The 144,179-nt window shown below is 33.3% G+C and overlaps 7 protein-coding genes and 1 pseudogene across 13 annotated transcripts in view; 3 read left to right on the top strand and 5 right to left on the bottom strand.

Moving 5' to 3' along the window:
* Nucleotides 1-25,642: 25,642 nt before the first annotated feature.
* Nucleotides 25,643-33,364, bottom strand: LOC145577787 (cytochrome P450 CYP72A219-like; annotated as a pseudogene). Its single transcript, XR_014098836.1, has 5 exons — nt 33,061-33,364; nt 28,482-28,689; nt 27,419-27,669; nt 26,475-26,856; nt 25,643-26,266 (listed from the first exon to the last, which is right to left on the bottom strand). The product of XR_014098836.1 is annotated as a cytochrome P450 CYP72A219-like (transcript).
* A 12,552-nt stretch (nt 33,365-45,916) lies between these two features.
* On the bottom strand, nt 45,917-47,799 carry LOC145578923 (nucleotide pyrophosphatase/phosphodiesterase 2-like). Its single transcript, XM_081636219.1, has one exon. It carries the CDS (start codon nt 47,578-47,580, stop codon nt 46,141-46,143), a length of 1,440 nt encoding a protein of 479 aa, XP_081492345.1. The 5' UTR covers nt 47,581-47,799; the 3' UTR covers nt 45,917-46,140.
* A 9,080-nt stretch (nt 47,800-56,879) lies between these two features.
* Nucleotides 56,880-65,742, top strand: LOC145578922 (enhanced ethylene response protein 5-like). Of its 2 annotated transcripts, XM_081636217.1 has the most exons (14): nt 56,880-57,122; nt 57,256-57,374; nt 57,469-57,562; nt 57,672-57,761; nt 60,374-60,439; nt 61,619-61,708; nt 61,814-61,870; nt 62,875-62,936; nt 64,196-64,283; nt 64,555-64,631; nt 64,720-64,794; nt 64,865-64,970; nt 65,052-65,195; nt 65,304-65,742. In XM_081636217.1, exons 1-13 carry the CDS (start codon nt 56,955-56,957, stop codon nt 65,181-65,183), a joined length of 1,224 nt encoding a protein of 407 aa, XP_081492343.1. In that variant the 5' UTR covers nt 56,880-56,954; the 3' UTR covers nt 65,184-65,195; nt 65,304-65,742. The 2 variants fall into 2 exon arrangements, with proteins under 2 accessions (XP_081492343.1, XP_081492342.1); XM_081636216.1 differs by having other exon boundaries at nt 56,881-57,122; nt 65,052-65,742.
* A 20,582-nt stretch (nt 65,743-86,324) lies between these two features.
* On the bottom strand, nt 86,325-93,644 carry LOC145578921 (protein HEAT STRESS TOLERANT DWD 1-like). The gene is made up of 12 exons (XM_081636215.1): nt 93,508-93,644; nt 93,262-93,416; nt 92,888-92,966; nt 92,510-92,683; nt 92,258-92,356; nt 91,908-92,070; nt 91,710-91,816; nt 91,412-91,551; nt 91,244-91,316; nt 87,088-87,203; nt 86,891-87,008; nt 86,325-86,811 (listed from the first exon to the last, which is right to left on the bottom strand). Exons 1-12 carry the CDS (start codon nt 93,556-93,558, stop codon nt 86,680-86,682), a joined length of 1,407 nt encoding a protein of 468 aa, XP_081492341.1. The 5' UTR covers nt 93,559-93,644; the 3' UTR covers nt 86,325-86,679.
* An 11,100-nt stretch (nt 93,645-104,744) lies between these two features.
* LOC145578919 (sm-like protein LSM5) lies at nt 104,745-109,602 on the bottom strand. 2 transcript variants are annotated; one of them, XM_081636213.1, is made up of 4 exons: nt 109,446-109,602; nt 109,219-109,342; nt 105,153-105,225; nt 104,745-105,075 (listed from the first exon to the last, which is right to left on the bottom strand). In XM_081636213.1, the coding sequence occupies exons 1-4, from the start codon at nt 109,480-109,482 to the stop codon at nt 105,040-105,042; spliced, it is 270 nt and encodes an 89-aa protein (XP_081492339.1). In that variant the 5' UTR covers nt 109,483-109,602; the 3' UTR covers nt 104,745-105,039. The 2 variants fall into 2 exon arrangements, with proteins under 2 accessions (XP_081492339.1, XP_081492340.1); XM_081636214.1 differs by having other exon boundaries at nt 104,745-105,062.
* A 1,147-nt stretch (nt 109,603-110,749) lies between these two features.
* Nucleotides 110,750-116,294, top strand: LOC145580068 (uncharacterized). The gene is made up of 5 exons (XM_081637394.1): nt 110,750-110,938; nt 111,771-111,900; nt 111,998-112,198; nt 112,454-112,621; nt 115,629-116,294. The coding sequence occupies exons 1-5, from the start codon at nt 110,805-110,807 to the stop codon at nt 116,073-116,075; spliced, it is 1,080 nt and encodes a 359-aa protein (XP_081493520.1). The 5' UTR covers nt 110,750-110,804; the 3' UTR covers nt 116,076-116,294.
* A 1,285-nt stretch (nt 116,295-117,579) lies between these two features.
* LOC145580066 (uncharacterized) lies at nt 117,580-121,901 on the bottom strand. Of its 4 annotated transcripts, none has more exons than XM_081637391.1 (12): nt 121,741-121,899; nt 121,583-121,639; nt 121,444-121,495; nt 121,261-121,334; nt 121,051-121,181; nt 120,750-120,835; nt 120,477-120,621; nt 120,226-120,390; nt 118,616-119,902; nt 118,104-118,217; nt 117,934-118,026; nt 117,580-117,717 (listed from the first exon to the last, which is right to left on the bottom strand). In XM_081637391.1, the coding sequence occupies exons 1-11, from the start codon at nt 121,763-121,765 to the stop codon at nt 117,961-117,963; spliced, it is 2,202 nt and encodes a 733-aa protein (XP_081493517.1). In that variant the 5' UTR covers nt 121,766-121,899; the 3' UTR covers nt 117,580-117,717; nt 117,934-117,960. The 4 variants fall into 4 exon arrangements, 3 of the variants coding, with proteins under 3 accessions (XP_081493517.1, XP_081493519.1, XP_081493518.1); XM_081637393.1 differs by having other exon boundaries at nt 120,268-120,390; XM_081637392.1 differs by having other exon boundaries at nt 120,477-120,604; nt 120,754-120,835.
* Nucleotides 121,902-143,219: 21,318 nt separating this feature from the next.
* LOC145577786 (serine carboxypeptidase-like 1) overlaps nt 143,220-144,179 on the top strand; it is a 19,960-nt gene continuing 19,000 nt past the window's right edge. Inside the window, exons 1-2 of the mRNA XM_081635232.1 lie at nt 143,220-143,450; nt 143,615-143,760. Of these exons, the coding sequence (XP_081491358.1) occupies nt 143,314-143,450; nt 143,615-143,760 (283 nt within the window). The 5' untranslated portion in view covers nt 143,220-143,313. The remainder of the gene's footprint in view (nt 143,451-143,614; nt 143,761-144,179) is intronic.

Genomic DNA, 144,179 nt, shown 5'->3' with positions numbered 1-144,179 from the left:
ATTTTATTTTTTTAAAAAAAAAATTTATAAAACGGATCTACGGATCCGGGTCCGGGTCTGGTAGTTAGACCCGGACCCAGATCCGTTTTTTCCAGCTGGACCCGGATCCGACCCGGATCCGTCGGGTCCAAAATTTGAGGACCCAGATCCGTGAAAAACGGATCTGGATCCACGGATCCGGGTCGGGTCCAGATCCACTGCCATCCCTAGCTCGATCGAACTGCACGGCAACGTCTTCCTTGTTTCAATTGAACAAGTTATGCTACTGCTACTTGGTTATGTTCTTGCTCTAATTCTTGTTTAATTAATTACAACACCATATCCTAAGCAACTAATTAAACAACATGAATTTTGTCTCAAATACTCTAAATTATTCAACAGAATTAGCCATACAATTGTTAACTGAGTAGCCTTCTACGACAAGGTAGAATCATAGAATAACAGCCAAAAGCATATCCCCTTTACACTAATACACAACGCTTCTGGTCGCTGATTTTGTGCGCGACAGGAGTTCTGTGGTACTGTCACAAGAGGTGGTTTAGTGTTATGTACAGCCTTCAATATGAGAATGTCTCAGCATCCAGCAACTAGAGACGAAAATGTCTCTAACAGGGGACAACATTGTCATTTTGCATTTAGTAAGGGTAAAAACGTAATCGCGCTGAGTTGGGTTCCATGAGAAGTTTTTTTTTATGTAGTCACGTGAGGAAACTCCGTTTTCCGTTTTTCAACCTCCCTTTATCTCTCATTAACTTCCTTCTTCATCTTCCCAAAAAGAACTTAAAACACATAACTTCCCTCTCTCTGTACACACTCTCTGTCACTCAATTTCGCGTTCTTCTCGCTTCGCTTCTGGGCCAGCGTTCGTTTATGATTGTTCGTTGGTTGGAGGTTATTGTTGTTTCTCGGCATCGTTCTCCCACTAATGCAGGTAAGAAATTTGATTGGAAAACCCTAGAATTTTGAAAATATGTACTGTCTGTTTGTTTTTGGTGGCGAAATTTTAAAATTTGAATGCATGTACTTAAATTATTGTTAATTCGGGTTGTGCTCTTGTAAATGATGTCTTTGTTTGGAGTTTTTTCTGCGAATACAAGAAAGATTAAGCGTAATTATGTTCAATTTTCCCATAATGGAATTTATGTTCTACAATTATGAAACAAAGCTAAGTTTTTGATGTGCGAAACACCATGAAATTTGTAATTGATGTGTCCTAAATATCGTAATTCAGGTTTCATGTTGAAGTAAGTAATTGATGTGTGGAAAACCATGAAATTTATTTTTGACTAGGTTTTTTGGGCTTCTGAAAATTCAATTGTTTTGAAAGTTCAATTGATGTGAATATCAGATTTGTTGGTTCAAAGTCGAATGATGTTGGTATTTGAAATCTGAAATAATTGTTCAAAATTTCATGTTTAAACCAAAAAATATAAATTTGAGTGGAACTAAACATGTTATTTTGTAAAATAAAGTGATTACATGCAGATCCATCTTGGATGGAAAGGTGAAATTCAAATGATGTGAAAGATCAATATTTGTGAAATTCAGATTGTTGGTTCAAAGTGGACTTATGTTGGCATTTGAGATCTTGTACAAAATAACATGTTTACAAAACTAACAAACTAAGAAATTGAGTGGAACTAAACCTGTTGTTATTATTGGTTTTAATATAAACTATTATATGCAGATAGACAAATGGGACGAAAAAGGGGTTGTACGACTTCTCGTCCAGCGGTTGGTAGTAGGGAAAAGTTGGGGGTGAGTAACTGTGTGTTTTGTGTTTTTGTGTTCACAATTGGGGGGAATTAACCTGTATACTTAATATGTTGTTTGTTGTAGCTCACAATGAAGGAAATTACACAGGATTCCAGGGGTGGAAGAAGGTGTAAATTTTGGTGATAAAAGCCAGAAAGCGGTTGCTGCTGGTAAAAGAAAATTACTTGCAGAGAAGAACATACCTGAGAAAAGCAATAAAAAGAGGAAAGGACAAGGGGTTGAACCTTATCAAATGACCTACATGAACGAGTTGCTTGCACATGGAATTGGGGGGGGGGGGGTTGAACAATTTGAAGATTCAGATGGGGGTGCAAGTGATGAATTAGAGCAAGGAAAGGAAGATGGAGGTGGTAGTGATGAGCAGGATAGTGAGGATTAAGAGTTGCAGCATTTGGACTGGAAAATCGGTAAGGGCAAGGCTGAAGCAAGCAAGTTGAAGAAGAAAATGGCGAAAGCAAGGGAAGCTAAATTGATAAATGTTGTCGGGGCCAGGATGTTGGATCCACAACAGGTGGTAATATTTTGAAATAGAGTATGAAGCTATATATGTTTTTTGCATTTCATTAATTTATTTTGTAGTTTAATAGGTTGTTGGTTTGTATATGTAGGCGGTTGATAATCGTCCACTTGGAGTTATTGTGACAAAGAAGGAGAGGGTAGTAGATACCCACTCATATTTGTTCCAAGGTGCGTTTCGTCGACATTCATCCATTGATATATGTTATGATATTGGGAAATGAATGTGTTGGTATCACAGTTTGTGTTTACTGTTGTATTGGCTAACATGAATTGAACAATGACAGGATAAAGTCGTATCTCCTAATCAAAAGAATTACCAAAGTCCTCTAACTAAAGTAGACAAGGAAGTAGGGTCAAACCACAGGGAAACAAGTCAATTTATTCCTAACTAATTAAAATAATCTAAATTATTAAGTAACCAAATTGTTGTTGTAAAAAGAATTAAACTAAGGAGATTAAAGTAAGGAGAAATCAATTAATAAAGACCTAGGGTATAGGTTCACCAATAAATAATATTCCAGGGTAAAACATAATAATCAATCATCAATGCATCAATTAACCAGATCATAAAGGGCTTTCGCTACATATTACAATCACAGAATTAATCTACCGGTATTAAATCGCATCTCTCAAATCTTGACTTAACCGTTTATAAATTAATTTGCCTATTGAAACTAAGCTAAACATCAATTCTCATCTCTCGAATCTCGAATCAATATTGCAAAACTCATACAATTAAACCAGGCCTAATCTAATTGCATAGCATTAAAGCAATCAATAGGAAATTAATCAAGCATTGACAATCAATAATAATAAATTACCCTTCATGTTATTTATGGATCCCCATAAACCCTAGAAAGAAAACTACTCACACATAATTAAATCTAAACTAATCAAAGCAAATAAACAAGACATGGTGTATTAAAGAAAATAAAATACTGAAAATAATAGAGAAGAAATCGTTACCAAAGTTAACGGAAATTATGAATTGAATTAAAGAACAAAGTTGTAGAGAGAGAAACAAGAGAGAAGTTTAAGCTAGAAACAAAGTAGAGAAAGAAAAGCTAAGAGAAGAGATAATTGTATTAAAACAACTAAAAATGTATTTATACAAAGCCTCTAAAAATCCTAATTAGAAACTAAGTAAAATCGCCGGAAATAATCCTCCAAGACACGCGCCTGGTCAGGCGAGGCACCGCTCGGCCGGGCCTGCCTTTTTCCTTCAAGAGCATTTCTCGCGCCCGGCCGGGCGCGGGACAGGGCAAGGAACGCCTTAGTCCTTCTTCTGCCCTGCCCGGTCGGGCGCGCCTCAGGGCAAGGTGCTTGACCCCAGCAAGGCCACTTGGGGCGACTTGGACTTCTTGTTTGGGTTATTAACTTCGGCCCAAACTAAATTTCCTCCTTGAGGCTTTAATCACTCGGTTCAATGCCTCGGTATCTTCAAAGTCGAGCCCTTTATCACCGTTTTGATGACTCTAACCGGCCTTGGGCTACGAAAGATGGTCATGCTCTTCTAATACTCGTAGTTGCTCCAAATAATTCCGGGAAAATGCTCCAAGTGTGCAATTTCCTACAAAACTCAACCAAAACTACGAAAACACTAGAAAACACAAATTAGTAATAAATGTGGCTCTAAAGAGCCAAAAACACTACTAATTACGACCAAGAGATGGGGCTAAATCACTATATAAAATAGACATATCAAACAGCTTGCAAATGTCATATGCCGCATGGATGCATTTAGCAAGGTTATTGATGGACTGGATCCATCAAGGAAGATGGTAGTTTAAGAAATGGGGTTTGGTTCACTTCTGAACCTAAAGTTGAATCGATTAGATAGGAAGTTATGCTACTAGTTGCATACTAGGGTGGATCCTGTGAGTAGTGTGATGCGATTTGGGGATGGTATGGAGTTGCCTCTAAGTCCTATGCAGTAGTATAATATGTTAGGAATTCCGTACACACACGAGCCTGTGCCGCTGACTTGTGAAAAGCTAGACTTAAACATGAACAAAAGAGTTAAGCTGATTGGCAAGTGGTTTTGAGTTTTGGATGCACATGAAAGGACGCACATCTCAGTTGGGTAGGCCCTAGATGCGATACAGTTAGGTTTGGAAGAAAAGGGGTTATCAGGCGGGCCCTTAGTTGATGATGATGATGTTTTGTATTTTAGGACTGCATTTCTTGTTGTTTTGTTGGGTTAAGTATTATGTCCTTCAACCGAGGGCGGTAATTTGTCAATCTCGTTGGTGCCGACTGTTGCAGTAGCTCATGATACGGAGCTGTACAATTGGGTTGGGTTAATTAATTTGTCAAAGTGAGTAATTTAATTGCTCTATTTTTAGAAATCATGTTTGGATTATTATTTTAATTTCTAGTATCATGCTTAGGGAGTTAATTAATATTTCTAATTTTTTATTTCTTTCTAGTATCATGTTAGGATTAAAGCTTTAATTTTTACTGTTTAGTGACATGCTAGGATTTGTTATTAATCATGTTAGTATCATGCCTAGGATCTTGCTAATAATATTATGCTTTGATGAGATTGTTATGATGATGATGATTTGTGGTATCAATATTATTATGTTGCTTAATATTATTATTGTTATTGCTTGATCACGCCCTTTCTTGCAGGTTTAAAAGGAACTGTACTTGAAATCATGCTTAATAAATAATTAATAATTTTCTTTAGGCTAATGTGATTTTAATTCAAGTGATCACCAATAATAAACTTATTTATGCATTAATAATCAACCAACATATATTAAATATGCTTAGGATTAATTTATTGATTGAATGTTAATTGGAAAGCGCACATAAATATGAGAAGAACAAAGTAGAGGCCTATTTAGGGCGGAAAATTGGAAATTAATAATCCCACTTGTCTTTTCTGCTCAAAACAATCCCACCTTTTCGAATTCCCAAAATAATCCCACCTTTAACCGCCTATCTTCTTGAAATAGGCCTTTTACCGGTTTGTGAAATTGGTAACTCATTTTAGAAGGTGACTTGCCACGTGTGACCTTCTGATTGGTACAATTTTAATTTTTCAATAAAAAAAAATAATCTTCCCTCCCCAGCTCCCCACCACCGCGTCAGACGCCACCACACCACCCCTCCCCTTTCCCCACCTACCTTTTCCGGTTTCCCCGCCATTGCAACCTTAATCCTAGCCTCCCTACCCACCGGAACCTTCTTCAGCTCCTCCCTCGTCGTTGACTCCTCCACCATCAAAGTTTTCTGGTTTTGGATTTAATTTAGGGGTTGGTGCTGCTCGATGGGGTGGGGATTCGTGCATGGGTGGTCGGGTTTGGGTTTAATATAAGCCAATTTCAGGTTGAATGGATGTAACACCCCCAAATCTTCCTCTACGGAAATACTAGTACAATACGTATAATTATACCGTAGAGATAGACTTAGGAGTGTTACCGCCGCGTGATTATGCAAGGCTACTCAAAATACTTAACTCAATAACAAAACTTGCAGCGGAAAATTCAACTTTCTTTTATTAATGCTTATAAAAATAGTAACATTGTTATGAGTACTAAAAATAAAGACAAAACCAACATTCCTAAACTAGGTGAAGTAAATCCCGGGACTCCCGTATGCTCATTCATGACTCCACCTGAAAATAGTCAACAGTGCTTACCATTATGGTAAACATGGCGAACCAAAACAAATAGGAAATACGGATTAGCAAAATATACTAAGTGCGATAAGTGCAAGATAAATAAACTCAATTTATTTGCAAACACGCTTTTAAAACCAATTCCAATAATTAATTCCATAAATTCCAAACTCATGATTCAAAATCAATTCTCAACTATTCTCAAAACAATTCCAATAACTCAATAATAATGATTAATAAAATCAATTACTTTCAAAAACTCAATCTCCTCTCTAAGTGTGCACACCCCCCAAGCTAGTCTCCTACTATTTCAAGGTTATTCTTGGAGAAAGAATAGGTCATACAAAGTCCATAGTCTTCAATGAATCCGCATAGTGGGATTAATATAATAAACATGCTTGTAAAGCTTTTTAAATAAATAATTCAATAAATCCTTATAAAATTCCTCTTTGAATAAAATCAACCTTTATAATAGGTTAACTCAAAACTCCTTTTTGTATTTAATTTCAACATACATCAAAATCAACCTTTTAATAAATACTTGAGAATTAAATCTCATATAAATAACTTTTCAAAATCAATAACTCTTCCTTTGAAAGACCTTTTATTTAATTCGTCAAACTTTTCAAATCAATTTCTTTAATTAAAACCATTCAAAACATGATATGAAAATCAATCCGTTAAAAATACATTTATTAAAACAAACATTAAAATCAATACCTCCAAATATACTTTATTTCATAAATCATAATTCAAACCAATTTAATTCAATCACCAATAAATCATATAAAACATGTCATTCAAACAATCACTTTCAAAAGTACCTAGCCACCTAAACGTAACTTGATTCTGAATCTCAATCAACACTTCGCACTTTCAAATTTCAATCACGAGTACACCTTGCAATTAACATAACCATAAGGTTATCACAACATAAACCCAAATCTAATGTGCATGGACTATAAACTCTTTTTAAATAATAATTTAATATAAAATTATAGCTATGAAATAGGTATTTTTATTTTAGAAAACTAACCATGAAGAAGATAAAGGAATAGGATTAAAGAGAATTGAATTTTCGTTGGAAAGAATAGGCAGAACTTGCAGAGGCCATAACTCCTTCAATATAACTCCGAATTGGGTGATTTTTGAGCCTAACCTCAAGGATTTTCGAGATGAACAATCTTTTGTGAAACATCAAAACCCCAAAAACTGACTAGAAATGCCCGAAAATTGGCTTTCCAATGTATACAGGTTGATTATGTATGAAAAGAGTAGAAAGAAAAGTATGAAAAGGTTTAGGGAGAAGAAGAATAAGAGAGAAGAAGAGAATTGAGTTTTGGTGTGAAGAATATGAGAGGTATGAGGGGGTATTTATAGGCTCATGAATGAAATAATTATGGTAGGAGAATGTAGGAAGAATTATGGTAAAAAGAATTAAGGAAATTACTTGGAGAAGAGAGTTAAAGAATTATGGAAAGTTTAATATTAAGGTAATTAAGAGTAATTAATTTAAGGAAAGTGTGTTGTCATGAAAAATAATATGGCAAAAGAGATTACTTGGGGAAGATATAAGGTAGGAAAATAAGATGATAAATATTTAGGAGATGGAGAAATAAAATTAAGGAATATAATAGATTTAAGGGAGATAATTAAAATACAAAAATTACCAAACTAATTTTGATCAAAATATAATATGGTGGCCGAAAATTTGAGCTTTCCTAAGCTCATATTTTCGAACCTCCCTTTAGATATTTAGGAAAATATTTTGCAAGTCTTTAAGGAATAAAAATGATTATGTAAATAATATATTTTATAGAAAATAATTAATTACAAAATACCAAATTAAACTAACTTAATTAACCAAGAAAAATCATATTTTCTACATTTAGAAAATCCGAAATTACTAGCTAATTAAATAGGATTTTTGGCCCTTTTAAATAAATAGGAAAATATAATTTTTGCTTAATCAAAATATCTGAAATATATATAAATAATCCGGTTTTTAAAATAAAATAAATAGATAATAAATCTTATCCAAAATCATATAATAATTGATTTTTAAAATACTTTAGGCGCCAAAATTCAAATATCATTTTGGCTCCAAATTCAAATAATAATTCAAATGGTATAATAAATTACTAAAATACCCATTTAAGAAAATACTTTTCAAAAATACGGGGTATTACAATGGAGATCGGGTTTCGTGGGTGAGATCGGTTTTTGGGTTGAATGGAGATCGAGTTTCAGGGAGCAGTATTTCGGGGTGGTTGGTATTAGTAGGACTGTGCAAAACTACCTGTAGGGAATATTTCAAGCCATTAACCCCGAGCTTAAACCCCACTGTGATCATACACTTAAGCATGGGGGCGTCCAAAGGGAAGGAAGCTAGAGCAAAAGAGTCGCCAACAAGTTTTAGGAACTTGTAAACCGTTCACAAGGCGAAGATTACACCCCTTAACGATCCATGAGATCGGCAACTCCAAAAGGTCTTGAACCAAATAGGGTTCGGGGATGAAGGTACAAATCCAACCTAAAAGAGATTGAACCTGCCCTAAAAAGGCCTCTACTTCATTCTTCTCGTATTCATGTGTGCTTTCTGACTAGCATGCAAACAATAGGTTATTCTTAAACCTGTTTATCTATGTTGGTTGAATTTAATGCACAAACAAAACTATTATTAGCGATCACTTAAATTATAATCATATTAGCCCTAAACAAGATTATTAATTATCTTATTAAGCGTGATTACAAGTACAAATTCCCTTTAAACATGAATAAAAGGCGTGATCAAGCAATAACAATAAATAAGCATCAAGCAACATGATAATCATAATAACAATTATAATTAAAACAATCATGTTAAAGCATAATATTAGCAAGATCCTAGGCATGATACTAACAAGATTAATAACAAACCCTAGCATGTCACTAAACATCAAAAATCAAAGTTTTAGCCCTAACATGGTACTAACACGATATTAGAAAGAGTAAAAGGCACCCTAAACATGATACTAGAAAGCAATAATAACATCCTAACATGATACTAGGAATTAAACAAATTAAAACATGCTTTCTACAAGAATAAAGCAATAAGATTACATACTTTGATGCCTCGTGCCTCTTTCTAATAACAAAATACACTCGTTAGTAACTTCAAGGAAAAAAATAAATCAAACAATTAAATTAAATAATGAAATAGAGATTTGGGACCAAACCCTCAGAAATTATAACCTTTCACGTCTAGGGCGAAGGCAACTTCGAAATTGGCTAGGTGTTTCTAGATCTCGTGTATGCGGAATTTTGTTTGAGAAAAGCTAGAGAGATTAGAGCATAGAGAGAAAATAGATGATTGATGAGATTTGATGGTTATTGAATATTGTGAATTGATGATCGTTGATGAATAAAAACGGAGGTTCAAGACCCTATTTATAAGAAAACAGTCCGAAAATAGGTAGAATTTGATAAGGAATAAAACTTCACTCTGTCGCTGCAAAACCGACCTTGTCACCTGGCGACAGGGTCTGTCGCGTGGTGACAAGGCTTGTCGCGTGGCAACAGGCCTGTCGTTTGGCGAAAGGGTCTAAATTCCTACGCGCTTTCAAACACGGAGTCCACTTATCAATCAAAATTGACTTGTAAAGTCTGTATGAAAATCGAAATTGTATTTTCCATAAAATAATATTTTATTCCAAATAAAACTTATCAAAATATAATTATTAATTCTAATTCTATTAGGACTTAAAAGAGAACCTTCTAAAGAATTCTAGAAGACTATCATTAATTCTAATAACTTTAGGAATAATAATTAACATTGGGCCCTCCCCTAGATCATTGGGCCGCATGTAAAGATCAAACCGGGCCCAGTTTAGTATTTTGGCCATAACTTCCTCATTTTTCATCGGAATTGGGATTATAATATATCGTTGGAAAGCTCTTTGCAAGCCCCATCCAACTACACTATTATTGGACCCTTGTCGTGGACCAAACTAAACTGGATTGGCTGCTTTCATAAAATAGAGTTGTTTTCGAAAACAAAAAGAAAGAATTTAATAAACACTAACCGCAACACTTGACCTTTCACACTTTCACCTCATTCGATTATGATTCGACGCAAAAGGTATTCATCATTGGGTTTGGTTTTCGGGAGACACATTTGGGTGTCTACACTACCTGAAAAACCGAAAACCCGAAAAATCGATAACCGTTCTGAAAATTAGGGTACCCAATCCGATAACCATAACGGTTCGGGTACCCGTTCCGATAATTTGTTATCGGGTACGGTTATTGGGTATCATTTTAAAATTAACGGTTACCCAATCCGATCCGATAAGTATTTTTTTGCTTTTTTCCCCTACTTAAATCTATTTTTTTAAAATCTAAACTCTTACTTTACTTCATAATTACTTTATAATATCAATGATTAGTAATATTATTAATAATTTGGTTAAAATCATATGAGATTGTTGTTAATTACTGGTTAATAATATCATAATAACTAAATAATTAAGTTTAATTATCATTATTGGATATCTTATTGGTTACCCGATAACCGATCCGAAAATCCGGATACCCAAAGTCCTGGTACCCGAACTTATCGATTCAGGTTATGGATATCACTTTTAGGGATTTTAGTTATCGGGTACCTGTACACCCGAACCGTTAGTACTAACGGTACAGGTACCTGTCCCATGCTCACCCCTAGATATTAGGGGGTTTTAGAGCAGCGGTATTTCGTGGGTGAGATCGGGTTTCAAGGTGACTGTATTTTGGGGTGTGTAGACACCCAAATGTGTCTCCCCAAAACCAAACCCAGTGATGAATACCTTTCATGTCATTTGATTATCGAACAAAGCAAAAGTGTGGAAAGTCTAGTGATGAGGATGTTTTTATTAAAATATATCTTCTTTCTGTTTTAGAAAATATTTCTTTTCTAACTCTATTTATGAAAACATGCAGTCATGTTTAGTTTGGTCCATGATATGGGTCCAATAATAGTGTAGTTGGATGGGGCTTGAAAAGACCTTTCCAATGATATATTATAAGCCCAATTCCGATGAATAATGAGGAAGTTATGGCCAAAATACTAAACTGGGCTCAAACCGGATTTTACCTACGGCCCAATGATCATGTGGAGGGTCCAAAGGTTTAATCCTATTCCTAAACAAGTTAGGATTAATTAGAAGCTTCCATAAGTTTCTAAAAGATCTTAATTATCCTTTTTGAAAAGATAAAATCAAGGAATTTGAAATTGAATAAAAACTTTCCTTTTTTAAGACCTAATTCTATTCGAATTTAAAGATGTTCAAATACGGTCAGATATTACTTTCGTGCCTCATAATTTTTATCCAAATCTTATATGGTTGGATAGATCTTGAAATTATCTTTCCAGTGATATATTATAATATTAATTCCGAGCTATAACGAAAAAGATATGAAAGGAATACAAAACTCTATTCAAAACTGACACCCTTTCACTATTTCGGCCATATCTTTTTATCTAAAAAATATTTTAATCGTATTGTAATTGGGTTGGAAATTAGACTTCAAGAGCTTTTTAACGACATATTATATGACTTATTTGGAGTTTTGGATCAAAAGTTATGATAAAAACAAAATTCACAAAAACTGCTGACCGACGAGTTTTATTTCGATTCGAATTCGGATTCTTTTCTTATTCTTCAACTCTTTTTTTTCCTATAAATAGAGGTCATATCTCCCCTTTTTTCAATCATCTACAATCTACAATTAACAATCTACAATCATCTCTCTCTTTCTCTCTCTAAAAGCTAGAAGCTTTCTCTCTCTCTATTCTTTTTCTAAACCTTCCCTCTCACAAAATTCCTCATTCATTAGATCTAGACACACCTAACCAAGTTCGAAGTTGTCTTCGCCCTAGACGTGAAAGGTTATAATTTCTGAGGGTTTGGTCCCTAATCTCTATTTCAATTATTTAATTTGATTGTTTGATTTTATTTTCCTTGAAGTTACTACCGCGTGTATTTTGTTATTAGAAAGAGATACGAGACATCAAAGTATGTAGTCTTATTGCTCTATTCTTGTAGAAAGCATGTTTAAATTTGTTTAATTCCTAGTATCATGCTTAGGATGTTATTATTGCTTTCTAGTATCATGTTTAGGGTGCCTTTTACTCTTTTCTAATAGCATGTTAGTATCATGTTAGGTTTAAAGCTTTGATTTTTATTGTTTAGTGACATGCTAGGGTTTGTTATTAATCTTGTTAGTATCATGCCTAGGATCTTGCTATTATAGCTTTATTATTAACATGATTATAATTATTATGATTATTATTTTTATTCATGTTGTTTGATGCTTATTTATTGTTATTGCTTGATCACGCCTTTTATGCATGTTTAAAGGGAATTTGTACTTGTAATCACGCTTAATAAGATAATTAATAATCTTGTTTAGGGATAATTTGATTATAATTCAAGTGATCACCAATAATAGTTTTATTTGTGCATTAAGTTCAACCAACATAGATAAACAGGTTTAGGGTTAATCTGTTGATTGCATGTTAGTCAGAAAGCGCACATGAATACGAGAAGAATAAAGTAGAGGCCTATTATTAGGGCAGGTTCAATCTCTTTTAGGCTGGATTTGTACCTTCATCCCCGAACCCTATTTGGTTCAAGACCTTTTGGAGTTGACGATCTCCTGGATCGTTAAGGGGTGTAATCTTCACCTTGTGAACGGTTTACAAGTTCCTAAAACTTGTCGGCGACTCTTTTGCTCAAGCTTCCTTCCCTTTGGACGCCACCATGCTTAAGTGTATGATCACAGTGGGGTTCAAGCTTGGGGTTAATGCTTGAAATATTCCCTACATGGTGGCTGGGGTGGTTGGTGTTAGGGGGATTTGTGGGTGGATGGGGGTGGTCGGGCCGTCAGTTTAGGGGTGCTAGCCGCTGGGGTCGTGGTTAGTTGCGGTGGGGTGGTTGAGGTTAGGAGTGAGAAAGAAGGTGGTGGGGTTAGGTGGTGATGTGGTGATGCTTATGGAAGGGTGGTGGTTATGGTGGGTAGCTAAGGTGGGAAATGAGATATTGAAGAAAATAAAATAAAAAAGTAAAAAAAATTAAATTAAATTAACCTGTTAAATAAGTTGTAGGTTAAAAGACTCATTTTGAGCAGATGAGGGTCAAAGGTAGGAATATTCCGGGAATTCAAAAAGGTGGGATTGTTTTGAGCAGAAAAAGCAAATGTGGGATTATTAGTTTCCAGTTTTCCTTTTAGGGCGGGTTCAATCTCTTTTAGACTGGATTCGCACCATCATCCCCGAATATCCAGTCATGGTTCCGGACCACTATGGAGTTAGCGATCTCTATGATCGTGAATGGGGTGTAACCTTCACGCCCGTGGACGGTTTACAAGTTCCTAAAACTTGTTGGCGACTTTTTTGCTCTAACTTCCTTCCCTTTGGACGCCACCATACTTAAATGCATGATCATAGTGAGGCTCAAAATTGATGCTTGAAATATTCCCTATAGAGGCGAACCGAGCAGCAGATTGGATAACAAATGTAGGTAATTTAGTAGCAGATTCAATGGTAATCTATAAATATAACTAAAGTAACAACCGCTGACATCATCCCCTATTTAAATTGTACAGATATCAAGTTGTGGTAAAAAAATTTCCCGCCTAAATCAATTGCTGACATCATATTCTAATTTTTATTTTTACTTTTTTTTAAACCTTCTTATTTTTAACCTTAAATTATTAAAATATAAACAGAGTGTATTTTTTTTTAAAACAATTATTATATTACGAAGTATGTTATTTTCTATATATTTTTTTTACATTATTATGGATTTATAAAAAAAAAAAAAAAAAAAAAAAAAAAAAAAAAAAAAAACACTATCTGGCTTCCAAACATAATTACTCCCGATTTAAGAGTACTCTGTATTGCATAATTTGGTTAAATTTTTACTATCTTCAAAATTATTTAGATCAAAATACCATTGCAACTAATGATTTAAAATTTTTTATGTCGTGCATCGTACGAGGCTAATTTAGTTTATAACTATAGATCACCGTGCATGGCACGGGATCTAACCTAGTTAATTATTGTACTAGCTCTAATTTAGCTTCCATACGTCAAACTGAGACATTAAGGATTCCCCTCGTGAGAAGGGTTTCCTAATGTTATTTCTTCTTACCTTTAAAAATAAAAAATTAAAAAAAAATAATAAAATAAAAAATTGGATGGTTCATGGTTGAACACCTTTAATTTGTGCTTATGAAACGACAAAGAAAGTTGAATAGTATCACGGTTGGTGGGAAATATATATATATATATATATATATATATATATATATATATATATATATATATATATATATATATATATATATATATATAGATATAGATATATATACATATTAGGTGTTTGTTTGGTTAATGTGGGAATTTTCCATAGAAATTTATATTTCATGGGAAGTTAATTTCTTAATAAAATTAGTAAGAATTTCTAAAATGTGTTTCGTTGGCAATAAGGAAAATTGAAATTCCTATAAATTTTGGTTTACCTAGGAGAGGGGGGGGTGGGCTTAGTAATTTACTTTCCATGTTTTGTGGGAAGTTGAAATTCCCATAATTCCCACTTTCCCTATTTTTGCTTTTTTATGTCAACCAAACAACTATCCATTTTATCAATTCCCATGAATTTCCAATTCCCCCACTTTATAATGACAACAAAACAAGACCTTAATACTCTTTCTGTCTAAGAATAAGTTCTGACACATTAGACTTTTTACACGCACGCGCACACACACACACATACTTTAGCAAGTAATATATATTATTAAATATTTCCACTACTTGTTTTTAATTGATACATTTATTTAGTCACGTTTGCAAATGCACAAATGCAATCATTAATATCTTTAATGATCGATAAGCAAAAATTATAAAAAGTTGATATTTTGAAAATATATATTGCGACAAATCTAACGTGATCCCACATGACTATTTTTTCATTACGAATAAAGCACAAAATACAGTCAAAGGGGAATATGTGAATAGCACTAAAGTCAAAACGTGTCAATTAAAAAAAAACGGATCAGGAGGTAGTAGGTATTAACATAAAGTTTCATAATATTAGTTTTTTTTTTTTATACTAATGTTTGATTACATAAATAAGGTCAAATTAGTTCATCGACATAGATGCAAAGTTTGACTGTGTCAGTTATTCTGGAATAGAGGAAGTAATTAGGTGTAAGCGTAGTGTACTTAATACTATATTAATTAAAATGATAATTTAGTCATCTATATTTATACTTAGGTCTTGATGTTTAGCTCGCCTTATTTTGACTAATCTGACCTGAACTAATCTGATCTGATATGAGTTCAACTTATTTTTTCTACTCTCATAACATATAATAACACGAATCACAAGTGACATGTGTTCCCTTCTCTTTCTTCATTTTTTTAAAATTATTTTTTTTTTACAAAAAAGCATAACCTTATTACGCTTTCCGTTTTTTTATAAGCTAGATTTGAGATTTTCCACCATTTATATGTCATCATTGACTTCGTTTCTTTACCAATATGTAAATAGGAAAAATTGTAAAGAATAATCCAACTTTTGTCAATTCTGCTCAAAATAATCTCACCTTTGAATAATCTGGAAATAATCCCACCTTTATACCACATCTACTCAAAACAATCCCATTTATCTACAACTTGTTTATTAGAGTTTTTCATGAGTTCAAAAATTCACCATCATTCTAATAAGAACTTTTCAATTACACTTCTCACTTAGAGATGGAAATTAGCAAAATTTCAGCATCAAATTTATTTGAAAAAAAAAATTGAACTGGCCAAGTTTGCAGTACTTGGTTATTTTAATCTAAATCAAGTGTGCACAACAAAATCAATTAAGTAGACTCCAATTATACTTGCAAATTGTTAAATGGTAAAATTAAAACAATTGGTAGCTTGTTTTTGAATTCTGACCCATGGCCATAGCTCATAATGCCCTCACAGTCTCACGCACTAACACACCTACTACGAAGTGGGACGAAGGTGGAGCTACTTCGGTATGGGTGGGACGGTGGTTGGGCTCCATTCGGGTGGGGGAGAGGGGAGGAGAGCAGGAAGGGGAAGGAGGGTGCTAAGTTTTGTTTTTTTGTTTTAATTATATATAATTTTTGTTTTTTATTTTTATATTTTTTTAAAAAAAAAGAAGATGACACATGGAAATCACCTTCTTTAACAGGTTACCGAGTAAATAAACCGGTAAAGGGACTATTTTGAGCAAATGGGGCATAAAGGTGTGATTATTTTGAGTAGAAGTAACAAAGGTGGGATTATTCTTTTAAATTTTTCTATATAATATATAAATATGATCATATAATATGTTGTTGGATTTGTCGTAATGTCTACTACTTTATAAATTAATTTTTTCATAATATTTACTAATCTCACATTAAAAATATTGATGGTCAAAATTGTGTCTCGGCAAATGTGCAAGTTTGACTCTAGCTTATATATATATATATATATATATATATATATATATATATATATATAAACAGAGGGTTCACTATATGTATTTTATTTCAAAAAATAAATAAATAAATAAATAAATAACATTATAACCATTTATAACCATTCTAATAATGTTTAGCACCATTATAACAATTTATAGTATTATTCCACTATCAATGGTATATTTCACACCTCGGTGATACCAATGTTATTTTTTAAAATATTTAGGAATGCATATATAGATATATATATATATTATTCCACTATCAATGTTATTTATTTATTTAACATAGGTGATGCCCCACATATTGGATTATTGTACAAGTATGAACATATAAATTTACTTTATTATACAAAAAATTCATGATTATTAAAATATCATACTCTCTTCATTTTTGAAAGTTCAATAATTCAGCTGCAAACAATATTCCAGGAAATGCATAAAAAAAATGAGTGGGTCAATGTAGGTATAACAAAAATGAAAAAAAAAAAAAAAAAAAAAAAGGGTAAAAAGGTGTGTTTGTCTAAGAAAAAATTAGATAAAGTAGGGGAAAAAGGTGTAAGAAAGGTGTTAATAGCATGGGATAAAAGAGATAAGATGATAAAAAGGGGTTTTCAAAAAACGTATAACGTAGAAGTGAGTCGAATCTTGTAAACAGCTCAAAATGAAAACTAGTCGAGCTATCTGGAACAAAAGAAGTATACATATATTTCCTTTCCTTTTTTTTTTGAAATGCGAAACTTCTCATTACGCACTTATCAAACCGTTATTTCAATTATCAATATCTAATTATTACTAATATGTAAAATTAAAAAAATGATTTTAATAATGTATATATCGATGACAAATTCTTGAAAAAGTCCGGCTTACATTGATCTAATGTAAAACCGGCCTATTTTTCTGTTTTGGACTGGACTCACACGTGCCAGTCCAGAGGTTTTTTTCTCATTTTTTTTTTCTTTATAAGTTTTAGTGTGTAGACTCTTCGACTCTATCTTGAATTTAATTCTTTGCAACTTCTCTCTCGAATGCTTTGCAATTTCTCTCTCCTTTGTTCATATTCTTTTGTATTTTCTCTTTCCTTTCTCAATTTCTTTGTAATTTTTCTTCACTTGACGAATTAAATTTTGGATTCTCATCATTTTTTGAGGTTAGTTTTTTAATTTTTTTTTTCAATCGCAAAATTTTTTTTTCATTGCTGTTGTAATTGTTGATTTTTTATGGTTTTTCATTATGCATGTGTAATATTAACTCGTAATTTACTTTGTTTCAATTATTAGTAGAATTCCTTTTTTTTTTTTTGGGAAATTATTCCTAGTAACCACAAACTTTTTTTTTCTTAGTGGTAAGTTTAAAATTTTTCATTATTAAGCAAATGTTAACATTAATGATAATAAAACGTAATAAAACAATTAACCACGGGGTTAATTTTGGTTAAATAATAGTGAATTTACATGAGTACCCTTTAATTTAAAAAAAAAAAAAAAACCCAAAACTCAAGTCATCCCCCACCCAACTAGCCAGCAGGCCAACCCCTTCCCCTACCAGCGTTCAACCAGCCTCCCCTACTCCTAGATGGCGGCAACAAGCCTCCCACACACACGTCGGCGACCATGAACCCCAGATGCCCTCTTCCCTCTCTGATATCTGCTTTTTCTCTCTCCTCCCCTAAGAGTGATGGATCTTTCGAACATTCGAATTCGTGAATTGGGTTGTGAGTATTTCCTTCGGTATACTGATAAAATTAGCTTTAGGGGTGATTTTCTAAATTTGCTTATAGAAAAGGTTGCAATTATGATTCTTTTTTTCTATTGACCAAAATCAAATGTCTAATTCAATTTTGAGGCAGAATGTTTGTGATGATGGGTTTTGATGATAAAGAGCATCAAGGAAAATTAAGGGAGGAAACAAGGGTATGATTTATTTTTGTGGGGTTTTTTGAGGTCAAATTTGTTGATTTTGAGTATGGATTTAAGTTGTTTTTGAGGAAGGTTGATAGATATTATATTTAGGATAATATTTGTCGCAGATTAGGATATATTAAATGTATATTTTATATGTTTATCGTATCTAGGATTCCTAACGTGATTAGGCCTAGCGTTGTAAACTCTATATATTTGATCAATGGTACACGCTCCAGGATTGAGGAGTTTTCCCGAAATCTAACATGGTATCACAGCCTACGTTATCGATCTAGCTTCCGCAATTTTCCTTTTCATTATTCTTAATTTTTTTTTCTTTGTTTTCATTGCTCTCTGCCTACTACTTTCTCACGCATCCCATAGTTTCTTCTTCCCCTGTTTACTTAATTAACTCACGCCATGAGTAAGGATGGTGATGGTACCCAGCCCCCACAGCCTCCTACCTCCGAGTTTCATCCTGCACTAGGTGTAAACAACATCAAGAATGTGATCCCGCTAATTCTTGATCGAGAAAAGGTCCAATACTCTAATTGGGTAGAACTCTTTGAGTGTCATGCTCATGCCTTCAATGTTCTAGACCACATTGATCCCACAACTCCCAAACCAACGGACATCTCTGAAGGTATGTGGAACCGACTTGATTCGGTAGTAAAGAATTGGATTTATGGCACAATTTCTGCAGATTTACTTGATACAATCCTAGCCAAGGGAGCATCGGCTCAACAAATTTGGGATAAACTCAAAGCGATTTTTCAGGATAACAAGAACACTAGAGCCGTATATCTTGAAAATCAATTTAACACTTTGCACCTTTCCAATTTCCCTGACATCTCTTCTTATTGCCGTCAGTTAAAGACTCTCAAAGATCAATTAGCTAACGTCGATCAACCCGTGTCGGAACAAAAATTGGTTATTCGGCTTGTCTCGGGCCTTGTTAACACGGACTTTGACACCGTGGCTGCAATGATTCAGCAGACTGAACCCCTTCCTTCGTTCGAGACAGTTAGGTCTCAATTGCTTCTCGAAGAATCCCGGCGATCCAATGAATCCGCTCCAGCTGCACAATCTTTCCTTGCACACCAAGGAGAGTCTTCTTCGGCTCCAAGCCAAGCCACCCAGTCAGGCCAACCACGTGGTGGCGGCGGCGGTGATGGTCGGCAGTCTGGCCGCGGCACGAGCTCCGGCAGAGGAGGTAAGGGCGGCAAGGGTCGTGGTAGGGGGCGTGGCCAAGCTCCAAGCAAATCCAACGCTGCTCAACAACAGCAACCACAATCTCAAGGCCCCCCTTCACAAAATCAGTGGGCCGGCCCACCTGCCCAATTACCTTATGGTTATACTTGGGCTCCTATGTGGTCTCCACAACCTAACTGGGTCAGGCCTCCTTACCCATATCCTCAAGCCCAGATCAGAGGACAGCAATATTCACAAGCACCGGCCCAACAGCAAAGTTTCATGGCAGCCCAACAGTCCCACGGACAACTCATGACTCCCACAGAGCTCGGGAATGCCTTTTCAACTATGACTTTGGCAAATCCAAATGACGGATGGTATATGGACTCCGATACATCGTCTCACATGACAAACAACTTTGGTATTCTCTTACCCTTGTTTAATTTAAGCACTAATAATCATATTTTAGTTGGTAATGGTCATCGTATTCCAATTTCTGGTTATGGTCACACAACCTTTCCCGATAACAAATTAGCCCTTCGTGATGTTCTCTTTGCCCCAGAAATTATTAAGAACCTTATTTCTGTTAGAAAATTTACCTCTGACAATTCGGTTTCTATAGAATTTGACCCTTATGGTTTTTCTGTGAAGGACCTTCGCACGGGGAAAATAATCACGAGATGCAATAGCCACGAGGACCTCTATCCAGTCACTACCACTACACCAACATCTTGCCTTGCCACCTCCCTCACTGCCGTTTCTCCATCCACATGGCATGATCGACTAGAACACCTTGGAGCCCCTTCTTTAAATTTTCTTAGGAATAGTAATTTTATTGATTGTAATAAGGAGCAAGTCTCCACCTTTTGCAATTCTTGTCAACTTGGAAAACATACTAGACTTCCTTTTTATTCCTCTAATAACAAAACTACTTGTGCTTTTGATATTATTCATGCTGATTTGTGGACATCTCCAATTCGTAGTACTTGTGGTCACAAATATTACTTAGTTCTTCTAGATGATTTCACTCATTATGTGTGGACTATTCCTTGGGACTATTCCTCTTGTTTATAAATCTCAAGCTTTTAAAAAATTCTTAGCCTTTAAACAATATGTGCACACACAGTTTGAAAGACCCGTAAAATCCTTTCAAAGTGACCATGGTCGCGAATTTGACAATGACCCCTTTAAACAATTTTGTATTGATCATGGTATTGTCTTTCGCTTCTCTTGTCCTCACACTTCATCCCAAAACGGGAAAGCCGAGAGAATGATCCGCACTCTAAATAATATCAAGCGCACTATGCTATTTCATGCCTCCTTACCACCTTCATACTGGAATTATGCTCTTGAGACGACTACTTATATTCTTAATATATTACCCACTAAGGTTCTCAAAAACATAACTTCGGCTCAAGCCTTGTTTGGAGTCATACCTTCCTACACTCACATTCGTGTTTTTGGTTGTCTTTGTTTTCCGAACCTTTCCTCCACTATTCCTAATAAATTAGCTCCTAGGTCCGCTCCTTGCATTTTCTTAGGTTATCCACCAAATCACCGTGGTTATAGGTGTTTAGACCTTCACACTCATAAAATCATTTTTTCTAGACATGTCACTTTTTATGAGTCAACCTTTCCATATCAAAACTTGGAAAAATTTAGTCTAAAATCTTATGATTTTTTGGGTGAAAGTGAGTCGTCTCCTCTACTCACTCATGCCATTTTTCGCCATCTTACACCTACTGCCACCCCAACCCACAATGCAGTCAGCCCAACCCCACAAACTAAAGGCCCATCTAGCTCCACTACAAGCCCAAATAACCCCCCTAGACATGCGGCCCAGCAATTAACTCATACCCCTCCCAACTCACCGTTGCAGCGTACTCCTCAACCAAACAGTGGACACACTGACTCACCTACGGCCCCACCCTCACCACCTACTTACACACCGCCGCCTATGCGTGGCATCCCACCCATACAGCCTACACGACCACCACCCCCATCGCCTCCTATAACCCGTAGTCAACGGGGAATATTTAGGCCTAACCCGAATATTGTAACCTTACTGTTCCTCTTTCGAGCCCACATCCTCACAAATCACCCCTTCCAAAGTCTTATAAGCAAGCTTTAAATGACCAAAATTGGAATGCGGCGATGAATGATGAGTATAGTGCTTTAATTAAAACAGGGACATGGGAGTTGGTGCCTAGGCTTGCAGGGGTGAATGTTGTTAATTGTATGTGGCTGTTTAAACATAAATACAAGTCTAATGGTGACCTTGAAAGGCGCAAAGCTCGTCTTGTATGTGATGGCAGGTCGCAGGAGATAGGTATGGATTGTGATGAGACTTTCAGTCCGGTAGTTAAACCGGCCACTATTCGTACTGTTCTCAGTTTAGCTTTGGCTAAAAAGTGGTCGATACATCAACTAGATGTCAAAAATGCCTTTTTACATGGTGATTTGCAGGAAACTGTTTATATGCATCAACCTCCGGGTTTTGTTGATCAGAGGGCTCCTACTCATGTTTGTCGGCTCCGCAGGGCTCTCTATGGTTTGAAACAAGCTCCCAGAGCTTGGTACCAACGCTTTGCAAATTTTCTAGTCAAATTGGGTTTTGTCATTTCCAAGAGTGACAACTCTCTTTTTACTTTCCGGCAGGGTGATGATATGGCATATTTGCTCTTATATGTTGATGATATTATTTTAGCTACCTCATCTGACAGGTTGCGTACTGGAATTATTTCTCAGTTGCAAATTGAGTTCCCTATGACTGACTTGGGTCCTTTGAGTTATTTTTCGGAGATTGCGGTGACCCGCAAACCCTCTTATATGCTACTTTCACAGGAAAAGTATGCACAGGAGATTTTAGAGCGTGCAGGTATGGCCTCTTGTAAGCCTGCAGCTACTCCAGTTGACACTAAGTCCAAACTTAGTGCCGATGCAGGACCACCTTTTCGGGATCCTACTTTGTATCGCAGTTTAGCAGGTGCTCTACAGTATCTCACATTTACCAGGCCAGATATTTCGTATGCGGTACAACAGGTGTGTCTATTTATGCATGATCCCCGGGAACCTCATTATGAGGCATTGAAACGCATTCTGCGTTATGTTCAGGGTACCATTGATCACGGCTTACATTTATATCCTACTGTTTCTCATCGATTGATTACTTACACTGATGCTGACTGGGGAGGTTGTCCCGATACCCGGCGTTCTACTTCGGGCTATTGTTGTTTCCTTAGGGACAACCTCGTATCTTGGTCATCTAAGCGTCAACATACTTTATCTAAGTCGTGTGCAGAAGCAGAATATCGAGGCGTCGCAAATGTTGTCTCTGAGGCGTGTTGGCTTCGCAATTTATTACTTGAGTTACATTGTCCTCTACGGCAGGCTACTATAGTTTATTGTGATAATGTCAGTGTTATCTACCTTTCTGGCAACCCGGTACAACACCAACGAACCAAACATGTGGAGATGGATATTCATTTCGTTCGAGAAAAAGTTGCGCTGGGGGAAGTACGGGTTCTGCATGTTCCTACTAGATATCAGTTTGTGGACATTTTCACTAAAGGCCTACCACGAGAATTATTTCTGGAGTTTAGGTCCAGTCTTAGCGTACGATCTCCTCCCGCTACGACTGCGGGGGTGTGATAGATATTATATTTAGGATAATATTTGTCGCAGATTAGGATATATTAAATGTATATTTTATATGTTTATCGTATCTAGGATTCCTAACGTGATTAGGCCTAGCGTTGTAAACTCTATATATTTGATCAATGGTACACACTCCAGGATTGAGGAGTTTTCCTGAAATCTAACAAAGGTGATGGTTTTTTTTTCGGGTTTTGAAGAGGAAAGCAGTTCTGTGAGACAGGGGCGGGGAAGGGTGGTGGGCAGGGCGGGGATGCGGGGAAGGGTGGTGGGCAGGGACGGGGGATGCAGGGAAGGGAGGTGAGGTGGCAGCAGGGGTGCTCGGCAGCGACGCTAGTGGCTGGAAAAGGAGGTGTAGCGGGAAGAAAAAATATGGAGGGGGAAAGAGAAAGGAAGAAGAAAGAAGGTTGGGGGTAATTAAATGGGGGTAGTTGTGTCTTTTCACACTTTAATTGCTAAACCATGGTTAAAGAATTAACATATTATTTAACTTTAGTTACCATTGGCTTAGTCATATTACTTCATGATTACCATTGATAATCACAAGTTTCAGACTTTACCACCGAGGGAAAAAAAAAAGTTTGTGGTTACCACAGAGAATTTCCCTTTTTTTTGTAATTTGTTGTATTCGTAACTATATTATTTTGATTTTTTTTTCTGTTATCGTAATTTTGTTCATATTTTAGGGTTTACTAGTTCATTGTGTTGATATTACTAGATCATGTTTCAAGTTTTACTAATTCATTGTGTAGATATTTAGCATTTTCAACTTTTATATGCATTTTATTTTAATTTGTTGACGTCATGTATTTGATTAATTAATCGTTCTTATTTCGAATTTTAGGGGCTAGTTTCTTATATACGCGATGGTGAAATTTAGAGGTCGTCTTATGAATTTTCGAATAAGACCTGGTTTGCGAAGCTCTATTGGTGGATCTGATAATGCTCAAGGTTTTACCAATTTCTCTATACAATTACAATTTCTTTTTTTTATTTTTTTTTTTTTTGTACATTTTTTAAAGTTAAAACATTAGTTGTTATAGTTATAGAAATATTTGCTTAAGCTATGCTTTATGCTTAATTATATGTCAGATTGTTTTATAAAAGTTATGTTAATCATAGTTATAGTTATACTATTTTGAGTTAAAGCCATGATTTAAAGTTTTATCTTATTATTATGTTATATATTTAACAAATCTTTTTTTTTTCCTTTTTCTATATATAGGTGCTAATGATATAAGCAATTAAGTTAATGTTGCTAGGGAGAAGGATAGAAAAAAGGAGGTGGTGGGGAGGAGGTTACAGTAAAGGAGGGTCACTTAGTGAAGGGTAGAAAAAAGGGAGGTAGTGAGGATGAGGTTATAGTAAAGAAAGGTGCAAAAAAGGAGGTAATGGGGAGAAGGGTAGAGGGGAGAAGGCTTTAAAACAAGAGGGGAAGTGAGGATGAGGCCAGGGTTTGGAACAGGAGAAAAGTGAAGAGGGGAGTGAGGAAGAGGCTTCTGAACAAGATGAAGGCGATGAGGAAAAGGCTTCAGAACATGATGGAGTTGATGAGGAGGAGGGTTTAAAACAGGATGGAGGTGATGAGGAAGAGGGTTCAGAACATGATGGAAGTGAGGAGGATGCTTCAGAACAAGAGGAGGCTTCTAAACTAGAAGGAAGTGAGGATGATGTTTCTGAACAAGATGCAAGAGAGAATGAATCTGTTGAGAGAAAAGTAGGTAATAACAAAAGGCGAAATTGAGCCAGAATGCAAAGAAGCCATCAAAGGATGATTGGCGTCCAGTTGAGAAAAAACCAGCAAAGGATTATCAACGTCTAGCTGAGAAAAAGCCAGATAAGAAGAAGGCATGCACTGCCATCCCTAATGGGGACCATGTAATGTGGATATAGAGTATTAGAGTTTGTTAGACATGTGATGAAAAGCAATAAGAAGTTTCTGAAAAATTACCTGTAGACACCTAAAAATGTCTCCCCAAAACCAAACCCGATGATGAACAACCTTTCACCGTCAATATTGGTCGGGTTGAGTATTTAATCTTTGAAGTACTTAAATCCACACCCCAATACATTTCATAAAGCAACCCGATTCTTAGCCCATTTCCCCAAATCATAACTTATTTTCCTTTTTTCGTGTCCACATCACAAAACCGTGACTAACGGATTTTACGGACTTATAATTTTGATCCAAATATTATTTGGTTGGATAGGCGTTGAAATAATATTTCCAACCGTATATCGTAAGCCTAATTTTGATTTAAAACGAAGAAGATATGAGCAAAACACTAAAACTTGGCCAAAAACTGACACACTTGTACTAAAACGGCCATATCATAAAATATACAAAATATTTTGATCTGATTTCAATTGGGTTGGAAATTAGACTTGATAATCTTTCTTACGATATATTATATGTCTTATTCCGAGTTTCGGACCAAAAGTTATCATAGTTTTAAAAACGCGTATAAACTCGAAATTACCACGCCACGGTAAATACCGTGACACAGCAGACTTTGGTGCGTGCAATATAGAACATGGGCATTGTAAAAATTAATACAGTTTTAAATAAAGGATACAGTTATCATACACTAATTTATACAAATACTTAGTAAAATACAAAGTATATAACATTTCTTATCTCAAAATGGAGCATGAAAAATTACCTAAATTTGGTGCAAGATAAGAGGCGCACCAAATTGAGGTACTATTGCCGCTAGACACATAGGTGCATGAACATAAGATGGGGAGAGCTCAAATGAGAAGTGCTGAAGAATCTTTGTCAAGGCAAGCTTTGCCTCTATCAATGCATAATTCTTTCCAATACACATTCGAGATCCACCACCAAAAGGCATAAAAGACCCTGGAACTTTAGTTGCGTTTAACACTCCTTTCGAAAATCGATTTGGATTGAATTCATTTGCATCGTCACCCCAAAGATCTTGATCGCGATGCACCATGATCGTTGGCATATTAATCTCCATACCATTAAGTAGAGTTAGGTTCTTCAATTTTGTATCTGTATGGATGATTCGAGATAGAGATGAAGCAGGTGGATAGAACCTCAATGTTTCATTTATAATCATATTGACCTGTGGAACAAGAAGGCAATGTGTGTTAAATCAAAAAGCTCAAATACATAAAACTAGACCACACCAAAAAGCTCAAATAGATAAAACTAGACCACACCAAAACTTCAAGTTTCGATTTACATAATACTTCATTCGTTCCTATTTACATAACACACACGAACTAGTATAATGATACGTATAAGATTATATCATGGATAAGCGAACTTACTATTGTAAGGCTATTGAGGCCATTATAATCCGGAGTATTATCTTTCCCAAAGCGCGACAAAACCTCCTCTCTAGCTGTGCTTTGCCAATCTTGGTGTTCGGAAAGGAGCACCATTACCCATGTTAGTAAAGATGAAGTTGTGTCTTTTCCAGCTAACAAAAATAACATGCATTCATCGATTACTTCTTCCATTGAAAGCCCAATACCATTTTCTTCAATCTCTTTTTCATTTGACTCTAACATTATACTTAACAAGTCAACTTTATTTATTGACTCTTCTGTTTGCTTTAATTTTTTTCTGTTTTCCACCAAAGTTTTCACCATTTCTTTAGTTTCATGAGCCAATTTCTTTCTCCTTCGATTAACCTTAGTGGGTAGATATCTGAAATATCAAGATCAATTTACTCCAAGTTAGTGCAAAATGCAAGATATCGAAAAATCTACTTTCTCTGTTTTTTTATACTTGCAACACATCTTTTATCACATTTTTCGAGGAGGTGATTAAACTAGGTAAACGAATGAATTAAGCTATGAAATTTATACCTTAGCAACTTATTCATTTCTTCTTATAGGTGGTAAAATTTTGTAAATTAATTTATCCGTACCTAGTCTAATATCTTCCTTAAAATGGTGCCAATGGATTGTGTTGCAACTAAATAAAAACGGAGGAAGTAACTACTAATCCATCAATAGATACTCTTATTTAAAGTCTATTACCACTTATTTGAATGTTACTTTTAACTTTATTTCTTATTGATATTGCGTTTTATATGAATAAAGTTACAATGTTACCCTTATTTAAAAGCTATTGTTCTAACAATCTCTCAACTCTATTTGAAGTGTATTGAGTCATGTAATTAAACATACTTTTCTTAATAACTGTAACAAAGTGTGTGTTGTAACTATTAAAAAACGGTTGAATTGAAAAATAACATTGATCATACCTCCATCCAGGGATGTAGTTAGACATGGATCGCATTACTTGAAAAGCTAGGATCGTTTGTTCTTCTTGGAGCTGAAATAGTTTTTTACCTTCTTCATAAGAGCTTCCGAAAGATGTTTTAGCAATTACATCGCCCGAAAAGGCATTAAGAGAAGAATAAACATCGACTTCAGCTGATCCAGTTGTCGCTACCATTTCTTCCCATTTACGTATCATTGTGTCGCAACATTTTTCCATTGTTGGCAACATATTCTGAACATGACACCACATTTAATCAATTTAATGTAAAAATGTAATGAAGCAATGTTATGGCATTGCTCTCCAATTCAACTAGTTTTTAGCTTCCGTTCTATTTTTTTATTTATTTTAAAAACATATTTTTATTTTCACAAAATATTGGCTAAGTTCGTTTCACTGTCTGTGAGTAACGCCCCGGTGTTACCAGACCGTACTTAACTCGTCATTTGCAGCGGAATTAATTAATCATAGATAAACCACTCTTTACTCATCATATGCAGCGGAATCAATCGTATTGATAATTAAGGAGTATGTTTATTTATGGGCCCATAGCCCACAGATGGTTATGAGATTATCTATATGATTGATTCCGCTACGTATGATGAGTAAAGAATGGTTTATCTATGGTTAATTAATTCTGCTGTGAATGACGAGTTAAGTACAGTCCGATGACGCCGATTAAAAGTTGGGGCGTTAAAGTTTTTATACACATCTAATGCATACTCCATCCGTAGTTTATTACTAACTCCACTTTCCTTTTATGGCCGTATTTTATTACCTTTTCCATTTCTTTTTTTGGAAAATTTTAACAATATATTTTCATATTCTCTCTCCTCCCCAATTTTGCTCACTTTTGTTTTTTTTTTTTGTTTTTTTTTTAGTATTTTATTATTCAAGCAACCCTACTTTCATAACAAAATAATACTTTTACTATTCCTCTCAAAACTCCATGTCTAGATAAATGAAGTAATATGATACGGAAAGAGTATTGTATTGTATAAAAAAAAAAAAAAAAAAAAAAAAAAAAAAAAAAAAAAAAAGATTACCTTCAACTTTTCCATTTCAAAAGCAGGTTGATGATTCTCCTGACTTTAGCCCAATCTTCACCCTCTCGCAGCACTAGCCCAAAAGTTGTCTTCTTTCCTGGAGGTCGCTTGGTGAATACCTCGTACTTGGTAAATATCTCCCTTATAAATTCAGGCTTTGTAATGTTGAGCCTTGGGCTTCTTCCATACCACATAAAGGAGTCCTTTCCTATTCACAAAAGAATATCGATATTGTTATTTAAAAGTATTGGCCTCAGTGATTAAAGTAAATAATATGCTCCGTTCATTTTACCTTATATTAAATATATTTTTTTTTAAAGGTAAAGTGAATCGGACCTTATTCAAACCATCTCGCGAAATATAGAAATTGAAACATGTCCATGTATTCAACTATAATATTAGTTGCAAGAGCATCCATAAGTATGTTTCCTAACATGGTTGATACCAAAGGGAAAATGATGTACTCGATATTGATATAACTAGTCATCTCATTTTAGGGCCTATTCACTTCAGCTTAATTTCAGTTTAGTTTAATTATGTTCCTAATTTCCTTCTCTCATAAAATTTTCATTTCAGCTCTATTCAGTTCAGCTCAGTTCAGTTTAGTTCAGCTCAATTCAATAAATGTGAACATACCCTTCCTCTATTTATTGAGTATTACTCCTAATTACTTTATTATATAATAATGTTTTTTTTTTCTTTGACACACTTTTGGACATTTTCTAAAGCAAAAGTCTAGATTGTTTAAATTTTGAATTTTAACACCACAAAAAATCACAAAAAATGGTTTTTAACACTACAAAAAAAAAAAAAAAAAAAAAAAAAAAAAAAAAAAAAAAAAACTTTTATTTTAACACCACAAAAAGTTTACAAAATTGGCTTCTACCACCACACTTAACTGGTTTCTAGACGGAATCTATTAATGGGGTCTATTATTCCACGTGTTAGCATATAATTGGTTAAAATATAAAAAAATAAATAAATAAAACGAAACCCAACAGCTAACCCCAGCCACCCCAACCCCACCGTCGGCCGCCTCTGCCCCCACTCCGACACCCCCTATCCCAACCCCAATGATCGGAAATTTCTCCCCCTCCTTTCCCCTCACCCTGAACCCGGCAACCTCCCCCAAACGGCCACTAAAAAAGGCCAGCCGTTTTACGAACGCCCCACAAACGGCCACCAAAAACATCACTAACGGTCAGAATTGACCGACTGTAAGTCAAAATCGACCACCCAAGCCCTAAATCGGCCGATTTCTATCATTAGTGGTCGTTTTTGGTGGCGAATTTTAGGAAGTTCGTAAACTCCGACCGATTTTGAGGGAGTTCGTGGGAGAGAAGAGGATTTTCCGGTGGCTAAGCTGGGAACAAGAGGGGTTAAGGTAGGGTTGTGGTGGTGACTCGCTGCCAGCGTTGGGGCTTTGGTGGTGGCGCACTACCGACGGTGGGCTGGGGTGGTTGGGTTAGTTTTAGGGTTTTTGGTGTTTTTTTTTAATTTTTCTTTTTTTAAACTAATAATATAGCGACACGTGGCATAATAGACCCCACTTAATGGATATTTTGACGGAAACTGGTAAGTGGTGATAATATCTAATATTGTGAACTTTTTGTGGTGTTAAAATAAAAGTTTTTTTTTGTGTTAAAATTCAAAATTTCTTTGTTTTTTTTCAAGTTCTTAAGTAAGGAGTAGGCCCTATGAAAGTATGGAGTTAGATATTCTAACATTTTCATAGGTGAACCCAATCTAAGTTAATGGACAAGACCCCGTAGGACAAGGGGTATGGGTGAACAAACTTGGTACCCGATCAAAATATTACAAATTGGACCGAAATTGGTTGGGACCGGATCTTAAAATGTAGAATGAATTGGAACAGGTCTAATTGCTTCCTAAAATTTTGAAATTGGACTTGAATAAACCGCCAGATTACTGTTTTGGTTACTCAGTTATATATATACTTCATTCGTTTACCTAATATTGCAACATGGGAGGGGACAAAGATCTTAAGAAGATGATAGGGATAGAGAGGAATAAAGATAGCGGCGACCTATGTGATGAGGAAAGAGAAAGAAAAAAAAAACATGTGCAAATAGAAAAGTGTTGCAATATTTGTAAAACATCCTAAAATAGTAATTGTTGCAATGTATGTAGAACAAATCAAATGTACAATATATTTTTTGAAAAATAATAAAGTACAAATTATAATACTTTTTGGTTTATTTAATCTCTAAATTTTTAATACTTATGTTTTTATATGCATTCAGTTATTTTATTTTTGTTAGGCTTAATAATACTATTTGGTTTACTGAATAGATACACTCAGCATATTTTTGATGTTTAAAAACATATATTTTAATATATGTCGGGTAATTAGATACCTAACCGATTTTCGATTGAGAATTGGAATTATATTAAAATCGATTGTAACCAGTTCCTTAATTAATTACATGAAAATACGAAATTGGAACCACTGGATCCAATTTCAATTCTGTACCTGTTGGTTCCTTACTAGTTTTGGCTTCAATTCCCAATGTTTAGAATTTTTGCTCACCCCTAACAAGGAGTTAGGGAATCAATACTTCCCTGACCCCTCATTAGGGTAGGGGTGAGCAAAATAAAGACCAACACATAAACAATACTTCGTATATGGTAAATGACAAATTATTCATTAATGTGGAGTAGAAGTATTCTCCATTATTTAATTTTTGACTAACGGAGAATACTTCATATATGGTAAGTGAATAGATTCCCAAATCATCCATAACATAATACTAAAACAGACACCGAGAAATGTCACTTCCTTGTTTTTTTCCTCCAAAATATTTTTATCTTTTTTTTTATTCACATCCTAAAAAATGAAAATATACATTTTTTTATATAATTGTGATTAACTTCCTTAAAAAAAAAAAAAATTACCAAATCATATAATTGTGATTCACTTCCTTAAAAACAAAATATTTACCAAATCATATAATTTTGATTCACTTCCTAAAAAAATATTCACATATTTTCTATATCTTTTATTGTATAAAATATTATTCTATATCTTTTTCCTTTTTTTGGTGTTTCATCTATAAACTTTTTAAAATAATTTCATTTAAAAAATATAAATATTATTTTTTTGGTAGATTTTGAATTAATCTTATAATTTGTTATAAAATTCTGTAAAAACCGTGTGTGGCACTAGGCTTAATCTAGTTCTTTAGCAAAATAAATACCAACACATAAACAATGTTATTGAACTAGAGTAAATGAATACGAGTAACGTGATTATCGATCAATTGTACTACTCCATATTAATGAATAACTTGTCAATTGTGTCAAAAAAAAAAAAAAAAAAAAAAAAAAAAAAAAAAAACTTGTCAATTGTACTCAATCCGTTCTATTACTCCGTATCATGGCCGTCTAAGAGGATGTGCAAACTCTTTGCACACGGGCCTCAAATTATGAAGGGCCCGAAATTTTTTTTTCCTCCCATGCATTAATCCTACTCTACTACTGCATTCTCTATGAAACTTTTATAGTTTTATATTATTACAAATTATAGTTTTTCATCTTCTAATCTCTCATTAAACTTGTATTAACCTTTTAGATATCCAAAGTTTCAACTAATTACATTTTTTAATTAATTATACATTTGTAATAAGAATTTTACATTTACAACAACCTAAGTTAGATTAAATCTATGTATATGACATATATTGCCTTCGTTTTTCTAAGTACTACCCAGGCCATGTACTATTCACTAGGTTAAAGTTTAAAAATTTTGACCATGTCTAATTATATACAGTAAATAGAAAACACAATCAAGTTTGATCTTATTAGATTATTATTGTTATGAAATTCTAATATATCAACATTGTATAATTTTTAGTTTTTTACTCCTTACTAATGCACAATAAAATAATTTAATGGTCAAAGTAATGATTGTCACGCGGCGTAAAATACAAGTGGGTAATACTTAGCAAAATAGAGGTAGTACAAGTATACAATTTTAGTCAAAGAGATCATAGATGTGCTCTACGAAATTTTAATAATCAAGCTTTGATCCTTTTGCTAAAAAAATTATCGTAACGATGAAATTTAACTACATATTTGATAGGGCTAACATTTTGTGGTAGGAGAGGGCCTCCAAAGTATTTAAGACGGCATTGCTCCGTATTAATCTTCAAGATTCCAATGCAAATTGACAATTTTTTTAGAATTTAGATATTTTTATAATACGGACAGAGTATTGAGTATTGTAAATTGTCCAAAAAGCAAATAGAACAAGTAAAATAATAGTACAAGGAATAGAATATAAGTGAGGGTACCCTGCGATAATCAGACCTTTAACAAAAATCTACAAAGTATATTAAATTATCTCTGTTTCATATTATTTGCAATGATTTAACATAAAGTATAAGTAGTAAATGTCTAATTAGGTATTTGGCCTATATCCCTGTATTCGACTATAATATTCTTTCAAATCTTTCACATTTTTTCTATTGAATAAGAACGAAGTATTTGCAATTGTTAAAAAAAATATATTGTGTATATAATAATAAAACGATTTAACAAAGTATTTCGTAAAACATACCGTATTGTTGGATGGTTCGTTGAAAAAAGGGCATGATATGAGGGATTATATCATGAGAGAGGGATGAAATGGACTTGGAGAATGATGATTTGTTGATCTCGGTGAGATCCCCGGAGATCGGACGGTAGGGATTGCCTCGAAAGCCTTGATCTCTCAAGCACTTCTCCAACCTCTTTGGCTTCAACCATAGTGAATTGATGAGATGCAATGGAACATAAACAAACACTAACACTAAAAGGATGGTTGCAACAAAAAAAAAAATAAATAAATAAATAAATAAAATAAAATAAAAATAAAAAATCATTGTGAAAATGAAAGAGCCTATCTTGATGGGTTGGGAATCTGGATTAGATTAGAAACATATCAGTACCAATCTTTGAAATTAGATACAGAATTAATGTAGCCTTAGGCCCCATTCAATTCACCTTATTTTTACTAAATTGAAATTATTTTACTAAACTAAAATTAATCTTATTGAACTGAAATTAATTTTGCTGATTTTCTATTACTCCCTTTGTTTTTTTTTTTATTTGCATCACTTTCCTTTTATGGGTGTTTTTTTTTTAAATGCATCACTTCTAGATTTGGTAACTTTATACTATATTTTATCATTTCTATCTCTTACTTTAAACCCACTCAACTTAGGACTTGTTTGATTGACAAACAAATTCATGGGAATTTTGATTTCCTAGTAAATGAATATATGCATACTTGTTTAGTTGCCAATAATGTAGGAATTGAAACTTCCTAGGAAGTTCTACTTTCCACAAAATGGAGGAATTCACTTACCTAGTCCCCCTTAGGTAAGTGGAACTTCGTATGAGAAGTAAAAATTCCTACATCCAACCAAACAACTCCTGGAAATTTCTAGGAATTACAATTTCATAGAAATTGAGATTTTATGGGAATTTCTACTTCCTACATCCAACCAAACAAGGCCTTATTTTATCATTTCTCTCTCTTCCATGGTCCCCACTAAAATAATAAAAATATATATCCTATTTCACATACTTTCTCTTTCATAGTCCCCATCTTATTTTTAGTATAATAATTTATTCACACACTCACAATATTATATTACTCTCTTAAAACTTTGTGTCATCCAAAGTGATGCAAATTATAAAAAAAAATAAAAAAAAACGGAGGGAGTATGATTCTTTTTTAAGTTTATTGATTTTTACTGAACTAAAATTATTTTACTGAACTGAACTTATTATTACTGAACTGAAATTATTTTTACTAAATTGAAATTAATTTTACTGCACTAGGTGAAAAAACGAAATTGGCACCGGTTCAAAACCCCTCAATGCCACCGGTTTTGAACCAGTGCCAATGTGGGGGGTGCCAATTACTTGAATGAAAAGCCACCAGTTCAAACCGGTGGCAAAAATGGTTATTGGCACCGGTTAACCGGTGCCAAAAATGACCCCAAAAAAAAATTTCATTGCTTTTGGCACCGGTTATTTTAACCGGTGCCAAAAATGCCCAAAATATTAATTTTTTTTTTGGGTACTTTTTCACTTAAAAATTAAATAAACTAAAATAAATAAGAACACAAAATGTAATCGAATCTCTACAATATATAATCAAAAAAAATTTTACAATATAGATCAATTACAACATATAAATCAAAAAAAAAAAAATTACAACATCACAACCAAAAATAACCCCATACAACATCTAACTCAAAAATAACCCCATACTTGCATCTTGATTCTTGCATCAATATACCTGCACCAATTAAAACAAAAAAAAAAATCGATTAAAAGAAATTACAGTAAACACCCAGAAAATTAAAAAAAAAATTCAGTTAAACACCCAGAAAATAATAAAAATCGATTAAAAAAAGAAAATAGACTACGCTCCGAATTAAAATAACCCAGAAAAAAAAACAAAAACGAATTAAAATCCAGAAAATAAAAAAAAATCGAGTAAAATAAAGAAAAAACCCAGAAAATAAAAAAAAACGAATTAAAATCGATTAAAATAAAAAAAAAATCAATTAAAACAAAAACCCAGAAAATAAAAAACAAAAACAAAATAAAATCGATTAACATAAAAAAAACATCAATTAAAATAAAAAAAAAAAATAATAAAAAAAAACGAATTAAAATGGATTAACATAAAAAAAGATCAATTAAAAAACCGATTAAAACAAATCCCAGAAAAAAAAATCAATTAAAATCTATTAAACCTCGAATAATTTTGTACTACACCCTAACCTTGCTCATGCATGTGTTCGTGGTGGTCTTGGTGGTGGTGGAAAAGTCGGTGTTGCATGTGGTGGTCTTCGTGGTGGTGAAAGTGGTGGTCTTCGAATGAAAGAAAGGAGGAGGACACGAGGGAGAAGGAGGTGAGGGAGAAGGAGGAGATCGGGGAGCAGGAGAAGGAAGGAGGAGGAGAGGAGAGAGAATCGGCTAGAAGAAGAAATAGGGTTGGGGCTGAGAAGAAATAGGGAGAGAGAAAGGGCCGCGTTTTTTTTTTTTAATAAATAAAAGGGCCGGTTCACAAAGACACCGGTTCAAACTGGTGGCCTTTATGTTTTTGCCACTGGTTTGAAGTGAACCGGTGCCTCATATCCATGTTCAGCTTCCCACCAATTTTTTAGGCCATTTTTTGCCACCGTTTGGACTGAACCGGTGGCAAATTAGGGGGTGCCTTTTTGATATTTTCTACTAGTGCTGAACTGAAATTAATTTTACTGAATATTACTTCCTCTATTTTTTTTATAGTTGCAACACTTCTCTTTTCATGTTTGCCGATACATGTTTTGAATCGTTAATATATTTGATTATCAATATGTAAAAATTATAAATTTTAGATATTAAAATTGTACAAATCGAGACGAATCTAACAAGATCCCACATGACTATATTTTTACTTATGTATAAATCGTCAAAGCTAGTCAAAGTGAAACACATGAATAGTGTAAAGTCAAACTATTGCAACTATAAAAAACGGAGGAAGTATTTTTTTTAATGTGAAGTGAACAGGGCCTAAATAATTGAAATAGTCCAACTGTTTTTATTTAAATGTTCCAATTTGACCGGCATAATTATCAATGCGAAAAATTTGATTAATGATATCTTTATGTATCATTAAGTATAAATTATAAGGAAATTTACTGTAATACATATGAAAATTATGTATTGAGACTATTCTAAATTTCTAACAAGTACTCACATGAATTTATTTAATTTTTTGTATAAAACACAATATTATTGGTCAAAGTTTCGTATCGATAACTACTACTACCTCCGATTTTTTTAGTTGCAAATTTGGGGTATTATTTAAGAATATAAAATATTTCAAAATTGCAACTAAAAAAAATTGGAAATAATATGTCGGTCAGATATAATTAGTACTTAAAAAGTTAAAATAGACAAGGAAATAGTAGTGGGGATTGAAGAAGAGAGATATTTTGTCAAAAAGAAGAGAGATATAATTATAAATAGTAGACTCATTAGTAAAATGTATTGGTGGACCCTACGGATTTGAGGCAATTTGATCCTTAGGGATCTGAATGCCGCCTTATTTGAGGAATTAGACCAATTAGTACAGTAGCGTGGCCAAGATTAGTTTCAAAGACAGCTTTTTAGTGACTTCTTAGCGATGTTTTGGTCTTCTTTTTCGTGTTTGTTCTATCTTTAAAGTGTGTTCCGATTGATTGAATTGAGTTGAATTAAATATTTTATGAGAGAATGAAATTAAAAACTGAACTGAAGTGAATTGAAAATATTATGAAGAGAACAGGCCCTTAGTATGTTTTCTTTAATTTGTTTTAGGGCTTGTTCTTCGTATTCACTACAAAAATGTATTACTTAGAAAAAGTGAAAGGTTTAAGGATGATACTAGATTTGGTCGTAAAGTAAGAGTAACACTAGATTTGGTTGACAAGTGACGCGGTACAATCAATAACATAATATTAAAATAGATACCAAAAATAACATGTGTCACTTCCTGGTGTTATATTTTCCCTCTAAAATCTTTTTCTTTTTCTTTTTCTTTTTATTTTTTTTTTTTTTTTTTTACTTCTTATTGTAAAATACACTTTATTTAAATTCATCAAATCATTAATTAAATTGTGATTCACTTTCCTTAAAAAAAAAAAAAATTGTAAATTGTTATGAAATATTGTATGGATATCCATTATCCTCCTTTATCATTTCGGAATGTTCTAGAACTAGGGTTTATTGTTATCTAAGCAAACCCTAGTTATATTGTATGTATATATATATATATATATCCCCACTCTATGGAATAATAGAGACTGATCTATTCTCCCTAATTTCTCCTCTTTCTCTTTAATTTTATAACACGTTATCAGCACCACGCTCTAGCCAAACTGATCGAACGAAATACTCCAAGGTTAGTATTCTTATAATTTCTTCCTAGTATAATCTAAGTAACTTTTTCTTTGTCTCGATCTTAAATTATTCATAATTGAGAGTTTAAATTATTTGGCGATGACGAATTGTAATCTTCTCGTATATTAATTGATTAGTAAATTAATGGGTTTGATAACCTGATTGTTCATGATATAATAAATTTATTAAATTCAACCTTTTCAATCTTCTTATGATGGCAGTGGATTATTTTGTTTTAAGTGCATGATTAGGATGAAATTGATAACCTTGATCCAACACGTTTACATAGAGTTGACATGCATTGTGATGACCTGTTCTTTTTTGGTGAGTTCTTATCCTTCGTTATCTTTTATGGTACCGAGCTTATGCTAGTAATGATGGTTATGTATAATTATCTTTTAATTTCCGGTTTGAACTATGCGTTTGTTGTTTATGTGGGTGCTTGGTGTTTACCTTCATCAAATTTTCTTGTAATCCATGTGAGTATATAGTATTTCATGTGAGCATATAGTTGAGTACTTCGTATAAAACTAATTAGATCATCTAAAATTTAATGATTATAACGATTAAAATTTATTAGCTAGATAATATTTTACGTAACGTCACTTTTGTCGCGATTAATGAATTTTGGGGTATAATATAGCCGTATAACCATTTAATACTTTGTTTGTTGATGCGCCAATTTGATATTGACAAATCATGACGAATTTCATGATAATTATCTTGTACGAGTACATATATGTGATTGATTAAATAACTTGTTTTTTTTTTTTGTACATATAATTTCATGATTATAATACTTGAATATTTCAACTATATTATATTAATGCTTAATTAATAATTATCATTGATACACTTTTATAATAAATCATTACATAAGCTTTATGATGATAATCGATATATTGTTCAAGGATTTAATGTCTCGGCATTTTTTTTTTTTTTAAAGTGTTAGTCGATGATGTTATAAGCAATTCAATAGATTTATACTTCAATTACCACCGATTTTGTATTGGGATGAATTAGGATCCTACTAATACTTATTTAGTGATATTTTATGAATTTATATCGAGTTCAATTGTTTTCTAGATTTCTAGTATTGTTAAATTGCTAATCAAATAATTTTACCTTAGCCATATGCCCATATCCTTTTAAATATTGTGTTATTTAGAGAAATAGACGAAGGTGTGTCAATTTATCAGTATGCTATTTTTTCATCATATATATTTAATATTTTAAGCATAGGATTAATGAAGAAATGTCAATATTTTAAGCATAGGATTAATGAAGAAATATCGTCTCAGATGAGCAATGCTATTTCTAATTGCCATGTATATTAAGAAATGATTTCATGAGTAAATTGGCTGATTAGCTCCGTTTAATTAGCTAGCTTATCAACTTAGTAGTATATATCTTTTGTGAGTATTTATCTTTTGTAAGTTAGTTGATTAGCTCCATTTATTTTGCTAATGGTTTGCTGATTTGATATGTACATTCAGCGGCCATACTGCCTATTTAAAGCTCATGCTAGGCACTTCAATAATTATTCAAAAATCAAAAACTTTGTTGCTGACGATCGACCATGAATTTTAGTTGACCATGAATCTTTGTTGAACATTGATTCAAGACAAAATTTTTATCCTATTAATGTGTCTATTCATCCTCTTAGAGGCTTAGTTAATGTTGATCCTGAAGTATCATAAAGTTGATATTTCTCCCTAGAAATAATATCTATGAGTATGTTTTGGTCCTTGATAAGACATAGCTAGCATTGCTTTTAATCACTCTTACGAGGGAGATTACTATATTGATAAGATATAATACATATATGATGTCATAGACTAAATTGCCTAGATTCACATTTTCTAAATAACCTCAAATTATATTAATCACAATCCATCTAGATTAGTTGTCCACATACAATGTTGAGTTGATTAATAAATTATAGTTTGTGACAACAATGATAATGACTATTACATGATATACATATGATTTTTTACGAAATAGAGAAAACAAGTAGTGAACTACTAGTAACTTGCAAGTCAATACTCTACCATTGCATACTCTTTTAAATCTATTTGACCATAGGTTCTAGATCTTATTAGTTAAGTTTATATTTTATGAAGCATATATTAAATACAGATTGTGTAATTTCATTTGATTAAATGTGATTTTATAAACACAAAGTTATGAGATTAATTATACAAAAGTTTTAGAATAGTATTCTAGATATCGAACTTTGGGTCAAAATTGATGATATATAAATTACTAGAATTACTCAATCCCAAAAGTGAATAAGTCTTTTATGATTTGAAAGAAGCATGTTTGCACGATATTTTTGTTACTAAAAATCACTGAAAAGTTCAATTAGAATTGCAAACATGATTATATATATCATCTATTTTACCTAGAAATAATGTGTTCCTATATACACAATGTCTTGGAAAAGTTCATAAGATAGAATTGCAAACATGAGTACATATTATCTTTATGAGCAAGAGATTGAAAATGCATGACATTGTGAGCAACTAACTCACTTAATAAATATATTTATTATGCCCATACTTATGAGATATTCCAAATTAAAATGAATGCAAGAGGAACACTTGACTTGCTACATGACATTGCCAAAATAATTTTCTGGCTTAAAAGACGCAATAGAATTAATTAAAGGTTGTTGGACGATTAATTTTATGCCCCCATATGCAAGGATTAGGGGGAGATATTATTCATTCTGTTAAATTATGTAATCCTTGCACATAAACAATAAAATACATTGATGATCAGCTTGATACATATATTAGCTTAAATATTAACATTTATTTGATAGAGGTGGCCACACGATAATTAAATCTTTAGTATGATACCATCCTGAAGATGGATATGAATAAATGTCATTACCTATATACTAGCTATAAATTTACATATTAAGTTGATGTCCTAGTTGAACAAGATCAGTTTCTATTGAACTAGCACACTTGAAGTGTGGTAATGCAAAAGGTTACAACGATAAGAATCCTTGGAAGAGGAAAGAAGCACTAATTGACAATGACAAATTTGAGAAAGTGACACATTTTATGTATCTCCTGAAGAGATCATTTCTAATACATTAAATGTGATATGATTATATAAAGTATTCCAGAAGAGTATAAAATGTTATCCAACAAGGTTAGCATGTATCAAGATTACAATCAATGCTCCAGTGAAGTATGAGTATTAGTTAATTGTCTTGCCAATTGTAGAAAGAAACACATTGGTGTACTTATATCACATCATATTCATGGCCATGCATAAAGTATCTCTAATAAGGTGATCACCAATATTATAAAACTGACCATAATTTAAATACTAAAGGAAAAGTGATTGGATGTGATAATTAATAATTAGGCCATCCGGGGTTTAATAAATTCCCGTTATGAAAACCTAAATTATGTGCTGACGCTCTCTCATGTTAAATATATGAAATAAATTGAATGGCAAGACATAACATTGAGATTGAGCTATATTTAGATTGTGATTTTTAATAGTTTGTGTAAAAAGAAAAGTTCAAGAGATAATATATTGGTCTTTCTGAATAATTGGTGACCAGAAGTTCACTAGAATAATTTATATGTTGATAAATATTAGGTGACCAGAAGCTCACCACGTACAAGTTATATGTGAAAATTTTAAGTAACTAGTATTACTATCAATGTTTCTAGTGATCCCGAAGATCACCACCTAGTGAAATTACAAGAAAGTTTATATTTGTATAACAATTCTCTTGATTGGGTCTATTATATGTCAGCACATAAGGAATAGAATAAGAAATTAGCAACTGCACAATTTATTACCCCCTATTAATATTGATCTCTAGAAGAAAACAAAATTTCATTATTCTCCAGAAGAGATAGAACTTTGTTGAATATATATGATTATCCTATGAGATGAAATTTGATGCACATGAAATTATATTCTAAGTTGGTGAAGAATTGCCCCAACATTTGAGATATTTTACCAACTTAGGGGGAAGAATTGAAGTAAGTTGGCAAAACTATAATACTATAAATAGTTGATCCGTCTAATGATACTTTGTAAAGTTACATGCCAACTTTTGTATCAACATATGTTGCACATCTATGATTTGATTTATATACCGTTATGACCCATGTAGAGGAATAGAGAGATATATTTTGATTATGGTGATAATGATATTATGTGCATACATTAAGATAGATCTTGCCAATTTACTTTAAATCACTGCACCTGAAGTGTAGTTTGTATGATCGGTTCCAATATAAATATGCGATATACTGCAAGATAGTGCAGTTGATACTTTTAAAGTATAATAATAGTATATTAATATCATAGTGCGAGAAATACCCTTAATATGTGGTATAGATATCTGAATTATTATAATAGATGGCCTATTATGTAAGAAAAGTTATGATGGTACCCATGAGAAATGCATTCATATATCATATTAAAATAGCATGCGAAATATACGTTATAGGAATTTTATGATACCGGTACACAATGGAACTGATGAATAATATGCATATGCATGATAGAATGGACTAGTGAATAAGGGATCTGAAATATATGTCCATTTTGTTGTCGACATAATGATAATGATCAAAAGTTTATTATGGACCAGAAGTCCAATGAAATATGGATTTTTAAATCCACACTGTACAGTGTCTTGCATCATTTTGAGTCTTATGTTCATGTGCATGTGTGAGTCATAAGTTAATGGATATTTATTGCATATATAGGAAGTTGTTAGATGCATTACTCATTGTATATTTGTTAATATGTTATCATATTTTCTATATCTCATATTGCATGCATTAATTTCTTACAATAACTGTGGTGTATGTAAATGTTCATTCAAAGTATAGTAAGATATGTTTACAACTTTGATGAAAAATTAGAAAGAGATATTAATATTCCAATGGGCTTATAATTGTGATGAAATTATTGATGACACCGATTTAATTGCACATTATGAATTAAGAAGAGTTCCTGAAGAACTTATATACGACCTATTGTAATATCCAGCCCTACAAAGTTTATATCTTGAATTTGCAATTATTATCAAACTCTTGAAAATCTATGTACGTAACAACATTATTGACATCTCAACCTAGAATATGAGAGTTAATGAGATTTACTATTTGTATTTGCAAGAGAGCTATCGTGTCAATTATGAAACGTCTAAAGAATATCAATGGATCACTTATGCATGACAATGTTTTCTTATGGTCCAGAAGAACCATGATTAACGTATATAATTACATGTGTTATATTATAATTCATATGAGAAGAATGATATTAATAATATCAAGTTTTGTCATCAAATTATTATTCGTATTAATGAATGTTTGATCAAATAATGATCATCATGATTTATTATTAACGACTTCCAGAAGAAGTCATAACCGTATAAGTTTACCTTTTGAATCAACTATTAAACAGATATTTGAAATAATGATATTAGAGATAAACACATGTATGGTGAAATGAAGACACTTCACATGTTCATGTGAAGACTTGAAGATGCAATTTCAGTTTAGGAGTATCGAAGATCAACGAGTGATATTTTACTACATATGAGAAGATATCTAACATATTGGATTCAATTCTGCGACACTAGAAGATCTCAAGCTATGTATTTATTAGGGGGAGAAAATACGCGCTGCACTCTTTTTCCCTTGACCATGGTTTTGTCCCACATTATTGGGTTTTCCTGGTAAGGTTTTTAATGAGGCAGCATCTCGAGCGTATTACGAGAATGTTGTACTCTTTTTCCTTCATTAGGTTTTTATCTCATAGGGTTTTTCCTAATAAGGTTTTAACGAGGCGCACTCTTCGATAATGGACATCCAAGGGGGAGTGTTATGAAATATTGTATGGATATCCATTATCCTCCTTTATTATTTCGGAATGTTCTAGAACTAGCTAGGGTTTATTGTTATCTAAGCAAACCCTAGTTATATTGTATGTATATATATATCCCCACTCTATGGAACAATAGAGACTGATCTATTCTCCCTAATTTCTCCTCTTTCTCTTTAATTTTATAACATAAATCACATATTTTCCATATCTTTTATTGTATAAATTATTATTTTATATCCATATTATTCCATCTATAACGTAATATTAAACCATAAACTAGGAAGAAACACACTCTGTAAATGACTTGTGTCACTTCCTAAAACTGTTTTTCCTCTATTTTTTTTTCAAGATGACATCTACTACTTATTGTTTTCACGATGATATCTATTGCTTATTGTAAATATACTAAAAATATTGACCAAACCATTTACTTACCTAAACAAAATTCATATTTGTGATTCACATATTTTCTATAAAGTATTATTCTAATGTCTATTGCTTTGCATATATAAGGAGTATATACATTATTCCCTAATCCTTATGTACTATATTATTCCTTCAAATCTTCAATATATTATATTTACAGTAATTTTGTAACAAAAATTAAAAAATGGATGCGTTTTTGAAATAATTGATATTGCCATTACTTTTTTTTTCTTCGTGTATTCTCTATTTAGAAATTTTAAATGTTTTTTTTTTTTTTTTTTTTTTTTTTTTTTTTTTTTTTTTTTTGACACAATGTTTTTCTTATTGGGAATTGGCTTACTAATAGCATATTTTTTTGACAATCAATCTTATTTTATTTTTTTAATTTTTAGTTATTTATGTATCAAAAGCATGACAAATTATATATGTTGTTCACTATCCCAAATTGTATTAAATACAACTATAGTAATTATTTATGTTACAATACAATTTTTATCTTTTATGGTTTAATTTAATTAATAAAATGGAAAATGATACCAATTTATCATTAAAATTTTAAACTTATTTATATAATTCACTTTCATTTTTCATTTCATTTATACAAAATATTTTTTTTTTGTTTATTTAAAAATATAATGTTAAATTATAAATAATAGTTAAATTATCGTGCATGGTATGGCACGGGACCTAATCTAGTCTAATATAGTAAAAGGCCAATACGACGCGTGTGTCATTATTTGTTCTAATTAATGAGTATTGCTCCAAATTACGTGATTAGACGGACAAACGCAAATCCACAACAAATTATGTCATTTTTATCCCTAATATGGACCACAGAAGAAAAATGTTGTTGTGTCATTAAGTCAAAATCAATGTAATTGTTTTTAGGCATATGAAAAAGACAAGGAAAGGAAAATGATACTTAGCATGAAGGATCGGTAAGATAAACACTTGTATGAACTATGATTTACATTTCTTTTAAAACTCGAGTCTCTTACTAAACATTCTTTGTAAAACAATCACCGTCCTAATAGGAAGACCTTTTGCAAATCGAGGAAATAATTTTTTTTTACTACCGTATGTATTAGCCATACAATTGTTAACTGAGTAGCCTTCTACAACAACATAGAATATTAGCCAACAAGGCAACAAGTATATCCCCTTTACACTAGTACACAACGCTTCTAGCCGCTGATCTCGTGCGATTGCGGCAAGAGAACTATGATACTGCCAGTCTGCCACAGGAGGAGGTTAGAAATACATACTCTTTTCCGACCATGAATCTACGAGGCTGATGACATACATAAGAAATATTGTACTTCATACTTGTATGCAAGTATTTTGACTTTGTATAATCTCATGTGAAGTGTCATTGTTTGGGAAGAACTAGATTAGGATTAACAATACAATAATAGCCCTCCCTCATCTTTCACCTCATTAAAAAGGGCCCTTGAATTGCTATTTAAAATGTCAATTGAATTTTCTAATGAAAATGAACTAGGAAGCAGGAACAAGTTCTCAAATTGGTGTTTTATATGAAATGTTGCAGAAAACCTCAATTTTGTTACCATAAGAAAAGCACAAATTAGCCTGCTGTTGGAGAGGACAGTGACTCCGATGAACAGAAACTACTTCAGGAAGGCAATGAGATTGAAGAAAGAGATAACAATGCTGTTCAAGTTAGTAATGAGCAGAAATTGTGCAACCGTCAAGGAAAATGTGGTTTCTATGAACGGGAGAAAGAACACCAAAAGCATATTGATACAAGGAACTCCTCATGACCGAGCAGCCCCTGTGCACGATGAGGAGGAAAATGCAGCAGTAGCTCCTAAAAGGCTGCACATAATTGGTGCAATGAACTGTAAATCCACAAAGGCTGGCTGGAGAACATCCATAAGTAGTTTCAGAAGTCCTGCAAGCTATCAGTAAGAGAGGTCGGTGACTTAGCACAGACTGTTATACCTCTTTGGATAATACTTTTGCAGATCTCATGCATATATCTAAATTGTGAATTAAAGCTTCTTGGTTTGTCATTTGACGAATTTATGCTTGTACCTGTTTGGAATGGGATGAAGAACATACTGATAACAAACAGTAAGTTGAAAATAAGATGCATCAACCTTAAAGAGGAGGAAACAAAAACCATTAGAACAGCATAGCATAGCTTGCAAATGAGAAATTCATCATTCTTGTTGGAAATGGAAGATTGAGATTTTGACTACCAGATTCCTGAATTATACACTCATTGTTATACTCCGTAGCATACATCACATCCAATATCCAAAAGTTGAGCGACATATGTAACAGTAGAGTGAAGTTACACAAGTACACTACATCCACAACATGATAAAGCTTGCATTCAAAGCCTAGCCATGAATTCTCACTCCGTTAGTGATTATTAAGTGTAAGCCTATGCATCAGGCAAAAGAACAGAGTTCGGAAATGAATCACTCCCATTGTTTGCTGCTCCTTCTATGTTGAGTATCGAAGTAACCAAATTATATATTTGAACATTTTCGAATGATGGCACCTTTCTTCCCCTGGCAAACTTAGGACCATGAGCCATGAAAACAGTCCTCATGGAGAAGAATGCGTTATCATAACCATGAGCACCTCCACATTCATTCTTGTTAGAGTTTTCCTGCTCAACTTTATAACCCTCTTCAAGAAGCCCAATTATAGGCGGAATCCTATAACTATCAGCATAATGAAGCCTACCAGGGAGATCTTCCTTAAGAAAAACCCTCAAATTCTTCCCATTCTCAACTTTCCCTGATTGCAAACCCTCATTCATCTTCGCAACAATCTCCTTAGCAGAAAACTCCGGTGGAGGGCTAATCGCAAGCAACGGAGTATAAGATTGAACCCAATCCGATTTAATCTCAACCCAAGGAGCTAAATCATCCAAAAATATCAACTTCCTATCACAAGTACCAACCATACCATGATCACCCACCATTATAACATTAACATCCTCAAACACCCCTCTTTCCTCTAACCCCTTAATCAATCTCCCAATCATCTCATCAATCCTAACCACGGCCCGAGTAATCTCAGGGTCATCCGGCCCAACCTGATGACCCTGATGATCCGGGTCTTCAAAATACAATGTCATAAAAACTGGAATTTCCTCACTTGGCAAATCAAAATAACTAATGATCTTATCAACACGATCCTCAAAAGACACAGACCCATTATAATGTTCACAATAATAATCAGGACAATTCCAGTTACCTTTAGTTACCTCAGAACCAGGCCAAAAATACGTCGCCGCCTTCTCGCCTCGCTTCGACACGGTCTCCCACAAAGGTTCTCCGAGCCACCAGTGTGGTTCATGACTAGCCATTGAGAATTTCTCACCTGTCTTAGGATCAACAAAATGATTATTAATAATCCCATGAAAAGCCGGATATAAACCCGTTACAATTGAATAATGATTAGGGAATGTTAGTGTTGGAAAAACAGGGATTAACCCAAGTTCAGCTTCAGTGCCATTGTTAATAATGCGATGAATGTTGGGTGTCGGAGCTTTGAATTGGTACCCGAATCGAAACCCGTCTGATGAAATTAACAGTACGACTGGGTGAGTCAGTTTAGTGAGACGACGAGCTGTGATGCTACTATTATCGATTGACGATCCGTAGGTAGCGGAGAAGAAAAGAGAAGCGAATGCGATAGCAGTGATAACGGAGATGAATGTGGTGAGGAGGAGAGAGAAAGTGAGGAATTTGGAATGGGAAGTGGGTTTAGGGGAAGTGGGTGGATCTGTGTCGAAGGAGAGGAGGGCTGTTTTGGAGTTTGGGTGGATAGTTGGGAAGGTTGTTGAGTGGTGGAGATCTGAGGACTCCATTGAAGAATGAAGAGAGTAGGATTCAGGTTTTGGGTATGGAGGAGGAGAGAGAAAATGGAGGAAGATGAAGAAGATGGAATGGAAGTGTTTGGAGTTGAGGAAGATGGTGAAAGAGAAAGAAACGTTGAAATTGGTGGGAAGGATGTAGTGGATGATTAGTGCCTTAGTGGTTGGTGGATTGCACTAGGATTTTCAGCCTATTTTTGCTGGTGAGATTGGGCAATTGGGCATATGCATAGATTGTGGTACTACCATTTGTGAGAAAATTCAAGTTTTTATCCGTGAGAAACAAGGTCAATTTATTTCATGGCAAAAACGTCATTTTGGATTATAAAGCAAGGTTTTTTTTTTTAGGCCAATTTACTCTATTAGTGAGAAGTTAAAAATGGAGAAGCTCCAAAACAACTTTCATGAAAAAATTGTAAATTCGAAAAAATTATTTTACTCTTCAATTGTCAATTTTTTAAAATTATCATAATTTTATAAGTTTGACTATTCATTATATGATATATATCATATGGTTTTGAAAAACCAAAAACAGAAAAATTATAGCTATACCAAACGGACCCGCATACCTTACAATGATTTAATTTTATAATTACTAGGATGGCTAATGCGCGCACCATAGCTAGATCTGGCAATTCTGACCCAGACCCGATGACCCGACCCGAATGACTCGACCCATGACCCGAATTGACCCAAAACCCGAATCAACCCGGCCCGACCCATAGCCGGCCCGAAGTGGATTTGACCCGACCCAAAACGACCCGACCCGAAGTTGACCCGAGACCCGAAATGACCCTACCCAAAGTGACCTGAGACCCGAAGTTGACCCAATTCCCAAAGTGACCCGACCTTTAACTTGAATTAATTGACCTAAATAGACTCGAAACCCAAAGTGACCCGAACCAAAATTATCTTATACCTTAAATGAACAGAATCTATTTAAGCTAAAGACTTGACCTGAGCAAACCGAAATAGAAAAAAACCGCAATCAAACTGACTTATTTTTATTAATTTGTAATGTGTAACAGTGTAAGTAATTTACATATTTTGAGCATTACTTTTCTCGATTTTTTCGGCCTTTTATCTCTATAAGTTATTAAAAAATCGTAAAAAGATTGAAATTTAACGACTATTCTACAGAGTTTGTCCATAAGATTAAAAAAATTAACTAAAACTCGAAATAAAAGTCACAATTCTCACAAGTCTAGAAAAAAATAGTACAATAATAATGCGTACATACATAATTTTCAATACCAAATGAAATTACAAAATAATCTAAAGTCAAACAATTACTGTATTCCATGAAAAAAGTAGCCTTAATAAATATAGTGAGTTTCTCTTCAAAAAATATATAAATATATACTGCGTATATAGTGTTGAATTTAACCCAATGCATCGACCCGAATATGACCCGACCAGAAAATTGGACCCGAAGATTGACCTGACCTGAACTGACTCGACCCAAAAATTGACCCGACCCGAACTGACCCGACACAAACTTGACCCGAGCCGAACTCCACCCAAAATGTTGACCCGAAACCCGACCCGACCCGATTATCTATTGACCTGAAATCAACCCGAAACTCGAAATGACCCGACCCGACCCGACCTGATTATCAGTTGACCCGAAATCAACCCGAAACCCGAACTTGACTCGATAACTTTTGACCCGAACTTGACCCGACCCGAAATGACCCGACCCATACCCGACCCGAAATGACCCGACCCATACTCGACCCGAATGACCCATTTGCCAGGTCTAAGCATAGCTAGCTTTGTTCGGAGAGCTTTTTCAGTTGTTGGTTACATTAATGAGGGAAAATATGTAAACAGAGGGAAAACATGTAAACAAATATTTTAGGGGTATATATGTTTGCACATTATTCTAAATAGTGTCTTTTTTTTTTTTAAAAAAAAAAAGGCAATCAACATCAATGAAGGCAAAACAAAAAAAGATAATTAACTTTAATGAAAGCAAAATAAAAACATGTACCTATTAATAAAGGTAAACATATAATGATAACTAAAAGAAATCTGATGCAAATAATTCAATGCAGAGGAAATATGATTAGAGAAGATATTAGGAGAAGAGAATAGAGAGAGATATTCTGATTGCTTGATTAAAATCGTCACACAATCACAGCTTTGATACATGCATGCACTTTGGAGCTGAGCCTAGCTAGCTAGCAGAGAATCTAATACATTCATTGTACCAAAATAACAGAATGCTAAATGACAAAAAAAAAAAAAAAAAAAAAAAAAAAAAAAAAAAAACATGCCAGCATATAGATGATTTGAATAGCTAAATATCTACTTATTTGGTGTGATATCCTTAATAACCCCCCTCAAGCTGGTGAGTGAGGCATAGAAATGGCAATGGATCAGATTCGGGTCGGATGGAGCTTCACCCGCATCCATCCGCCCCATCCGATCCACCCGTCATCCGCCTAACCCATCATCCATATATATCCGATCCATGCATCATCCGCGGGTAAAACAAATGGATCGGGTGCTTAGCGGATGATAACAATAATAAAATTAACTTCTCTTAAAATTAAAAATTATGATAAAAACAGTAATTTAAAAATGACATACAACATTAATTAACTAATCGTCATTATCTTAGGCTCCTTCTTCAACTTGGACTTTCTTGACCTTGTGCAATCAAACACTTAACAGTCACTGTCAATGGCAAGATTGATAGCAATTAAAAGGGGTACAGAAGAGCAGAAGATCCATGTTCATTATCTACACCACTAAGAGTATTAGGATGTTTTATTAAAATAATTTTCATGAGAAATGTATACACTGTACTGAGTGTATTTCATGAAGGGTCAACTAATTAGTATATTTCCTCTTTTTTTTTAAAAAAAAATGTATCAGGTGGATGATGGATTGGGTGGTAAGCGGATGATGGATCGAGTGATGGATGGCTTGGAGCTCCATCCAAATCCAATCCGATCCGTCACCCGTTTCATCCATCATCCGTCCGTCATCCATTTAAATCGGATTATCGTCCATTTATTCATAGCGGGTGGATCGGGTTAATGGATATCCATATAAAATTGTCATCCCTAGTGAGGCAAAGAAGAAGCTCCCAGCTTGCAAACATGTTGATTATGCAGCTGAACAGGAAGGACTTTTGTCAGAATATCAGCAATCTGGTCAGAGGAAGCAATCTTCTCAGTCTTGATAGTGCCTTGGTGAATCTGATCTCAAACATAGTGGCAATTAATCTGTACATGTTTTGTGTGCTCATGTAGAACAGGATTAGCAGCAATATCAAGGGCAGCTTGATTATCACAATTCAGAACAGTTGGTGGCAAATTCTTCGGTCCTAGGTCTTGTAGGAGAGTTGTGAGCCAAGTCACCTCACAAGTAGTAAGAGCCATGGCTCTGTATTCTGCCTCTGCAGATGAACGAGCAATGATAGGTTGCTTCTTAGCTTTCCAGGAAATAGGGGAGTCACCTAGAATAATACAGTAACTAGTTGTGGATTTCCTGGAGATAGGACAGCCAGCCTAGTCACTGTCACAGTAAGCTGTTAGCTTTGAAATACCTTAAGATATAGTACCAACTTGATCTCTGAGTAGTCTTTTTGCAGCTTGCAAATGGATTGTAGTAGGCTAATGCATGAATTAAGCTAATACCTGAACTGAAAAGGCAATGTCAGTCCTTGTAATAGTTAGCTAGATGAGTTTACCAAGTAATCTACCATAGCGGATGATAACAGCAGGAACACTTGGGTATATTTACTTCAATACAAATCAGACTCTCTCAAGACTCTAGAAACCTTTCACTCATATGCTCAGACACATTTTCAGGAAAAAAAAAAGATCAAGTTTATAAGGTCTAACAATGCCTTGGAATTTGATGATGGCCCTTGTTAGTTATTCTTTGCGAAACATGCCATTATTCATTAGACATCATGTGTCAAAAAACCTCAGCAGAATGCAAGGGTGGAAAGAAAGCATAGGCATGTGCTGGAAGTAGCAAGAGCACTGAGGTTCCAAGCTTCTCTGCCTTTGTTATATTGGGGAGAGTGTGTTTTGACTGCAACACACATTATTAACAAACTCCCTACACCTATTCTTAACAACAAAACTCCATTTGAGTGTTTGTTTCACAAACCACCCAATTATGGTCACTTGAAAGTATTTGGCTGCTTGGCATTTGCTTATAATCTAGAACATCCAACTGAAAAGTTTGAAGCCAGAGGGGTACCTTGTCTTTTCTTAGGGTATCCAGCAACTCAAAAATGTTACAGACTAAAAAATCTGATAACCAAACAAACCTTTGTTTCTAGGGATGTCATCTTCCATGAGCATATCTTTCCATACCACTCTTCCTCTCAATATTTATATATGCAACCCCTTGTATGAACATATTACTACTGACTTCCTTGATTTTGCAGACACTGAGTTAGATGACACTCCACCTACCTCACCTACTTCACACTCTAGCCCTTCAACTCAATCTGATGACAGCACATCTTCCATACCTCAAAACTCTCCCATAAAAACAGCTGCCTCATCAAACTCCTCTCCCATTCCACCTCCAGTAAGAAAATCCACCAGAGATCATGTTCCCACCTTCCCACCTGTTTGGAGCAAAGATTACATCATGCTCAACAAACCATCCTTTCACATTTCCAATCTTGTTGTTACCTCCATTCAGCCTGATTTCAATTGTTTCTTGTCATCTCTAACACTGGGCAAAGCCATGAATTCTGAGCTAGAAGCTCTTGAGCTCAATAATACTTAGGACATCACTACATTACCAGTTGGTATAAGTGTCATTAGATGTAAATGGCTTTATAAAATAAAATACAATCATGATGGCAGCATTAAAAGACACAAATCCAGACTAATCATTCTTGGGTGCAAGCAAAAGTATGGCATAGACTACTCAGAAACTTTTGCTCCAGTTGCAAAAATTACAACTGTCAGAACACTATTAGCAGTTGCAGCTCTGGAAGATTGGTTTGCTGTGCAAATGGATGTCACCAATGCATTTCTAAATGGTGATCTCTTAGAAGATGTATACATGAAACCAAGGCCGGCCCTTAGGGTAGGCCGTGAGTGCCACAGCCTAGGGCCCACGACTTAAGGGGGCCCAAAATTATTTTTTAAAAAAAGTGTAAATGGGCTTCTAATTTGCTCCATTAGTGTAAGTAAAATTTAAAAAAGTCATATATAAAGAATAATCTATGGGAAACTGGATTGCTTAATTAGCTATAACTAATTTTTTGCATTAATTAAATAACTGTCAATTAATTTGGTGAAAATCACAATGCACCTCTTCATCTCATTATTTGAATAATAGCTTAGCTTCCCAATTTACAATCTTATTAACTGGTATTATATTCATACGCATAATATTGCTTCACATTTTTTTCTTCAATTACCTAAATTCAAGTTCTCTAGGTTATGGCAATGGTTAAGACAATTAACAAGATAAAAAACAATACAAATAAAAAAAATTAAAAAAAAAAACTAATAAAAAATCTATCACCAATTATTCAACTCCCATCTTATTTATATTATTGATTGTTTCGATCAATTTCGTATTTGCGGTTTGCTTATATTTTTTATACTTTATTCTGGCAATTATGTTCATCCTCCGACGTTCCCTCCTTGGTCGATTGCATAGAGGTAACAAAGTACTCCGTAGCTATTACTCTTTTTTTTCTTGTATGTAAATTTATTTGTAAATATTGTGCCGTGATTAAACGATGGATTTGATTTACTCTAATTTATAGTATATAATATAATTATCAGTATGGTTCTATTATCATAAACTAACTCTAGTGATAGCTAGCTAATATAACCATAATTAATTAGTATAATTTTATTGCTCTAAAAAGAAATTAGTATAATTTTATACGTTTGAATAATGTATAATGTACGCTGGAATCGCTTTAATTTTAATAAGAGATGCTGAATGGTTTGGAAGCATTGTCAATTGAAATTTGAGAAGGATATGCTAGAAAAAATCAGCCTTGAGTTAATTATAATGATTTTGTGCCACTAAATGCTTGCACAAATTGCTTTTTTTTTTCTTATACTATATAATTTGAATACTTCGTAAAACAAGTTTTATTTTTTGTTGATTTTTTTGTTTAAATATACTCAATGAAAAAGATTAGTTATGTCAGGGGCCTATTTTTAACATTATGCCTAGGGCCCATAATATGTCAGGAACGGGGCTGCATGAAACTGCCTCAAGGATACACAAGACTTAGGAGCAGAATACAGAAATTTGCAGATATTTCTCTTGTTCCTAAACCTAATCCTACCTTAGTGTGCAAGCTAAAGAAATCATCGTATGGGCTCAAGCAAGCTCCAAGACAATGGTTTCACAAGTTGTTCCTGCATCCTGCTTCAAATGAGCTTCGCTCAATCCAAATCTGATTACAGTCTCTTCACAAAACTCAAAGACAACTCTCTCACTCTTGTCTTGGTCTATGTGGATGATCTTCTCATATGTGGCAATAACATGTCAAAAATCAACAATCTCAAAACTCTCTTGTCTGAGGTTTTTCACATGAAGGATCTAGGTCCTGTAAGATATTTTCTAGGTATTGAAATAGACAGATCAAGAGCTTGCTTCTTTCTCTTTCAAAAGAAATTCACTACAGATATTCTTAAAGATTTTGGTATGCTGTACACCAAACCTTTACAGCTTCCTATGGACAGTCACCTAAAATTAACTGCTGATAAGGGTGATATTCTTCCTGATCTTGGCTTGTATCGTCAGAAATAGCTTGTACTTGCCCATATAGCAAACTTTATATGGAACCCAGATATCCATATGAATCAATTCAAAAGGCATGTGAATCACTCAAAGCAGCTTGGTGAACTTTGACATAGGACAGTGATGCAAACCTTAGTAGTTTACTGAGTGTAGGGTTTCACACAAGCTATATGCTTAAGTTTTCCAAGAGATGCATGTCCTAGTTTGTGATGCCAAAGGGTGAGAGATTTTGTTTCATTGGTCACTTCTTTTTCAATGCTGCTATTTGAGCTAACAGCAGTCATCTTGCCTTTAAGCAAGATGTCCTGGGCCCAAGGATCTGTGAGATGGTTCACTAGATAGTACACACCATCTCTCATTCTTCCCAAACCTCTGATTTTCTTTGTGTTAGTGTCAAGAATCAGGCAGTAGCTTGGATAGAACTTCACTTCACATTGACTGTTGTGAATTAGTTTATGCACTTATAGAAGATTGTGCTTGAACAATGGCACACACAGCACATGTTCAAGTGTGAGACCTGTCTCAAGTACAGAATTTCCCATGTGAGTGATCTTAGTATTATCACCAGTGGGAAGATTGATTTTGGGTGTGTTATACACACTCCTTCTTTCACTTAGATTCTTCAAGTGTGGTGTCATATGATCTGATGCTCCAGAGTCTATGATACTCACTTGAGCTTACTATAGCATTACATGAGATCATGCTTGAGAAATGATCTAGTTCTTCATCAGTCTCAGAACCTTTAGCCTGAGTCATCAACTTAGGCATCATTTTGGCTAATTGTTCCAACTGTTGGGGTGTGAACAACAGCCCACCATTATCGAAATTGGTTTGAGCCACAACAACCATTTTTGAACCACCATTTTTAAGACCAGAACTCCATCTCTGAGCACCAATGGATTTAGATCTATTGAGAGGTGTTGAATGGTTGTGCTTAGAATGCCAACTGGGATAGCCAATGACAATCCAGCACTTGTCACTTCTATGGCCTTCAAGACCACATGTTGTGCACACAAATGATTTGTCAGCTCCAGCAGGTTTGCTATACAGAGCCATTGGATCACTTGCACACTTGTTGAGGTTCAACACCTCTCTCTGAGCCTCTTCTTGTTGCATAGCAGCAGCAGCAATCTCTGGTGAAGGCAAGGGAATCATGAGAAGCAGCTGACTTCTCTTAGGGTTATATACCTCATCCAATCCATTCAGAAATTGGAAGAGCTTTGCCTCCTCTTTCTCTGAGTGTTAAAAGCATTCAAAAGGTTTTGCACTTCTACACTAGGATTAGATATAGCAGGCAACATGTTCATAGCATCTAATTCCTCCCAGACAGCTTTCAATAATGTATAATATTCATTCACAAGCATGGAGTTTTGTTTTATCTCAAATAGATCCTTATTAAGTTTATACTTCCTAGATCCATTTGTTAGAGAGAATCGTTTTTCCAGATTTCACCAGATCTGTAGCAGAAGTCATGAACATAATAGATTTCTTAACATTGGAAGAAACATTATGAGTGATCCAGACAATTACCATGTCATTGTAGGTGTTCTAGAGCTCAGCTTTTAATTCATCATCAGTTGGTTTCTCAATTATACCAAGCACAAATCCAAGCTTGCGTTTGGAGGAAAGATTAATCTCCATTGTTCTACGCCAAGCCCTAATATCCTTGTAGCTTGTCTACTTGCATCGAAGTAGCACTATCAGAGGGGTGAAGAAACAAAGGATTTAGCATATCCTGAAATGAGATCTTACCACCACCAGCCATTGATGTAGAAGAAGAAATAGGAGAAAGAGGAGAGAAGAAGAGAATCAGAAAAGAAAAGAAGAGAAGAGAAGAAAAGAGATCTGATAGAAAGGAAAAAGAGAATAATAGAATAGCAATCAATAGATGATATTCTATCACTGCATTGATTGGCTCGATACCGTGATAGCTAAAAGAAATTTGATGCAAATAATTCAATGAAGAGGAAATATGATTAGAGAAGAGATTAGGAGAAGAGAATAGAGAGAGAGATATTTTGATTGCTTGATTAAAACCGTTACACCATCACAGCTTTATTACATGCACTAAGGAGCTGAGCCTAGCTAACTAGCAGAGAATCTAATACATTCATTGTACCAAAATAACAGAATGCTAAATGACAAGAGAATAACAAAATGCCAGCACATAGATGATTTGAATAGCTAAATATCCAATTATTTGGTGTGCTGTCATTAATATATAAATACATATTTTGAAAGATATAATTGACATTACACTATTTATAAGAGTAATCTTGTACTTTTTAAGGTTTAAAGATTGTTAGATTAACTCCCGTGTGATATCAATTTTAAACTTTAAATATGAAAAATAATTTGTCAAAAAAAGAACTCCAACAATTAGATTAATAATCAAGTTTCAACCTACGCTAAATTAATTAATTTCCCAATTCCAAACCAACACCGATTTATTAACCCAAACTAACCCTAAATAGCTTTTTTCACATAATCACATCCCTTGTCACTTTGTGAGTACTAAATTATTGCCTATTGATGCTCTCTTGTCTATTACAACTTCACTTCAATACTCCCCAGTTGCTGCTTTGAAGCACTAGAGCAAGAAAGAAAAAACAATGGCGTACATAAGCATGGGCGAAGCGCACAGAAGAATAACAGATTACCTCAACAGCTACTCCGACGCCATTGCTACTCAAAACGGACCTTTACTTCGTCGCCTTCTTTCTTTCTCTTCCAACAATCCCAAACTCCTCTCTGTTGCCGACGCCCTCAACATCTTCCAGGTCTTTCTCTTCTTCATCCTAGGGTTTATGCTTATGATACTATTTCAATTGTTAATTATTATTATTATTAAAGTAATTGTCTTTCAATCTTATATTGTATTACAATTTTATGGGTTTTGATTGAATCTTACAGGATGTGAGTAGGTTGATCAGACAATCACATGAAACTTTGGTTCCTTTGCTTCGAGCTTTGCAGTGTTACAAGCTTGGTCAATTGGTTGATGCTTATAATTCCTATGAGAAATTTGCCAAGTATGATACTTTTTTTTGTTAATTAATTTGAGATTGATTTATTTTTAATGAATTATTAAGGGTAGGTTGTAATTTGGAATGGGTGATTGTTTAGTGCATTTATACAGGAATTTCGGAACTGGGAATCGGCGTGGGCGTTGGAAGCGTTATGTGTTGTTGCTTATGAGATTAGGATTATTGCTGAGAGGGTATGATTGATGTATACTATACTATAGTTGCTAGTTTATACTGTGTTGGGATAGTTATTGGCATTGGTTATGGCATTTGTTTGAATTATTTTGTGTGTTGTGATCATAGGCTGATAGAGAGTTGGCATCAAATGGTAAAACCCCGGACAAATTGAAGGCGGCTGGTTCTTTTCTCATGAAAGTTTTCGGTGTCCTTGCTGTATGTTTCTTCACTTCCTTCTTAGTCCCTTTAATTTCGTTTTTGATTCAGCATATACAATGCTTTTATTATCATTGCCGGTTTTCTTAGTTTGTGGGTTTATATTGTATATTTCGAAAGGAAAATTGAAGCCTTGAAGGCATGTAACTGGTTAGGTGAGGACATGAGGGCTGCCAGAGTTACAACCGTGGTATGCCATCAAGTTATCATGGGGTTTATTTTTTGAGAATCCAGGTTAAGAAAAGGGTTTATAGGGGGAATTTGGTCGAAAATAGTTTTAGGTAGTTTGGGGAAAAGTTTGTTAGGTTTGTAAGTAAATTCTTCATATCACTATGATAAATTTGGAGTTGCAAGCTCCTTGTGAGTACACATTTCTATTGTTTAAATGGTGTTCATGAGTTAAATTCACTTAATGCATATTATGATTTAAGTTGTAAAAATAAATTAAAGAATTTCATAGCAATACATCATTATCCTATATCACATATTCAGATCAATTAGAAAATTTGGAAGTTGGATCCACTATTCTTTATGTTAAGAGAAAAACCTGTACTACTTTACTGACGTAATTCGAGACAATTCCGAGCATTATAGTGCACTTTGAGCACTTGTTTGACTTTATGTCTGCAAGTTGGAAATTTGCCTCACTTAGAACCTTAATTGACATCATCCCTTGCCTTATAGATTGTGGAATTAGACTAGATATGGAAATGTTAAGAGGCCAAGACCGGAATTGGAGGCCGTGACAAGTAGCAATACTCCCTCTATTGGTACTTTGGTAGGCTCCATTAGATTAGTCATTTCTAAGTATATGAGTTAAAGTACTACAAATATTCTTCACTCTTTATATTCTTATATGTTGTTCCTTGGAGTTCTTAGTTCAGTGTAAGTCTAATGTGAGAAAGTTAAAATTTTAGCTAATTAAATTTAGATAGTTGCCTAGGTTTTGGGAAGATAAAAAAAGACATATGGCCTATCATTTAGGGATGGAAGGAGTAATGATGACTTTAAAGTTTTTCCTCACTTTTTATCCACTTGCTAAGTTGCTAGGGCTGATAGGTTTGATAAATAAAGTTCAGGGCCATAAGTTAAAATCCAAGGTTAATAAAGGCAACTGAAGCTTTATTCACAACTACAATATATTCTAATATGTTCTGGTTAATTTAGACCAATAAGTTTAGATAGGTTCAACATAAGTTAATAAACTTAGACGAGTGAAATTAAGGTGAAAAGAGCACACCTTTAGGTGGAGCTAGGAGTGAGAATGATTTAGATCAAGCTCCAACTTGGAGTAGCTAGTCTCAGGTGAGCTCAACTTGGTTTGTAGCATTCCAAGCCTCCAACTTTATCAAACTCAAAAACTTGAAGTTTAATGTAGTTTACATCTCGAACTAAATTAAAGATATTTCCAACCATCAAGCTCTTTATCTTTGCTATTATATTGGGACCCTCACTTGTGTGAAGTCTTTACTAGTAAATGCAAGCCAGAATTTTTTATATGTAAAGATTTAATGTTAAAGTCTAGAGAGACTCATGAGCCTTGCATGTTGTGTTTAGCCCTGCTCAGCTCACTAGATTCTAGAGTAGCTAACAAGGCCACTTTAGCTCATCATCACCCCCAGACAGAGCCGAACTTTGAATCTTAAGCTGAGGGATAAATCTTTGCTCATCAGTGTATTACCTTAGAAAGAAAAAAAAAAAAATTAAATAAAGAATTATTGGAAGGTATACTCAAAATGTGGCAAGTATTAGGTTCCTAGGAAGTGACTGCAGTTAATCTAATTGTACATGGTGCCATGGCTCCTACCCACATCATATCTTATAGAGAAATTGTGGGTCTGGACTGAGGAGGGGGGATCTGAATTTAATATCTCTGAAGATACAAATGTAGTAAGAGTTCTTGACAAAAAAAATTGTGTAGTAAGAGTGGACTTGTTTGTGTTTCCCGGCTGAATTTGAAAGAAAACTGTTATTCAAAGAGGCCTATCACAGACTCACAGAGGATGAACATTTTTAATGGGGTAACTGGATAATTGAATCTAGATAATAGAGAAGATAGAGAATCTAGTACTTGCATAGATTGAGTTACTCCGTTTATTTTCGTTGTTGTGACTTCCTTGGAGCTTGTGGATGCATTGTGCTTTGGACTATCGTGTTGAGCTGAGCAAACTTTATATATATATATATATATATATATATATATATATATATATATATATATATATATATATATATATATATATATATATATATATTTTGCTCTAAAACATCAATTTCTATGTACAAAAAGACGGCAAAGTCTAAATTTCCAACAAATACATGAAAATATGAGAAAATTTCAGACTCATGTCTTCACATAATCTGGTTAGCTTTATTGTAAGATCTGCAGGCTAAACTTGCGAACTGTAAACTAGGTATATCTTTTGCCCTCTTGTTCTTGGTTTCTTATCATCTCATTCTATCTTTTGTTTATATAAAATCATGTAAATGCATGGTGGCTGTGTCTTCTTGAGTTCTGCCTGTTTGCTTCGAAGAGGGCTGTTCCAGGAACAATGCTTAGACTCATTTGTTTTGATGGAATGATGTTGATATGGGTCTGCTGTGTTTGGCAGGGAAAAGGGCCAAAACGTGTTGGAGCCTTGCATGTGACTTGTCAGTTGTTCAAAATCTACTTCAAGGTGCATTTTGATTGTTGCCTTAATCTCTTTAATGCCTTCTTTTCCATTCTGTCATAATCATATTATCTATGTCATAAATGTAAAATATGTGCTGTAATTTCTAATTGTATCACTCCTTCATTAAGTATTTAGAGGGTGTTTCTTTCACCTACTAGACTAGAAATTGATGTAAGGGAGAAATGACCCCCCCCCCCCCCCCCCCCCCCTATAAAGATTTTATTTTTAATAAATGAACAGAAGCAAAGTCAGATTCCAAATTAGCGCAGTTTCTGTAAATTTCCACTGAATAACTACTAAAAGCTCCCTTTGCCAAGAAGATGCTAAATAAGAAATTTTATCCCAAAGCAGATGACTAGCTAGCATGGTTCTTTAAAAAGCTCGAGCAGCACCACAAATTTGTCATTGCTCCCAAAGCAGGTGACTAGCTAGCATGGTTCTTTGGAAAACTCGAGCAGCACCACAAAATTGCAATTGCCGCATTTATGACACGACATCTTCTCCTTTGCTCTATCTTCTAATGATGCTCCTTAACGCTATGTTTGGATAATTATAGTGAAAGGAAAGGAAGGGAAAGGAAAAAGAGGGAAGGGAAAGGGAGGTGAGGGGAGGGAGAATGTGACTTTCTATTTTTCTTTCAAATCTCTCCAACAATGGAGAGATTTGGTTTATTGAAAGGAGAAGGAAAATGGATCCTTCCAATTCCCTCCCCTTCCATACTTCCATTAAATATCCAAACAATAGATGATGCTTCCCTCCTTTTCTCTTCTCTTCCTTTTCCTCCAATTCTCTCATTCCAAACATAGTGTAAGTGAACTTGCAGCAATTCCAAACTTTGGATATCTAATGCAAGAGGGAAGGGGAGGGAATCGGAAGGATCCATTTTCCTTCCCTTTTTAATATACCAAATCCCTCCATTGTTGGAGAGATTTGAAAGGAAAATGGAAAGTCACCTTCTCCCTCCCCTCCCCTCACCTCCCTTTCACTTCCCTCTTTTTCCTTCCCCTCCCTTTCCCTTTCTCTTCACTATTGTTGTTCAAATATGCTGTTAATGTCATATTATGCATGACTGGACAGCTGGACTTAGTTTAGCTAATTCAGACTTATATAATCTTGATTATGGCTAAGGAAAGGAGATTGTTCTCATGATTTGATGAACTTGTATTATTTGCCTTTTTACAGCTTGGTACTGTCCATCTCTGTCGAAGTGTTATAAGAAGCATTGAGACTGCGCGTATATTTGATTTTGAGGAGTTTCCACCCAGAGATAAGGTACTTCACAATGCATTTTTCAAAATGTTATTTATCCTTGTCAAAATACATATATCAATATATTTGCTTATATTCAGGAGATGTTGGACTCCTATGTTGTGGCAGGTGACTTACATGTATTATACGGGCCGACTTGAAGTTTTCAATGAAAATTTCCCAGCTGTAAGTGATTTTTTTTTTTTTTACAGGCAATAATTTTCTCTTATTAAACCTGTAATTACCTTACGTCTTATACAAATGTCTGTTGGAGGATCCGCTGTAGTTGTAAGTTGTCAAGAAACTGTGGTAAAACAGCTCTCTACATTTACTGTCAATATTAGGTTCCTTTGTACTCTTGTAGCTTATGTAGAAGCAAACATACAGCTCATAATTCTCGATTATTATAAGTGTACATTATCTCATAGACTCATACTGTTCAGTATTTCGAAGATCAGCAATTAGTGTATTTAAGTTCCAGATTGACAACCCAAACATTCTATGCTGAGCAATCAGTGTCTGCATCTTTTGAATGGTCATATGATTTTGGAAGGCTGTCTGTTGGAGAGGATTCTACTAATTTCCTGTTGCCAGATACATCATACATGAGCCGAATTTGTACTTGGTCTAATTCTCATTTATAGTCTTGAATTTCAGGTTTAATAACTTAGCTGGATTGGTTACACTGTCTTTTACACTAAACATTTAAGGAAATACAACATAAGGAATGAATTAATGGCTGGAAAAAGTCACTGGTGCTGCGTATATGTTTAGTAGCCTCAGATCTTAACATATTGAATGATTCTAAGAAAGTAAGGAAATACAATATAAAGAATTAATTTGGTGTTACTTCCTTAATAACTTTTGGTTGTAGCCCTTGTAGGTAAGGGCGAAAAAGTCAGCTGTTGAGGATTGCTCTTGAACATAAAGTCATTGGTCCTCGATTTTCTTGTATCACTAACAACTCACAATTAAAGGAATAAGATCCAAAGCTCAATTCACTCAATTTGTTTGCATTACTACTAAAAAGTCACAATGGACCAACCAAGATCCAAAGCAACACTCACTGAATCAACCTAAGACAGAATGTGTGCTAGTTTTGGCTTTGGATTTGTTAGATCTAGTGGAAAATTCTGTTCATGGTTCTCGTGCATATCCTCATATCTAAAATCAGTGTCTTTAACCTGCAGGCTGATGAGAAATTGTCCTATGCTCTGGCTCATTGCCACCCTGACCATGCTGCCAATATAAGGTATTGTTTGCATCCCCTTCACAATCTCTGGTCTTGATATCTCGTGGTGTTTGAGAATCACATTATACGAATAGGTCAAGGGATATTCCTTTCTCTGCAAGCAAAAAGCATATACAAAGTATATATTTTTCATTGTAGCTCAAATGATTGACAGTTAAATATGCATGTTACAAAAAAAAAATTAGTGAATTCTGCTTTGTTTTATTCTTATTATCACAACAAGTTTGTAGCTGACCCTTGTGCATATTATAGCTGCATTTTTTTTTTTTTGATGGATGTTCATTTTGTTTATTATAATAACCTTAATACTATATTTTGATCTATGCAACCTTTCCACCTTGGCAAAGAGTCCCCAGTTTGCATCTCTGATTTCTTGGTATGTGTAATGAACTGACTTAGGGGAGGGTATTATGGGTAGTTTAGTATGTCAGTAGTTATCAAATGTGGTATGTGCAATTTGGGAAATCTAGTATTATTAGGTTAGTAGTTTGTAACCTTAGTATAAATAGAGAGAGGGAAGAAAGAAGAAGGTAGGCTAAAATTGGATGAACTTGTTGAGAGTTGTGACCTCAAGTCACTCCTTGGAGTGTTGTGAGCTCAACTCACTATTGAGAGAAATAGCCTTAAGCTATTAACTTATCATTTGTAACCCTTCCACCATTACAATCAATAGTAAAGCTTCCATCTTTCTAATTTCTTCTTTATAAATTAACTTACCAAAAAAATCAGATTAATTAGCTAATTAAATAACCAATCTGTCTCTTTATTTTACTGTTATTAGCATGAAGATTATCAGTCTATTACAGTATGAGATGTTGCCTGAACATCCCTCTCCACATTTGCACATTCCAGAATACAGTAGTACTATTCAGATTCAAGTTCCCTGCCTTATTTATCTTGCACTTAAAATTATCCTTGTTGGACAGAAGAAATTCCTCTGCTCTTTAAACTGTATAGACAAAATTTCACGTTCATGCTCAGGTTTTTTACTTAATCTTACATGATAGAAGAGAGTTACGGGTTTGTTTCAGTGTGGTTGCTCAATTATCTGGCAGATTTTATTATGATGCAGTACAGGTCTGTATTCTGGTTGTTCTTGCAAGGGGTGAGAGGGGGGGGGGGGGGGGGGGGGGGGGGGGGGAAGAGTTCGCATTCAATTATTTGAGTTTCCATACTTTTTTGAGTTTTTTCTGCATCCTTTTGTATGCTTCATTTTCTTGTTTTACATGTATATTGGTTTTTTTTTTTTGATATAACAGGATGATCCTGAAATATCTGATACCTGTAAAGCTTTCAATAGGCATCTTGCCTGGAGAGTTACTGTTGCAGAAGTATAATCTTCTTGAGGTGAAATAAGTTATTTGGTTTTTTGCCTTCTCTTTTGTTGCTATTTCGATAATTTCCAAATGTTCTCCATGTACCAAGGATACAACCTAGAAAAGAATATGACTGCATATAGAAAAGAAAATCATACTTGATGAACTGAGTTAAAACATCGATTTCCCTTAAATATACTTGCAGAAAGCAACCATTGGGATTTTTATTATTTGTTAACATATTTGATCTGATTTTGTTACACTCAAGCCCTACATTTATATGTGGTATTTGCATTATGCAGTACAGGGATGTTGTCTTAGCTCTTAGAAGAGGTGATCTCCGACTACTACGGTGTGCTCTCCAAGAGCACGAAGATAGGTATATTTTGTTTTTAATGTTTGGCCCCTCAAAATTATTCATTGGGTGTGCTGATTTGCTATCGTGGAACTGAATTTTATTTTGTTAGGTTCTTGAGATCAGGTGTTTACCTTGTATTAGAAAAACTCGAGCTCCAAGTTTACAGAAGATTACTGAAAAAAATGTAAGCGCATATTATCTTCATATACATGTTCTCATCAAGCTGATTATTCATGTATCTTTCACATTTGTAGCTATACTATCCAAAAACAAAAAGATCCAAGTAAAGCACATCAGGTGAAATTGGACATTATAGTCAAAGCACTGAAATGGCTTCGGATAGACATGGATCTTGATGAGGTGATTGCTTTTTTACTTATTAATTCTGCTATTGACCAGTTGCAATGGGGGCTTAATCTTTGTGCTATTACTTTGATGCAGGTGGAATGTATAGTTGCAATTCTAATTCACAAAAACCTTATAAAAGGGTACTTTGCACACAAGAGTAAAGTCGTAGTTCTGAGCAAGCAAGACCCTTTCCCCAAACTAATGGGCAAGCCGGTGGGTCTGTGATACATAAAAAAGGTTAACATCTTTCTGATGCTTCGTCATGGCCTCGAACTAATTGATGCTAAACAAGTTGACAGTTGCATTTCTTCCAACTGCTGAATGAACGATTGATAGCCAATGCAGATATGCAGCTCGAGATAGCCAAGGGATCGCAGACCTTTCTGTAGCTTGGTCTCATTGCTTCCAAATTTTGACTGGGCTTGTAAAATCCTGTAATTTATATTAGATTGGCTTGTGTGCTAAACTGCTAATCAGTTTCACCTGGATGTATTTTATTTGTATGTCTCTTGTGCTTTGGCTTAGTATCTCTGGTATAGCACTAAAATGGAAGAGCGTCAATGCGATTATTTGAGACCTAAAATGTGTCTCCACTTTTACGGTTTGGGATTCACAAGTCCCAAGCTAAGTCTCAACTCTCAACAGTAGAGGTTGTGACTTACCTGGGAAGGCAGATTTTGAATAAGATAGGCATGTCCCATTAGATTATTCTTCAATTTTTTTTTTTTTTTGAAAGAAGATTATTCCTCATTTTATAAACTGAAAGAAAGATTGTATTTCTCCATATTAATTGCGTCACTAGGGTATATGGTTGCCCAGGGAGTAACCAAGTACTGCCTTCAAATTACATCTCTCTCGCATCAAGAGGCTAATGTAGTTTTTTTGGGGATGAATTAACTTACACCAACTAACATTCCTCTATAGTTTGGCTATTGGGCAGGACAATGGATTAGGCTTGGTATGGTTGATAGTAGGTTTGGCTCAAAAAGGGTTACGGATTAGGCCTCATTTAGACCTGGTCACGGGTAGAAAAATAATCGATGATGGATGTACTAATAAGTGTTATCTTTTTTTTTTCTCGCTCTTCATTTGGTCCAATAAAATTTTGCGTACGGTCAAACTTTAAAACCTTTAATCATAAATAATTCTCGTTAATTTTTAAGTAATAATATAGTCCACGAGAATCTTGTTGAATTTGTCTCATTGTATATCTTATTAATATCAAGTTTTTATAATTTTTATGCATATTAGAATTGGAGATATTTACGGCAAAGGCTATACATAAACTTGGTTTATGTGGGTCAAGTATAAACCAATGATGTGGCAGCTTGTGATAGATGTTTTGTATGGGGTCCAAAAAAAACTATTTTAAAACATTTCATTCAAATTTCAAACATAATTTCAAATCTGATTTTCATTTTCAAGGCACAAATAATGTACTCAAATTCCCAACCACCTTATTCTCTCTCCTCTCTTTTTTTTTGGCTAGATTTTTTTTGGGTCCAATTTTTCTCTCTTCTCTCTCTTCTAATGTTTTCCATGTTCATGAAATTATTTTATTTTATTTTTAGATTTTTTCTTTGATTTAATATTTTATGTTACTCCGTATGTTTCATGAATCAAATTTTGTTTATGTGTCTAATTAATTAATAATTCTCCTCTAATTTTTTGGATGAAATTTTTTATGGTCTGTTTTTCTCTCTTATCTCCATTTTAATGTTTTTCATGTTCATGAATTTTTCTTCTTCAGATTTTTTCTATAATTTATTTTTTTATATAATGTTTCACAAATCAAACATTGTTTATCTATCGAATTAGCGAAAAATTCTCCTCTCATTTTTTTTGGCTGAAATTTTTGTGGTCCGATTTTTTCTCCCTTTAAAAGTTCTTCATCTTCTTTTATATTTTTTCTGTAAAAATTAGTCCTCATCTTTTGCTTAAAGTTTTGATGTCTTTTTTTTTTTTTTTTTTTTTTTTTTTATTCAGAAATTGATATGAATGTACTACTATAATGTTTCGATGTACAGTTTTTTTAATTATTTGTTCTTTATCCTTGTTGTTTCAAATCTGTTTTGTTTTTTTTTTTAATTTATTTGTATGAATCTTAAACTGGAAATAAAATCTTTTTTTTTTTTTTTACTTTACAGATTATTCATACATTAGTTTCATTTTATTGATTTTTAGATTATTAAATTGGTTTGAAGACAATTTTTGTTATATTTTCATCCCATTTCAATCGAATCGTATAGTATTGTGTGAATGGAAATATCGTTATTTCCAATGTTCTTTAGTTTTCCCAGATTTTAACATCAAAGCATAAACTTTTTAAAGTTAGATTATTGATTAGTAACAGAAGATGGACACTAGATTACCCACAATGGCAACACATTAAACTTCTTGAATTATCTCGGTAATAGATTAATAAGAAATTAATATTCACTTTTAGATACAAATATCAAGTTTTTCAATCCACGAAACGTTTGTAGTCACTTGAAAAATAATTAAAATAATTGTGATTAAAAGATAAGAAAAAAGGGCTAAGTTTTAAAAATAAAAATAAAAAACAACGGGTAGTAATGATTGTATGTTTGTAATTTATTTAGTAACAACTACTGTCACTTAAATAGTATTCAAGAACTATATTATAGTAACAACAAGAGGCCGCCCCAGTTAATATATTTGATAAACGCTTTTCGTTTATCAAATGGTTCTTTTGTAAATAAGTCAAACAGTATTAATTGCCAACTCATGAATATGTTGTCAATTATTGTTGTGTGGCATTTAGCTGAGCCAGCAATGAAATAACTCCATCATAAATTTTACTTCCTTCATTCATCAATGGCAGCCATAGAACCACCAGCTGAATCTTCGCGAAGACCATCTCAATTCCACCCATGACCCATCGGAGACATCACCATTATCAGCGGCTTCGCCGCCAAATTAAACTAAAACCCTATGAATAAAGTGTTAAATAAAGGGCATGGTCAACCCCAAAGGGTAGAGGTAACCATCTTCTCCATTGAAGCAGTTTTCTTTATTTGATTTCCAAATATGCAGTTGAAAATGGTGGAAATTAGGAAAGAGTTATAAGGAAGAGGAAGGAAGAAGGAGTACTTCAAGTCTTCAATGGAGAAAACAGGCGTTTATTATGCTAACTCTTTTGGTAGGTAAACATTAAGTGAGTTTCATGACAAGGTATTGTATCCATGTCAGTCATGGCAAAAGTACAATATTACCCCCCTTAAACTGGAAAAATTGTCCAAAATACCCCTTGATATGTTTCTTTTGTTAATCAAATTATCAACATGTATTTTCTCTAACAACAATTATCTAAATTGTATTCAAAACTTATATTATAGTTTGTAAATAATGATCGTGTATACTATACAAATATAAAGTATCAAGATGTTAACATGGTGAATATCTTGCAATTTTAATTATTAATATGTTTAATAACTTTTATTTATTTTGCATTTTACTCTTAACTTTCAAAAATTTTCTTATAATAAGTAAGCAATGTTTTGAAAATTTTAAGTTAATTATTGAATTATTTTAGAACTTTTACTTTTTTTTTTTTTACAAAATGATATATTTATTAGTAACCGATATCTATTAATTGTATTCTAAATTTATTTTATTTTAACCCTCCACCATTTTATTTTAACCCTTCACTATTTATTTTAGCCCAACTTAAGTGATATCCTTGGTACTTCCTCCTTTTTTTAGTTTTTACACGTACTTTTATCTTCACGTTCTCCTAGACAATTTTTTAAGATGAGAGAAATAGAGAGAAAAATAAAATGAAGCCATGTGATAGGAGAGAGATAAAGAGAAAGAAATGTTAAAAATAGAAAGTGTTGTAACTAATTAACAGTTTCCAAAATAGGCTAGTGTAGCAACTAAAAAGAAACGGAGAAGTATAACGTGTTTCAAGCAAACATTATATTAAGTATTTCATTAACTATAACTTAATTTGTAAATGATTATTTTTTGCCTAATCTCACTTTTTGGGAAACCAATTGATTAGTGTAATATTATAATTGTTATGCCTTTTAATAATCAATTATTATCTATTAATAATATTAAGGAGCGTAATTTTACTTTTTGGTAAAACAAATGATCGAGATTCAATAGTTGTATTATTATAAAGGTGCATCATTTTATTTTTAAAAATTACATTGATCAATAGTTAGTATGTGTGTACATACAAGTTTAATAATTTTTGTGACTTAGATTAATCGACTATCTAATACTAAGGAATAAGATCAAAATAGTATTGTAAATAATAATGAATGAATGGTTTATTATTGAATATAGTCACTATTTTTTTTATTACGTACACAATGAGGAAAAAAAAAGGATAATAATAAAACGAAGATTAAGGGCCTCTTCACTTCAGCTTAATTTCAGTTCAGTTCAGTTCCTAATTTCCTTCTCTCATAAAATATTCAACTCAATTCAATATAGTTCAGTTCATTTTAGTTCAGCTTCAATCAGGTTCAGTTCAATTCAGTAAATGTGAACAGGCCCTTAGACCTTCTTACATGGTAAAATATATATTTATATTATAAATTTGTAATTTGAAACTTTTAATTTGTTTCACATAATGCTATATTTATTAGTAACCGATAACTACTTTTTGTATTCCAAATGTTATATGTTTTAACCCCATACTATTTGATTTTAACCTTTCACTATTTCATTTAACCCCTCCAATTTAAGTTTTGTCATTTGTATTGTGTGGTTGAAGCAAAAATTCTACATTTCAAGAGTTAATCCTTACTTAGTAAATATTTATTTTAGCATAATATCATTTTTTTTGTAAAATAATTGATCGAAATTTAGTATTTGTATATTACAAGATTAATATTTGTAGTATCTTATAATTAACAATTATCTAATGTAAATATTAAGCAGCATGTATTAATTTATTTTTTTTAAAAAAAATAACAATTGATCATGAGTTATTATTATAAACCCTTTGTTTAAAAATAATCTTATCACGTAGAAACTTTTGTTTAAATAAAGGTAAGCGAAATTTTTTGAAATAAATTACAGTGCATTAATTTTTGAAATACAAATGTTACAGTATTGATTTTAACACTCCACTATATTTGATTGTATCGCTTCATTAAACATAAAGGCGAATAAAGCCACATCAATTAATTATATTTTATTATATCACTACAATATTTTATTGTAACGAACAATCAATCAGATGTTTCATTGTAACCATTGGACATGTTATTTTTATAATCCGCTGCTTTAATTTAAATTTATATCCATTTTTTATAACAAAACAATGTTTACTAGTATCGAAAGCAAAAAAAATAAAGCTACAATACAAGACTATAGCAAGGTTAAAATTGTCCAACTATTTAACATTTTCGAAAATATATCGATATGGATGTCTTTAGAAAGAGAATTAAAAAAGAATTTCATTGGTGATTTTATAATAATTTTTTGATTTGTACTTTAAGAAACATTATCAAATGATATATTATTCAATTTTAAAAAAATCTCTCTCTTCATTAATGACGTTGACTAGGATATTATTATTTCTAGTAACAAATTTTATTTATTAGTATCATAATATAATTGTTTAGTAACACAATATTGGAATTAGTACACATTAAATGCAGTTTGGCGCCTAACTTTTTTCTCCCGCTCAACCATGTATTTACGCGTCTAAACCCAAATAATTTTCTCCCCTAAATTTCCCTCTCTTTTTTTTTTGGCTAGCAATGACATGGCAACTTCTCATTGGAAGTTTATGTCTAAAATGTGTCTCCACCTTTACGGTTTGGGATTCACTGGTCCCAAACTAAGTCTCAACTCTTAACAGTAGAGGTTATGATTTACCTGGGAAGGCTGATTTTGAATAAGATAGGCATGTCCCATAAGATTATTCTTCTATTATTTATTTATTTATTTATTTTTATTTATTTATTTATTTTTTTGAAAAAAGATTATTCTTCATTTTATAAACTGATAGAAAGATTTGTATTTCTCCATATTAATTGTGTCACTAGGGTATATGGTTGCCCAGGGAGTAACCAAGTACTGCCTTCAAACTGCATCTTTTTCGCATCAAGAGGCTAATGTAGTTTTTTTGGGGATGAATTAACTTACACCAATTAACAGTCCTCTATAGTTTGGCTATTGGGCAGGACAATGGATTAGGCTTGGTATGGTTGATAGTAGGTTTGGCTCAAAAAGGGTTACGGATTAGGCCTCATTTAGACCAACGCTTGTCACGGGTAGAAAAATAATCGATGATGGATGTACTAATACGTGTTATTTTTTTTTCTCGCTCTTCGTTTGGTCCAATAAAATTTTGCGTACGGTCAAACTTTAAAACCTTTAATCATAAATAATTCTCGTTAATTTTTAAGTAATAATATAGTCCACGAGAATCGGTAAAGGCTACACATAAACCTGGTCTATGTAGGCTGTATATAAACCGATGACTTGGCATGCTATGATAGGTTAATATTTTGGGCCCCAAAAATATTATTTTTAAACATTTCATTCAAAATTTAAACCAAATTTTTAAATCAAATTTCAAATCTGATTTGTATTTTCTAGGCATAATTAATGTACCCACATTCCCAACCACCCCATTCTCTCTCCTCTCATTTTTTTGGCTGATTTTTTTTTGTCTAAGTTTTCTCTCTTCTCCCTTTTCTATCTGTTCTTCATGTTCTTGATATCCATTTTTTTCCTTCAGATTTTTTCTATAATTTTTTTAAAAATATAATGTTGTTTATGCTTCACGAATAATTCTTCTCTTTTTGGCTTAAATTTTTGCGGTTTGATTTTCTCTCTTCTCTCTCTTCCAATATTCTTCATATTCTTTGTATATATTCTATAAAAATTTGTTCTTCATCTTTTGCTTGAAAAGTTGTTTATTTTTTTAGAAATTAGTATTAATATACAATGTTTTGTTATATAATAATTTTTTGGAAAATTTAGAAAATAACACCACATAATTTGCAAAATTTTGATTATAACACCTCCTTTTCTAAAAGTTTTATTATAACACCACATAAAAAATTAAAATTTTGATATCACCACCAAAACTGTTACTCCGTTAGTGGAACTGTTACTAGGGCCCACTGTAATGGCTACTTTATGGAATCCCTTTTAAAAGTCTTCCATTCTCATCTTTAACGTTCATTCTTGCAATTCTGGAACAATTAAACTCATAGATTTGGGGGAAATTGCAGATAGTGCAGTCGAAACCTAACCTAATTCAACGATTCAACATCCATTCAAGGGTGGACAAAGCTGAAATAAGGTAAGATTTAGCGAATTTTAAAATTAGGGTTCACCCAAATTCTTGAATTGGGGGTTTTCCAATTTCGGTTCCAATCTTTAATTTGATTTGTTTTGCTGTTCAATTAGATTAGAATATAGGGTCTGGCGTTTATTTTGCATTCCATATTATTACAGGTCATGTCTTTCATAAGCTCATCTCCTTCAAAAGAGAAGAAGTGTCAATGTGGTGTGCCATTTGCAAAGCTGACTTGTTGGACATGGGAGAATCCTGGGAGAAAATTCTTGACGTGAAAGTTCTTTGATCCTGTGACTGAAAGTAGGGGGTGTTAGGCATTTGAGTGGGTTGATCAACCTGATGGGACAACATGGCAAACACAGGTTATTAACAACTTGTTGTTGGTAAGAAGTTATTAAAGGGTGAAGTAAGTGACTACAAAAGGGAAGTTGAAGACCTTAGTGGCCAAATGAGGTGTTTGCGGAATGAGGTTGATAATTTAAAGATGAAATGCAAGGCTCTCAACTTTGACAAAAAGAGGATGAGCAGAGATGTTAAAGGCAGGGGAGACATGAGTCAACACTTTGTAATTTGGTTTGTGTTGGCCCTTGTTATTAGTGTATTTGTTGGAGTTTTGGGAGTGTTTGTGATGGTTAAGTAGCTAGTTTGCAGGTTGTTTTGTACTTTGTGATGGTTAGGTTACTACTCTAATTGTGTTAAATGTAATGAACATGGATGCACTACTTTTAATGTTAATGAAATTAAGTGGACAGAGTATGATCCACATTAGTTGTTAATTGTTTGTCATTTATTTGCAATTTTGCAATAATATGACTTTTGTTAACTATATGAGCAAAGCAAATACACAAAAACATATGCCTTTTCCACTGTAAAATTAGTACCTTGAACATAGGAACATAAGTCTGAAACTTTGAATAAAGTTTGGGCACCATAAGAGCCATACAAAATACTGACAACAACTACTTAGTTCAAAAACTATCACCCCATGACAATGTTAATTCATTACAATCATTGTCACTTAACTAGCTACATAATTGTCCGCAATCATACATCAATCTTCCTACTCAATTACATCATTGAGTGAGATTAAGCTTGTTAAAAGTCTGAAGTTTTTCCCTTCTGGTCTGCACTCCAGTTGTTCTCACTGTTGCATCTTTGCTTGAAGTAGGCTGACTGGAGGTTGTCCCTATTTGAAATGCAGCCTGTGATTCTTGCTGGGACAGTGGTTGGTTTTGTGAACCTCTCCTCTTGCTGAGTGGTTCAAACCCTAGCCTCTCCTGAGGAAAAGATTTGTTTGCAATGCTATTTGGTCATGCTCCTATGGCACTCTGTCCAAAAAAAAAAAAAGAAGTGAAGTACCCATTCCAAAGTCAACTAACAACACAACATACTTAATTGTACAAATTCCACAACAATTACCTTCCTTGAAGCTCTTTTCTGTTTCTTATTCCTTTGCTCCACCACCCAAGGTGAGTCAAATGCGGGTCTACCTGCTGATCTTTGTTCAGATAATTCACCCACAGTAGGCAGCTTGCAAGTCTTTGCATAGTGTCCATAACCACCATAATTTTTGCATTGGTTCTTCCTTTATTTGTTCTGGTTCTATTGGCCCCCCTTGCTGATACCTCATCTTGCTCCAGCTTTCTTTTCTTTTGTTTTGGTCTTCCTGGTTGTATCTTGAAAGCTGGTGGAAGTGGTTCTCTCACATCCACTCTTTTTCAATGTTTGGGACCTGGCATTAGTTGAATTGGGGGTTCATAAGCTTTCTTGTAAATGTCCATGTGATAGTATGGATGCACATAATGTTCAATGTCAGATATTTGGTCCATAATACAGGCATATGCATGAACACATGGGTAGCCAGTGAGTTGCCAGTGATAACAGGTACAAGTGCCTTGACCCAAGTCCACTATCACTTGGTCATCATTCAACTTGACTTCACTGTGCAATGTCTTGACACAAATTTTATCTTCTGAAAAATATTTATGACATAGGGGATGAGGTTGCTTGTGATGATCTTTGAGTCTTCCCATTTTTCATTATTTCTTCTCATCATGTACCTCCTCATCAATTCCATTTGGGTGAGGATTGGCTTATCTCTAGCATCCTTTATGACTGCATTAAAGGTCTCACACATGTTATTCAATAACATGTTTGACCTGCAGTTGGGGGTGAAGGCATGCCTACACTAGTGTGTTGTGGGAATGGCATCCAAATACTCATAGGCTTCTTTATTCATAGTCTTAATTGACTCCATTGCAACCTCATGCTCAAACTTAAAAAAAAAAAAGAATGATCTAATTACTCAACTGTTTTAAAACACACCTAGCATCAAAATGAAAATGAGGGGAGCTTACTTGTGTGGTTGCCCTAGCAGCAGTCCAAAACAGTTCCTTATAAGCACCACCAGTGAACTTCAGCTTGAAATTGGCCTAGATGTGTCTGACACAAAATCCGGTCTCTGCTGCAGGGACTATTGCTTGTAGAGCTTCAACCAATCCCTGCACAAGAAACACACTCATAACCAGAACACTTTCAATGACAGTAACAAGTATTGAATTACATTAAATTACAAACATGCCTTCTGTTTGTCTGACATGAAGGTGTAACCATCTCCATCATCACTTCCTATAGTGCCCATCAAAGACTCCAAGAACCAATTCCATGTTCTCTATTCTCAACTTCTACTGTTGCCCAAGCTAAGGGGTATATTACATTGTTCCCATCCTTAGACATTGCCACTAGTATTTGCCCTGGGTATGGACCTTTGAGGTGGCACCCATCCAGCCCAATTATAGGCCTACAACCCCTTAGAAATCCATCCTTAAATGACCTTAGGAATATAAACATCCTTAAAAAGAGAGGTGGCTCAGGATTGCAAATTCCATCTGCAACTATATTATAACCTGATCCAGGATTATGCTTGATTATAGCCTTGCCATAATCCCATACCCTGGCATATTGTTTAGTAGCTAGCCCATAAATGATTAATTTTGCTCTGCAGCTTGCCATCCATGCTCTGAAATAAGTCACATGTATACCCAAGTCATTGAGAACACTGTCCCTTATCTGTTTCACCTTCCACCAAGGATTGCTCCCGAAATCCTCAAGATATCATTCTGCAATGAATTCTGCAGTAACCTTTGTATTCCCCTTTGACCTCATACAGTTATGCTGAACCCTCAAACTTCTAATTTGCTTACTCTCTTGTCTAACCAACTTCCTAGCATACACTTAGAATTACACTTTACTCCACCTACACACACACGTTGAGGCATTCTGCTGGTCTTTGTACTAAACTCACAAGCACATCTATGCCTACACTGAATAGTAATCCTAGTGCTATCATTGTGTAGGAAATAGTATTCATACCTGTTTTGAATAGCATGAAGCCTTAAAGCTTTCCTCAGCACCAAGACATTCTTGAACTGCAGCTTTGGTACAAGCTCAATAGGCTTATTAAAATCAACCTTCTCATTAAACCAAGGGTTATTGTCTTCTTCATCAGAAGACCCATGCAAGCTTCTTAGCTCATCAGAATCCCCTTCTATTTCTTCCTGAATTTGAACCTCAGTTATATCCAAGTTCTCTCTAAGTTTTGAACTCTCCTCCTTCACCACACCTGGTTCACCTTCTTTACTTAAACCCTTTTTAAGTTTCCTATTAACCTCCTCAAGTATCTCAGCTAAATCTTGTACAAACCACTGCTCATCACCATCATCATATTCCTCTTCCCTGGCTCCCAATTTATGTCCCTTTCACTTTGATCATCACTTGAAGAACCTGTCTCACTCCCAGATCTATCATCATCACTGTCATTCTCAAACACCAACCCCTTTTCAACTGCTTTCTGTTTTCCCTTCCCCTTGTCCTTCCCACTACCAGAAGCCTCACACACCCTTGCACTTTGAAGTTTCTCCTTTCCCTTATTTTTCTGGGTAGGCAAACTAGATATAGGTTTAGGTGAAGAAACACCCCTTTCACTGTCCTGTTTTTCTGTTTTATGTAGCCTAAGACTTCTCCTAACAACAACACTCTTATCTGCTGTGTTAACCTTCCTTGAAGCATTCTTTTGTGGGGTGTGTTGGGCCTCAAGAGTAATGGGCCTATCACCAACCTGGTGGTCTGTTTCATTGTCACTAACTGTAGACACCTAATTGTGTCTCCCCAAAAACCAAACCCAGTGGTGAATACCTTTCGCGTCATTGATTATCGAACGAAGTGAAAGTGTGAAAAGTCTTGTGATGCGGTTGTTTTAATAAAAATGCCTCTTCTTTCTGTTTTCAAAAAAATGTACTCTATTTATGAAAATGTCCAGTCCAATTTAGTTTGGTCCATGATAAGGGTCAATAATGGTGTAGTTGGGTTGGGCTCAGAAAGAGCTTTCTAACGATATATTATAAACCCTATTCCGATGAATAATGAGGAAGTTATGGCCAAATTACTAAATTGGGCCCGAAATGGTTTTATATGGCCCAATGATCTAGTTAAGGGCCCATTAATTAATATTCCTAAAGTTATTAGGATTAATTTCAATCTTCTAGCATAATTTAGAAGATTATTTTGAATTCTAATGGAATTAGGATTAATAATTATGTTTTTAGAAAATAAAGAATTCTATTTGGATTAAAACAAGTGTTTCAAAGAGATTACATCTGATTTTTAAAGATAAGTACGGACGTTAATAAATCGAATTTAATTAGATTAAGGATTCCGTACGGATTTTAGAAAACGTGTGAACCATCACGAAACGACAGAGCTAGTGCGCCACGACAAAGCTGTCACGCCGTGACAGAGGTAGTTTTATTCTAGATGGGATTTGGTCTTTTTCTGATCGTTTCCGGGTTAGTTTTCTTAAAAATAGGGTCGTATTTCCCCATTTTTATTGATTGACAATCATTAACAATCATTTTTCTCTTCTCTTTCTTGAGCAATAGCTTGTTCTTTCTCCCTCTTTCTAAGCCTTCCCTTTACAAACACAATACCGCATTCGCAAGTTCTAGACACACCTACCCAAGTTCGAAGTTGCCTTCGCCCTGGACGTGAAAGGTTGATAATTTCTAAGGGTTTGGTCCCAAATCCCTATTTCAATTATTTAAATTAATTGTTTGATTTAATATTTTCCTTGAAGTTACTAACGTGTGTATTGTTTTGATAGAAAGAGATACGAGACATCAAAGTAAGTAATTGGCCTACTTCCTATTCTTTAGAAAGCATGTTTAGATTATTGTAATTCCTAGTATCATGTTAGGATGTTTTTATTGCTTTCTAGTATCATGTTTAGGTTGCTTTTTATTCTTTCTAATATCATGATAGTATCATGTTAGGGATTAAAGCTTTGATTTTTAATTTTAGTGACATGCTAGGATTTGTTATTAATCTTGTTAGTATCATGCCTAGAATGTTGCTAATAATATTATTATGCTTTATTGAGATTGTTATTGTGATGATGATTTGTTGTATCAATAATTTATATGTTGCTTGATATTATTGTTATTGCTTGATCACGCCCTCTCTTGCAGGTTTAAAGGGAATTTGTACTTGTAATTACGCTTAATAAGATAATTAATAATTTTATTTTGGCTAATGTGATTTTAATTCAAGTGATCGCCAGTAATAGATTTGTTTGTGCATTAATATTCAACCAATATAGATTAAACAGGTTTAGGATTAATATATTGATTGTATGTTAGTCAGAAAGCGCACATGAATATGAGAAGAATAAAGTAGAGGCCTATTTTTAGGGCAGGTTCAATCTCTTTTAGGTTGAATTTGTACCTTCATCCCCGAATATCCAGTCATGGTTCCAGACCACTATGGAGTTAGCGATCTCATAGATCATGAAGGGGCGTAACCTTCACCCTGTGAACGGTTTACAAGTTCCTAAAAGTTAGTTTAGATAAACTACTACGAGAGGGGGGGTGAATAGTAGTAGGTTCCAATCGCAGAACTTAAGCGGAAACAAAACGCAAAAGGAACTTAAAGCACACAGCAATTTTACGAGGAAACCATCCAGTGCCTAGCTGGAAGTAAAACCTCGGCCTTATTGGGACTTATAAACAAATTCCACTATAATAGGCAACTCTCCTAGTACAACCTATTACACAGACCTTTGCTTCGCAAGTTCCTCCACGTACACTTGCTAATTGATAAGAACCTATCCTATCAGACCTAAGACAAACTCAGGCACCTTTTTCGACCCAAGACACACTCAGGTTCCTTTCTCGACCTAAGACACACTCAGGTTCCTTTTTCCCACAGTGCACCCCAAGACACACTCGAAGTGACTCACTACCACTCGAATTTTAGAGAATTCAAACTCTTACACTCAAACGTGAATTTAAGAGAATTCACAATCTCACCCCAAAACCCAAAACACTCAAACCCTTTTTCCCATTACAAGATCTCATTGAATAACTCTAAATACATATATATATATGAATAAAGAGATAAAACTAATATGTTGGACACTCGAGATCTGTCTGGAACTCACTGGACGAACTGTAACCAAAACCTGATAGGAACTTTGACCAGGAGGACTGACTTAGCTTCGTGGTGAAGGATAAAACCATTAAGCACGACCACTCCACTTCATCAGCCTCAACTTTGAATGAATACATATGAGCATATTTATAGTACACTCGAATTATTCATTTCACCTTGAAAAAGATAGGTTTTATGAAAAGATAAGTTTAAGATATTTTCTAAAACAAGTCTTCCGAAAATATATCTTTTTGTTAAGAGTAAAATTTGTCATTAATAATAAAGATATAATTAACATAAAATCAGATTTTATTCAAAACTTATCTTTTTGTTTAAAAATACCTTTTAAACTAACTTATCTTTTTCCAAAAGGAATTTATTAGAAAATAAATATCTTTATTCAGTAAAACCAAATCCCTAAAAGATATGCACGTATTAGATAAATATATATCATTAAAACCGACTTTTAAAGACGTGCATACTTAAGTTCCTATTAGGTTCGGAACTTCTGACAGTCTCTGATTTCCTGACAAGTCAGTAACTCTAATTTCATTGACTGTCTGGAGTTCACCTTGCCTCTATATAAACTTGTTCCAGACCGACTTTTATGTCCAACATACTTACATGAATCCTAGAGAAATATACTTCTATTTCTCCGTCTTCATGTTGCTTCTCTGAGATTCTTGTTCTGGAATTCTGTAGTCTTGATGTATTCTGGATCTCAGGTTTTGCCCCAGCATTACACCGGAACCAGGTCATTACAACCCGTTGATATGTTCCTGTCAGGACACACCATTACCCCAGCATTACACTGGATACAGGTCATTACAACCCTTGATATGATCCTGTCAGGGAACACCTTGAAGTTCCATTTCTGGAACTCTTCTTCTAACTTTACTTGTATCCTCATGGATCTTCTAAAGTTCCTCTGTTTCAGTTCCTTCTTCAACTCCCAGAGTTTACTAAACCTGCAAACATCACAACACTAGAAAATCCTTATTAAATGGAAGTTTGCTCAATCATAACTATCATCATCAAAACCTCATAAGGGTCAACAAGTTGCCCCTTTTTGATGATGACAAACTGAGCAAACTTCTGAGGATAACAAAGTAAAACAGAAGGTTAGTTTTTTCATTTATAAAAACAATAAATAAAACTAAACTAAATTAAAAGACTCCTACACATACATGACCTATATATGCATAGGATACTTACCTCGTGAAGCTAACATATGTAAACATCTATTTACATAGTTACCTTCATGAATCCTTCGCCATCATCATGCTCATCAACCATCTCTCATTATTGCGCTTGTTCCTTATATTGCTTATCATACATTACTCAAGTTCCTTACATATATACCTGTCATTACCCAGGTTCCTTGTACCATGTTCCAAGCATAACTTGTTCTTTCTATGCACAACTAAACAAACATGTTAGATAGATAATCATCATTAGTTTATAATCATCAAAACCTAATTACTCAACACTAAAACTTGTTGGCGACTCTTTTGCTTTAGCTTCCTTCCCTTCGGACGCCACCATGCTTAAGTGTATGATCACAGTGGGGCTCAAGTGTGGGTTGCTTGAAATATTCCCTACACTAACAAACACTTCTACATACCCTTGCCCATTTCTGTCTCTAAAAGCCCTCTAATTTCATCTTCATTCACTGTTTCTCTTTTACCAGTGTTAAATGTTTTCCCTTTTTCCCTATACCAACACCTATATTGGGTAGGGACATCCACATTGTACTTAACAAATCCATGTACAGCAGCCTCCCTAATATAATGCACATCAAGCTTAGGTACTTTAACCCCCCTCCTCCAGTAACATAACCCACCACAGTAGCAAAGTAAACTCCTTTTTCTGTTTACTCTCTTTTGGACAAAAGCCCCCCCCCCCTCCTAACTCGAAAAACAATGTCTATCAAACCATCAGTGGTGGCCATTATCTACATAATAACCAATTGGAATAACAGTCACAATGCAAGCACTAATTTCAACATAAGTAGCAGGAAAATTAACAATTCATAAAACATCAAAACCCCACCACACTACATTTAACAATGCAACAAACTCACACTTTTTAATTAAAAATGATACAATAATTAACAACATTTAACCATTAACTAAACCAATTATATCGTAATTAACCCTAAATCACAGTAATTCGCACAGAAGTTTGACTATTTTATAGTCAGCTACATTTTTCCCTAAATTAGCCCTAACATGAACTCAAAAATTGCAATTTTGACAAAAAAAAAAAAAAAAAAAAAAAAAAAAAAAAAAACTGTAAAAGGGTTAATTGGTACCTCTTTTGGAATCTTCTTCCTGTCTCTGTTAGTAACCCAGAAATATCCAAGCTTTTCCTTTGATGAAAATGGCTGACGACTTCACGCCGAGTTGTTTCGCTCAAACAATGACACCTCTCCTCACAATTCGCTTTCTCAACCACAAAATGTAGTTTAGGGTTTCATTTTCAATCTCAATTTTTAGTGGTTGAATCTTACCAAAGAGAATTCAATGTTTGAGTAGTTAAGTAATCAATGAGAGAGAGGGAGAATCGAGTTTAAAAGGTACAAAAATTGGAGGGTGAACTAATCTGTGGGACCCACACTCTTTTTCCGTCACAGAAACCGTTATCTGGTGGTGATATCAAAATTTTAATTTTTTATGTGGTATTATAATAAAACTTTTAGAAAATGAGGTATTATAATCAAAATTTTGCAAATTATGTGGTGTTATTTTCTAAATTTTCCTAATTTTTTAATTATACCATATTTATCGTTGTATTACAGATCTGTTTTGTGAATTTTTTTTTCTTATTTTGATTAATGAATCTTATGTTCAAAAGTAGAAAAATGAATGTTTTTTTTCTCTCCAGAATATACATGTATTAGCTTTGTTTAATTGAAGACAAATTATGTTATATTTTCATCCTGACCATATAGTTTTTCAATCAAATCGTACTATATTATATGTTAATTGAAATACAGAGTATCATTATTTCCAATGTTCTTCAATTTTCCCAGATTTTTTGTTTTTTGAAGAACAATTCTCCCATATTTTAAACATCAAAGTATAAAATTTCTTCAAGTTAGATTTATTGACCAGTAACATATGTTAGACATTGGATTATTCATAATGGCATTACATTAAACTCCTTATGAAGATGACATATCAATAAGAAATTAATATTCAGTTTTAGCACCAAACATCAAGCTTCCCTATTCATGAAACGTTTGGAATGAATCAATTAATTGATAATTAAAATTGAAATTAAAACAAAGGGGAAAAAATCCAGTATCTTAAAAATAAAACGGGTTCGTTGTAACAATTGTAAGTTTCTAATTTATTTAGTAACAACAACTATTAAAATAGTATTCATTAATTAGATTACAATAACAACAACGGTTTTTTCACCAAATGCCCTTAACCTTTTGAAAAATTCACCAAATACCCTCAAGTTTTTCAAAATTCACCAAATACCACTGACGTTTGTTATTATTCATACCGTGACCTCAAAATGCCCCTGACGTTAAAGGTCCGTTAGCAATAAAATTTAATTCACCAAACTCCCTAACTTTGTTAAATAATTCACCAAATGCCCTAACTTTGTTAAATAAAATTTAATTCACCAAATAATGAATGACTGGTTTGAAATTTAGAAAACGAATCATTAGTTTTTTTTTCACCCTTTTTTACATAAATACTCAACACATAGCAGCCCTCTTATTTTCTTAACCACAAATTTTAATACCATGAGTTATATGTCTAAATCCTCTTCCTCTCAGAGTTGCAAACAACCTCTATTCATAAAAAGAAGTGTTGGAGACTAGACAAACAGAGAAAAAAAGGGGTCAAATGAAGTATAGATGATAATTTTGCAGGCTTGGGCGGGAAACGGACCGGGCTTATAGTTCATATATTTTCCAACGGGCTTAATATAGCAAACTCAAGCCCATTTTATGCGGGCTTGACAATTTGTTCATACCCACCCTAGTAAACGGTCTACGTTTGTCCGCGAGCTAACGGACTTAGAGCTTCTAAGAGTACTCATACATTGAGGAAGATGCTTTGGACATATAACTCATGATGTTAAAATTGTGGTTAAGCAAATAAGAGGACTGCTATGTGTTGAGTATTTATGCAAAAAATGGTGAGAATCAAAATTAACAGCTAATTTCCTAAATTTCAAACTAGTCATTGTACCTCAAAAATAGAGGGTATTTTGTGTAATTATTTAACAAATTAAGGGCATTTGGTGAATTAAATTTTATTGCTAACGGACCTTTAACGTCAAGGGTATTTTGAGGTCACGGTGTGAATAATAACAAACGTCGGTGGTATTTGGTGAATTTTGAAAAACTTGAGGGTATTTGGTGAATTTTGCAAAAGATCAAGGGCATTTGGTGAAAAAATCGTAACAACAATTATTTACTTAGCATTCAAAACTTATTTTGTAGTTTTTATATAATGAGGGTGTCTATATAAAGATATAAAGTATGAAGATCTCAAAAAAAGAAATAAAAAAAAATAAAAAAGTATGAAGATGATAAAATGGTGAATATCCCGCAAATTTGGTTATTGATGCAACAATTGTAAGTTTTGAAAATTTGAAGTATTATTATTAATATGTTTTAAAAAATTTATGTATTTTGCATTTTTAAATCCTTTTTGACAAAATTATACTATATTTATTAGTAACCGAAAACTATTATTTGTAATCCAAATTTATTTTATTATAACCCTCCACCATTTTATTTTAACCCTCCACTATTATATTTTGCAAATGATTATTTTTGCATAATCTCACTATTTGCTAAAACAATTTATCGAGTGTTAATTAGTAATTTGTATATTACAATATTAATAATCATTAAGCATTTTAATAATAAATTATTATCTAATATTATTATTAAGTAGCATAATTTACTTTTGGTAAAATAATTGATCGAGATTTAGTATTTGTATTATTATAAAGGAGCAACATTTCATTTTGAAAATAACAAGTGATCAAGAGTTAGTATGTGTACACTACAAGTTTAATAATTTTTGTGCCTTGGAGTAATCGATTATCTAATATTAATGAATAAGATCATATTAATTAGTATTGCAAACAATATTGGATCAATGGTTTATTGAATATTTCACTAATCTCCTTAAAAGTTGATGAGAAAAAGATAATAAAAGGTAGATTAGTTATTGATCTTCTTACATGGTAAAAGGATAATAAAAAATACAAGGGTTTTTCGACCTCCTTCGAAAGACAAGGTTTATCTCCTCTTTTTGGAGGAGAAATTTCTTAGTTTTGAATCCATGATATTAGATCTAATGGATTGTCGTGAAATTATTTCGTTGGTGAAAAAGTTATCAAGTTTTCGAATACAGACAGATGAATCAGAAGAAAAACATCCTCACGACTACAAAGGATCGTTAGATTGTCTCTCCAACAAGGCTGTATTTTCCAGCGATATAAGCGGGAGATGTTCTACAGTGCAAAATCTACTCGACGATCGTAGTTTTTATGAAGGAAAATTTTATTTGATTCAATATCTTATGTATTTGTTAACGTCGAATCTATATTGTAGATGTCGTATGACTTTTAATTAATGAAATATTTTTGCTATTCCAAAAAAAAATAGTGATTTTTAATTACGGATTAATGATCTTTGATTATTTATTATTATATATATGTGTATATACAAATATACATATTAAAATATTTAAGAAAAATATACTATATAATTAAAATATTTATGAAAAATATATTAAAAATATGAAACCCCAAAACATTTTAAAAACATATACTATATAATTAAAAAAAAAAAAATATATTAAAGTCACAAAAGAACACAAAACACTTTTTAAAAAATTCTCAAAATGAAAAAAAAAATAATTAAAAAAATAACAAAGAGTTGGGCCGGTCTTATTTAAAAACTAACTTGATCCTATTACTCCTAGCTCGTCAAATAATGAAATATGGTATAATAGTCATTAAGTGAAATATGGTATAACCGTATTATTATTATTATTATTATTATTATTATTATTATTATTATTGTCGTTGTTGTAATATAAGCTTAAAAGTATGAAATTTGGCTTTATCATTAGCAATATCATTAGACATGAAGTGAACTGAACTGTATAAATTTTTTTACCTCCACTATTTGATTTTAATCATTCACTACTATAGTTTAACCCTTCAACTCAAGTCTTGTCATTAATATTGTATGTTTGAAGCAAACATTTAGCATTTGAAGAGGTATTCCTAAATATTTATTTTTGTCAATTAAAAAAAAAAATATTTTTTGTATATTATTCTTATTGGTAAAATAATTAATCGAGAGTTAATAGTTGTATGTTACAAGATTAATTTTAGTGTCTTATAATAAACAATAAACTAATATTACTATTAAGGAGCATAATTTCACTTTTAAAGTTCATCAAACATTTGAAGTTCATAATAAGGATAATTAAATTTGAAATTAAAACAGTAAATTAAAAAAATCATGTTTTTGAGTAACAAACCAGGTTGAAATGACTATAGGTTTGTAATTTAATTAGTAACAATATTTATTACAATAGTATTCTCAACCTCTATTATAGTTTGCAAATAACATTGGTGTACACTATAATTATTAAAACTATTAATTTATTAACATGGTGAATTTCCCGTAATCTTAGTTACAATTGCAGCAATGAAAAATATTTATCACAATAGTATTCTCAACCTCTATTATAGTTTGCAAATAACATTGGTGTACACTATAATTATTAAAAACTATCAATTTATTAACATGGTGAATTTCCCGTAATCTTAGTTACAATTGCAGTAATGAAAACTTGTCTATTGCTATTATATTTAAATACTACATGAATAACAAAAAAAGGTTAAAACAGTTGTGATTTGAAATTAATTTAGTAACAATATATATTTAAATAGTAATAAAAACTTATATTATAGTTTACAAATAACAACGATTAATGGGATTAGTAATTTAGCATGCATTAAAGCATGTTTTTTTTTTAATTGCAAAGAGGTTGGTGGGATAAGAATGCATTAAATGCATGCTTGGTGCCACAGTAAAATTCCTCCCGCTACTGCTTGCATTTAGGCGCCTAAGCTAAATTAATTTTCCCTCTCCTTTTTTTGGCTAACATTGACATGTCAGATAAACTAAGTTTATGTGTATCATCTCTCAGATATTTACAATTTAAAACACGTTTTAAAGACAGTAAAAAGCCCAATAAAGCAAACAAATAGGGACAAAGGGAGTGGCAATTAACAGTGTATATCTATAGAATTAATTTACGACAAGTATTTAAAGCATAAATCAACATAAAGCTTGGTACATATGCCTTCTTTCCTGCAACACTATTTAATGGGGGACTTGTGGGAGTTTCAATAACAGTTTGCATAGTTATTAGTTACTTAAATATCTAAAACTGTAAAAGCACCTTAAGCAGAATATAATATTGAAAAGATACATTTAAAAAAAAAAAAAAAAATCAAATCAAATCAAAACTTAGAATTTAATCTTTCTTTTTTTTTTTTTTTTTTTTTTTTTTTGGGACAGACCAAGACGTAATTGTTACCTTTATATCAAAACAAAATAGCCATTAAAGCAATTATAGCCAACAATAATTACACAACAGAGAACCAAATTACTAGCCTGTTCCACCACCATGAGCAAGAAAATTAAATTACCATAAAATCTAGAAGAATTAATACAATTGAAACTCAGATGTGCCAAGCCAAGCAGTAGTCATCACAACATTTGGTGCTGCCATTTGGCAATGCAAAGGAAGACCATACGCGAGATCCATGTTTCAAGTACCCCTCGCTGGAAGGTTTCTTTCGACATTTGAAGGCATTAAGACGTTAAAAACCATCAGCAGGAGTTGACATGATCATTCCTGAACAACATACATTACTTCAAGCACCATTAGCTGGAAGACTTCGTTCGACATTTGAAGGCATTAAGACATTAAAACCATCAGCAGCAGTTGATATGATCATTCCTGGGATCTGGGCATGCCAATGTAGCTCCTTCAAGTCCTTCTGGCCCTGTAACACAATTGGTATGAAAAACAGTTAGCACCAAAGACAGCAAAAGACCAACTTATGACACCCTTAGTGATATAACCTGATGGACGAATAAAAGCTGTGGAGGCAATTCCTCAGGAGCATCCACTTTATCAGCTGTTTGCAATTTAAATTCTGCCTCTTCTTCTTCATCTCTTTCTAGTGCCAGATCCCAAATTCTGAAACGGAAAGCATGACAGTGTCAGATATTAAGCAAAAATAGACATTATACATCAGAATTTATCAAGTTATTCTTACGTCAACTGATGGTCAGCAGAAGAGACTGCCAGTACAGAATCCTCATGGGGACTCCATTCAATGGAAGTGATGGGGTGTTTATGGTGAGTAAAATGTGCCAACATAGGTTCACCATCCTGCCAAGAAATGGAATCAATATAAGTGTCATAACAGAAAGCCTCTCCAGTATATCCATTACCTCATAACTAAATTAATAATAAGTATACTTTGTGTTATCCCAATGAGAAGAAAAAAAGTTATTAAAATCAATCACGAAACCAATTGGTGCTTGCCACAAACGTTATCCTTGCACACTACGTAACTAATTTGCCATTGATAACATTATTCAATTCTCACTCCACATTTAACAGCCCAATGATGGAAGGTTCTAATCTGAGAATGCACATAATGACATAATCAGTCACATACTAACCTACTTTTGTTCAGTTATAATGTGGCAATAAAAAGGAACATTAACAAGTCCTCAGCAGTGCCAACTGTGGAGATTATGACCTATATGAGCAACTGGGTAAACATAATGTTGCAAATGCAATAATGAAGTAATCCCTTTTTTCACATCCTTGGTCCATTCTACTATGGACGAAAGCTTGAACTGGAGCCATCTGAAATATTAGCGTATGGGCTAGACAGGTTAATAACTGCTAAAAATGAAAAGGTGGTCAAAAACTAGGGCATGTGACAAGGAAGGGCTTCAAGGTATTAGCCTATAGCCTATAGCTACTAGCACATCACTAAAAGAATAGCAGTGTGGTTCTACTCTTAAGTCAAAGCCTCACCTAAATATTGGTTTACCCCTCACCCATGCCCAACTATGACCAAGTAATTCTAATGGTTGCCCAACATTTTGCTTTCATATTCACTCTCCTGCTCTCTCAGGAGTCAGGACTCTCACTTTCACTCACTCCCTTTTTTTTTTTTTTTTTTTTGCCCAAAAGGCCCCTAAAAGTTGGTATTGCACTTGCCATGAGTCAAGCACATGGTTCGAAAATGCGGTTTCGGTCGCGATTGCAGAAACGGTCACGTGATTCGGTAACGGAATTCATGCGTTGATCGCGGAACACGTTGCGGTTTTCATGCGGATTTCTTTTATGGTCTTTTAGAATAAGATTATAATGAATTTTCTCATAATATTTGAAAATTTTATTTTCTTAAATACTATAACTCTTTTTACTATGTTTCAAAAAAAAAAAACTCCTTTTTTACTATCCCGTAATAGCCCTTGTTATTACTAAATATTAATGGAGTAACTATTTTATGCATTTTTTAATTAAAATCACTATGGTACTAATTAAATAGGGGGATAAAAAAAATTAAATAGGGGGATAAAAGGGGGTGGGTCACGTGGGTACAGGGTATTAAAATGCGGCCGCATCAACACGTATCAGGCGAATTGTAACAAATTTCAATTTTACCGAACCGAGTTTTAGCGTTTTGGCGCGGTTTCTTGAAATACAACGCATTTTCGTTCCAAATCGCCCGATACGACCGATACAATCATGACTCGGCCAAGATAACGTGCGAATCAGGGGTTTTTTCATAAATTTCGCGAGATTTTTGGTACTTTTCCGGTGAGCTTTCGACTTCTCCATGAAAGTCGATTGTTTGCAGCATAAAAGAATATTTTTTAAAAAGATATTATGTGGGTTGGGACTTGGGAGTGGACTCTACTGGAGGGGGTTACTTTTACTTTTGCTTTGAAATTTGAGTATTTGACTGACCCCACCAACTGATATAAAATAACAAGTGGCTTCCACCCTCACTCTTCCTCTTTCTTTTCTTCCTACCCACGCATGGTTCGAAAATGTGTTTTCGGTCGCGATCACGGAAACGGTCGCGTGATTCGATAACGGAATTGATGCGTTGATCGCAGAACGCGTCACGGTTTTCATGCGGATTTCTTTTATGGTTTTTAAGAATAAAATTATATTGAATTTTCTCATAATATTTGAAAATTTTATTTACTATGTTTCAAAAAAAAAAAAAAAAAAAAAAAAAAAACTCCTTTTTTACTATTCCATAATAGCCCTTGTTAATACTAAATATTAATGGAGTAACTATTTTATGCATTTTTTAATTAAAATCTCTATGGTACTAATTAAATAGGGGGATAAAAAGGGGTGGGTCATGTGGGTAGGAAAAAAAGAAAAAGGAAGAGTGAGGGTGGAAGCCACCTGTTATTTTATAACAATTGGTGGGGTAGTCAAATACTCAAATTTCAAAGCAAAAGTAAAAGTAACTCCCAAGTCCCAACCCACATAATATCTTTTTAAAAAATATTCTTTTATGCTGCAAACAATCGACTTTCATGGAGAAGTCGAAAGCTCACCGAAAAAGTACCAAAAATCTCGCGAAATTTCTGAAAAAACCCTGATTCGCACGTTATCTTGGCCGAGTCATGATTGTATCGGTCGTATCGGGCGATTTGGAACAAAAATGCGTTGTATTTCAAGAAACAGCGCCAAAACGCTAAAACTCGGTTCGGTAAAATTGAAATCCGTCACAATTCGCCCGATACGTGTTGATGCGTCCGCATTTTAATACCCTGGTCAAGCACACCGGAAATGTAAATTTGGGCAACTCCATGGCACAATTATCATTCCTTCTTTCTTTCTAACTTCTTCCCTTCATGTTTATTACTTGTTTTGTTTTTCTTCTCTCCTAACGAACAAATCATGATCAAACGATGAGCATAATTTTAACTCTATGCACCCAAAGAAAAAAAAAGTGAAGGAGAAACATGGGCATCCCAAACTCAAATGCCTGACAAGAAGCAAGAACTTCAAAATCAGCCACTAACAAGATACCTAGTGTGCACCAAACCTAGCACCAGAAGATACACTCAAGATCTCACCCAATCGAATCTCAATCTTATACATGATAGCTAATAGAAAAAAGGCATAATGAATCATAATTTAGCAAAGTCGTGCTGATGAGGGGGGGAAGGGGGGAGGATTTAAAAGTCAATTTATTTACAAGTACTAGCGCTCAGTCAGCTCAGCCTATCTTTTGAAGGTGTGCCACGTCTAAATAGACCTTAAGACATCAATCTGTTTTACGTGTAATACAGCTGGTCAAGACAGCCCAAACCAACTCAGTTGATCAGGCTCTCTAATGCTGCCTTGCCTAGATGCAGATTTTAGAACACTTAAGTGATCAGGCATGATCCGATATTACCAGCTTCAGCCAACTTTATATCCCAAAATGTTGCCCAATCAGATGCCTAGATCCAAACAGACTTTTTGAGCCCAACCTGGCCATGATCAGCTCTAACCATACCATGACAGAGAGATATTGGCATTTTCTTAACCTGATTGCAATAAGCATAAAAAACCTCTAAACCATTAATCCACATATCTCCATGCCCTTCAATGCAAGTTTAGCATCTTCTTAAACAAAAGAGGGCTACTTGGCTTGTTTGACTTGCTAATAATGTTTAGCTCTTTGTATCAAGTTATTGACAGTTTGGTAGTTTAAGATGTCTGATAAATCAGCTTCAGAAAAGTTCTTAGAATTAGCTTCTTCAGTGTCTCATCAATGAAAACGCCGTTTACCAAACCTTTTTTTTTCCAAATTGTTTTGACTACATTAGCAATCTATGAGCCAAATAATGACTAAAAATATTTTCCAAACAACCCCATATTATTATAAAGATCATCTCTATCCCAGAAGCAATATTCTAATCAGCCAAGGAAATCCCTACTTCCAGGAAAGCTTCCATGGTGGCATAAAAGCATTCCAAATTGTGCGCGTGCACGCAAACACACACACATAATATACATGTCCCACAGCATATTCTTTCTCAAATCACATTTCAGAACATTAATTTTTTTCATTAAAGTGACCTGTGATGCTCGATCATACTGTAAACTTTTCGAAGGTACATAACTATATGCCTAAATCAAATGTTTTTTTTTAAAAAAAAAAATATGATGCAGCTCATCACGAATGATAAAGAGCTAAGCATAATAAATGTGAACTTTAAACAAATCATGTTCTTCATCTGTGCATACTGTATTCATTAAGCCTCACACCTAGACAATTAAGAGAAGCATTTAAGGCAATCCAATTGTAGACAAAGCAAAGATGCACTAAGTTATAGTTAAAGAAAATTTCAAGTCACATTTGTGATTGGCCTATCAGAAGCAAAACAGTGTACCTTAATCATTTTAAGATTAAAAATGGAAAACGACCCATCATCGCTTCCTGATGCAAGCATATAGCTTTGTAACCTGATGCCAAGAAAGAAAGTGTCAAATCAATCAAAGTATGCGGAGTGGTAAATAATGAATAAGATAAAAACAGAGAGATAGCAGAAATGTTTAACCTGTTCCATGAGATTACATTTACATCTGCATCATGGGCTTTAAAAGACATTGCAGGAGATTTCCCCAAACGAGTATCCCATATTGCAATGGTCTTATCAACAGAGGCAGAAGCAAATACACAGTCCTCACCAGGACTCCACTGTACAGAAACACATCAAAACAGGAATGAACAAAACAACATTCTACACAATAATGCCTTTCAATATCCTCTCCATACCAGTAGAAAAATCAAAGTTCTTGAATATACAGCTAAACTCCTGCCTAAAACAGTATCATTTGAAAAATACAAAAGTGTACCTGCAGATCTTCCACGCTACCAGTGTGTCCAACAAATGGATTCTTATCAACATTCCATTTTGTTCCAGATGCGGGTTCCCACAAATAAATAGAACTTTGACAATCACCTTCACATGCAAATAAGCAACACATGGCACTTACTCGTATCAGCAATAAATCATTAAAGAATCGTCAACAAAAGAATGAATGTCATCTCACCAGTTACAAGTTTCCCAGGTTCAAGGGGACTCCAATCCATGGCATATCCTTCATCTCTATGTCTGAACATACTCAATGGGGCCTGATTAGCCACAGAAGTTCCACCGCGACTGGTGTCTGTTGATTCAGCTAAGAAATTGAGATGAGCACTAAAGTCCCAAACCTGTAGACAAAATTCCCAACTGGTGAGCAAGACACAAGACAAGCAGAGTGGCCATGGGTGTACACCTCAGTACACCAACATAAAAAATCTACATGATTATAGTGCATAGGAACTCTTAGAATAAGGTGGCTTAATGTCAATATATGCAAGTAAGATCAAATCCTAGTCAAATACCCTTAATACTGACCTGCACAAAACCTGTATCCCCCCAAGTTGCACAAACGTGGGGACTTTGTGGCATGGATCGAATTCGATTAATGCATCCTTGATGAGCCACCCTGCGCAACTGCAAAATTTTCAAAACACACAGCAAAATCTCATGAATATATAAATGAAATGGCTCTTTGATTATACGTAATCTCTATCTCCGCTGCATAAACATCTCAAAAAGAGTAGACCAAGCCCATGAAGCTGAAATCAATCGCAAATGAGTTCTTGCCTGCAGTATAGGTTGTTTTGATCCATGCTCATCCTCATCATCATCTTCATCACTGTCACTATCACTTTCCATGTCTGAGCCATCGGCAGCTTTTTTAGGTACTAAATCGCGCTTTTTTCCAGAAATGTTTGATAGCTTGAATATTTCAATAGAATTCAATGATGGTTTGTCTGCCTGCAAAAGAACAATTTTCAATTTAGTTAAAAAAGTATGGGACCTTAAGCCCGAATATGGAAAAGATAATTGAAAGGTCACAACTTTATGAAAGGAACAGAACATTCACAGTAACCAATACAAGATAATGCCTTTACCATGTAAACCAACACAGATTTTACGTTAAGTAACAGACAACAGTTAAAATCATTTGATAGAACTCACCTGAGTTCCGGCGACAACATAGACGGTATGAGGAAATTCAGTTCGAACCAATCCTAGAGTATCTTGAATAATATCAAAACTGCAATATTAATCATAAGAAAGAACCAATGAAGGCCTTAATAAAAATTTAAATACAAGTATAAAGACCTCAATAACATGAAAAACACCCTCCACTAAATGAAGATTAGAAGCAATATTAACTAACATGCAGAGGATTTACAGCACCCAAATCAGTGAAACGAATTAACATAAATCTTCAACAACTCAAAAACCAATACATATTACAACATTGCCAAATAAATATACAACCTTTTTCATTTCCCAAACAAATTTGTGCAATAAACCATGAAAAAATTGAGGGAAAAAGAGAAAACCTTAAACAAGGCCAACCCATATGGAAGGCATGATAAGAATTGTAAGCAGAAGGGTCCCACTGAAGTTCTTCGTCTTCTCCGACAGTATCGACACCTGGTTGCCATACTCGTGCCGGCGGCATCGAAGATGATGATGCCTCTGAATTATTTGAACCCTAAAAACAATAAAGAAGCATAATTATTTAATGGCAAAAAGAAAAAAGTATTCTTTTTAGGAAAGGGAAGAAGAGGGGAAGATTGAATAACCTTGGTCTTCTTCTTTTTAGCTTTCTTGGGTTTTTTAATGCTTCGGGCCATTGATTTAGATGTTCAAGCTTCAACAATGGCTGCCGCTGCTATTGATGAAAGAGTGAGAGAGAGGAGGGGAATGTCTGCAAATTGAATTAGTGATTTTCGTGGGGTTTAGGGTTTATGTGAAAAGAGAAAATTTTTAACTTTTTTTTTTTTTTTAATTTAACTCTTTTTTAAGTAAAGTAAAGTAAAAATAAAAAATTAAAAAAAAAAAAAAAAATGGTATATATATCCCTTAGGTTAGATGTAAACATTAAATTTACACTTGAAAATCGTAAAAAGTTAAGAAATCATAAAAATATAACAATCCCTTTTGCATGCCCCCGGTTTACAATAAATTTATTGTAAATCAGGGGCACCGCACGTGCGATCATTTACGGTGCTTTTTTTTAAAAAAAAAATAACAAAACACGCGGAATTTTATACCTCAAAATCACAAAAACGCAGAACAACAATGGAGGAGAGAGAAAGTGAGAAAACGCAAAGAGAGAATACCACAAATTGGAGAATTCGATCATCAATGGAGAATTCGACTTTTGATACCACAAATTGCAGCAATCTCATCCACGAATTGCTACAAAAATAGAGGCAAATTGAAACTCAATTGTTAGGTGATTATGAGAACTCGAATTCTTATGTTGAAATCGATTTAAATCGATCGATTATAGAAGAAGAAGAAACTAAGAGTTTTGGAGATGAATTTGTACCAATTTTTGACGATAATAACAATCCAGACAATGGAGACGATAATAACAATCCAGACAATGGAGACGATGCAAAAGAAGCAATTGACGATAATAACAATCCAGATAATGGAGACGATGCAGAAGAAGCAATTGACAACAATCCAGATAATGGAGACGATGCAGAAGAAGCAATTGACGATAATAACAATCCAGACAATGGAGACGATGCAGAAGAAGCAATTGACGATAATAACAATCCAGACAATGGAGACGATGCAGAAGAAGCAATTGACAATGCAGAAAATCAGGTGGTTCCTCGTAAATCAATTGATTCAAATGCAACTGAAGGTAATTTCTATAAACTTTTGAAATTGTTATTTTTTTTTTGATATGAACTGTATGAATTCAACATTGATATGAATGTAAATTAGTATAGAGAAAATTAAAATTGTATGCAGAAGATTCGAATTGTATGCAAAAAGTAACCCTTTGAATGCATAAATGTTACCCTTTTCATACATATAAGTGACCCAATTTATGCACAAATGTTACCCTCAGATTGTATGCAAAAAATTCAGAATATATGCAAAAAGTAACCCTTTGAATGCATAAATGTTACCCTTTTCATGCATAAACGTGACCCTATTTATGCACAAATGTTACCCTCAGATTGTATGCAAAAAGTAACCCTTTGAATGCCTGAATGTTACCCTTTTCATGCATAAAAGTGACCCTATTATGCACAAATGTTACCCTTTTGTTGCCTCCAATTTGAATGATATGCTGCCTCTGGTTATTATCTGATATATCTGTATTAAATCACAGATACAAATCCAATTGATGCTTCTGGTTTAGATCTTAAAGGATCATTTCTTGGTGTGGTAAGAGAAACTTTTGAAGAAATTTTGGAATTGTATGAAAAACATGCTGCTATACTGGGGTTTTCAATAAGAAAGCATACAACTAGATACAGAACACACACAGAAATAGTAACTGAGAAAAATTATATGTGTTCTACTGAAGGAAAGAGAAATTCAGGTGACAAGAAAACAAAGTTAGTTGAAATGGTTGATGAAGAGGATGTAAATGTAAAAACAAGAAAGCCAAGACAAGTAGCCATTACAAGATCGAATTGCAAGGCATGCATAAGAGCAAAAGTGAATAAAGAAGGACAGTTTGAGGTGGTGGCTCATGTTATTCAGCATAACCATGAGCTAACAAGGTCACAGTGGCATTATTTGCATCGTTCTGAAAGAAAAATGACAGAGGAAAAAGCCGAAGCAATTAAAACAATGAAATCTTCAGGTCTAACTACAATGGACACTTACAATTACATGGCTACAGAGGCTGGAGGAGAACATAATGTAGGTCATAGTGTTGTAGATCACCTGAATTTCTGCTCAAGGTTAAGAATGGAACAAATTGAGGCCGGAGATGCTCAAACTTTAGTGAACATTTTAAATCAGGAACAATCAGATGATCTAAACTTTTTTTTTAAAGTGAAGTTTGACAATGAAGGAAGAATTTCCAATATCTTTTGGAGAGATTCAATGATGCTAGAAGACTATAGGATATATGGAGATGTTCTTGTATTTGATACAACATACAGAACCAACAGATATAATCTTATATGTGCTCCATTTGTTGGCATAAATAATCACTGGCATAATTGTATGTTTGCATGTGCTTTTATTGGGGATGAAAAAACAGAATCATTTGTGTGGCTACTAGAAACCTTCTTGAAAGCTATGGAGAATAGAACACTAACTTCAATATTCACTAACTAGGACCAAGTAATGGCAAATGCAATTGAGTAGGTAAAAGATTTATATTGACATCTTACAGATTTTAAGCTTTGACAATAATGTTTTCCTTTTTCCCATAAAGTTGCCCTTTTAACTGAATAAAGTGACCCTTTTTAATGCATGAAGTGACCCTTTTAACAGCATAAAGTGACCCCTTTATTTTCAATGTAGGTGCTTCCTAATACAAGGCATATACTTTGTATCTGGCATTTGGAACAAAATGCCATAATCAGATTTGGGGCTCTTAAAAAAGACAAAGAATTTAAGTATGCATTCAACCAGTGCTTAAAGATGTGTGTGACAGAACAAGAATTTGAAGCAAAGTGGCAGGCAATGATGTAGAAATATGACTTGACAGCACACTCTTGGTACCAAAGAGTGTACGAGTTGAAAGAGAATTGGTGTCCTGCCCTTGGTAGAGATTTCTTTTCAGCAGGAATCTTATCGTCACAAAGGAGTGAAAGCACTAATCATGCTATAGGATTCAAAGCAAATAAAGCAACTACCTTGACAGAATTCTATACCATATTTAAGAAGACAACCAATCGTTGGAGAAGCATAGAGAAATATGATAAGTTTACCTGTAGCAAGTAAATAGCATTCACTTCATTGCCACTGTCCGAAATACTAAAGCATGCTGAACAGGTAAAAAGTTAACTGACAAGTACATAAATTACACATAATATATAGCAGTTTAAATGTAGCTACGTGATTTTGGTGAACAGGTTTTCACTTTGTCACTCTTTAGAGATTTTGAAGAGGAGTTTGGATACTCTATGGCAACAACTGTTCAAATGATAGGAAGAAATGAAGAATGCTTACTTTATCAAGTAACCCTAGAAGATAAGCCATGGTCTGCACATCAAGTAAACTATATACATGAAAGCCAGAGTGTATGGTGTACTTGCAAAAATTTTGAAGCATCTGGATGGTTATGTTATCATTGCATCAGAATTCTACACTTGCATTCAGTAACAAGAATACCAGACAAGTATGTTTCAAAAAGATGGACTAAGTTTGCAAAAACAGAGGCATAGGATAGGTTGAAGAATCAGGATCCTACACAACAATATATTCCATGGAGGCAAACAATGATGAGGAAATTCTACAATCTAATCTTAAAGAGTCAAGAAAATGAAGAGACAAGAGCATTTATGGAAGAAAGCTTCAGAAACAGTGTTAAAATAGTGGAATACTTACTTGCTAGTGCTGCTCAGAGAGAAAGTGCAGAAGCTGCTTCTAACATTCCTGATGTGGCGGATAGCACTCACAGCAATAATGATGTTTCTTCGGCATCGAGTACAAGCACAAGTGTACCAACAATACTTGATCCTAAAAGGGCTGTAACAAAAGGAAGAAGCAAGAGAGCAAAATGAGGTCTTGAAAAAAGCAAGAGAAAAAGAAAACCAGCACTACCACCTCCACATTCAGAATTTGGATCAAAGACACCTAACTTACGACTCTTTTAGGAACTTTTTTAGATCATTTTTTTTTTTCAAAATTAATATACTTTGTATTGTTAAACTATTTTTTCTCTTTTTACTCTATGACTAGTTTGATGAAAATGTGATTGACACTATTATTAGCACATGTTTAATTAGTGAACCTTTTAAATCAAGAACAATTAGAGGATCCAAACTACAAAAGTGACCCTTTTCAAAGCAAAAAGTAACCCTTTTAACAGAAAAAAGTGACCCTTTTTCACATAAAAAAGTGACCATTTTCACAGGTTTTCACATGAACTTATGTTACCATTTTCATGCATAAAAGTGACCCTTTTCATGCATAAAAGTGACCTTTTTCATGGCTAAAAGTTACCCTTTCTACCCACTAAATCTACCTTTTTCTTGCGTAAAAGCTACCCTTTCTATCAATAAAAGTTACCCTTTCTATAAAAGTTACCCTCTTTATGCATAAAAGTTACCCTATCTACCCACAAAAGTAACCCTTTTTATGCTACAAAGTTCACCATTTTATGCACAAAAGTGACCCCATAAAAAACATACAAAAGAACCTTTCAATTACTTAATGTATGCACATACATCAGTATTCCAAAAAAACAACCAAAAACTATACAATAAGTTTGATTACATCATTGAACTTAATGTATGCACATACATTAAGTTTTTTCATTGTTCAAAAAGTAATCCTAGACCTAATCAGCTAATAACTAACAATCATTTCACTCTTTAGAAGGAGTGTACTTCTTTGTCTGCTTTTTTGCCCTTTTTTCTTTGGGCTTTTCTTCTTCTGCCTCTACCTTTGCTGTTGCTTCTGCTGCCATTCTTCTTTCTTCATTTTCTTTCTTCTTCTTCTCAGCAATAGCAGCCTTTCTTCTTATTTCAATTCCCTGAACATAATCAGGATCTTTCTTCTTCTCGTTGAACTTTGCTAATTCTGACAACACATCATTCCTATAGTCATTCAAATCACACAACACTAGTGTGGTACAGATCTCTCCTCGCAGAAATTTTCTGCCAACAACCTCACAACAGAAAAAAAAAAACTTATCAATATGTAATTAATAAAAGCATTAGAAAGAGAAGAACTACAGACAAAATAGATGAATAATTACTGTTTTGAGTTCATTTAGTTTGAACAATTCGCCAACAAAATGGAGCATGTGATACATGACAAACACCCCACAGTCCAAATTGTCAACTTTATCCTTTCTCCATTCTAACTCAACAATTTGAAACTCATAAGAATGTAGCTGAGAACTCTTTGGATGATTTATTTTGCCAAGAAAAGCACCCAAATGACCACACTGACATAAAATATAAAAGTTTAGAATACATTAAAAACAAAAAAAAGAAGTTTAAATTGAAACAATAAATCAACTGAAACATAACAATATTCAACAGAAACATACCAATTGTGAAGACAATTTTTTAAAATATTCAAGACTAGAATCACGCCGAATAATGTTGTCAAGATAATATACAAACCCTTTTGTATGATCAACAACAAATAGAACGTAGTGATTCTCAATAAGCATAGGAATATAGATCTAAAACAGCAAAATTAAAAGTGATTTAGATAGAGCATATCATAAACAGAACTATTTTAAAGTTATGATATTAAGTTTAGCATGAAATATACCAATTCAGCATCCATTATATCACATTTAGGATTCTCATAGCTCACCCAACCTTCCCATAGATCATACAAATCCTTAACAGCACTAGAAATATCACCTTTGCCAGTGTTTTCACAAACATGCAAGAATGCAAACTATTAAAGTTATATATATATATATATATATATATATATATATATATATATATATATATATATATAGTAAATTTGTTTAAATAAAAAAAATCAAATTACGTACACTTTGCCTCAAACCAAAGAGGAATCTTTGAGGACCAGAAGAGTCAAAACATGTTTTCTCATTCAAATACAGACAATAGCAATCAATAATGCACCATCGAATCCTAAGTGGAGCAGCAAGGGACACCATATCTTCTCTTGGAATTAAAAAATTCAATCCAAAAGTAACTAGGTTCTCACTGCAACAATAAAAAATAAGATCAGCATTAAAAAAAATAAAGGAAAAAAACAGATAAAAAAATAATTATCGTAAAAAATGACACTTAACTTCCTATGCACTGAATCATCCTTCAGTAAACAATAATCGAGAACTTCCAAATGTAACTGAGGCAAATTCCTATAAATCCGAGCATTACCCCTCAAAAACAGAGTCACAAAAGGCACATGCACACCTACTGGCCAACAGTCCAGTGAGCATAGAGATTTATTGGCTCTAATGATACGTCCAGGAAAATTTTCTTCAGTAGGCCCAGCAGGAACATTTTCAGTAGGACCAGGAATAATAACAGAAGGTCTAGCACTATTAACACCTTCATCAACACTTTTTCCATGACCATTGTCATCATCCTTAGGAATATCTTCATTGAAACCTTGTGCGGGTTCATTTTCAGGAACATCTTCTTTATGACCTTGTACAGGTTCAAAAGAACCACGAAACATCTCATGTACAGACTTCATCTTATTACACTCATCAATTAAACCATCTAAAATCTTCAGGTACTGAGGATCAGAGAGTAGCTGTTCAGTTTGAGAAACTACAATAGCATCATCAGAAGATAATGAAACAGTTCTGCGAGAAGAAACCATCTCACTCAAGGTTTGAAAACCAGTTGACTGAACCAATAATAAAACATCCATATTTCTTTTAACCGAAAGAAATGTTTCATGAACAACCTACAGACATATGAACAAAGAAGAAACTAAACAAATGTAACAAATAAAAATAATAAAAAAGTGAAAATTCAGAATATATGCATAAAGTGACCCTTTTAAATGCAAAAAGTGACCCTTTTATATGCATAAAGTAACCATTTTAAATGCATAAAGTAACCCTTATAACTGAATATTTAAGGTAACTTTAGTGCACATAAAGGGTAACTTTTGGGCACATAAAGGGATAATAACTAAACATATAAATAAAAAAATAGAACATTTACATCAGTTGAAATTTCTTTAATTTCATCATCAGTCATCACACCTTTCGGAAGCTCAAATGCAAGAATGCGGCTAGTTGTACCACTTGTAGAAGCACCATGATCATATCCCAAAGTACGAGGTTGCTTAACAACAGTTTTCCTAATATCAGGCTGTGACACAGGATATGTAAAAGTATCAAACGGTCCCTGCCCATAACCACCAGCTTTTATCTCTAAATTAATCCGCTTCTTAATCTTAGCATCCGTCCAATGTTGAATCAAAGGAAGGGTACTACTTTCCTTTTCACCTTGAAAATTTAAACGATGAAAATACATAATTTGCAAAGCCAGCAAACAACCACTAACATTTTGAGCAGTTTCATCATTCTTATACTTCTGAACAGCCTTCTTTAACCTTTTCAAAACATATGAACACCAATCTAAAGCTTTGATTTCATCAACTTCTTCAACAGCCTTCAACAACTTCAATGAAACAGTCCTATTAGTAGTAGGAGCTAAAAAGCTAGACATAGCATGAAGAACAAAACACCTCTTAAATTCTTCCCCTCCATCAACCAAATCAACCATCCGAGACTCCAATTTTGACAAATGAAGAGCTTGCTTATCAGAAAGACCATAATCAGATCTCCATGCCCGAATGATACGTTTATCCACACTTCCGTCTTCAACATTTTTCTTAAGTTCAGGAACAGAAATATCACTCATAAGCTAGCAAAACACATCGCATATATCATTTCTAGTAACTACAAATTCTTTACCAGTAGAAATGGTAAACATGCAACTATCACCATTGAAGTTTTCAACAAGCCAAGGTAGCATTTGACGATTAAGAGTTTTCAATTTCAAATGTAATAAACCACCAAAACCAATTTCTTCAACAACTTGTTTTTGGTTAGAACTAAAGTTCTGCAACAAAAATTCCAACGTACGTGTTTTACACCTTGCAATCAAGCGTCTTTGCTCCCTAAATAATAATAATAAAAAAAAAATAATTGAAACAATATAAGCTAAAAACAAAATATAATTAAAAGTGCAAATCAAATAAACATGTATACTTACACAATAGTCTCAGACTCAGAATCAGAAAGCATTTCCAATTGAGAATCATGCACTGTTTTGGCCTTCTTAGTTACAATTTTGGCCTTCTTGGTAACTGTTTTGGCCTTCTCAGACTCTGGTTTGGCCTTCTTAGGAACTATTATGGCCTTCTCAGGAATTATCTTGGTCTTTTCAGGTACTACTTTGCCCTTAGCAAGCTCTTTAGGCATTGCTTTTCCCTTTGAAGGCAATATATAACGATATCCACCTATTGAAGCACCTGTATCTAATTAATACAGAGAAATAGCCATAAATTACAAATTCACAAATTACCTATGGAAAAATTCAGAATATATGCATAATGACCCTTTTAAATGCATAAAGTGACCCTTTTAAATGCATAAAGTGACCCTTTAATTTTAACTGCAACATGCAACCCTTTTAACTGAAAAATTGACCCTTTTAACTGCACAAAGTGACCCTTTTAACAATTTAAAGTGACCTTTGTCATGCATATAAATGACACATGTCTATTACTCAAACACAATGCACATATGCCTGTTACTCAAACACAAATGCACAAACACAATGCACATATGCCTATTATTCTCATACTCTAACTAAAACCTAAAACCTAAACCTAAAATCAGTTCCAATTAGCATTCTCTGCCTAAAACCTAACATGCAAAAATAACAAAAAACAACTTCTGAAAAATAATAAAAATTCTGAAAACTAACATGCAAATTTTGTTTGACATATAACAACACCACAACACATGTGCAACAAATTTTTAACCAATTATATACAATGCACAATAAAATAAAAACAAAAATAAACAAATTAACTTCAAAATTCAAATCCAATTATCATAATCTGCATACAAAATAAGCAAAAAAGCATGTGTAAACTCTGAAAATAACATGCACTAGTAATTCGACATATAAGAACAGATTTAAAGTGAAAATTCAGTTCAAAATTTTAAAAAATTATAAAAAAATTAAGAAAACACACCTTCAGCATCATTTGGCGACTTCTTTCTAGTATTCTTCTTCACCATTGCAATCAAACACTACAAAAAACGAAATTAAAAAGAAAGAAAATCAAAAAACCTAAAATCGAAGAATCAAAACAACTTAAACTAACAAAAATCTGGAAAAATTAAGTAAACGAACCTAAATTAACAACTTTGCAACTGAAAAACAAGAAGATAATCGCCGTTTGAAGAGAGGTTGAACACAACAAAGAACTCGAATGAAATCGCCACTAGAGTAAGAAAGAAGAGAGAGAGAAGCTTCTGAAATAAATGAGGGAGAGAGAAAAAATAATTAGTTTTGTAAATTTTAAAAACGGAAAGCACGTGCAAACATAGGATAACACAGCAAACGGTTTCCTTATGAGGTGTGATTTACACTAAATTAGTGTAAATCCGCCTTTAGTGAATATTTGTGAAAATATAAACACTAACTGATTTATTTTATACAATTTTCAAGAGTGTATTTGATGCTTATGTACAGCCCTTAGGGCTATATATAGCATTACCCAAAAAAAATTGTCATATAATAAGAATTTTTTTTATATAAGTAATCATTCAAAGGTTCGCTAGTTCTAAAAAAAATTCGGGTTTAGGGTAAGCCAAACATTTTTATTTCAAAACCTGAACCCTATCTGAAAAAGTCCATTTTGACCTAATAACCCGACACTAATTTACGGATTCGGGCATAAAATTTTATGCATGAGTCCGGTCTGACCCAATTTTTTCATCACCTCTAATTTTTTTACTTCAAAAAAAAAAAAAAAAAAAAAAAAAAAAAAAAAAAAAACTATAATTTTTAATTTGATTTTTTGCCACAGTCTTAACTTCATGATGCTTTAGAAGGTCCAAATGAAGTTTATTTTGAGCATAACATTTTGTTTGAGTCCCTCCATAGACTCAACTCAATAAAATACTAAAATTACCGTAATGCTCCCAGAATAAACCCTAAACCAAGAATATTCCAAAATCATGCTCAACACATATCCCGAGAAACCCTAATATGGCCCAATAGTGTCTAACACGACCTAAAACAACCTAAAACCTTAATCCGAACTCTAATCAGTCGGTTAGTTCTCGCCTATAAATACTGGTCAACACAGATTAGTTGGGTTATTAATTTTCTCCACACTCTCTCTCTACAAACTTTCTCTCTCTAAGCGATTAACTGACTTGAGCTTTGAAAGGGCTTTCTTGGGAACACCCGAGGAAGTTTCCCTTCTTTGCTTTGCAGGATTCAATTTGACCAAACAGGCTCTCCAAACTCAAATCTCATAGTTCTTTTACAGAAACAATTGGTGTTGTCTGTGGGGAATATTGTCCACAAAAGTCAAGGTAACCACTCGTCGAACTAATGACACTCAATGTCAGTCACGCCCATCCTGTAAACCATGGAACAATTAGCAATCCAATCAGGAGGATACAAGGAGATAACATGGAGGTAGAACAACTCGTCGATGAAGAGAATTGAAACCTGTCACCAGGAAAGATCTGGAAAAGTTGATCGAACAATTCAACACCACCCTCCAAGAAACCATCAAGCAGATAACTGAAGCAATGAAGAACAATCAAGGGAGGCCTTCTGACAATCCATAGAACACATTGGGGAATAAGCAAGGTTTGAGTAAGATAAATTATGCACTAATGTATCATGAGGCTTTGAACGTTAGCCCTAGAAGTTTAGAACAACTAAATTTTACGAGTACTTAAACTAAAAATTCACCCTTGTAAATTTTACTTTAAAGTATAAATTCACCCTTGTAATCTGTATCATCATATGGTATCGGTCCTATCAAATATGAAATTGCTCCCGTGTAACAGATTAAATGAGTGACCATTGGCTAACATCATGCCAAAGATATGGACTTCATGAAGAGTGATGTGTTTGCACTAAAATTTGGGCATTGAAAAAACACAAATCATTTGCAGACTGCACCAAACCAGACAAAAGCATAAGCTTCATAGTTCATATCATCGTATGTTGCTGCCAAATACTCCATGGACAACATAGCATCAACTTATGTTAAACCATAGAAATTACGTTCACGGGCAAAGTGCCAATATGATCTAAGTAGCATTTTGAAAAATGATGTTAGAACTTAGAACACAAGGGTGAGAGCATTTCTGATTATAAATTGGTTTAGCATTAATCTATCGCTCAGCAAATAACATTTCCAGCAGCGTTGATGTCCAGGCATTGGCAGAGGTTTTCCAAATAATTGAACCTCACTGCCATAATCAAAACATAATTAATAATACATCACAGGGCGATTAAATTGCTGCCACCCTGTTTTTCCAGTGACACTTTAAAATCATCTCAAGGCATCAGAGATTCTCTACCAAGCCAAACTATTCAGCAAACTAATAATTCGTCATGGTCATAAACACCAAAGAATCACGCTACATATGAGAGGCAGTAAGCTGTCATTCTGAATCAGGTGAACCCCCAGGAACCAACTGCATCACCCAACAACATCAGTTAAGATGTATTTCTAGTGCTTGTTTAATAATTTTTCATAAAAGAGACCAATCAATCAGCTTACTTACAATTGCAATATTGTTTCCATTAAGCAGAATCTGATCAAGTTTTGTGATTCTTCGCCCTTCAGCAGTAATTTCACTGTCATACAGTTGCAAGATCAGATAATGAATGTATAAATCAGCAGTGATACCAAGTTATAAATAGATTTTGACGTCAGATACTTGGCTCTACCATGCACCAAAAAGGAACCACAACCATACAGCTCAAATGATGATAGGAGACAAGTCAGAATTCAAGAGAAACCCAAAGCAAATGATCTGATATAGAACCAAAAAGGTTCAGTAAGATTAATTGAGCAAAGGATCTAAAATTATTCTGTTTCTCTAGAACCACATCAGTGATCTTTATACCATATTTCAGAGAATCTAATATGTAACATGTAATTATCCATATATATTGAACTCTAAGAATTACTGGCATAACCTTCCCTCAATAATCAGCTAATAACCAGCACAAATCACTTTCCACTCACTTTTACGCACTCAAGCAATTTAAGCGGACAGGTTCACTCACCTCCTACCTAAAGAATCACAACATTGTCCAGGCTCCAGCCAGTCAAAGGTATTAACCACCTAACTTGCAATCAGAACTAACCAAAACAAATTGTATAATTGACTCCTCAACCTTTCACAAAGGATTTACATTTAATACTCACCCTAGAACCAACCCACGTCAAAATAGTAAGCAGAAAAGAGGGAATACCATTGTTAAAATACAACAAGTGTTAAACCTTAAACTAATATTTTCTCACCAAATCAGCTGTGACTGACTGACTGTGTGAACCACCTTTTTCACCAAAGACCCTTCCAAGCAAAAACACATTATGTGAGAAAATGTTACCTTATTAACCTTTGAACACAATTTTCTAGAAGTCATCTTATATGAATTAATTAACCCTTATCCAAACTTATCAAATAATTCAAAATAAGACTAGGCCTAGACACCTCTATCGCTCATCAATCTCTCTTCGATTACTATGTTCATACTTTAAATCAAAGAATCATTGCTCTATTCGCACAAAGGCACAAACAAAATATAAATGGTTTACTTAGGGTTTTAAGGATTATGACAGACCAAAATTCTCTTAATTATGAGTCATGACATGTCATACTGTAATGTGAGGTTCATGCTAAGTCATAGGGTTAGACAGAAATTCTATTAACTCTTCTAGTTGTCTACACACTTACACAGAAAACTTGAAATTTCAGATGGGGGACTTAAAACATAAAAAAATAAAATAAAATAACAAAATAAATAAGTTGCTTAACATCCAGCTTTAATAATCCCAAAACACATTCTTGATTTTTAGTTGGTCTTAGTATCCAAAAATTGACATTTAAGGACAAAACTTCTATCCTTTTGTCCTTTCCACAATTTCTTTTCAGGATACATTACCATATATTAACAACTGTGAAGAATTAAAGTGGCGTACAAGGAATTCATTTTGTACATAAATGAAGCATTATAAGTGGTGTCCCAATCATAAGATTCATTTCGAAACATTTTACAAGTCGATCTTAACTTGAGACTACCTATAGAGGGTCAGCTAACTCAGCTTACCAAAGCATTTTAAATGAATTAGCGAAAAGTATTTTCATCCAACCCACAAACTCTGCAAATACAGTGTTAAACTTTTGAATCCAGTCCTTCAAACGGGTAAAGTGAAGCAATAATGTGCAAGTCTGCTACTCACTGCTAGCATCCTTGAAACAAACTATTTAATAACATGACCATAATTACTTAATAATCAAAACTATCACAAAACAAGACATATTCATATTACATGGTATGCCATTTAACCAGAGCTATGCCATAACAGCCATAACTATTGGCTACATAGAAGTATCTGCAAGAAGTAGGAGGTCCTCCCTACATATCAATATAAGTTGTCTTAAAGACTATGCACAAAGTAAAGAATTATTAATTGTTATTGTATTGGTAATAAAGTCAAGTATTGCATTGGAAATTAAATTAACTCATCAATAGCACCTTGATACTTCAAGTGACATAGAAATATGAAAAAGTCAGGTAGTCCATATCATGGAAAAGAGGAAATTATATTAATCATGCTCAAGTGATCAGATAACATAAAAAAGAATTATAAAGAGGAATGTAGATGCGCAGCAAGAACCCGTGTTCTTAACTCTAGAGGGGTAGATTGTCTAAAACCTTGAAACACTTAATTTAAGCACAATCTAATCCATTTTCCAGTACGTATCCTCCATACCTAACTACGAAACCACACAAAGTAGACGATAGGTGAACACAATTAAATGCTTTAAGTAGTCTCATAATGGAAATCATGGTATAGATATAAAAGTGTTGGGTTCATAGTTTTGAAATACCAGTTTCTACCAAACTTAACTTAAAAGAGTCCACTAGGTTCAGCTAGTTAACTTGTACTTAATGCAGGGGCGGGCAAACAAATCCAGCCGGTGCGAGTTCTTAAAATTGGGCCCTTATCCCCATAATTGAAAGAAATATTCAGTTCAAACACCAAAAATTTGCGTTAATGTAGTTAATTACATAGTAAAGTATATGAATGACAAAAAAAATATTTTAACAAATTCACTTAGAAAATGGTCACTCTTCTCAAATATTTTTGATAAATCTCATCTACGAGGTTATACTCGGTAACATTTTTGAACAACTAAAACTTTTCTTACTTTTATTTTAGTTGATAGGAAGAAAATGTAGTCAGTTTAAATAAAGAGGGAGAAAGTTGATATGAGGAGAAAGAGAGTTTATGTTAGCCTATTTGGAAGAGGAAAAAAGTGTACTCTAGATTTTAGGTTGGGTACAATACAAATGAGAAGAAAACGTATACTCTAGAGTATAGACTTTATGTTGGGTAGTACAATTGGCAACAACTACTACTAGTAAATACCTACAGAGTAAAAAAAAAAATTATGTCAAAGAGGTTCGAACCCCGAAACTACATAATAGGGGCTTATACTCTTACCGCTGAGCCACGGAACAAATTTTATTATACTTATCAAATTATACTAACTATATATCTAATTTTGGGGCCCCATTTCTTCCGAGGCCCTGCAACTTGCACGCCCTCTCCGCCGCCCCTGACTTAATGCAGCTTGCTACAACTACAATAGCTTTTACCAAAAGAACTACAGCAAAAAACAATTTTATCCCTTAAGGTATCTTTAAAACCAACAAAATTCTCCAGGAAATTACCTATAACAATACATTGCCGATACGGCTGATACACTGCTGTAGCGCCCAAAAATTAGGTTCCCTCCGTGACTCAATATATTTTTGTGGTAAACTCCATTAAAGAGTACAAGTTTGGAAGGAGAAATCATAGTGGCATGCTGTTGATTATAAGAATAATTTGATGTCTTCGGGGAGGTGAAAGAAAGGGAAAGATAAGAAGATAAAAAACAATATTTTATTTAGCAGACACACCCAGAATAAGAAACGGAAAGTTTAACAGGAGACGAACATTTTGTGGTGACATGAAATTTTAATGGGGTAGACTGGCGGAAGGAGTAGCAAATACATGAAAAAAAACTCTTAAATTACAGGAGCTGGTAAACAACTAAACAAACTTTGATTTATTAATCCCTAAAGCCAAAATCACTCCTATAAATCCCTAAACTCTAGAAATCATGGTTATCAAAAAATGCAAAAATCAACAATGTTAACATAATCTCATTCTGAATATTAGGCATCACTCATAAGCCACAACCAGATTAAATCACCCAACATTTGAAGACCTTCCTGGATCTTTTCCCTTGCCGTGTAAATCTCAAACCCAAAGCCAAATTTCCTAAATTTCGAGAAACCCCAATGTAAAATCAACTCAATACCCAATAGACAAAGACACAGCTACAGTAAGGGTCACAGCGAAAACCCTAAACCCAAGTATTAGCTCAATTGCTAAAAATTACGAGTAATACAATACTTAAACGCTAAAACCCTAAACCTTAAATTGCAGCATATTATGAGTAAGTTGCAACATATAAACAGTAATTAAATACACAAAGGATAAATGCTAAAACCCTAAACCCTCAATTGAAAGAAAGCAAGAAAAAGAGGAGAGAGAAAGCATACTATTCAGTAACATCTTCAAGGACCATGTTAACATAGACATCGAAACCTCGAAGAGTGCCAACAAGCTCCTTATCCCCCTTCATAATCACCCAAATCTTGGAACCTATGCATCTGTCAATCAGCTCTGCCAATATTCAATTTCAACACCAAAAATTAATAATAAATTCAATTGAATTCGAATTGAAGAAAATAGAGATTGAAATTTGAAAGAAGAAGAACAGAAGAACCTGAAGGAAGGAGTTGGGAAGGATTGTTTGACGACATTGGAGTTTAATATCGGAGCTTACAGAGGAGAGAGAAAGAGAAAATTGGGGGAAATGGGAGGAATTCTGTCACTTCGACTAGCTTCAACTGTTAAACCGCCGAACCTCCCGAGAAGTGATGCACTTAAATACTCCCTTCGTTAGGCCACTTCTCTTCGATAAAAGTAAATTCAGTTTTTCTGTCAAAATAAATAAATAAATTCAGTTTTGTAAAAAAAAAATTAAGAAAAAATTATCTAGAATAATTCGATTTTTATCACATCTGTTCAAAATAATCCTATTTGTTTGGCATCATTGTGGTTTTCTATTTGTTGGTTTTTTGTTTTTCAAAATTATATGGTGCGTGTCATATACTCCCTCCGTTTTTAAATACTTGCTCCATTTCTCCATACCCGGGGTTTTAGGAGAAATTGGAGAAAGTAATAAAATATGGAAGTAGTGGAGTCGGTGGAAGAATAAAAAATTGTAAAAAAAACAAAAGTAGTGGAGAGAATTGGAAGAGAGAAAATATGAAATTAATTAAATGTAATTCATGGTGGGTCCACTAAATAAGAGAAATTAATTAAATATTGTAAAAGCTTACAAATAAGGAAATGGAGCAAGTATTTAAAAATGACCGAAAAAGGAAAGTGGAGCAAATATTTAAAAACGGAGAGAGTAATAAATAAAAAAAAAAAATAATCAAACTTATAAAAATCACGATAATTTTGAAAATTGACAACAGAAAAGTGAAAAACATCTTTTTCTTGTTTCCTGTTTTTGGTTTTTTGTTTAGAGAAAAACAAAAAACAGAAAATAAAAAACGATATCAAACAAGCCCTATTATTTTTTTTTAATAATCATACCTTTAATGTCAATCTTCTTCAAATGGTCGCAAGTGACTTATAACTGGTAGAGTAGTTTTTTTTTTAAGTTTAATTTACTTATGTCACCACGTGATTGATCAAAAAAAATATTTATTAAAAGAAACTTACTTAAAAGAAATAAAAAAGAAACCACCACCACCTAACCAATTGAGGTATCCCTCACTATCACTAATTATACATTAAATTACAAAATTCTCCGTTCCTAAAACTTTGTACTCATGTAGTTGCGATTTTTACAAAACAAAGGGAGTTCGATTATTACGAAATGGAGAATAGTCCATAACATTTTATTTACTCCGTATATAAATAAAGTGAACAAAATGTGTAAAATGAATCCACATGTGCATAGCTCTAAAACCCGTATTCAGAAAATATAGAAAGCACGTTACAACTCCTCCCTGAGAGCTTCGGTAGGCGGCGGCAGTAGAATTAGCGAAGGTTGAAAAAACATACAAAAATGTCGAGGACGTTGCTACAGCCAATAGGCCAGAAGCGCCTCACAAACGTTGCCGTTGTTCGATTGAAGAAGCATGGCAACCGCTTTGAAATTGCTTGCTACAAGAACAAAGTCCTCTCTTGGCGTTCTGGCGTGTAATCTTCTCTCTCTTTCTATCTGAAATGAATTATTGATTGTGTTTCCAATTCAATGTTGGGTCAAATTTGATTAGGGTTCTTTCTTACTTGTATGAATTAATTGCTTTGATATGTTGAGAGTTTTGTAGTATATAATTGATTTTCTTTTTGGCTTTTTACCAAGAATTTACCCAGCTTTCTTGTATTAATGTTCTACTAATTTAAATTACAAAATGATGTTATTTTGATGATATAGAAGTAGACTAATCCAAAAATATTTCTCATAATAGCATTATTGGTATATCTTGGGTCATATCTGATTAGGGTTCTTTCTTACTTGTATGAATGAATTGCTTTGATTTGATGAGAGTTTTGTAGCATATAATTAATTTCTTTGTGGGTATTTTACCTCCAAATATTTACCCATCTTACCTGTATTAATGTTCTACTAATTTATGTTTCAAAAAAAAAATGTTCTACTGATTTAAATTACAAAATGATGCTATTTTGATTATATAAAACGAGACTAATCCAAAAACATTTTAAATATCATTTTTTGTGTATCATGTTATTAGAATTCTATCATATGGCCTGCACTATCATGTGGTACGGAATTGAGGTTCTCTTTAAGATTTATGTGGCGGAGATGTGTATGCTATGGTGGATGTGTGACTAGACAAGGAAGTTTTGGTTGAGAAATGAGTTAATTAGGAAAAAAGTAGGGGTTAAACACTTTGTGTATTTTTGATTTGCTGAAATTTGATGTGATATTAGGTTTAGCAATTGCTCCACAAAAGTGAATTCTTTTTCATCATTTATGTCATTGAGTTTGTTAAAATGTTTGAAACAGAGAGAAAGATATAGATGAAGTATTGCAATCCCAAATTGTGTATTCTAATGTTTCAAAAGGAGTCCTAGCCAAGTCTAAGGATTTGATTGCTGCTTTCGGGACAGATGATCAGTCAAAGATATGTTTGGAGGTGCACAGATTTTCTTTGCCTTTTAATTTTGAAACTCTAATGTTGTAGGGATGCAATAGCTTGGTCTTCTGATACAAGTTTTTTTTTTTTTTGTTAGATTTTGGAGAAAGGAGAGCTTCAAGTTGCAGGGAAAGAGAGGGAGGCCCAGTTATCGAGTCAATTTCGGGATATTGCAACTATTGTCATGCAGAAGACTATTAATCCTGAGACCAAGCATCCTTATACAATTAGTATGATTGAACGTTTGATGCATGAAATTCACTATGCTGTTGATCCCCATAGCAGTTCAAAGAAGCAGGTTAGCAGTCCTTCAATTCATTGGCTTAAATTTCCTTTCCCTGATTTGCTAGCATCTCAATCTTTTGTTTTCACAATCTTCATATCTTGCTTTGTGTATTTGACTTGTTTTGTTGTTGGAGTCATTAGTATAGTTCTGCATCTTTGTTAAGCTAATGCCTTTGATTATTGAATTGCAACTTTATCTCAGTCCTAAAATAACCCAAGCTTTTTCTTATATAATGGAGTTCCTCAATTTATTATGAACGTAATGTAGGCACTAGAGGTTATCCGTCAGCTTCAGCAGAAATTTCCCATTAAAAGATCTCCAATGCGGCTCAGAATCACTGTTTCTCCTGAGAGCTTTCCCTCTATCAAGGAGAAGCTAGAAACAGGGCATGGGGATATTGTGTCAAAGGAGGAATCTGGAAATCAACATTCAGTTGTAAGTTTGTTCTCTACATCAGTGCTTCTCATCTCCTAATTTTGCAGCCCTGATATCGTTTGTTTATATCTTTTTTACTTGACTGTTATGTTTGCAGCTCTAAACTTTCCCTTTTTATCCATTCCTGCAAGTTTATTGGAGTTGAGCCTATTTCTTGGATAATACTTTTTTGGGTGTGTTATTTGAATGATTTGGGACTTAGATCATCTTTGAATATAATGTGCCTAATAATCGTAACAATTAGGGGACATTTGGTATATGCTACTTAAAAATTGGTTAAGCTATCTTGATTGAAACCTCATAAGCCCCAATATCAAGTTCTTTTCCTCAATTTCCTAAAATATTTTGCCTAAGCCCCTCCCCTTATGAATAAAATTCCAAACCTCCTCCTAAAGTTGCTAGCTTGTACAAACCCCCATTTTCAATATATTTAATCAAAGGTTCAACATTTCTCTCTTTAATTTTTTGTCCTCTTTGTGTGAAAAAATTCAGTCAATCTAGAGTCTATTACATATTGTATTATTAGGAAACTATTATTCCTCTTTAGTGGCTTTGCGTGCACTCCACTTGTTGGGTGGATTAATCGTAATGCTTTGCTCAAGAAATGGAGACCAATTTCATAATAGATGCTTCCTCTAAGCCGCTTTGGTAAATGTATCACCCTTAATTGATCCTACTTAACTTGAAACAAGCTATTAATGATGAACCTTGATATTAATCTAATACAATCACAAACACATCCTTAATTATTACAACCTTTTTCAAACAAATATAATACTCAAACCAAATAACACCCAAGACCAATGAAATGAAATCAATGAGTATTAAGTCCCAATCATTCAAGAAATCATATTACATGAGAAACCACTTAACAAAACCTGGTCCTACCATGACATATAAAAAGCCTAAAATCAATACACAATGTCTTAACTATTTCCACACATTTTTTTAATCTCTCTTGCTTTATCCAACTTTTTTTTTCTCTCTCAAATTGTATGCAAATAATAACCATAAAGAGAAATTAAATTTTATATTATGAAAATGTACAATGAAAGTAATCCTACATGTTACTTGATAACATCCAATAAAATTAAAAATATAGGTGCTCGAAGTTAATATGCTAGTGATAACCATCCTTTTTTATTGAAAAACATTTAATTTTTATGTTAATAATAATAACCGTAAAGAACAATAAAATTTTATATTATGAAAATATACAATGAAACTAATAAAACATGTTACTTGTTAACATTTGCTTCCAATAAATTAAAAAATAAAAGTGGTCAAAGTTAATATGTGAATAGTGAAGAAGTTAGTGTTGCGGTATTTTTTTGTAAATGGAAGTATTTATATATTGATCTAAATTGTTTATATAGTGTAATGCTATACAAATATTCCATGAAAAAATTGAGAAGGGTGCTCATCCCTGTGCAGTCTGCTGTTACACTTGATCATATTATAGTTGAATTTTACTCCGAGAAGCCTTTTCCACCTGCCAGCTTATCTGTTTTTTGAATTTCAGTAAACTATATACGCAAACTTCTCCATGGTATTTCAAATGTTTATCTCTGAATTGCTATCTGTTGTTGTGCTTTGTGTGAGTTGATCTGCCTTTACTGTATGTTCATCTAGAGAATCAATTCTTTAAGGCATAAATCATTCAATATCCTAATGAATTAAGCTCTGGATACCGTACGACAAAATCATTGACAATTGATGTGGATCCCTTTATTGCTAAGGTGTGTGAAGGTTTGGATGTACACTACTACACATTATATCTGTTGGGAACTAGTAAAGGGATTGTTTCTGAAAGACCATCTGGGGGTACTTATATCCCCACAAACTCAAACTCTCAGCAGTGTTACACACTTACACTGCTTCAATGTTTACGTATTCTGATCCTATAATTAGTGCTGTCTGCTGAAAGATCTTGTATCTGGCAAATTATCTTTCCCTACCACTAGCGTGGAAAGCTGGCCTAATACATAATGTTCTGTTACAAACCCTTGGTCAAGTAATCTAGGGCATAAAGTTAAGGTATTGTGCATTTGTTTCACAGCTCTTGAGCTCCTTAAATTCATGGCTTAGACTTTTGAGGTAATCCAACTTATTTTCCTTCATAGACTGGCACAAGTGGTGCTGATTCATATTGATCCAGTAGGGAAGTTTATCAATTCACCACTTTAATCTATACATTGGCTAGGGCATGTTCAGTATGTGGAGCGGATTTCTGGGAATTAGTTACACATCTCTAGTGAAAGGATAGAAGACAGACTAGCCAACTTGAAAAGTATTAGGTCAGTTTGGTGTTGTCTAGCATGAATGACCCTTCTCACGTGGGAATAGAGAGAGCAAGTCGTGTCTTGGAAGCTGTAAAGGATGCTAAATTGTTAATTGATTTATAAACGGGTGGGATTTATCTTGCTTTTGGGTTAGGCAAGGACAAATAGAAGTCTTCAATAGCTTGAGCTAGATGCAACTATACTGGAGTGGAGCCCTACTTGCTATCAAATCTGTGTGTTCCTGTAGTTTTGGCTTTGGCTTCATGATATGAGTTTAGCCAATATACTAGAATTTCTGGAAATATTTAGTCAGACTAGCCTTTCATGATCCGACTCAAATGTTAGTGTTGTTTAGATTGAGGCCTTAGTTATTTTGCTCTTTGGCCCATTGGTCAATCATCCCAGCATTGACACATACTACAACCTTTAGGTGCTCAACTTATTATGATTGTTGTTATGTTTTCGTTGACATTAATTTTTGCCCTTGCCCAATATAGAATAGCCTTTTCCAATACCTCTATTGTTTGAATAATATGTATTAGTTTTTGGAGGGATAGGATATTTATGAGCACATGAAAATGGACTTGAGGAGATTGCTGTCAGGCTGTAATGAATGCTAATATAATAATGTGAGGGCTGCTGATTTCCTGAATTCCTGCTCAGACAGGAATTATAAGCTTAAAATTTTTACCATGTTACTCATGTGTTCTAATTTACGATTGCAGGTCTGTGAACTGGATCCAGGTATATTCCGAGAATTTGATAGCTTTGTGAGGAATCTACAAGGAAGGCTAGAAATTCTTGCCGTCTCTGTTCATTCAGAGGGAGATACTGGTGTTGATGCTTTTGATGAATTCAGTGAAGACATTCCACCAAGCCTGCCCAAGGAACCTGCAGAACCTTCTGTTCATCAGCTAAGTGAGAGGTTACAAAAGCAGTTGGTTTCAAGTAGTACTAAAACTTCTGAGCCAGAAGTGAAGCAAACCAAATGCAGCACATGCAATGCTTTTGTAGGTGATGCAAAACAATACAGAGAGCACTTCAAGAGTGAATGGCATAGACATAACCTTAAGCGCAAGACTAGAAACCTTCCTCCCCTTAGTGCTGACGAATGTTTGGCTGATGTGGAATTTGGCGACTCAAAGGAAGATCTCAAGGAATACTCTTTTTAATAAATTTTGAATCTCATTTTGCTATTCTGTGCGTACTGTACTGATGCTGCTATAGTGGAACTGATATTACGAGAAGATGTGCTTATGTACAAATTTGAACATCATACGATTTGTGTAACATTTTAAAGGAGTGAATGTGAATCTGAGCAGTATGTTACTTTAGTAATCCCTTCAGGCTTATCAAATTCTCGAATATATTTGGAGACTTTAACCTTTTTACTGCCAAGTTTGCCTTAATTTTTGTGATACTTTTGTTGATGGTAAACACTATAATACACTAGGTGTACATTAACATAATGTACATCATGCTTGAGTTTATTAAATGTGATACAGATATTCAGAAAGACAGCCTACACCGGTACAACCACTGCTGTTGGCTTTCATCTCCCCTAAAAATCTCACAGTATATTCACGTTGGGTGGCTTTGCCATTTCTCTTCAATCTTCACTTTCTTCCTCCTACAATGGTGGATAACAACCATGTTGGAAACCAAGAATCAGTTAATATGGAGGAAAGTAAAAACCGAAGAATCATCACCGTTGCAACTTATTTTTGGAGCTTGTGCTGTTGTGCAGGCAGAAAATGGATCAAGATAAAATTCAACAATAGTGGGTGACCTTGGTTTGGGTTTCGGTAAAATGCCTGAACTTTGAAATTGGGTGGTGATGAAAATGGGAGAACCCAAGATCCCATTGTTGAAGATCGTAACAAGTCCATCATTGACTATAAGGGGTACAAAAATATGAGTAGAGAAGATAATGGTAATGGTTCGAGTTAGGCCGTTGAGAATTTGGGGAACAGGCAATGTATGATTTCATAGCGTTGGAATGCCGGAATGAGGAGACAACATTCAGGTACTCTCTTCGTCTTTTTTTTGTTCTACGTACTCTGTTTTATTCTAACTTAGGCATACGCCCTTTATCATTTTACCCCTCTTGCTTGACAACATTTCTACGCTCTCTTACTTAAATTTTGCATTAAGTGATTGAGACTTTTGAGAGAGAAAAGTTTGGGACTATCAAATTCGTCTCTATGATTTATGTTCAGTTGCATAAATGAGCATTAAACTCAATATTTGCATTTGCTCGTTTTATTCATTTGCTAAGACATTTAAGCAATAAACAATGAAATCGAAGTATCAAACAACTTAAAAACAATACGTGTAGCTAAAATGTGAAGTCAAGGTTGTTGATTCATGATCTTGTTGAGCTATATAGGTTTATATAATTACTTTGTTGGTAAATTAAATGAATATATTGTACCCAAAGGATCGCAATTGTTGAAGGCTTGTCCATATTTGTTCTTGAGTATACTGGTAAGAGCAGATTAAAGCATTTTAGATAAGCTTTGTGGTATTGCACGTTTTGTTTATCATGATGGTTACCTTGGACTTGCTCACTTGGTATTTTATACCTCTTACATGCCTTTTGAAAAAACAAAATTTACTCTCCCTATTATCTGAGCCTGTAGTTTCCTGAAACTCCGAAAAGAGTCCGCAACAAGATGAATAAATACAATACTAGAATTACATTAGCACAAAGCAGTTTGATATGCTTTTACATACATGTTTGATGATATACAGAGTGTTTGTATGATAACCGCATCCTAAGCTGATCGCAAAATTAACCATTGGCTGTATTGTCTGCATATAAAGGAGAAATTAAGAATCAGTGATCATCCCAGCTCATAGAATAGAGCTAACTCGATGCAAATAATATACTCTGTAACCTTAGTTTATGTAATGTGTAATAGTTAAACCTTAAAAGATTACTCTACATGCAATAATTGGAAAGGATGTCTTTCAATGTACATATCAACTATGAGGTTTCATATAGACAGTTTTGAATGAAGCATTTACCTTGAACGAATACAAATGTAAGACCTCTTATTTTCCCTGTCTTGTGAGCAATACAAGGAGGCCAAAGCCTGCCATGATCGCGATCTTCATTACCTGCATAAACAATTTTGCTTTATATTCCAGTCGCTGTTATATGCAAATTGATGGAGGTTGATCAGTAACAACAAAACCTGGCCGCCTGGTCCAGTAAATGGTATATTGTCAGGCCGTCTGTTGGACTCCAATTTTTTCGATCCAGTAGATCTCTTCTCACTTTTTCTTTGGGTGAGGCCAGTATCTGTGAGCTGAAATCACAACGAAAAAAAAAAAAAAATTAGAAGTTTCCTTATTACAGTTACTTTGACGATACAACATGACAGCACATAGCTAAAATGCATTTCCCCCTATGAAGACAGCTTCATTATTTATACTTGTAATAATAAAACGACGTACCACACAGCACTAAGCATGCAAATTAATCGCTATTAGTGCAAATCTAATCGTTAGACAACTTGATTATTTTATTTCAAGCAAATTCATGCGAGTTGTTTAGAAGAACTTGCTAGGAGTGATTTCATAGATTTGCTGTCAAATTAGAACATTTTATGCATGATGCACAGTGCTTTAGATCTGTCTAGGATGAAAGAGGAAGTGCATACTAGTATAAGCTTCATTTCTTGTGGTCAGCTAGGTGTGGACTGACCTTTTCATGATCATTATCCTGACTGGAATTGGAAAGACAACCTTCAGGTACATTCAGAAGTGGCCTGCTGTCATCTCTTAAAACACATGAGCGTATCATTTCATCCAAAAATATCCAGCCACGTAAGCTATCAATTGAATAATGCTCATTCCCATCAAACAATTTAGATGTTGCTCTACATTGAGAAGATTTCCATTGTTTGCTTCTCCATTTATTATCAATAACTAAAGCGTCTTTGGTAGTATATCCATACCTTCGGTTGAACAAATCAGTAGAAGACTGCTTTCTTCTCGGTAATGCTTCAAGAAGAGTATTCAAAGAAAATGTACTTTTTTCAGAAATAGGTGATGTATGCAACTTTTTCATTGCATTTTTCTCCTCTTTACTCTCTTCATTTGTATGTTGGGTATTAGCTTTACTATACTCATCAGAAATCTCTTGTTGAGTTGATCCATAGTCCTTATATTTCTCTCTTCCTTTCCCCATTTTCTCTGAAGTAGAAGAAGCTGAGGCTGATTCTGAGTTGGACATATCTGTTACGGAATTCACTGAAACTACCTTCTTTAAGATTGGCATTTTCATGGGAGTATGCACTCTTGTATTACTGCTTAATTGCCCTGTTTCCTTAGTTTTATATTTACTGGAAAACAACTCTTTCCCTATCTCCTCTGGAGTCGAAGGTCTGGGTGCTGCTTCAGAATTTACAGCAACTGTCTTCTTTAAGATTGTTTCCTTTGCTTCATCTTTAACAGTTAATAATTTCCCTCTTTCTTTTTCTATTTCCCCTGTAGTAGAAGTAGCTGATGCGGTTAAAAATTTGGACAAAACTGGTTTACTGTTAGCAAATATTGTCTTCTTTAAGATTGGCACTTTGAAAGGGCTATCCATTCTAGTATTACTCCTTAATCGACTCAATTCCTTTGTTTCATCAGTAACAGGTATTCTTTCCCTTCTTTCTTTACCTACTTTTTCCTGAGTTGAAAGAGCTGATGCTGATTCTAAGTTTGAGACAACTGGTTCAGTATTGATCACAACCTTCTTTAAGTTTGTCACTTTGGCAGGAATATACAGTGTAGTATCACTGCTTGATTGAACCATTGTTTTTCTTTTATTAGTATCAGGTAACCATTCCCTTCTTTCTTCCACTATTTCTTCTTGAGCTACAGAAGCTGGTGCTGAATATATTTTGGACAAAACTGGTTCAGTATTGACAGCAACCATCTTCTTTAAGCTTGGCTCTTCGGAAGGAATATCCACCATAGTACTACTGCTAAATTGAGTTGTTGCCTGTGGTTTATTAGTAGCAGTTGATTCAGGAAAAAAAAAAAAAAAAATCTTGGTATCTCATATCTAAGGTGTAAATGCAGTAAAAGGCTATGTTACTCGGACTCAGATACATATGTTAAGACACAAGTATGTGACAGCATAATAGACCCGCTTATTTTATATAAACTTTCCATAATTTGGTTCCAAAATGAAGTGACAATTTTCTATACCCATGGTTTGGTGTTGGAGATTTGAATTGGGTGCTTGAGGTGAATTATAGAGTCCGAGTAACATAGGTAAAACCTTGAATGACACTATGAGCATAGCTGTCAGTAAACAGATACCTTCACTGGACTACTTTCAATAGCAAGCATCAATTTCCTTACATTGGTAGGTGTTTTATTTGACCGTCTCTGCTGCTCCACGTTTTGTCCTTGAATTCTTTCCTTCAGCAGTTGATAAGCCGGAAACTTATCCAATGCCCCAGTTGATTTGGAGGTGGAAAGTGCCTGTTTGCAGAAAGTGTATTTGAAACATATGTTTATGCGATTTATGAATTTACAATGAACTTGAATAAAAACAAGACAAGAATTACTTGTTTCTTCTGACCAGGTTGAGCTTCGTTCATAACGTTATCATTGAAATCTGCAGATATACTGTAAGCTAAGCCATCAGACGGTTCCACACTTCTCTCCCGAGTCTGAAGCTGAGACTTGAGTGAATCTTGTGAAGATGCAGGGCTGATATCAATTTCAATTTAGAATCACACTACAGAAAACTGTCAAAACAAAATCTCCCTTCGTACCTCATGTTTAATGCACACACAATTCATGATAGTACAAAGCTGAGGAACAAAGATGATGCGGACCTACCACCAGAAGCAACTGCTAAATCTGAGCTACTATGACTCCTCTTCTGAAGATCCACCTGCTTTTTCCGAGCTGCAGATTCTCTCTGCAAGTCAACAAAACTCCTACACATTATATAAGGCAGCACAATGGCGATGAGATAACTCATAGAGACTCATATATATACGTCATACATGATAGCCACAATCATACTTCATTGGTGATTTATTCACTTTGCAATGATAATACAAGTATATCGACAATATCTTTTTAAGGTCCTGTTGTAGGACTGATTCAGTTGAGAATTCGACAGATAATTACCATACTGCGAATCCTGTTCAGCTCATTTTCTGTAAGGATAAAATGCAGTCTCATACGGATATGTCCCCCGTCTTTAAGTGGGAATAGATCATCCCAAGTACCCTTTTCGACAATGGACCTAGTTTCAACATCTGCAAAGCAAACTACACTTCCATCAGTAGCTGTCACAATCACTACTACTGATAGGTATGCCTAACAGAATTTACTAACCTGTGTGTGCTATTTCACTCCCTTCAGAGTCACGTATCGACACATTCAATTTGTCCCGAAGAGAAGCTAATGCACTACAAGAATCAAGAAGGTATAAACATCCATCATTAGCATCCAATTAAAATAAGTGCCACATACATACAAAGGCATACGACGAAATAGCATCAAGTTAAGTGACATTACAAACAAGTTTCTTTATTGTCCTGCATTTCATGTACTTGTTTTCCCATAGAAACTGCATTTCTCAATGAAAAAGAGTTAAAAATACGACACAAGGTAAAGATGTAGACGAGATTTAATCAAAATGAAAAATTTGCCATACCCTTGACACCCATTGATGAAGATTGTGGTGGAGATGGTAGCCCCACCAATTCAAGTACTGATAAAAAAAAAAAAAAAGAGCAGAAATTTGTTACATCAGTTATAACACACTTCATGTTGGTACACAAACTAATTAAGGCATGATGAGCTACAACATACCCGATACATGGATAGTTCCAGGCATTGAAAACGAACGATTATACTCGAAAAATCGAGCAATGTCAAATTAAATGATGATTATCAGTTGTTAAATGAAGAGAGAACAATTTTCAGGGAAATTTTGATAAGCTTTTAGATTGGATGGTTAGGAGTTTGGATTAGATGTGGATGAACCTCAGTGATGAAGGCATCTAAGACATGGACCCACCTAAGCTCAAAGATTTTTTTAGTGGTGGCCTCAAATTTTCACATGCCTAAATCACATATTTGTCTCTTTCATAAACTGTATTAAAAGGAAAAAAAAAAAAAAAGCAAGTCACAACATCATAAAAAGATGGGGGGGTGGGGGGCAGGAATCGGATCTTTTCGGGTTACTTCAAATTCGGGTGAAAGCAGATATTTATAATCCGGGTTAGAGTCTACTTCGATTCGTATCATGTTTTGTTTGGGTTATTGTCGACTTGGTTTGAGCTGATATCGATTTGGGATGAGTTTGTAATGATTAATTTCAAGTTCAAGTCAAGTTTAGATCGGTTGCATATCAGCTTCAGATCAAATCTTGGTCGGATTACTACGGATCTGAGTAAAGTTTGGATCAAATGTGTCCTAGGATAGATCAAGCTCGGATCGAATGTGGCTTTGCTATGATTCAAGCTCAAAACAATGTGTCTTGGGTACGGGTAAAGTTCGGATTGTACAAACCTGGGGTCTGAGAAAAGGTTGGACAAGAAATAAAAAATAAACGAGTTTTAAAATAATTATGATAAAGATTTCGTACATTTGATTAAGTGGATTGTCCTTAAATGAAAGTATGAGTTCAATCATTTTTACTTTGGTTTGATTAATAGTAATGGGCCGGAGGGATTCAGTTAGTCAAGTGAAATGGATTTGAATTATCTTGAGTTGAGATTAGCTATTAGATAGAATCGAGTTGGATTTTGGTTGACTTAGGTTAGGTCTAGAATAATGACGCTGGTTAAATCAAATTTCGGGTCTTATAGGATTAGGTCGAATCAACTCCCAAGTCGAATTGAACCCCAAGTTATGTCTTGTCAGGTTAATTACAATTGTTCTTTGGTTAAATTCAGTTATATGTTATAATTGATTGCAAGTTGGGTTGGGATCATACATATCAAATCCAAATTGAGTCATGAGTTTAATTTTCTAGCATTGGTGCTAGATTGGGTAGTGTAGCTCTTCAACTCTTGGGTTAAAATTGGAGGTCAGGTTGACATCGAATTGATTGGTTTGTCAATTTTTTAGCTCCAAATTCTTTGGATGTCAAAGTCGGATTTCGATTGGTTTCAGCCATTTATTTGAGTAAGATGACTGTTTGATAGCCCTAGTTCTAACCAGTTCAGCTATATTTGGGTTATTATGTCTATAGTTAGTGTAGACACCTGATTGCGTCTCCCCAAAAATCAAACCCAGTGATGAATATCTTTCACGTCATTGATTATCGAACAAGAAGAAATGTGAAAATTCTTGTGATGCGGTCGTTTTAATAAAAAATACTTCTTTCTATTTTCAAAAATATTTCTTTTCGTACTCTATTTATGGAAAATGTTCAGTCCAGTTTAGTTTGGTCCATGATAAGGGTCCAATAATGGTGTACTTGGATGGGGCTTGAGAAGACTTTTCCAATGATATATTATAAGCCCAGTTCCGATGAATAATGAGGAAGTTATGGTTAAAATACTAAATTGGGCCTGAAATGAGTTTTATGTACGGCCCAATGATCAAGTGGAGGGTCCGTTAATTATCATTTCTAAAATCATTAGGATTAACTTTAATCTTGTAGAATAATCTAGAAGGTTCTTTTAAATCCTAGTGGAATTAGGATTAATAATTATATTTTTAATAATTAAAGAATTTTATTTGGAATAAAATAAGTGTTTTAAAAGATTAAATCTGATTTTAAAGGATAAGTACGGGCGTTAATTAGTCTAATCAAATTAGATTAAGGACTCCGTACAGTTTAAATTAACGCGTTCACCATCGCGAAACGACATCTCCATCGCGCCGCGATGGAAGTAGTTTTACTCCGAATTGAATTCTAACTCTTTTCTGATCGTTACGGGACTATTTTCTCTATAAATAGGGTCTTTATTCCCCGTTTTCAAAGTACCAACAATCATCTAATTCTATTCTCTTCTCTTTCTTTAAGCTAGAAGCTTGTTCTTTCTCCCTCTTTCTAAGCCTTCCCTTTTCAAAATACAATACCGCATTCACGAGACTTAGACACACCTAACCAAGTTCGAAGTTGCCTTCGCCCTAGACATGAAAGGTTGATAATTTCTGAGGTTTTGGTCCCAAATTCCTATTTCAATCATTTAAATTAATTGTTTGATTTAATATTTTCCTTGAAGTTACTAATGTGTGTATTGTTTTGATAGAAAGAGATACGAGGCAACAAAGTAAGTTGTTTTATTGTTATATTTCTTTAGAAAGCATGCTTAGATGATTATTTTAATTCCTAGTATCATGTTAGGATGTCTTTTATTACTTTCTAGTATCATCTTTAGGTTGCTTCCTAATTCTTCTATCATGTTAGTATCATGTTAGGGGTAAAGCTTTGATCTTTATTGTTTGTGACATACTAAGATTTGTTACTAATCTTGTTAGTATCATGCCTAGAATCTTGCGAACAATATTATGCTTTGATGAGATTATGGTGATGATGATTGTTGTTATTATGTTCCTTGATATATATTGTTGTTATTGCTTTATCACGCCCTTTCTTGCAGGTTTAAAGGGAATTTGTACTTGTAATCATGCTTATTAAGATAATTAATAATTTTATTTAGGTTAATGTGATTTTAATTCAAGTGATCACTAATAATAGATTTGTTTGTGCATTAACATTCAACCAACATAGATTAAACAGGTTTAGGGTTAATATGTTGATTGTATGTTAGTCAGAAAGCGCACATGAATATGAGAAGAATAAAGTAGAGGCCTATTTAGGGAAGGTTCAATCTCTTTTAGGTTGGATTTGTACCTTTATCCCTGAATATCCAGCCATGGTACAGAACCACTATGGAGTTAGCGATCTCATGAATCGTGAAGGGTGTAACCTTCACCCTGTGAAGGTTTACAAGTTCTTAAAACTTGTTGGTGACTCTTTTGCTCTAGCTTCCTTCCCTTTGGACGCCACCATGTTTAAGTGTATGATCACAGTGGGGCTCAAGTGTGGGATGCTTGAAATATTCCCTACAGTTAGTAGTTTCACGATTCTAGTTAAAAAATTGATTGTGAAAGATATTGCATTATTCCTAATGTTCAACAACATATTTTAGGCACATTTAATAATAAGATCTTGGAAATGTAAGAACCTCAAACGTTTAGAATTATTTGGCAAGCGGACGAATCTAGGAATTTTATATGGACCAGGCCAGCTTCTAAAGTATATTCATAAGTTGAATTGCTACAACAAAGAATAAGAAGGATTATAAAAAGTACATATTCATAACTCCTAAGGCCAATAAAAAGGATATATAAAAATTACTAAAAGAAAAAAGATGCATTGAGCAATAAATGGAAATAACAATATATATATAAAAAAAAATAAAATAAAAAATAAAAAAAAATTAATAAAAAAATAGAAAATTGTGCGCTACATGTTTTGATCTCTAAACCCAAAAAATAAAATAGCAATTGTGCTACCAACTCAACCAAAATTATCTTTATTATATAATATGGGTGCAACTCAATTGTATTATCCTAACCACCCCTGTATCCGTCCTTGCAACTTACATAATATTTATGGCTATAAAAAGATAGTTTTAAGCTCAAATGTTACTTTGAGTAACATACATCTCAAAATAAGATGTTCAATTTGTTTATATTTACCCATGTCATCTCTTTTTTAAATTCAATAAATTTGGTTTACCAACAAAATTTTATTGTTTTTTACATGGTAAGGTCAATTAGGCCCTTGCCAAATGCTCCTATCATAGAAATACCTAGCTGGTAATGCTCTAGAGGGGTAGAGGTCAGGTGAGATTTGTTGCTGATGATGAGGATTGAACCTCGCACCTTGCAGCCACTGCACCAAGAGGTCTCTCTCAGTTTATTAACAATTAATATGGTTTGGAATGCAATTGTGAGTTAAACTAGTTTTTCAAACCGAATTCCCGATGTGTCAACTGGTTTTGTGTACGGGTTGACCATCAGTCAACTAACCCGATTTGATCAAAATCAGTGTGACCTAGTTAACTAGTAAGACAAGCTGGTATAACCTAGTCGTCCTTGCCTAGAAAAACTGGTGGGATTGGTCGGTTTGTCTATATTTATCCTGTTGGCCAAAACACTTCGATTATAGTCAAACTATTTCCTTTTTTTTTAATTTTTTTTTATTTTACTTTCAGTAGGTAGTGATGGCGACAACGGTGGCGGTGTGCTCTGGCGCACGGTGGTAGTGGTCACTAGTAGAAAATAGTTAATGGAAAGCCCCAAATGGCAAGCGGTTATGCAATTTCGCTTCCAAAATTGTAAATGGCAAGCGGTTTTGGGTGAACCACTTGCATAATTGTAAATGGCAAGCGGTTTTGTGTGAACCGCTTGCCAAAACCCCAAATGGCAAGCGGTTCGTACCGTAAACCGCTTGCCTTTAAAAAAAAACCCTACCCATTTTATAACCCATTCTCACGCCTCTTTTCTCCATTCTCACTCCACCTGTTCTCGCTCCTCTCTTTCTCAGTTCTCACTCTCCTCTCTTGATCTCTTTCGTTCTCACTCCTCCCTCCATTTCTCACTCCCTTCATTTCACACTCCTCTCTCGATCTCTTTCTCACTTCCTCCATTTCTCAATTTCTCACTCTCCTCGACCAAAACCCGCAAAAATTTCGAGCAAATTCGAACCAAAAACCGTATAATTTCAAGCAAATTTCGACTACAATTTCGAGCAACTTTCGAGTAAAATTTCGAGCAAATTTTGAGCAAATTCGTGCAAACTGTGTGGGTTTTCAAGTTTTTTAAGTCAAATTCGACCATGAAAACTCTAGATCTAGAGTTTTCATGGTCGAATTTGACCTTTAAAACCATAATTTCAAGCCAAAATTGGTGTTTTCATGGCCGCGGATCTGGTTGGGTTGAGATGTGGGTTTTGTTTGGGTGGGTTGTGGGGTGGGTTACGGTTTGGGTGGAGATGTGGGTTTTGTTTGGGTGAGTTGTGGGTTACGGAGGGTGGAGGTTTGAGGTGTGGGGAGATGCGGAGATCTGGTTTAGTGGGTTGTGGGTTACGGAGGGTGGAGGTGTGGGGTGGTGGGTGGGTTAGGGAGGCTGGATGTGTGGGGTGGTGGGTGGGTACGGGTGGGTGGGTCAGGGTTAGGGGTTCTGGTGGCTGGGTACGGGTATGTTGGTGGTGGCTCACTACTACAATTCCCTTGCTTTTTCGACGCTTTTGGGTTGACGTTGTGCCTAAGGCGTCAATGCGTGTCTTTTTGACGCTGTTTGGGGTCTTCATAATGTCTTGACATTAAAAAGCGTCTAGAAAGTCATATGCCTTGCACGTGGCTTCAATTTGAAGCTACTTGGATGAAAATAATTCGCCCACTGTACATTACTCACTCAACGCTAGAACTTCCTCCATCAACCTAAACCTAATTACCGAATACCTCTTCGTCAAATTCCATCAAAACTTCTTCAATTCAGTTTGATTTGCTTCCCAAAACTGCAAAAGTTCAGCGAATTAGGCTTAAAATGGTGGAAATTTCATTTGTTGCTCATCAATTTCTAGTAATCTTCTTGATATTTATAAATTTGTTCGTTATTTTTCTAATATCTCATTCGAATTCCTCTATCAAATCATTTTTTTTAATTTCCTTGTTCTGATATGAATTTTCTTTGATTTCGACCTCCAACCCCATCTCTCTTGCATCACTTCCAGATCTAATACAAATTGAGGTAACAAGTTTGACGAAATTAAGGTTATATTCTTCTCATTCTGTAGAATGTAGAGTATCGATTTTTTGGGGTTTTTTTTGCCCATCTATCATATGTTTTGATTGGTAATTAAGGGTTTCCATTTGTTTAATTTCGTTTTCAAATATGTTATTGCTGAAATATTTCAAATAATTCATTTTTTTCAGGGGTTTTGGGGATTTATGCCAAGGTATCGTCTCCCTTTCTAGTTCATTTGTTAATTGATTTTCTACCACCTTTTTTTTTTTTTTTAAATTAATCAAAATATTGGTTTTTCTTTTAATATTTCTATGATTTTCGTTCCTATGAGTTTGATTGTATTCTTGAATGAAATTAATGGATCTTTAGGATGAATTGAGCAAGCTAAGTTAAGAGCAACTGATATCTCTTATCAAATTATTTGTGGGAATGTAGTTAACAGTAAGATTTTCATAGTATGTCTTAGCTAGTTTATTATATGTATCATCCTTTTGAATCATATACTGAAAAATATGACCCACGAATTCTCTTTTAACATGATTGTCAGTGGTAAAAGATTAAACCTCTCCGTCAAGAATACTTTGTTGTAATTGAGCACATAATTTTCAATAGTTTTAGGAATTTGGGCTATAAGTGTGATATTTGTTTGACATTTTCCTTGCATTGTATAATCAACAGCTTGACACCCTTGTAATTTGATAAGTGATTAGTACAATGAGTGGATTTTTTTATAAGAAAATGAATCAGGTTCTTTGAAGAGCAATGTAATTTCTTGTTTTCATCTTATTTTCTTTTATATTTCTTTTATGTTTAAATCCAGGTTTCTTATTAGTTCTTAATATTTGTATTTCATTATAGGGTCTTTGTATCTTAGCTTGTATTATAATTCAATAACCCCATCCTAATCACTAATCAGATAACTATTGTTGAACCTTGTTAAAATTTTTTGAGTACACGAAGGTTTTATTTTTTAAACTTTGATATACTCATTTTATCTTCGTGAATTTCTTTTTTTTTTGTTTTTGGTATTTTGTTGTAAAAATTTTGTTAGAGAGAGTTAAATCATCACTTTAAAGACACACCATTATATACGTTTATACAAGGTTTGTTCCTCAAAAATTTTAAGACCAATTACAACAAGATAAATATCAATCTCTCTTTGGCAATTTGGCATACTTAATCTTATTTAAAAGTTCCTTTGGTGTGATTAGATATTAATTAAAATGCATGATACTACAATCTTGTTTGTTTTCTTATGAATAATGTTTTAGGATGCACAACAAATATATGTAATATATCTAGAGTGTTCTTGTTGTTGTGTCAAACTTTGAGGCATTTCTATGTTTTAGGAAAGTTCTTGTAATGGGGAAAACCAACTAAGGATATAGACATGCATAGCTATATATATTCGAATTAATGAGCATTTTTTGAATTTGGGTATATTTATGGTTATAAGAAATACCATAGCCAGATTTCATGTGTGAATTTACAAGAACTTTCGAGTCCATCAATTGAATTGGAAATTGAAAAGTAAATTCTAAAGAGAAGTTGTGAAGCAGTAAGAAATGAAGCAAAAAGAACCATTATTAATTATTAAAATGACATCTTCCTTTTGAATGTATTTAATTGATGGTTTGATTGATTTTTTGTTAATTTTTTAATTAGTTCTAATTAAATTTAATTCATCTTTGGTTTAGTCTTAATTATTCATATGTGCTGACTTTTGATAACTTGGGCTGATGATATGTAAGTTTCTTGTGCAAAACGAAAAGATTGAATTATGTTGCTTCTTAAAGGATGGAACTAAACCTTTTCTATTTTGTACTGTTCAAAGAGGTAAATAAGCTTCTAGGTGATGCAGAGTTATTTACGTTTTTGGGAAATTTTTTCTTAAATTATCTAGAGTTGTAAACTAAAATTATATTCGTCTAAATACAGCTAAGGCTAAGACTAAACCGATGACTGTTGTTTGGGACATGAGTACTTGGAATAGAATTGGTTATAAGGTACTGCTTGTAAAGCCTGCTTCGGTGTTAACCACCAGCCAAGATGGAAAATATCTTGCCTTGTAAGGACCTAAACTCTAAAGAATTTTCTCACATGCATCTGAGCTCTACTCACATCAAATTGCTATGTGCTTTCTGTTTTTTCATGTATTGGTTCAATTACCATCTGATGGATTTTACTCTTACTAGCTAGTTCTAACTATTCTCAAAATTGATATTGTAGTGTTGTTGCTCTTACTGTCTCTGTTTGTTATAGCCTAGTTCCATCTAGCTTTTTGTTGTATGTATGTAACTATGTACAAATACTTCTTTCAATATGATACTATTTAGGAGGGATAGATCATTCATGTATGCTTTTAGATTTTGTTTACTTGTCTTAAAGGAACATGCTTCAAATCAGTTTCAAACTTGTCCTTTTTTATTTTCCACAGAAGTAGGCATTGTTATGATAGTTCAAACTTCAAAGCCTTTTCCAATTTGTTCTGAATGCTATTAATTTATTCTTTGCTTATTCAATATGCCACCCCTTTTTGTTATCCTCACAAACTTTTATTGTTAGCTAGTGACGATAATTTAGTGGGTTAAATTTTTTTGTTCACGAGTTGATATTTATTTAGATAGTAATTGGAAATTCTAGTCTAAGAACCAAAACCTTAATTGGGTCTTAATCCCTGGCTCTTTGCAATATGACACACCTTTGTGTAATCAAAGAGATCTTTCATGTTTGTTAGAGATAAATTAGGGAGAGTTAAATTTTTTATTTTTTGATTTCATTTGAATTCTCATTTGCATCTTAATCAAGGAATTAATTTTGCAAACTAATTTCATTTTTCAAGATGTATTACGGACTGTGATTAAGAGGGTTTGAAGAAGTTTTTTCTCCACTTACTGCTTTTGTGCTAAATTGGTGCCTACAGCTTACTTGATCTCCCTACTCTCTTGTCTTGCTGACATAGCAGCCACACTGGCAACCTCATGGCAGGTGACTAGGCAAAAGGTTGGGTGTTGCAACCTACCTGATCTATTGTTGCTTCTGTTATTAATTATTACTTATCTGAGTTGATTTGTAGCATTTTGGTATTCCCAGAAGGGCAAACCTAATGTCAAGAGCCAATCTGATGCTTGGTTCAGGTTTTGGTTTGTAAGTCCATGTTTTGATGCATATTATCCTTATTTCATGCTTATTGCTGGTTTGAGTGTTTTATTTTGCAAATGATGTCTTAGTTTGTCTTCTGAGTATATGGATGTCGTGATACTTTTGGAAAGTTTTCTACTCTGTAATTGGTTTTGAAAGTTAGACTGTGATTTTGATTGATTAGGTGGAAAATGGTTTTCGGAGAATGTATTCTCTATGGCGCCCTGGGGTTACTAATTTTGGTCTATTATTGTATTTAGATTATTTTGGTGATGTCTTGATGAAAATGCTGAACTGTTGTGCAGGGTTAACAGATTATGTGGACATCCATGTATGAATACTGAGAAGCAATATAAAAGAGCTGACATCTAACAGTGTAAGATTACAAAAACAGAAGAAGGATATTTTTTAGCTATGTAAAGATTTACTATCGATGTCTCAAAATTTGTTCCACTACAAGTCTACAACTAGTTACAAATGAAGTATAAGTTGGAATTATATTTGTTGTAATAACACTATTACTATGAGATATTGTACGTATATTATAATATATTTATATGCAATAAAAAAAATTGGCCTAATTTTCAGTGTGAATTTTTTTTTTTTTTTTTGGTAAATATATTCTAGATATTTTTTAAAATATAGACAAGAGAAAGCATTGCAAAAAATATAGAAAAACATCAAATATTTAAAGCTCTGGACACTAAAAAGCATCGCCAGATTAAAGATTGTAGACACAAAAAAGCGTCGCTAAAGTTGAGAAAGTGCGCCAACTATTGCAAATTTCGACGCTCCGTATAAAAATTTGGACACAAAAAAGCGTCGAGATTTGCGACGCTTCTTAATAACACCGAATTTTCTCGACTCACTATTTTTCGATGCTTTTTTGAAGTGTCGAGAAAGAAATTTTCGACGCTTTTTGGCGTCGAAAAAAAGCTATAAAAGCGTCCTAAAAACACGGATTTTCTAGTAGTGGCCGGTGGTGTGGGGTGGTGGCTGTTGGTGTGTTTTTGTTTATTATCATTTTTTTTGTTGAAAATCAGAAATTGTAATATTACAACAATTAATTAATAAAAATATTAATGTTTTTACATATGTTTTGAATGTGTATCAATTTAAGTGAAAAAAACCAAAAAAAAAAAAATATTATTTTTAATACCCCTAATGGGCAGCGGTTTGGCGCCAAAACCGCTACCCTTTCACTACAATTGGCAAGCGGTTCTGAACCGCTTGCCAATTTAAAGACCAATGGCAAGTCCCCCAAGGGCATGCGGTTTAAACCGCTTCCCATTAGGGGGTTTAAACTGCTTGCCATTACGTTTTTTCTACTAATGGGTGGTGGTGGGGTCAGTGGATTTTTGGTGTGTTTTTGGTGGCGTTGATTGTTGTGGTGGTGGTGGTAGGAGTGTGAGAGAGAAAGGGTGGAAAGGCAATGATGTCAATTCACTGCAAAATGTAGGCAAAATCAAGTAATTTAGGGCGTTATTTAGCGATTTACTATATTTACTTCTATTTCAAAAGCTAAAACCCCCTCTAGTGAAAATTGAAAAGAAAAGCTTGTATATATACTCGTATTTAAATTTAAAATAGGGATTTGGAGAAAATACAAGTTCATCTACAAGATATCTTTTGTTTATTAATCATGGGGGTACAACAGTCTTTTCAAACATTTATTATGGTATAGGGATTTGGAGAAAATACAAGTTCATCTACAAGATATCTTTTGTTTGTTAATCATGGGGGTACAACAGTCTTTTCAATCATTTATTATGGGTATAGGGTAGAGCTGTCAATTCGGGTAAACAGGTCGGGTTTGGGTCGGGTAAGAGTGGGTCGGGTTAACTCGGGTCGGGTCAATTCGGCTTAATGCCATAACCTATGCGGGTTGGGTTCGGGTTGTGTCATGCTTGAGTCGGGTCACGTCAGGTCATACATCTTATCGGGTTTGGGTCGGTTTTAGGTCGGGTTACATTTGGGTCGGGTGAACAATAGGTCGGGTTTAATTCGGGTTTTCACCGGTTAAAACGGGTTAGGGTAATTCTCGTGTTCGAGTCGGGTTCGGTTCAAGTCAATAATTTGCGGGTTAGAATCAAGTCGGGTCATTCTCGGGTTTGAGTCGGGTTCGGTTCAAGTCAATAATTTGCGGATTATAATCAGGTCGGGTAATTTTCAAGTCGGGTCATTCTCGAGTTCAAGTCGGATTTGGTTCAAGTCAATAATTTGCGGGTTATAATCAAGTTGGGTCATTTCCAAGTCGGGTCATTCTTGGGTTCAAGTCGGGTTATGTTCAAGTCAATAACTTGCGGGTTACAATCAGGTCGGGTCATTTCCAAGTTGGGTCATATTCGGGTTCAACTAACTATAAATAGATAATTATCATTTTTATCAAGCTAATTATTTCCTTTGACTGTAATATATATGGCAACATACTAAGGAACTATAGTCTATAATTTAAGAAGATAATTATCTCCTTTGACCATACAACAAATCTATACTACATATTTAACTCTTAAATTTGGGAATGATGCTCTTTTCTTTTGCTGGTCTGGACTGACTTTGTCTCCCTAGTTGCTGTAACGGTACCTAACACATTTTTTTTTTTTTTTTTTTTTTGAGAAAACAACGGCAAGTAGTCCATTTATTGCCCAACAACCCACATAAATGCAATCATTCTTGTATGTTGTTTCTTCCCAGCAAAAAAATAAAAAAGGTATATATATATATATATATATATATATATATATATATATATATATATATATATATACACACGATCCGTTCGTTCACTCCACAGTGACTTTCGGTGATCATCACATTTGTACTGGTTATATTTTTATTCTTATTATAATGAAAGGCTTTGATTGAGTCACAATGTCAGTAAGATTAACACCCATTATGCTATTATTATGCCAAAAGTCACATGTACATATAAAGGAGATGAGAGAGAAAGATAAAACAAGTGGAGTACATTAGTAAATAAAAGGTATAAAACTTATCCAAATAGAAACATGTCAACTAAAAATAAACTTCCTAAAAAGAAGTATGTGAAAAAAAAAACGAAGGTAAGTATACACGAGTATTATTTTTGTAAGTTCAGTTAATTAGTTGTAGACATTCAAATGATATAAGTTGTATTCTTGTAAGTTTAGATAATCATACAATATAAACCTATAATTATATAAATCTAACTAATAAATCATATAACTAACATATAAAGCTAAACTTTTAGTGAAGTCACGAGAAAGTAACACTTGACATTTCAACTTTTCGCCAAGTATCACGACACATAAGTAACACTTAATATCATATCATATATATCATATCATCACTAATATATAAAGCTGGTCTCACAGTCAGGCCACAATACATCAACTTGGCATTCCAATTTTTCGCCAAGTGTCGCGCCATGTAGGCGACAAATAGGTATTGTTGTGAAACATATGATGATAAAGTTAGCGGTTTTGAATTAGATTTTATAAGATAAAAATGTTGATTAGAGTTTTATTATCACTATACTTCTAATATTTTATAGGTACAATATTAATCATAAATTTTAATAAATATCATATGACTCGGTTTAATTTCTACCATAAAATTCGTTTTAAAAGTTCTTTAAAATGAGATCCATTTATAATATATTTAATTTAGTTCAAAAAATAATAGAGAATCAGTAAAAATAATTTTGGTTTTGTAAAAATAATTTCATTTCAGTAAAAATAATTTAAGTTCAATAACAATAATTTCAAGTCAATAATAATATACATATCTATTTACAAACAAAACTAAAAAGAATACACTATTCTATTAAAACAAACATTAAAAAAATCGGATGTATAATAAAATATTATACATCCGTTATAAAGTAATATTAAAATGATCAAAAAGTTACCCTTAAGTTAGCCTGATATAAATAAAAGTATTTATGCTGTATACAAAAGTTTTGTTTTATAAATAAGCGATAGGATATCTTATGTTTAATCTAAATATCATTAATTATCAAAAGTCAAAAAGTTTATCAAAAAATTTTATCAACAATTCGGGCATCACCCGGGCACAAAACTAGTTATTTAATAATCTTATACAAAGTAAATGATTAACATTTCATACTTTATCATATTTATCAACTAGTAGACTCACCATAAGGTATATATTCGTAATTATCAATTAGCATGACATGAAATCAATTATTATTCATATATAAGCTGACAACTAAATTATTGTTGTAACACGATTTATAAGATGATAAAATAAGGTATCCGATAATGATATGATAATGATTCAATAATACAAACTACCTTTAAATTTTGTACAATAATAAGACATATATAATCTAAAAACACAAATTTTTATATATGGTTGGCCATACTGTGTGACCGGAGTTACTTGTGTGAGTTACTTATTCTAGGGTTATTTATCAAGGGTTACTCGTTTGGTAGGGGTTACTTATTCAAGGGTTATTCGGTCGGTCAGGGGTTACTCTCACTCACACAAAAAATGCGTTAACCAACTGAGTAAATTTAGAATTAGGGTCTGTTCTCATAGACTGAACTGATTTGAACTGAACTGAACTGAATATTTTATGAGAGAAGGAAATTAGGAACTGAACTAAACAAAACTGAAAATAAGCTGAAGAGAACAGGCCTTTAGTAACCCTTGACCGACTGAGTAATCCTTTCGTAAATAACCCTGAAATAAGTAACCCTTGACCAACAGTGTAACCCCATAATAAGTAACCATTGATCGACGACCGAGTAACCCCAAAATAAGTAATCGTTAACCGACTGAGTAACCCCTAAATAAGTAACTCGTATAAGTAGTAACCCCTAAATAAGTAACCCAACCCTTTAAGTAACCTTGGTCACACGGTGTGGCCAGCCACATAGAAAAATCACTTATCTAACAATTGAAAACGAATACTCCCTCCATGCTTTTATAAGTGTTACACTTTGACTATCACATAATTAATTTTAAGTAATTTAATTGACTTAAATAAAATAAGAGGTACTAATTGGTTGTTGGTGCAGTGGTGATTGGGGATGAACTTGGTAGGAAGAACCGTATTCGATCCTCCGCAACAATAATTGAAAAGGGACTGGAACCTAACCACCCAAAACTGGATTTCGGATTCGGATTAGCCCAAAGAGTGAACCGGGTTAGAACACCACAAAAAAAAGAGGTAAGTGGTGTATAGGTGGAGTATTAAAAAAATTGTAAAGGAAAAACACCTGGGTTAATAGTTTATTAAAAATTAATGAATGAGATAGAAAAGATATAATAATAATAATAATAATAATAATAATAATAATAATAATAATAATAATAATAATAATAATAATAATAAAAGGTAGTAATGGTTTTGGGTGGGGATCATGAAAGGAGAAAGATATAATCTAATCTAATATATATAAATAAAGTAGGTATTTTTGGATAGCATTTGGAGTGCCACGTAAGAAATACAATTATTTAGACCAATAACAAAAAAGAATTGTATTTTATTTTTGAATTAAAAAATTATATCACCACTTAGATAAAAGTAACGAATTAGATTTGATAAATCTAAAATTTTAATGCCACGTAGATTAATACCCACGAGTAAAATTATTTTATAAATTAATGGTATAAAAATAAAAAATATATATAGAAAAATAGAAATTTATTAGATCAATAATACTAATATGACAAGTCCAAACAAAATATATGAAAAAGATAAATCTCAAGAAAGATTAATTAATTAATGAAAATCATATCTGAAATAATATTATATTTAAATGATAAACGTCTACAATAAAATTTGATACCTACTATTATAAGATAAATTTTGATAGTAATTATGATAAGAAATAAAAAAAATTTCTTAATTATAATTAAATTAAAATTTATGATAACTACCCTCATAAATTGACGCATTATACGACACCAAAAAAATTTCGTATCAATACAAAACTAATTAAAGCGAATTTTGTGTTAGTAATTTTGTGTCAATGGCTGGGTATTTTTAAATTATGCATAGATCTTAGCTTAATTTTAAAATTTGTGTAATTTGTGTTTAAAAGTATATTTGTAATTATTGCTCACATTGGGTTTATTTGGGATATATGTTTATGTTTTGTTTACTTATTGCTTACATTGTGTTTATTTGAGATATATGTTTATGTTTTGTTTACTCAATTTTGTTTTGTTTTTACATGCAGATCTAATTTAATCAGAGTTAAATATGAGGAAAATGATTAGATAATCAAAGTACGAGTTATAGTTTATGAATTGAAAGAACAGGTCGATGGAACGATCATAATCTCACTTTTTCTTAAAAATAATATGTATGTTGTCTATATTTTTCTAAAAGTTTTAGCCTTTGACAATTATCATTTTAAAATATTAACTTGACTAAAATTAATCGTATAAAATTCAAATTTTAAAAACTCTATCAATCTTAGAAAACTCATAATGAGATAATAACATATGTAAAGGGTTATAATGAAATACATATATTAAAAATAAAATAAAATAAATATTAAAATTACAAAATAAAAATTACGTTCAATTAAACCATGTTAAAAAAAAACATTTTCAAGATTAGAAAAATAATAATAATGAAATATGAAATTACAAAACCTGATAAAAAACAATGTACAATAATTAAAAATAAAAAATAATTCAATTTAGGATTAGATAAAAATATAATATAAAAATATTTATCATAAAAGAAATATCCTTCTTATTATCTCGCACAAAAAATATCGGCTCATTTATTATTTATTTTACTAAAAATATTAAGTATCATATTACAAAGTTTATCATATTCATTGACAAAAATTTATCACCACTCTAATTTCATAATTTTTATTAAAATTAAATGTATATGAAAAAACTTATTGTATTTTATTTTAAAATTTTAATGCCACATAAATTAAACAACACAAATAAAATTATTTTATAAATTGATGGTAAAAAAATAAAGAAAAAAAATATAAGAAAAGATAAATTTATTAAATCATTATTACCAGTATAACAAATTCAAAAAAAATATTGGAAAAGATAAATATCAAAAAAGATATTTTTTTATTAATTAATTTGTAATGAGATATTAAATGTTTTTATTTTATAGTCTAATTAAGAATATACAGAATATTTTTTATTTATGTATTGAAGCGCCATGTAAGCAAAGGTATTATTTAGACCAATTAAAAATTAGATTTATATTTTAGGTTAGAATTAAAAAATTCACTCGCCACATAAGCAAAAGTGACGAATGAGATTTAAAATTTTTGCTAAGTAGGTAAAAACAATGAATAGTGATTTTTTAAGATTTAAATACTTTAAAATAAAAAATTATCTTTTTTTTAAAGATGATCTTTTGATATTAGGATTTAAATAATAAAAAAAACTATAAATTATACAAGTATTATATACAAACAGTTTAAAAAAATATTTGAAAAAAGAAAAAATATGTTCAATTTATTTATTTTTGTAAGTAAACGTTCAATCGAAATTCCTTTGTTTAAAAAAAACATATTAAAAAAAAATAAAATTATTAATAATTAACCAATATTCTTCAAAAAAAAAAAAATAACATTCAATTTTTTTTGAAGACAACAATAACGTTCAATTTTTTTTTTTTTAAAAAAAATTGAATAATAACGTTGAATTCATATCAATATTCTTCAAAAAAAAAAACCAAATAATGTTCAATTTTTATCTTATCTATCAACCCATATCATGATTAGATTAACAAATTTATAAGAGATTTATTTGCTACTCCACATGTATTTATATAAAAGATAGGATGATATTAAAGATTTGTATACGTCGTCTTCTCAAAAATATAGTTTTTTTTTTCTATTGTAAATACTACACACGCACAACTATTCCACTACACTATATTGGAGCTTCAATTCATTAAAACTATATAATACCAAAATACAAACATGTGAATAATATTTATCTACTCTTTTTTCATGCTGTGATTTATTTATTTATTTTTTTTTAGGTCTAATTCGTTGATTAACAAAAAATATTGGAAAAAAATGTAAGTATATCAAGGTATTGTTATTCATTATTTTCTAAGATGTATATTTTGTTTTATTTTACCTGATCTAGTTGTGTTACTTATCGTATTAAATTTTGTTAAACTACAGCTTAATTATAATTTTATACGTAGTATTATTTATTCTGAGTTTGACGGGATTATCTCCTTGCGCCAATTGAAGGAAATTTCGTCAAGCACTTATAAATCCAAAAGAGAAATGTGTGGATTGGAAAAGTAAGTCTACAACTATAATGTTACAATAGAAGGAAAAAAAAAATTAAAGTTTGTAATATATTATAGTTTTTGGTAGAATATATGTATTATTATTTTAAAAATCATTTTAGTAGGGTATACCTATATTGTTCAAGACTTATGAAAATGAAATTTCATTATAAGGATTTAATTTTATTCAATTCGATTAATTTCAGTAATGCAATAAATTTTTCATTTAACTATTTAAAAATTTATAAAATCATGTCAGACAAAAAAACTAAAAAACTACGAATAGTTATTACAATTTAAATTTTATTATAAAAATATCTTTTAACATTATATTAAATATTTTATTCTAATATCTATCATATTATAATTTTTTTTTACTATACATTCAATTTTCAAGATTATCTAATCAACAAACAAAAAGAGAATCATAAAAAAAAATAAAAATAAAGATATAAAAATTACTACTACAAAGAAATAACACGTATTAAACAAATCAAAAAGTTTTGTTCTTTAATCGTATATATGATATTGATAATCATTTTTTTTAGGGGGGTCATTTGGTTTATATTGTGATTGGATGTTGCTAAATCTTAACCTAAATTAAAACACTCAATATAGTCGTATTTCATATGCAGTGCTTATTTTAACAAAATTTTCATATCCTTCTCTCCTATTCTCCTAAATGTGTATACATTAGATTTAGAATTTGTATATTTAATGATTATTATTAATGGTTAACAGCTTAGTTTGAAAATAAAATTATATTATATTTAGATTAGGTAAATAAAACAAAACATATATCTTAGAAAATAATGAATAATAATCAATTTTTTTTCTTACCATAAGAAAGTTTTGATATTAAGGTACCAAGAAAGATAAATTATGAGTTTATATGAATAACTCCTGCAAAATAATACGAGTATATTAATAAGGTTTTAACCATATGCTTTGAATGATATATCAACAATAATATCTTTCCAAAAACAATATATATATATATATATATATATATATATATAAACAATAATTTATAAAATAACATAGCAAATTTTGATGAATAACTCCTGCAAAATAATACGAGTATATTAATAAGGTTTTAACCATATGTTTTGAATGATATATCAACAATAATATCTTTCAAAAAAAATATATCAACAATAATTCATAAAATAACATAGCAAATTTTCAGTGATCTATCTGCATTAATTTATAAGATATATTTTGAGTGATATATTAACATTATCTTATTATAAGATAACTATTCTTGAAAACAAAAAAGTATAAGATAATACATAGAGTATTATGATAATTAATTATTACAAATAATAATTATAAAATATTCAATGTTAATTTGATTATTAATAAGACCCGTGCATCGCACGGGCTTCTACCTAGTATTAACATATACGAGTAACTTTTTGACAAAATATGAATTGTGACACTTATTAAAATACGACCGCATTTGATAAGTGTGATACTTATTAAAAAACCGAGGTGTATAAATTATAAGCTTAGAGCCCAATTTCAACGTAACCCAAAAGAATTCGAACCAAACCAGCCCATTAATTTATTTCACTGACCCGGCTAGCGGAACCGATATGAACCGAAGTTAACTCATTCACAAACCAACCTGATTCTATCGTGAACTGTTTACAACCCAAACCGATTTGAACACAAACCCACATTAACTTGGGTAAACCCGCTCTCAATCTACCCGTTTCAAACCAATCCGATTATGGTGCGAATTGTTTATCATCCAAACTATTTACGATCTGAATTGATATGAACTCAAACCCATTTGAACCCGCTCCCAATTTGACCCATATTAAACCAACCTGACTATAAACCAAATCATTTACTATCTTAACCGTATAATAAAACCGAAACTAAATCAAACTAATATTAATCCGTTGGCTATTGAACCGGTTTCAAACCAAAACTGTTATAAACATCATGAAATTTGTATCTAATTGAAATCAGAATTTAAAAAAAAAATAAAAAAAAAAAAAAAAAAAAAACTCAAATGGTTAAATTTTACATCTAATAATTGAAATCAATTTATCTTGAAATCCTAGCCGCATACTGGAAATCAAGATCTTGAATGGAATTCTTTTCAATTAAAGTTGTGACCTTCTTCCAAACAAATGGTCACCTACCACCAGACACCAGTAGACAGTAGTACATGGGGTAAAGTGTTAATGGATACGGAGCAATAAATTTAACGATAACGCCAACAAATTCATCTCATAACACTCCGTTAGCCACATTCCAGCACATGCGTCCAGCAATCCAGCATAGTTCAACTTGGAATTGCAACAGCCTACGTGGAATGGCTACTGTTCATTTTATTTACCATAATGCCACAAGATAAACAAAAATTGTTTATCTTATAGATGAATGGGGGCCGCCTCATGGTACCATTGAAGTATTGACTTTTTTCAAGTGGTACCCTTATTTTATCTTTCTTCTAGTTGAAGTCATCCAATTTTTATACTAATCAATACTTTCTCCGAATCTATTTAGTTGACGCGTTTGATTTAAGCACATATATTAAGGAGAGGAGAGAGAGTGGGGTAGCTTGTAAATGCAAGGTAAAAAATTTACCCCAATAAAAAACGTGTCAAATAAAAAAACTTGCTAAAAAGGAATATGTGTCAACTAAAAAGAAACGGAGGTAGTATAGTAAACTTGCTGTTATTAAAATGTTAAGTATAGGTTAGTTTGCTAATATAATTACCTTAATACCCCTTATCTTCCACTTCCCTCCATTTTTTTAGTTCTTATTCCTCCCATTTTCTAACCTTTTCTTCCATTTCCACCCTTTCCCCCTTAGATTCGTTTTCTATTTCCATTTGCAAGTTGAATTTCCACCATCTTATTATTTTTGCAGTGTAATAAATTCTTTTCTTTTCTTTTTCTTTTTCTTTTTTCCTTTTTTTTTTTTACTAGGATGATGTTTTGTTCTCTATCAAGATCACATTGATGAATTGTGAGCAAATTCTTGGGCAAAACAAATAGAACAAGTTTTATGAGATGATCAATTGAACATTTCCAATCTATTTTCTTGTTTACCTTGGTCTTGTGCTCTTTGCTAATGATTACAAAAGCAATTAATGTTACCAAGTGAGCCTGATCATTAAAATTAATTAAACATTTGACGGATAAAAACTTTGGTAAAGAATCTCCGTTCATAACCACAGTTGCAAAATCATAAGAATATATCTATAAATATATATATCTAAAGTAGCAACTGCTGACATTATATAGTCCATATGACAGCTTTACAAGAAAAATTTTCCCACCTAAATAAAATATGATGTTATTATATTTAAAAATTTAATTTCACCTCCTCTCAATTTATCTATACTCTTTAATTTATTTAATTTTCTATTTGTATCCAATGCATACTCTATGTTTCTTATATGAGGTAATTAAGTAATATGAATACATACAATATATACTCCATGTTTCAAAGAAATTTCTAATATCATGCATCGCACGAGATTAATCTAGTATAATAATAAATAAAATTTCAAAACCACCAATGGAACCACCGCCATAGCTTTCGGAACCAGCGCTATTTATATTAAAAGCTACAATGGCGGCAATTGAGATTGTTGTGTAGAAAGAGGGAGCAAATAAGTAATGGAGGGTTGGAGGCAATATTATACGAAGTATCTAATTAGCTATAGACCTATAGTGAATTTGCAATGATTAAAAAACAATAATATGGAGATTGCCAGATGCAGAGGAGTTAAATTTAAAGGAGAAGCCTCCATAGAAGGAAGACAAGGGGTATTAGGGTAATAATATTAGCAAATTAACCTATACTCAACTTTTTAATAACAGCAAGTTTACTGTTTTGATTATTATAAAAGTTGAGTGTTACCAATCGGAAGAAAATTAAAATAAAGGTACTACTTGAAAAAGCCAATAATTAAATGGTACAGACGTACAGTACCATTTAGAAAATCCCTTTAAAATATCAACTAATTTAACAGTGAAGTCAGACAACAATCAGTAAATATGTTAATACTTCACAGGCTTGCTGTAATTTCTTTCTCCAATCAAAGTAATATTACTATAAATATTGCTAAATAAATTAATAGCCAAATAGAGTAGTCAACAACTCAACATATTACATATGAACATGAAACATGTGATTATGCATTTAATCAGAATTTAATATTCAGTAGGAAGATTTATCAAACAATCTACCCACACTTTTATTTATTCATTAAAAGTTTCTATTGTTTCTCTGGTATTAACCAAAAACAAACATGATAAACTTACACAAAATTCAAATTTTGCAGCTAATCTTTATCTCAACTTTAATCTCTTTTTCTAAATCACAACCCAAGATTATCAAGTCTCTACCTGGTTATCCTGGCAATCTACCTTTCACCCTCGAAACCGGGTAAGATATATCATCGTACGATATTCATTTGTTTATTTTATGTTCCCTCCGTCTCTAACAGTTCTTCCTAGAAACACTGTTACGGAACGATCAGACAAAGTATGCTAATAACAGATTGAAAAAAATTTATATATTTTTTTGGTTGGTTATCTATTATGAGGCAGATATATAGGGGTTGGAAAATCAGAGGAAGTGCAGTTATTCTATTACTTCATTGAATCAGAAAGAAATGTAGAAGAAGACCCTCTTCTGCTTTGGCTCACTGGAGGTCCTGGTTGCTCTGCTTTCTCTGGTCTTGTTTATGAAATCGGTAGGTATCTGTATCTTTCACTTAAAAAAATGATAACAAAAATAACAAATATTATTCATAATATATAGTTGTGTCGTTTTTTCTTCTTGCTCCTATTTTTTTTAATAGGTTTGAATCTATGCAATGCATAAACTAATACACAAGCAATCGTAAGAGTTGTTTTATTCACCTTACTTGAGTATAGTCGAGAAAAAATAATTTTTGATAAGTTAATAATTTTGAAAATAAATTCAAACTGATGACAAGACTAATAAATTCAAACACTTAGTTTCAAAAAAATAAATTCAAACACTTATGACAAGAGTTAATATGAGTTATTCAAATTAAGATCGATCTACTAAGTTCAAATAAACTCGGATAAGATTAGATAAGTTCAGGCAATATATTAGACTAGACAATTAGTAGTAAAATTCTGACTT

This window comes from Chenopodium album, chromosome 14 (genome assembly GCF_948465745.1).
Source record: "Chenopodium album chromosome 14, dcCheAlbu1.1, whole genome shotgun sequence".
Taxonomy (NCBI): domain Eukaryota; kingdom Viridiplantae; phylum Streptophyta; class Magnoliopsida; order Caryophyllales; family Amaranthaceae; genus Chenopodium; species Chenopodium album.
This window is presented reverse-complemented; position numbering and strand designations above follow the sequence as displayed.

What these genes read in the sequence shown, in the direction of transcription:
- LOC145580068 (XM_081637394.1), top strand. Translation starts at nt 110,805, where the DNA reads ATGTCGAGGACGTTGCTACAGCCAATAGGCCAGAAGCGCCTCACAAAC. An exon ending in AGTCAAAGATATGTTTGGAG is followed by an intron (nt 111,901 to 111,997) that starts GTGCACAGATTT and finishes TTTTTTTGTTAG; the next exon opens with ATTTTGGAGAAAGGAGAGCT. An exon ending in CTGGAAATCAACATTCAGTT is followed by an intron (nt 112,622 to 115,628) that starts GTAAGTTTGTTC and finishes TTACGATTGCAG; the next exon opens with GTCTGTGAACTGGATCCAGG.
- LOC145578921 (XM_081636215.1), bottom strand. Translation starts at nt 93,558, where the DNA reads ATGGCCCGAAGCATTAAAAAACCCAAGAAAGCTAAAAAGAAGAAGACC. An exon ending in AATGTAATCTCATGGAACAG is followed by an intron (nt 91,317 to 91,411) that starts GTTAAACATTTC and finishes TCTTGGCATCAG; the next exon opens with GTTACAAAGCTATATGCTTG. An exon ending in TCTGCTGACCATCAGTTGAC is followed by an intron (nt 87,009 to 87,087) that starts GTAAGAATAACT and finishes TTTCCGTTTCAG; the next exon opens with AATTTGGGATCTGGCACTAG.
- LOC145580066 (XM_081637391.1), bottom strand. Translation starts at nt 121,765, where the DNA reads ATGCCTGGAACTATCCATGTATCGG. An exon ending in GAGTGAAATAGCACACACAG is followed by an intron (nt 121,182 to 121,260) that starts GTTAGTAAATTC and finishes TTTGCTTTGCAG; the next exon opens with ATGTTGAAACTAGGTCCATT. An exon ending in TTACTGGACCAGGCGGCCAG is followed by an intron (nt 118,027 to 118,103) that starts GTTTTGTTGTTA and finishes TTGTTTATGCAG; the next exon opens with GTAATGAAGATCGCGATCAT.
- LOC145578923 (XM_081636219.1), bottom strand. Translation starts at nt 47,580, where the DNA reads ATGGAGTCCTCAGATCTCCACCACTCAACAACCTTCCCAACTATCCAC.
- LOC145578919 (XM_081636213.1), bottom strand. Translation starts at nt 109,482, where the DNA reads ATGTCGTCAAACAATCCTTCCCAACTCCTTCCTTCAG. An exon ending in TTCCCAACTCCTTCCTTCAG is followed by an intron (nt 109,343 to 109,445) that starts GTTCTTCTGTTC and finishes GAATATTGGCAG; the next exon opens with AGCTGATTGACAGATGCATA. An exon ending in ATGGAAACAATATTGCAATT is followed by an intron (nt 105,076 to 105,152) that starts GTAAGTAAGCTG and finishes TAACTGATGTTG; the next exon opens with TTGGGTGATGCAGTTGGTTC.
- LOC145578922 (XM_081636217.1), top strand. Translation starts at nt 56,955, where the DNA reads ATGGCGTACATAAGCATGGGCGAAGCGCACAGAAGAATAACAGATTAC. An exon ending in TCCTATGAGAAATTTGCCAA is followed by an intron (nt 57,375 to 57,468) that starts GTATGATACTTT and finishes GTGATTGTTTAG; the next exon opens with TGCATTTATACAGGAATTTC. An exon ending in AGTTTCCACCCAGAGATAAG is followed by an intron (nt 61,709 to 61,813) that starts GTACTTCACAAT and finishes ATGTTGTGGCAG; the next exon opens with GTGACTTACATGTATTATAC.